Here is a 144,179-nt window from a genome sequence, read left to right as displayed (position 1 = left end):
TGTTATAGGATAGAATAGTATTGAGAGGAACAGGACTCGGTCTTGTGACCTCACTAAATAATTGAGTTGCCTCAGTTATCCTTCCATACTTGGCAGACATGGCAATTATACATTTTCCAACAAAGACAGCATATATCAGTGTTCTCATGACCTGCACGTGCAAATGTACGCAGCTCGGAATTGGCTCACATAATTATTGTATTAATGTATAATAAACTGCAATCATTAAAAAATATAATATCTAATTTAATTAATTAATATATTAATTTATTTTAATTATACATTAAATTACTTATTTGTGTTGTAATCATGTTTGTTTTACCTAATTTGGGGTTTAAATATTATGTTTTAATTAAGTATACTATTATAAGTTACTCATTTTCTTGTTTTTTATATTTTTCTTATTTTGGGACACTAACACTGGAAACTGTTTTCCAATGTATATGAACTCGTCCACACTAACACCAAGTTTGAAATTGAATTTCATGAAGAGGAATTAAATGAATTTGAAGCAGGAGATGAAGATGAACTTCAAATTTTAAGTTTGTTGACTAACCCCCCTTATAATTCTCATATCCACAGTAGCTTCGGAATCATTATTTAGTGCTGGTGGTAGAGTAATAGACTCGTATCGTTCTTCCTTGGTACCAAATACATTTCAAACTTTGATTTGTAGCACTGGTTGGGTTCGGACTCTTCACGGTATAAAGAAAAATCAAAAGGTGAATTTATTTGATTAATTATTTATTATGAAATTTTTTAGTTTTATTTATTAAAATTTTGTTTTATGATTACAGCTTGAGAAGAAAAGTGCAGAGATAATGCTACCAGCTACATGATTTTTCATGTTTTTCTCATCATGGTAATTTTAATATTTTTAACGACATTAAATAACTACTAGTGGAAGAGTATTTTTTTATCTGACAATAACTAATTTTATTTTTTTGTTTTTGTCATAGGTGGAGATTTTGCTCAAACAAGGACGTATATTATTTTCTGGCATAAAGAGAAATAACTGTAGTTTGTAAATTTATAATGGATTTATAGTTTTTATTTGGGTGATTGTAAATTGATAGTGATATTTCATTTAATTTTGTTGTGTTTGATTATTGTATGGAATTTATTTATAATATTATGTAGTGTATGGATTGTTTAGACTATTTTATGGAATGTATAAACAATTTATTGGAGTGTTTATGGAATGTATAAACAATTTTATAGAGTATTATGTATGTTGATTATGCCCAATTTTAAATAGAGGTAATGTCGAATTTTATACAAGTATTATATATATAGATTACGCTTAATTTAAAGTAGAGGTTATGCCCAATTTTATGTAAAATATATGCATAATTTTATATATATTTTATTTGGTATATATTTTTTGAAAAGTTTTAAATGTATGTTGAGGCTCGAGTTCGGCTCGAAGCTCGACTCGAACTCGGTGGGCTCGAGCTCGATAAAAACTTTAGGCTCGAGATGAGGCTCGGCTCGAAGCTCGGCTCAAAATATTTAAATCAAACTCGGCTCGAACATAGGCAGGTTCGGGCTCAGCTCAGCTCGATGCCACCCCTACCGCTAGCCACCGGGAAGAACTCTCTTGTAGGGTCGTTAAGACAGGTGGCCATGATCACATAGATAGCAAGAGAATGCTTACTACAACCTTGTAACTTCCCTTTTGGCTTGTTTTCATAGGTCATTTAGTCGGGGGTAGTGCAGTCTATTGTCTTTCAAATATGATTTCTTTTCTTTGTGCCTTTAAATTTCTTGTTTGTTAAATCGCCCAGGTGGACAATAGCAACTGAGACTTCTTTCTCTGCTATCATTTGGTTGAATAATAGTTAGGCAATTAACCTTCATTATCTCCTTGGATGGGTACCAAGAATTTTTGCATGCATAATCTGGTTGATCATGGTTTAGGCAGACAATTTTCTTTGCATGGCATTGTTTTCTTATTTTCTCTTTCTACCTTCATGGGGTTTGCTTTTCAATCGCCAAGGTGAACGTACTTCAGCATAGTCTTTTCTTTTTTTTTTTCTATTTGGTCACTCAAAGAATGTCAAGACAAACGATTTTGCCTTTTTTACTTGCTTTGCTTGCTGCATTGAGCTCTCTTGCCTTGTCAAACAGTTTTGCCATGTTGTTATTAGAATGTGCTTTCTATCATGGCCTGTTCTTTTCCCTTTTTTTTATAGACTTGAATGGTTCTTGGCTAGTCAAGGATATGCCACTAGAAAATTCGTTCGTGGGCTTTTGATCTGCAAGACAAATTTAATGTACTTCATGAGTAACTTAAGTGTTTGTTATCATCAAAATTATCTCAATGGGGCATTTGAAACCATTTTTTTCCTTTTTTTATATTGACAAATATTCATGAGAATATAAATAAAGACACTCAAATGACCAAGAAATCGTGACCGGCGATTGAAAAACTCCCCTGAATTTTATATCTAAACTTTTATCTTGATTCCCCTGATTTCAATGTTATGTTTCTTTACCCTTTAAGCTCTTCTATCTAACAATTCTACTCAGATTTTTGTGACTCTCATTTTGTAGACATTCTAATACGCTTCCTAATTTTCTCACATTTTCTCCCTCTTTGAAAATTTTTATATGTTCTTTTAATATTTTTATATACCTCCTATTATTTCTCTCCCTTTTGGCATTATCAAAACTTATAATGGGAGTTATATTTGTAATCCTCTAGATATGTTGCACCTTTGCATGACACAAACTGTTATTCACCTAGCCAATACTACCCAAAAAACGGGCCTGTTAGAAGCGGAAGACATAGGTACTTAACCCACGACCATAACAGTATACCCCGCCCTCCCGAGCCAATGACCACGACAGCCTTAACACAGCAACGGGGACCGGGTCAGAAGCCCATACTCCCTTACGGTGCCCCACCAGGGGCGTGCGGTGCACCTGCGCACGCGGGGACTCGAAGTCGGGACGTAGCACCTACTCTGATACCAAATGTTAAGCATCTAGCCAATACTAGCCAAAAGACCAGCCTGTTAGGAGCGGAAGACATAGGTACTTAACCCAAGACCATAACACAGACTCTTTGCAATATAAAACTACTCCCAATTTTTGTCAAACTCCTCCCAATATAAAACTACTCCCAATTTTTGTCTACATGTTCATGCATGCCATCATTCATTACATTACAATCAGGGTACAACCATCTTTTGAGGGATCTTGAGACCATACATTGTATCAATCTTCTCATATTCAAGGCATCACATAACAATTAAAATAATTCATTAAACTTGGGGATTTAGCACCTTTTGTGGGTTAAGCTAATATTAGCTCCCCTCTCATCTTGTTTACTAGGAGGCTTCCTACATGCTAATTTTCATCCTTGTGGATGCTCCCTTAACATCCCATTTCTAGGGTATTTTTGAGCTATATATTCTCCTTCTTAATTCCTTAAATTTCTTTCCGAGCTACCAGAGCTAATTTCTAATTTATAATTTTCAACTTCATTCTCAGCTTTCTTTCACCTTCTCATTCATCATTTTCATTTTGGTCATTACTGGCCTTCTTTTCAAACTTTCAATCTCATATGGCTTCTCCATTTTCACTTGTATCGTTATCGTGTTGCCTTCTTCTGCCCATTTTCTCAAACTTTTTATGTCATATTTTTGGGACTACATCAATTTTATTTTTCGTTGCATCTTCCTATCTATCTCATCTCTTAACACATCAAATCATATGTTTTGATTTCCAAATTTGAGTTCTATCTCATTTCTCTATTCACTCTTCTTCACGCCAAAAAAATAATTTTTTATTCATGGAAATTTTCTTAATTTTGACAGATAAACAACATAATATTCAAACATTCAAAATCCTACGTCATACAATCATAAAAAGATACCAAATGATTTGAAAAATATATTCAAATATTAAGCTCAAAATGACTCTCATTAAGATTGAGAGAAGCCTACAAGTTTACCTATATTAATAATCATGAAGAACCGGCTCATAGATATTTTTTTATGTAATTATTCCTTTGTCTCTTTCTCATTTTTTTAGAAGGGATTACTTCCAACTATCTCATCAACTTTTTTTATCATCTCCACCATCTTCATAATATAAATCTCCTTCTTCCTCTACAACATTTATATCCTCATTTTTTTAGGTGTGCACATGGTCCAACTTCATATGCCTTCTCCTCTCATTAGGTATCTTTTTCTTCAAATCAAGACGTCTTTTTTTCTGACTTTTCCCCATTTCTTCAACCTTTTAGTTTTTTTAATATACCACCTCAACTCCCTCATTGGGTTTGTCTATTCTGCCCAACACTATCTTCTCTCATAATAGGATGATGTCCATGGGATAGGATAAAATCTCTCCACATTCTTAATTTCTTGGCTCCACCATTCATGAATTTTTAGGGTCTTTTCTACCTAGAATACTTCTCTTGGGATCTTCTTCCTTTCATCCTCTTATTGGCTTTTAGCTTTCTTTTTTCTTTTTATTTACAACTAGTGTTCTTGTAAAGTGACTCACTATTCAAACCATCCTATTGCATATTTCAGCCGACAACTCCGACTACACCAACACAAATTACTAGCATATGAACGTGAACTTATTGGTCTAGCAAAGGCAGTACACAATTGGCGACCGTATTTATGGGGTCGATATTTTATCATCCGCATGGACCACTACAACTTGAAATATTTGTTGGATCAGCGCATTTCCACTTCCCCTCAGCAGCAGTGGATAATTAAATTACTGGGGTTTGATTTCACGGTGGAATATAAGGCGGGTAGATTGAATACAACAGCTGATGTTTTCTCACGCAGATCTGAAGCTTCAGCGCAATTGAGTGTTATCAGTCACCCCTCACCTACACTATTGAACTCCTTCAAGGCTGAACACAGCACCATACCGGAATTGCATGAATTATTTCAGAACATTACAGCCATAAAAATGCCTTCATGTTGGGCCATTCATGACAAGATCATTCTCTATAAGCGACACATTCATTTGCCTCAATCGTCTCCTCTGATTGCCACCGTGTTGTCGGCTTATCATAACAGACATTAATTCGGATCAGAAGGGATTTTTATTGGGAAGGTATGAAATCCTCTATTACTTCATATGTAGCTGCTTGTACAGTGTGTCGGCATAACAAGGCACAACATTTAAGCCCCTCAAGGGTGCTGCAACCACTCCAGCTTCCCATGCAGGTATGGTCAGACATATCGATTGATTTTATTGAAGGTCTTCCGAAGCCTTCCGGGAAATTTACTCTTCTTGTGGTCGTGGACAGATTCTCAAAATATGGCCACTTCATTCCTTTGGAACACCCTTACACAATTGCATCAGTAGCAAAAATATTTTTTACACACATTGTTCGTCTCCATGGCATTTTCGGAGTCAATTGTAAGTGATAGGGATATCGTCTTCACTAGTCAATTATGGTGTGATCTTTTCCACCTATGCGGCACCAAATTAAATTATTCTTCAGCATATCATCCTCAATCAGATGGCCAGAAAGAAGTGCTGAACCGCACCATTGAATTGTATTTACGGTGTTTGGTGGGACACCATCCAAAACATTGGGTAGAATGTATTCCTTGGGTGGAGTATTCCTACAACACCTCTTTCCACTCTGCCTTACAGGAGACACTGTTCTGGATTGTCTATGGCACCGATCCCCCCTGTCTCCTTTCTTATGTTCAAGGGGCCACCCGAGTGGATGCAGTTAATAAAGCTCTCATCGATCCGGATCAATTGCTGGTAGTTACTCGCCTACACCTATGGCAAGCCTTGCATGGATGAAAGAGTATTATAATCAAGGCCACCGGGACATTCAGTACAACCAATGTGATTTTTTTTTGGCTATGGCTCCAGCATTAACGACAATCTTCTATGGCAAGCAATCGGCATAAACTCTCGCCCAAATATTTTGGGCTATTCCTCATTACTGAGCGAGTGGGTGAAGTCGCATATAAACTCTAGCTTACTCTAGATGCCAAGATCCTTGGTGTGTTCCATGTCTCTTTCCTCAAGCAATTCCAAGGTAGCGTCCCTCCTCACACTTCGTTGTTACCACCCATGGAAAACGGGCTGCTTTCTCTCATGCCAACCAAAATTTTAAACGCTCGTCAGAATCAACAGTGCAAAGAAGTGTTAGGTCAATGGTCACACTCTGACGCCACCAATGCAACTTGGGAGGACATCGACGTATTTAAGCAGGTCTACCCCACATTCAAGATTGCGGACAACCTTGTTTTCAAGGAGGGGAGTGATGTTGTGGACTCGATAGTAGGACGAGTCATCCAGAGGCGACACGGATGAGTTGGTGACTCAGTGGAGCAGTGAAGGACATTAAGCATTACATGCTTCCTTTATTTCATGAATTATAAGTAGGAAGGCCACTAAGGGCTTTATTGTAATAACCAAGATATCGAGCCTTGGCTTTAAGATGCTATCGAAAGGAATGAGAAGGCAAGCAGAAATTATCAAGGATCAACGTTCTCCTTTGTGGAACTTAGGGTTGGAGTTCCCCTTGAGGAACCCAAGTGCAAGACTCCCTTTGACAAGCCTGGTTATTCTCCACTGCAGTCGACTTCTCAATTCCCCTTCTCCCCATTCCGTTTTATCCATTCATTCGTCAACATAGGTTGACTAAGCAGAGCTAGGCGACCCGGTTCTGATTTGGAATTGCATGATTTTTCAACTAAAAATTTCCAGGAAACATAAAGTACTAACGGTCCCTAAAACGTGTTTCTACATTAAATATCTTTCTAAAGTTTTATGGAAAAGGTACTAATGGGTGTATCCACCTTTTGCAATGCAAGTATTGTTTGAGTTAATGCGAGTATTGTTTAACATAACTAAAACAACTTTCAACTGAAACTTTTTTGTGAGACCTTCTAAAATAATTTTGGCTCTATAAGACTTCTTATTGTGAGTTTTGTGTGAGACTCTTCTATACTTTTTCTTCAACACTCCCCTTGAAGTTGCAGTTTATAACTTCAGCTTGTAACGAAAATAATTCTTGGTCTTCAATTTTCTTTTGCTGAAAAAAAATTCTTTACAGATGCAATTCTTCATAGATGCAAAAATTTCATCTTTTGTGCTCCCCCTTTCTTTAATATTTTGATCACATAAAATTACCACTCCTAATTCATTTGTCAAAAGGGCATACTAGTTACAAGTTGACTTCTTTAGTAGTGGACTTTCTCAAAACCCTATTTAGTCACTTGCACTATTGTTTGATATTATAAATATCTTGATTAAAAGAATTATAACTTTACATAGGTAAAAAGTGAAAGGCAAAAAATTTGACTTATTGTTTAATCAATGCATTAAAAGTATCAATTGCATATATATATATAAAATCATAAACCCTATATCAATGATGGGGAGGCCTTCTGTATGGGAAGGTTTCCTCTGCCATCATTAGTAAGGGCCTCCACTTACCTATGGATGTTGCTAAAGGAGGAGCTTCCCCTTCCAGAGTGACTTGACTTGGAAAGCTCTCCCATCGCTATGTCAACATTACTCAGACTATGGACCTCAACAATAGGTCTCTCTAGTTATGTCTTATTTTTTAAAAATCGTAAAATTTTCAATTAATATTTTTTACACATTAATAAGAAAAACTACCAAAAAGCACTTAGTGATTAACCCATGAAATTTTGATATTGGTATTATAACTTTATGAAAAATCATTATAACCTCCTCAAAACTTAATTTCCTCCTAGGTTTGTTTTTAAGCACATTACATTGTGAACCTCTGTTGGAATAGGTCAAGTTAGCAACATGGGTAGGGTAGGTTAGATGAGTTTTCCCACGCACACCATCTATAAAATCATAATTATAGGAGTCTAGATTCAGGAAATGAGTACAAATAAGAGTTAGTGAGTCTAAGTAGGAGTCTAAGTTGAGAAGTCTTTGTAGGAGTAGAGTAGCAATTGGCTGGCCATAGTATGGAAGAAGGACATCTACTATGGAATCATAGGAGTCTAAAAATTGTTGGCTCTCCCGGCCATTTGCAGGCATTCAATTCAGACCAACCAAGACGAGTGACCATCGATAATCAATTGATAAGGAGGCTAACCTCCTACTTAGGGGTTGTAATTCATACCTTGGTGCTCCACTACCATTTTACTAGCAACCATCTTCTACCCCTACCATAATGCTTCTTAGGTTATTTTTCCCATAGTTTCCTTTTGGAACAATAAAAAACTCTTTTTTCTAATATTTTTAACATTTCCTAAAAGGTAAGAGGAATAAAAGAAATTGAACGAATAACTTTTTCCTCCTAAAAAGAACATAAACACGAGAAGATTTTGGTCAGTTGGCATTTTTCTATACTTTCCTCTTCACACAAACATCTTAATTTGGCTGTATTATTTCTCTCTTCGCAAGAAAAAGTTATCTTTAAAGTGGAAAGCATTCAACTCTAGCTATATGTTGATTTTCTCTGCTCCATAAGTAATTTAGGATCATTTCCTCTACATACCCACCACAGTTATCAAATCTCAACCATGACCAAACTGCTAAGGGAAAAAACTCAACTTTTTCATTGTCAAATTCAGATGTTTTATTGTTCATGGTTCCTCTTCTGGTGTGGTTCTTCATAAATTTCACCTTTACATAAACTCAAATTATCTTCTTCCATGTAAACCATCTGCTAATCTCAGTCCTTCACTTGTCCTAAAAGAGATTGATGTCCTTTAGTGTGATATTGAATTGCCAAAATACTATGCAAAGATAGTACGAAGAAAAGAAAGGCAGGGAAGGAAACTAAAAACAGAAGGTCCTTCATCATTCAAAAGGAGTAAACTGCTTTTTTAGAGACTAGAATTCAACTCGGGCATATAAAACCAGGTCTAGGAAAAAGGATCATAAAGCCAGGTCTAGCTAATTAAAAACCCTTATTCGTGTATGACTTGCGAGGTTTGCCATCTTTAGTTTCTCCCTTCATTGTTCTATTATGTTCTATTTTGTTTTGTTTTTTTCTTGTTTTTAAATGATGTCTTCCACCTCTCCCCATTGATTAGATACCTGAATGCACAACTTCAACAGTCATTCATCAGGTCAGGATTAAATAATGAAATGGCTGTGTTTGCACATCTACAATTGCTTCTATGCAGATAAGTGAGATGAGAATTGCGGAAAAATAGATTGGAAAATCAAGGAAATCAAGTTAGGAGTTCTGGAGAAGTGCAAGTGCTGTTTTTCGGAGGCATTATGCGATTAAGGTTCATTGATACTATACATTTTACCTTGATAAAGGTATATTCTAAAACTCGGGTTCATTAAGAAATTTGATTAAAAAAGAAAAAAGTATCACATGTATAAGGTATTGAATTGCCAAAAAACAGAGGTACTCCATTTTTATTTCACTAAAAAAATCTTCTTAAAAGAACAATGAAGTGACTCTATTAGACCCCATGATGGAAACTCTATGTGGTAACCGAAGGATAGCTATTAACCATCTCTCTTATTGTACTAATCTTTGCTACTTTCTCACCTACGCAAACACTGAAATCCATTTTCTACATCTTTGATACAGAAAGAAAAGTAAAAAAAAACACCTCTTTTCTATAGTTTTTCCTTTGTTCCTTGTTCAAAGGTCACAAATATACCTGTTAGAATGGATTCCACCAGAGATTTAAAATGGTAACCCTTTTTGAGGGATTTACAATAGTCCTACCCACACTTGTATACTCCTATGAATTTCTACTTGACATATAGTTTAGAAGTTGGAAATCAATCTCTGGATTATTTCAATCTTCGAAGGGAATCTTTGCCTTTAAACTGAATAGCATTCAGCTCATAATAGAATGATGTCCATGGGATAGGATAAAATCTCTCAACATTCTTAATTTCTTGGCTCCACCATTCATGAATTTCTAGGGTCTTTTCTACCCAGAATACTTCTCTTGGGATCTTCTTCATTTCATCCTCTTATTTTCTTTAAGCTTTCTTTTTTCTTTTTATTTACAACTAGTGTTCTGGTAAAGTGACTCACTATTCAAATAGTCATTTCCTAGATTTGCCTATTCCATCAAAATGGAATTTCTAGGGACCAAAGGAATATAACAACTTAATCTAGGAAAGATTCATGTGGAGACCTATTCCTAGACCAATTTTCCTATTTCAGCTCTCAATTTATGTTAGTTCATCTCTTTCTCCAATAGATCTGACAGAGTGACTAATTTTTAGAACTCTTTGTTGCTCTTTGTTCAATCTTTTCTTTTTTCTATCCGATCAGTCAAAGGATGTCCAGTTGGATGGTTGTGCGTCTTGTTACTTGCTTTACTTGTTGTGTTGATCAATCTTGCTTAGTCAAACAATGTTGCTAGGCTGTTCGAACAATATGTTTTTTGACATATGCTATTGGCTTCCTTTTTTTGTGGGTTGTTCGACCAGTCGAACGGATATGTTATGAGAAGTTTCCTTATTGGGCTTTCTAGCTAGAGGGCATACTTAGGGTATTTCATTATAACTTAATTAACTTAAAATATTCAATAAAATTTAATACTTATAATTGATATTTAATGTTTATTATTAATCTATAATATTTAATATTTATGCTTTAATATAGGACTAACTTGATATAACTTTGCTATAAATTGAATTATATAATCTAGGATTTAGTATTAATTAAACTTAATCTAGCATTACAATATAATATTTAGTATTTATTTTCACTAAACTTTGTGGAAATTAAAAATTGAATAAACCATTTAATATTGTCATGGGTGGTGATTAAAAGCTAATGACATAATTACATCTTGATAGGGCCGATACAACATTTGATATTGTCAAAAAGTAACATAATTACCTCATGCTGATATACAAAAAGTATAAATCATTATAATGGCCATAATGAGTGTCATGTCAAATTTCCATGGTCTTGTCATCATCTACATGTCATGTTATGGCCATAAGATGGCTCATATTACTTGGTTTGTGTTGTGGACTCGATAGCAAGATAAGTCATCCAAGAGGCGACGCGGATGAATTGGTGACTTAGTGGAACAGTGAAGGACATTAGGCATTACATGTTTCTTTTATTTCTTTATTTCCTGAATTAGGAAGGCCACTAAGGGCATTATTGTAATAACCAAGATATCGTGCCTTGGCTTAAAGAGGCCAACGAAAGGAATGAGACGACAAGCAGAAATTATCAAGGATCAGTGTTCTTCTTTGTGGAACCTAGGGTCGGCGTTCCCAAGGACTCCCTTTGATGAGCCTGGTTATCCTCCACTCCATTTGATTTCTCAATTACTCTTCTCCCCATTCTGTTTTATCCATCCATTCGTCAACATAGGTCGACCATGCAGAGCTAGGCGACCTGGTTCTGATTCGGAATTGTAAGAAGAACTCTCCTTTCATCGAATCACTCGGTCCATGGTCAAAGACCACAACATCTTGGTATCAGAGCAGGTTAGGATGCGAGAGTCCTTCAATAACACTGAATTGTTTGCCAGCATCAGGGAAATGATACACGTCGAACTCGTAGCAGGGTAGGAAGAATGTGAGGGGTGTCTGGCTACGTTGGTGGACAACAGACATTCTAAATTCTCTAACCAGGTAAATGCGCAAGTTTGAAGATTATCTAATAGGTTAGATGAATGCTTGGGGGTAAGAAATCCAACCCCTCGAGAAGGAAGGAGAAGCCATGCGACCACACTAGGGGACCAATTTGTTGGACGAACAGAGCATCCAGCAAGTGGCGTGAGTGTTAGTCCTGGTAGTGGGACCATCCCAAGATATATAAAATTGGACTTCCCAATTTTTAAGGGATCTGAGGACCCTTTGATTTGGCTCTATAGCTGTGAAAAAAAAATTTCACTTCAAAAGTCGGCTGAAATAGACAAGGTGAGGTTGGCCACCTTCCACATGCTCGGTTAAGTGCAGCTATGGGGCCACCAGTTAGAATTGGAGAATCCGCACCTAGAATGGGAGGAGTTTAAAGAGTTGTGTACAATTTGGTTTGGACCTCCTGCTCAAAGCAACCCATTGGGGGATCAAGGGCTACTACGCCAAACGGGTAGTGTGGAGTGCTATTAAAAGTTATTACAAGAAAAGTTGTCCAGGGCCAGCAAGATTGTTAGGGTGGCTCAACTGGTCAGTCTGTTTACAACAGGCTTGACCGAGTCCCTTCGCTTATAAGTGGTACTACTTGGCCCTCCTAATTTAGCAAAGGCAATGAATTTGGCAAGAACATTAGAAGCCAAACAAAAACTTTAATTCTGAAAGCCTAATTGGCAGGGAGGGAAACCAACTCCGAGCGCCACCTCTACCAGTAACCAATGGCGCACTAAAGCACTTGCAGTTGTGCCTATAAACCCCCAAGCCCAGTTCGTCTCGACTAGCATTCATTAGAAAATTGAACAAGGCAGATATGGAAGACAGAAGGTCCAATGTCTTATGCTATAATTGAATTGAAAAGTACATATTTGGACATCAATGTCAAAAGTTGTTTTGGTTAGAAGTGGATGATGAGGAGGAGGAAGCTCCAGAGAGCAAAGAACTAGTGGAGGAAAAACTTGCAATTTCTCTCCATGCCATCACTGGCCTCCAATCCACCAAAACCAAGCAACTTTGTCCTCTAGTCAACCAACAACCTCTTTAAAGTCTGGTTGACTCAGGGAGTACCCATAATTTTATAAGCTTCAATGCGGCCCAGTAGTTACAACTTCAGGTGCAACCTCGCCCTATGGCTTCAGTATCAGTGGCTAATGGATAAAAACTTCCAAGTTATGGGTCAGCAAGGCTGTTATGTTTTCCATTGAGGGTCATCAATTTGATGCAGAATTTTTTATCATTCCTATAGCAAGATTAGATATGGTTCTCGGAATTTAATGGCTACAAACGTTGGGACCAATTTTGTGGATTTCACTGCTTTGACCATGAGCTTTGAGTTGGCAGGCCACCAGTTAACTTTACAGGGGCACAAGCCACAATTACATGTACTCCAGCAACAACATCATCAGCCTACTACCATAGAAAATTTATTGGATGACTATACCGATATTCTTCAAGAACCTATAGGCCTTCCGCCTTTGAGACAATTTGACCACAGAATTTGTTAGAAAGCTGACTCCGAGGTGGTGGTTGTGCGGCCCTATCGCTACCCCCACTTGCAACAAGATGAAATCGAAAAGCAATGCAAAATGATGCATGAACAAGGTCTCATCCGAAGGAGTACGTCCCCTTTCTCTTCTCAAGTCTTATTGGTCAAGAAACAGGACAATAGTTGGAGATTTTGCGTGGATTATCGAGAATTAAATGCCAAGACTATCAAGGACAAGTTTCCTATCCCGGTAGTCTATGAGTTATTAGATGAACTACATGGGGCTCAGTTTTTCACCAAGTTGGACTTGCGTTTGGGGTATCATCAAGTCCGTATGTATCATCTGGATATTCAGAAAACAACATTTCGTACTCATCACGAACACTTTGAATTTATTGTCATGCCATTTGGTCTCTCCAATGCTCCTTCCACGTTTCAGGCGTTAATGAACGAGGTATTTAATGACTATCTCCGAAAGTTTGTTCTCGTATTCTTTAATGACATATTAATTTTCAGCAAGTCATGGCCTCTACATTTAGAACAGTTACACATGGTTTTCCAACTTATTCGTGCCCATCGCCTATACTTAAAAGGGACCAAGTGTACATTCGAGAGCTAATAGGTAACTTATTTGGGGCACATTATTACAGCATCAGGGGTTACAGTGGACCCAGGAAAAATCGTAGCTATTAAGCAGTGGCCTACACCGTGCAACATTTCAGCTTTAAGGGGTTTTTTGGACTTAGCCGGATATTATAGAAAGTTCATTCCAAATTATGCGGCACGCACAACACCTTCATCCAATCCTCTACGTGGCAATGTCTTCCATTGGAGTGAAGAGACGAGCACAACATTCCAAACTCTTAAGACAGCCCTAGCCACTGCGCCTATCTTACAGTTACCTGATTTTGAGGAGTCTTCGTTGTAGAATGTGATGCCTCCGGAGGAGGTATAGGGGTGGTGCTGCAACAAGAAAACCATCCTATTGCCTATTTCATATGACAACTCCCACTACTCCAGCACAAATTACTAGCATATTAACGTGAACTTATTGGTCTAGCAAAGGCAGAACGCAACGGGCGACCGTATTTATGGGGTCGATATTTTATCATCCGCACGGACCACTACAACTTGAAATATTTGCTGAATCGGCGCATTTCCACTTCCCATCAGCAGCAGTGGATAAGTAAATTACTGGGGTTTGATTTCTCAGAGGAATATAAGGCGGGTAGATTGAATACAACAGTTGATGCTCTCTCACGCATATCTGAAGCTTCAGCGCAATTGAGTGCCATCAGTCACCCCTCACCTACACTATTGGACTCCATCAAGGCCGAACACAACACCATACCATAATTGCATGAATTATTTCAGAACATTACAGCCGGAAAAAATGCCCTCATATTGGACCATTCATGACAACATCATTCTCTATAAGTGACACATTTATTTGCCTCAATTGTCTCCTCTGATTGCCACCGTGTTGTCAGCTTATCATAACAGCTATCATGAAGGAATTCAGAAAATATTAATTCAGATCAGAAGGGATTTTTATTGGGAAGGTATGAAATCCTCTATTACTTCATATGTAGTTGCTTGTACAGTGTGTCTGTGTAACAAGGCAGAGCATTTAAGCTTTGTAGGGGTGCTGCAACAGCTCCAGCTTCCCACGCAGGTATGGTCAGACATATCTATTGATTTTATTGAAGGTCTTCCAAAGTCTTCCGGGAAATCCACTCTTCTTGTGGTCGTGGTATGGCCACTTCATTCCTTTGGAACACCCTTACACAGCAGCATCAGTAGAAAGATATGTTATACTCACAATGTTCGTCTCCACGGCATTTCAGAGTCAATTGTAAGTGATAGGGATGTCGTCTTCTCTAGTCAATTATGGCGTGATCTTTTCCACTAAGGGCATTATTGTAATAACCAAGATATCGAGCCTGGCTTTAAGATTCTATCGAAAGGAAAGAGAAGGCAAGCAGAAATTATCAAGGATCAACGTTCTCCTTTGTGGAACTAAGGGTCGGAGTTCCGCTTGAGGAACCCAAGGTGCAAAACTCCCTTTGACGAGCCTGGTTATCCTCCACTCCATTCGATTTCTCAATTCCCCTTCTCCCCCATTCCATTTTATCCATTTATTCATCAACATAGCTCGACTTAGCAGAGCTAGGCGACCTGGTTCTGATTTGGAATTGCAAGAACTCTCCTTTCATCGAATCACTCGGTCCATGGTCAAAGACCACAACAGTTTGTTTCCCATGAAACTTTACATAAGATGTTCCCTATATACATTTTCAAGAAATCTCTCAGATAAAATTATATTAATGCCTTATTAGGAAAATTAGATGAATTGTTTTAGAAATTTCCAAGGAAAATTACATGGACATGTTAGTGTCTTTTTTTAGGGAAATAGATTAAAATTAATAATCAATCTCATACATTAACATACTTATCTGATAATTTTTTGTATAAAATAAAAAATATAATAAAAAATTACTAAGAAAAATTATCTTGTGTTGAAAGCATCATAGCATTAATTGTTAAATAGTTATCCAAAAAATTTCATATGGTTTTCCGGCTCATCTTGGCCAGAAAATCTTACTTAGAAAATTATATGATATTTCTAGTAAATATTTCCAGGAAACGTAAAGCACTAATGGTCCCTAAAACGTGTTTCTACTTTAAATATCTTTCTAACGTTTTATGAAAAAGGTACTAACGGGTGTATCCTCCTTTTGCAATGCGAGTATTGTTTAACATAACTAAAACAACTTTCAACTAAAACATTTTTGTGAGACCTTCTAAAATAATTTTGGCTCTATAAGACTTTTTATTGTGAGTTTTGTGTGAGACTCTTCTATACTTGTTCTTCAACACTCCCCTTGAAGTTAGAGTTTATAACTTCAGCTTGCAACGAAAATAATTCTTGGTCTTCAATTTTCTTTTGTTGAAAAAAAATTCTTCACAGATGCAATTCTTCATAGATGAAAAAACTTCATCTTTTGTGCTCCCCCTTTCTTTAATATTTTTTTCACATAAAATTATCACTCCTAATTCATTTATCAAAAGGGCATACTAGTTACAAGTTGACTTCTTTAGTAGTGGACTTACTCAAAACCCTAATTAGTCACTTGCACTATAGTTTGATATTATAAATATCTTGATTAAAAGAATTATAACTTTATATAGGTAAAAAATGAAAGGCAAAGAATTTGATTTATTGTCTAATCAAAGCCTTAAAAGTATCAATTGCATATATATATATATATATATATATTAAATCATAAACCCTATGTCAATGATGGGGGGCCCTTCTGTATCTATGGATGTTGCTGGAGGAGCTTCCCTTTCCAGAGTGACTTGACTTGGAAAGCTCTCCCATCACTATGTCAATGTTACTCAGACTATGGACCTCAACAATAGGTCTCTCTAGTTACGTCTTTTTTTTTTTAAATCTGAAAATTTTCAATTAATATTTATTTATACATTAATAAAAATAACTACCAAAAAGCACTTAGTGATTAACCCATGAAATTTTGATATTGGTATTATAACTTTATGAAGAATCATTATAACCTCCTCAAAACTTAATTTCCACCTAGGTTATTTTTTAAGCACATTACATTGTGAACCTCTGTTGGAATAGGTCAAGTTAGCCACACTGATAGGGTAGGTTAGATGAGTTTGCCCTTGCACACAATCTATAAAATCAGAATCATAGGAGTCTAGGCTCAGGAAATGAGTACAAATAAGAGTTAGTGAGTCCAAGTAGGAGTCTAAGTTGGGAAGTCTATGTAGGAGTAGAGTAGCAATTGGCTGTCCATAGTAAGGAAGAAGGACATCTACTATGGAGTCAAAGGAGTCTATAAATTGTTGGCTCTCCCAACCATTTTCATGCATTCAATTCAGACCAAACAAGGGGAGTGACCATCGATAATCAATTGATAAGGAGGCTAACCTCTTACTTAGGGGTTGTAATTCATACCTTGGTGCTCCACTACCATTTTATTAGCTACCATCTTCTACCCCTACCATAATGCTTCTTAGTTTATTTTTCCCATAGTTTCCTATTGGAGCAATAGAAAACTCATTTTTCTAATATTTTTAACATTTCCTAAAAGGTAAGAGGAATAAAAAGGAATTGAGCGAATAAATTTTTCCTCCTAAAAAGAACACTAGAAGATTTTGGTTAGTTGGCATTTTTCTATACTTTCCTCTTCACACAAACATCTTAATTTTGCTGTATTATTTCTCTCTTCGCAAGAAAAAAGTTATCTTTAAAGAGGAAAGCATTCAACTCTTGCTATATGTTGATTTTCTCAGCTCCATAAGTAATTTAAGATCATTTCCTCTACATACCCACCATAGTTCTCAAATCTCAACCACGACCAAACTGCTGAGGGAAAAAACTCAACTTTTTCATTGTCAAATTCAGATGTTGTATTGCTCATGGGTTCCTGGTGTTGTTCTTCATAAATTGCACCTTTACATAAACTCAAATGATCTTCTTCCATGTAAACCATCTGCTAATTTCAGTCCTTCACTTGTCCTAAAAGAGATTGATGTCCTTCAATGAGATATTGAATTGCCAAAATACTATGTAAAGATAGTAGGTAGAAAAGAGAGGCAAGGAAGGAAACTGAAAACAGAAGGTCCTTCATCATTCAAAAAGGAGAAAACTGCTATTTTAGAGAATAGAATTCAACTCGGGCATATAAAACCAGGTCTAGGAAAAAGGATCATCAAGCCAAGTCTAGCTAATTAAAAACCCTTATTCGTGTATGACTTGCCAGGTTTGCCATCTTTACTTTCTCCCTTCATTGTTCTGTTTTGTTCTGTTTTGTTTTGTTTTTTCTTGTCTTTAAATGATGTCTTCTACCTCTCATCATTGATTAGACACCTGAATGCACAACTTCAGCAGTCAGGATTGAAGAGTGAAATGGCTGTGTTTGCACATCTACAATTGCTTCTATGCAGATAAGTGAGATGGGAATTGGGGAAAAACAGATTGGAACATCAAGGAAATCAAGTTAAGAGTTCAGGAGAAGTGCAAGTGATGTTTTTCGGAGGCATTTGTTATGCGATTAAGGTTCATTGATACTGTAGATTTTACCTTGATAAAAGTATATTCTGAAACTCAGGTTCAGTGAGAAATTTGATTAAAAAAAAAAAGTCTCACATGTATAAAGGTATTGAATTGCCAAAAAACAGAGGTACTCCATTTTTATTTCACTAAAAAAATCTTCTTAAAAGAACAATAAAGTGACTCTGTTAGACCCCATGAAGGAAACTCTGTGTGGTAACCGAAGGATAGCTATTAACCATCTCTCTTATAGTACTGATCTCTGCTACTTTCTCACCTGCGCAAACACTGAAATCTATTTTCTACATCTTTGGTACAGAAAGAAAAGTTCTCACTTGCGCAAACACTGAAATCTATCTTCTACATCTTTGGTACAGAAAGAAAAGAAAAACCTCTTTTCTTTAGTTTTTCCTTTGTTCCTTGTTCAAAGGTCACAAATATACCTGTTAGAATGGATTCCACCAGTGATTTGAAATGGTAACCCTTTTTTGAGGGATTTACAAGTCCTACCCACACTAGTATACTCCTATGAGTTTCTACTTGACACTTAGTTTGGAAGTTGGAAATCAATCTCTGGATCATTTCCTCTACTTTGAAGGGAAACTTCGCCTTTAAACTGAACAGTATTCAGCTCTGCCATCTATAGAATACTCTGCTTTTCTCTGCTCCATAAGTAATCCAGGATCATTTCCTCTACTTTGACTCAACAGAGAATCTAACTCACACCCATCATACCTCTCAAATCCCAAGTACCCATGTCCATCTCAACTTCTTCATTCTTGTCTGTATTGCTTATGGATTCTTTACCTTCTGTTCTTCTTCTTAAGTTTCAATTTTACAGGAACTCAAATGATCTTCTCCCATGTAAACCCTCTACTAATCTCGGTTCTTCACTTGTCCTAATACAGATTGATGTATTCAGAGCAGAGACAATAAACCAATCTGCTTCTCTAATGGGAAGAGTTAAAGAAAAAAAACTTGCAATCTATCAGATGATGTTTTCGTCAAGTGCTGTCTTCCAGAGATATCTGTTGCCCATTGAAAGCAGAGAGAACACACATCAAGGTTCCCTGATCCTGGAAAATAGGTAGGGAAGGAAACTAAAATAGGGTCTTTTATCATTCGGTGAACTCCGTCGAAGCATGACGACGAGTAGGTGACAATCTCTTGAAAATCAAGTTATTCTTCCCCATATCACCACCCCAGAGCCAAACAATAGTTATTACATCATAACAACTATGAACCATAACTCCGAAATTGAAACATGGAAACATTAATAATTCACAAAGATTGATGAAACACCGAAATCCATTTTCTACATTTTTGTGTACAGAAAGAAAAGAAAAGAAAACAACCCATCTCAGAATAATAGAAACGAAAGTTGAGAAGGAGACAAGACATTTGTTGTCTTTGATTTGTAATTCGAAGTTACGAATAAAGAATGTTGCATAAGAAATTGAAAGTTAATAAAAAGATAATGGCTGAGGAACGAAACGTTGGTTTTCTCTAATTTCTGAACACCAGGCTACAGTCCCGCGAGAGTGAAACCATCTCCGTAAAAAAGCTCTACATCGGCAGTCAAATGCAACGCCTTATCTCCCCGTCTCACTGATTCTTGAGCTAACTTTTCCCCCTTGGATGCAATGCTGCTGATCAACCATTGCAGAGTCCTAGAATCGACCTCCATCGAAGACGCTAAAGTGGAAAGCAGCATTCTTTTAGCAACCCTCCGAGCCAGTCTCGAGTCGAGGAAATAGTCGAAGGAGGTCCACACCTTCTTGGTCATGTACGCCACCTCTTCTTGCTCGTCGCCGATGACCTCCATCCCTTCTACCTGGGGAGCGCTGCCATGAGGAAAGACAGCTTTCACTTGGAAATCGACAAGGGCATCAAACTCTTCCGATTCGTCCACCTTTGATCTCCCGAACACGTCTTTAGATGTCACCGTCAAGTAAAGGCCGCGAACAGCACAGGGACGATCAGTCCGCTCCATGCTTCTTGGGAAAGAAAGGAATGGTAGTGGATGAGCAACAGGAAGAATGCCGACATTTATATAGAGAGAAGAAGTGCTCAAGATCTTTATCCTTTTACGCGCCAAAGTTCTTCTTCCCGCGTCTTTGTTACCAGATATTTTCAAATGCATTTCAAGGATTTATTTTTGAATTTTTCTTCATAATAATTACAAATTTAATATTTCCATTATTACTCTCTACATAAACTTTTAGTTTATTTACTAATATTTCCATTATTAAATATGACACAAAATAAGAAGAATATTAATGGATAATAATAAATAATAAATAATTTAATATTTTAAGCTAATAACTATAATTTGATTGGTCAATTGAATATAATAAATTTTGAAAAAGAAGTGGAATCCATGCATGGGTTAGAGCCCACCCGCATGAAGAATGAAAAAGGAGCCAAATTTCAATTATAATAGTTTTAGACTTAAAAGTCGTGTTGATCCCACCAAAGAAGTCAAACTTATTATGCAACAAGATTTGAACCCTCAGGCTATTTTTCATACCTATTTTTCAACACTCCCCCTCAAGTTGAAGTTTTTATTCAACTTGCAATGAAAAATATTCTTGGTCTTCAAGAAAAAAATCTTCAAAATGTGCTCCCCCTCACTTAGATATTCTAGTCATATAAAATTTTATTACCGCAAGACATGGAACTCCACATTGTAAAGTGTACTTCTTCTTCTCAAATGATAGGAACACCCATACTTTAAATTGGAAGGAGTCTCAACCAATGCATCACTCAACTTCCAAATTAATTTTTTATTCAAAACAAAAATAAGAAGAAGATGTACATCAAATTAATACTGTATAAAAGTGACCAGGTTTGATTCAGCTTGTACAATCATTCATGCTAGATTTTTTCACCTACCCCATCCTTCATATTTCTCCTTATGTTCTCCCCCTCAAGCTAGGAATTAATGACAATGATCCTAGGTTGAAACAAAAAAATAATTATAGTAATTATCTCTTCCATCAAGAAATCTCAAGGATAAGTATTCAATCGGATACAAACTCTCAAAAAATAAAAAATATGGGTGAAAAAATCAAAACCAACCTCAATGGATTTCGAACACAGGGTAATGCTTGTCACTCAAAGAATGTCGATAAAAGAACCTAAAGGTACAAGTAAAAAAGTCCCAATGAACTTTTGAATACCCATATATATACATATAAAGGGTGTTTTTGTAAAAAAAGTTAGGCTAACAAGTCAGCTCCCAAGCTGTAAAGTCAAACTTGGAAAATCACGAGTTTGGCTTGCTATATCTAATGTGCCCTATTTCAAGTTTGAAGTCGAGCCAAGCTCAAGTAAAAATTGAATTGTGCCGAGTTTTTTTTCCAAGTCGAGCTCGAACAATTTGCAAGCCGGTATGGCTTGGTGCCACCCCTAGACTTATGCGGCACAATCAAGCTTTTGAATATTTACATGAATAGGTTGTAATAACACACATTGACAATAGCACCGCTAAGGCCGCTAACCACCGGGAAAACCTCTCTTGTAGGTCGGTTAGACAAGTGGCCATGATCACATAGATAGCAAGAGAATGCTTACGACAACCTTGTAACTTCCCTTTTGGCTTGTTTGCATAGGTCATTTAGTTGGGGTAGTGCAGTCTATTGTCTTTCAAATATGCTTTCTTTTCTTTGTGCCTTTGTATTTTTTGCTTGTTCGATCGTCCAGGTGGACAATAGCAACTGAGACTTCTCTCTCTCCTATCATTTGGTTGAACATTAGGTAGGCAATTAGCCTTCATTATCTCCTTGGATGGGTACCAAGAATTTTTGTATGCATAATCTGGTTGATCATGGTTTAGGCAAACAATTTTCTATGCATTGCATTGTTTTCTTGTTTTCTTTTTCTACCTTCATGGGGTTTGCTTTTCAATCACCTAGGCTAACGTACTTCAGCATAGTCTTTTCTTTTTTTTATTTGGCCACTCAAAGGATGTCAAGACAAATGGTTTTGCCTTTTTTTACTTGCTTTGCTGGCTGCATTGAGTTCTCTTGCCTTGTCAAACAGTTTTACTAGGCTATTATTAGAATGTGCTTTCTAGCATGACCTGTTCGCTTCCTTCTTCTTTTTTATGGACTTGAATAGTTCTTGGCTAGTCAAGGATATGCTACTAGAAAATTCGTTTGTGGGCTTTTGATCTACAAGACAAATATAATGTACTTCATGAGTAACTTAAGTGTTTGCTATCATCAAAATTATCTCAATGGGGCCTTTGAAACCATTTTTTTCCTTTTTTTTATATTGACAAATACTCATAAGAATATAAATAAAGACACTCAAATAACTAAGTAATTGTGACTGGCTATTGAAAAACTTTCATGAATTTTATATCTAACTTTTTATCTTGATTCCCCTGAGTTCAATGTTATGTTTGTTTACCCTTTAAGCTATTCTATCTGACAATTCTACTCAGATTTTTGTGACTCTCATTTTGTAGGCATTTTAATACGCTTTCTAATTTTCTCACATTTTCGCTCTCTTTGAAAAATTTTATATGTTCAGTTAATATTTTTATATACCTCCTATTATTTCTCTCCCTTTTGGCATTATCAAAACTTATAATGGGAGTTATATTTGTACTCCTCTAGATATGCTCCACCTTAACATGACACAGACTCTTTGCAATATAAAACTACTACCATTTTTTGTTAAACTCCTCTACATGTTCATGCATGCCATGATTCATAACATTACAATCAAGGTACAACCATCTTTTGAGGGATCTTGAGACCATACATTGTATCAATTTTCTCATATTCAAGGCATCACATAACAATTAAAATAATTCAGTAAACTTGAGGGATTAGCACCTTTTGTGGGTTAAGCTAATATTAGCTCCCCTCTCATCTCTGTCTACTAGGTTGCTTCCTACATGCTAATTTTCATCCTTTTGTGGATGCTCCCTTATCATCCCATGTCTAGGGTATTTTTGAGCTACATATTCTCCTTCTTAATTCCTTAATTTTCTTTCCTAGGTTCCAAAGCTAATTACTAATTCATAATTTTCAACTTCATTCTAAGCTTTCTTACACCTTCTCATTCATCATTTTCATTTTGGGCATTATTGGCCTTCTTTTCAAACTTTCAATCTCAGATGGCTTCTCCATTTTCGCCTGTATCGTTATTGTGTTGCCTATCTCTTTACTTCTTCTGCCCATTTTCTCAAACTTTTTATGTCATATTTTTGGGACAACATCAATTTTCTTTTTCGTTGCATCTTCCTATCTATCTCATCTCGTAACACTTCAAATGATATGTTGTGAATTTCCAAATTTGAGTTCTATCTCATTTCTCTATTCACTTTTCTTCATGCCAAAAAATAATTTTTTTCATTAATGGAAATTTTCTTAATTTTGACAGATAAACAACAAAATATTCAAACATCCAAAGGCATACAATCATAAAAAGATACCAAATGATTTGAAAAATATAGTCAAATATTAATCTCAAAATGACTCTCATTAAGACTGAGAGAAGCCTACAAGTTTACTTATATTGATAATCATGAAGAACCGGCTCATAGATATTTTTCTATGTAATTATTCCTTTGTTGCATGGCTTTGAGATGGAATTCTTTCATTAGCTCCTTTCTAATCCTTCCTCTTTGTAGTTATCTTTTTCTTCAAATCTTGACCTCTTTTTTTCTCGCTTTTCCCCATTTCTTCAACCGTTTAGATTTTTAATAGACCACCTCAACTCCCTCATTGGGTTTGTCTATTCTACCCAACACTATCTTCTCTCTTGATAGGATGATGTCCATGGGATAGGATAAAATCTCTCATCATTCTTAATTTCTTGTCTCCACCATTCATGAATTTCTAGGGTCTTTTCTACCTAGAATACTTCTCTTGGGATCTTCTTCCTTTCATCCTCTTATTTGCTTCTAGCTTTCTTTTTTCTTTTTATTTACAACTAGTGTTCTTGTAAAGTGACTCACTATTCAAATGGTCATTTCCTAGATTTGCCTATTCCATCAAAAAGGAATTTCTAGGGACCAAAGGAATATAACAATTTAATCTAGAAAAGATTCATGTGGAGACCTATTCCTAGACCAATTTTCGTATTTCGGCTGTCAATTTATGTTAGTGCATCTCTTTCTCCAATCGATCTTACAGAATGACTAATTTTTAGAACTCTTTGTTGCTCTTTGTTCAATATTTTCTTTCTTCTATCCGATCATTCAGAGGGTGTCCAGTTGGATGGTTGTGCGTCTTGTTACTTGCTTTACTTGTTGTGTTGAGCTATCTTGCTTAGTCAAACAGTGTTGCCAGGCTGTTCGGACGATATGTTTTTTGACATAAGCTATTTGCTTCCTTTTTTTGTGGGTTGTTCGACCAGTCGAACCGATATGCTATGAGAAGTTTCCTTATTGGGCTTTCTAGCTAGAAGGCATACTTAGTGTATTTCATTATAACTTAATTTTACTTAAAATATTCAATAAAATTAATAGTTATAATTGATATTTAATGTTTATTATTAATCTATAATATTAAATATTTATTCTTTAATATAGTACTAACTTGATATAACTTTGCTATAAATTGAATTATATAATCTAGAATTTAGTATTAATTAAACTTAATTTAGCCTTACAATATAATAATTAGTATTTATTTTCACTAAACTTTTGGGAAATTAAAAGCTAATGACATAATTACATCTTGATAATGCCGATACAACATTTGATATTGTCAAAAAGTAACATAATTACATCATGGTGATAAACAAAAAGTGTACATAATTGTTATGGCCATCATGAGTGTCATGTCAAATTTCCATGGTCTTGTCATCATCTACATGTCATGGCCATAAGATGGCTCATTTTACTTGGTTTGTTCCCCACTAAACTTCACATATGATGTTCCCTATATACATTTTCAAGAAACCTCTCACATAAAATTATATTAATGTCTTATTAGGATAATTAAATGATTTTTTTTAGAAATTTCCAAGGAAAATTACATGGACATGTTAGTGTCTTTTTTCTAGGGAAATAAATAAAAATTAATAATCAATCTCATACATTAACATACTTATCTGATAATTTCTTGTATAAAATAAAAATTTTGATAAAAAATTACCAAGAAAAATTATCGTATGTTGAAAGCATCATAGCATTAATTGTTAAATACTTATTAAAAAAATTCATATGGTTTTTCGGCTCTTCTTTGCCGAAAAATCTTACTTAGAAAATTATATGATTTTTCTAGTAAGAATTTTCAGGAAACATAAAGCACTAACAGTCCCTAAAAACGTGTTTCTACTATAAATATATTTCTAACGTTTTATGGAAAAGGTACTAACGGGTGTATCCTCCTTTTGCAATACGAGTATTGTTTGAGTTAATGCGAGTATTGTTTAACATAACTAAAACAACTTTCAACTGAAACTTTTTTGTGAAACCTTCTAAAATAATTTTGGCTTTATAAAACTTCTTACTGCGAGTTTTGTGTGAGACTCTTCTATACTTGTTCCTCAACACTCCCCATGAAGTTGGAGTTTATAACTTCAGCTTGCAACGAAAATAATTCTTAGTCTTCAATTTTCTCTTGCTGACAAAATATTCTTCACAGATGCAATTCTTCATAGATACAAAAACTTCATCTTTTGTGCTCCCCCTTTCTTGAATATTTCTAACGTTTTATGGAAAAGGTACTAACAGGGTGTATCCGCCTTTTGCAATGCAAAACCCAGTTAAGGTCGGTTCAGAAAAAGGGATAAGGAAAAATTGAAAACTTGATCGTATCAAAATTCATACATAAAAATCATGCACCAAATACCGCTACCATTTCTTAATTAATATTTAATTATTCATAATTTATACATCAAACAATATTTAATGGTAATCTTACCATTATAATAACTACAATTATTGTTATAATAGACTAAGTGGAGTATAAAATTAATTTAATATGAGTAGATATAATTTAAAGTTTTATTACTATTTAATACTTAGACACTCAGATAATGGTAGCACTTTTGTGATTCTTTTGGGTGTAATGGACAACTTTTTTCTTCAGGTTCAGACCATTTCATATTGTGAGTCTATCCAGTTACGTCCACACCATTGATGATAAATCAAAGTCAAGTCAAGGTTCTCTAGACTTGTTGTCGACAGGTCGTGCCAGACTGCCAATTGGGCAAGACCGACTTTTGGTGTTCTCTCTTAACTCCCCAATTCCAGGCCCCTTCTCATCATCAATTCTGCTTCAGCCTGCGCGGCGAGCCTCTTCTTCCACCTGCAAGCGATGGGGTGCGCATTCACTCCCGTGCTCGCTCTCTGCCTCTTCCTAGCCGCGTCGGCCACCGCCTTTGCCACCAATTTCACCTGCAACACCTCCGACACTTGCCAATCCTTCGCCGGCTACTCCCCCATCAACTCCACAACCCTTTCTGCCATCAAAACCCTCTTCGCCGTTAAATCCTTCCACTCCCTCCTCGCCGCCAACTCCCTAAGTCTCTCCACCTCCAGCGACTACCCCATCCCCAACGGCACCGTCGTCCGCGTCCCTTTCCGCTGCAGATGCTCCGACGGCAGAGCCCTCTCCTCCAATCGTCTCCCCGTCTACACCGTGCAGAAAGGCGACGGCCTCGACGCCATCGCCCGCTACAAATTCTCCGGTCTGGTGACCTCTCAGGAAATCGCTGACGCTAATAACATCCCAGACCCCGACGTGATCAGTGTAGGGCAGGATTTGTGGATTCCGCTGCCCTGCAGCTGCGATGACGTTGATGGGTACCCGACCGTCCACTACGTGCACAAGGTGGTGAGTGGGAGCTCCGTGGAGAGTATCGCGGCGGACTTCGGAACGACGCCGGAGACGCTGATGCGCATCAACGGTATTCAGGACCCCAAGACTCTCCAGGCCGAGGCCATTCTCGATGTGCCTCTCAGGGGTAAAAACTAAAGCCAAAACCAAAATTCAACTTCAACCAACCGTTAATTCGTCTTATGAAATATGAAATATGAAAAATTCCTGCTGTCTTTTTTCCCCCATTAGCACATTGAACTTGGCCCTTTTCTGATTCACTTCTATTTTTCCAAATAAAATATTACGGTGCCTGTCACAAATGTTCTTTGTCGCCATTAGAATTGTTACAAAGAAGACCTGGACAAATGGAAGATTCTTATGCAATATAATAGATGTGGTAAAGCATATAATACAGTAAAGAATCCATTAAATTAAAGTTTTTTAAACAGTTTGCTAATGCTCCTTTCACTGAAAATTCAATTCTATTAAGCGATTTGTGCCTGCCTGATGGTCGAAATCGGTACCGCTTCATTGATTTCTTTTGCAGCTTGCAACTCTACCATAGAGAAAACGGCGGAGGACGGGTCGCTGCGCGTCCCCAATGGCAGCTACACCCTCACGGCCGGGAACTGCGTCCAGTGCAGTTGCAGCTCCACCACCTGGGCGTAAGTCAACTCGCTCCACTCACCAAATTTCACCATTCCCATTTGGTGAGTTCTGACGCATTAACTAATTTCCGGTTGGCTTCTTCCTCTAGTCTCCAATGCGGTCCCGCCCAGGGTGTTACGAATCCTACCAGATGCCCACCGGTGCAGTGCAAGGGAGGAAGCAATCTGTTCCTTGGCAACACCACAGGTGGGAACGGTTGCGAGGCGACGACGTGTAGCTATGCCGGATACGCGAGCAATGGGACGATTCTTACGGCACTGATCAGGCCGCCTACGTGCTCCAGTAAGTTAAAACTGACTATAAATCAATAAATTTGACTTTGATTTTGCAAATCGTTGATCAGGATCTGTTTCTATGGTGATGAACACAACAGGCGGTGCACCGGCCTCGTCGCCTCCGGGTAATTCAGCTCCGGCGCTGGAGGGGAGGAGCTGGAGATGGGTTAGCTTGGGCTTTCTGTGTATTGTTGTTTTCTGGTAGAGACGAGAGAATAGAGATGTTCTCTTAAATTGTTTCTTGTGGAGAAGAGGACTTAGCCCTTTTCGCTTTAAATTATGTACGTTTACGACATTGTAGTGCGCTATTCTGATCAATAAAGCTGGTTACGTTTTGATTTTTGACTTCTGCAACAAGTACTTCTCTGCATTATTTTTCGGTGGATGAATTGAGGAAATCTCTGGAAGGCAGAGTAAGTGAGAGAGGTCAGTAACTAATGCAGAGATCTGTGGATTGGTTTTCTGTAGTTTGAGAACCGTGAATTGGATGGATTGAAATGTGTGCATTTACATGGAACGGGAGTTCAGAACATGATCAGCGTCTTTTTTCTACTCAAAATTTGTTTTGTTCTTTCAACCAATGCCTCATCCTCCATAGCAATGCAGGGTTTGATTAATATATAAGCAACGGGTTTATGCTTGGTTACGACTCTGAGTTCTTCAAAACCCTTAAACTGGAGAAGGTTTCTCGTAACATCAAATCTGACGAGTTGACTCATTATGACTTGTTTTCATCTTCTCCGTTTGTACAGTATTGGTTGCACAGGGCTGCAAGCGAAGTATTACGTTCGTCCACCCCTCTCATCTCTCACCGTCCGACTTTTTCTCCATTGCGATCGTTTGATTGTGTAAAAAATCATCTCAGGGCTCGGGGTAGAGCCAATTTTGGTTAATAGCCTTTGAAGCCAAAAAAGCTCACAAAGACTCTTAGTCATCCCACCAAAACTCGACTTCAATACTTGATAATGCTATCACCTTTTGCTTCTTACTTCTCTATGTAATTAAGTTCCCTCCAACAAATATAAAATAGTTCACTGTTCTAGCCCTTGTTATCGAAGAAATAATTCTATTAGTATTGGCAATGCTAGTTCATTGGGGAAGAAAGATCTAAGCAAAATCATTCGCATCAAACGTCATATGGTCCGTTACTCTATAATCAAGTATCCATGCAACCTCTCTAGTATATCCGATGAGAGCATTTCCTGGGTCTGTGTCGACTGAAGAGGTTTAGAGAGATGGCCATTTAAATACCCAAGTTTATCTTTGCCTGATATATACATCTCAACAACCTAGGATAGGTCAAGTCCAGACTTGACTGAGTCTGGTCCAAGTCGAGTCCGGTCCGAATTGAGTCTGGGTCCGCCCAGTAGGAGTCTGGTCCGAGCCCGGTCAGGTGGACTCGGTTCTGAATCCGGTTCGAAATTAAAATCTCGCTATGGCGGATTTTAATTTTCGAAACAGGGTCATCGTCCCCGCTTCTCCTCTCCTACTGTAACGATCGTCTCATCGTTCGTCGGAGAGAGGTTTCTCGCCCTTCGAGACCACGTCCGACCGTCGAAGGAAGCGAGCCAGCAGCGCCTAAAGTGATTCGTTGGTGTGCGGCGGTGGCCCTGGGGTCGATACGCAGCGGAGATCCGAGACCCGACGTAGCGGAAGAGGCGGCCACTGTTTACGACAACTCTGCGACGGAGATACACGACCCGACGTGGTGAAAATTTCCGGAAAGGGAATAGGAATCTCCCTACTTCATCGCCGAATGGGAATTTTTCTCTCGATGTCGTCGCCAAACTGGTTATTCCAAGCTCCGATACCATATAAAAAATCATCTGTTTATTGAATAAAAAAATATACTAATATAACTCACGGAATTTCCTCGAGAAATCTCTGGGAGGATAAATTAGAGAAATCCTCTGATTTATCGGGATACGCTTCCTCTCTGGCTCTGTTTTCTTTTTCGGCAACATAGAGATAGTCGCATATACCATATTCCGCAGACCTGGCAAATTTCATCGATTTGACCACAAACCTTGCTGACCCACGCGACAAAACCAGATCTGCTGAAAATCGAATAATATGCACGTTTGGAAAAGCATACGCTTTGTTGTGTTAATGGAACTCCACGATCCAGTCGCAAATATCTTTTTAGGGAGAAGACAGATTTTTTTGTGAAATATTTATTGAACTCTTACTTCAAATTTATTAAGCTTTATGTATTCGTACGAATTCTCACACTTTGTTCAGAAGTGAGAGAGCTGATGTACAGCTGATAGGTCTAAGGAAGCTCTCCTCACACCACACAAGAAAAGAAAGAGCAAAGAAGAAGAAGAAGAAGAAGAAGAAGAAACAAGCAAGCAGGGGAGTCTGCACAGAGATTATGCTGTTACATCGTATCAGTCAGAAACTTTAGCAAAATCTAGAGTCCTCTTCCCCTGGTGACCAGCTCCAAAGTAGTTAGTCATGTATTCTCCGAATAAGAGATCCCTGTAAACTCTCTTCCCGTCCTTCTCCGGCAGCCCCTTCAAGGGCCCGATCATGGTGTAAGGCCTAGGGCTAACGAAGATGGGGACAGAAACTCGCGCCCTGCTGCTGCTGGCCAGCACGCGGTGCTCGGCACTTTTGTAACTCCCGTTACTTAGTATCTGCAACACCCTCATCAACCATAATCACTGCCTGCTATCTTATCAAATGCAGCTAAAAATATGGCTCAAGAAATCTGAGGGATGAAGAAAATATACCTCTAAAGTATCTCCGACGTTGATGACAAGAGCTCCTTCAACAGGAGGAATTTCAATCCAACCTTCACCGTCGACATTAACGTAGAGCCCTCCAATGTCATCTTGTAGCAGTATCGTCAGGGCAGCCAAATCCGAATGTCTTCCCACTCCGACTGTGAGTTCTGGACTGGGACAAACTGGGTAGTAGTTCATGTTCACAGCATTCGCCTCCGTGAATTGACTTATAGTGGAATCATCCACTTCGACTCCCCGCCCTCTCAGAAGAGTGGTGAGTATCATTCTTATCATCTTCCTGGCAGATCTCAAGTAGTCAAGGGCTGCATCCCTGCATAAATCCAGAAGAAGAAAAGGATTATAAAGTTATAGTGTGCACGGAGCTAGTCTCAATCTTGACGAAAGTCATTAATGGCCTGTTAATTATAAAATTAATCAGTCCAGGGTCCAGCTTCGAAGAAAAAAGGACATGAAAGTTAGTTAATCACCTGCACTCAGAAGGCCAGTATTTGATGGCCTCTTCATCCCCCACATACACCATGCTCAAGTAATCCTTCCACTCCAGCGATTCCTCATTCTCCGGCGAGAAGCTCGTTCCATAGAACACGTTCGAACAGGGCGTGGATCCCTTCAAATACACAGCTTTCTTCTCCGGCTTGAGGTTAAAGAAACAGTGAGCGGCCTGCTTCGCGCGTTCAAGCACTTCCAACGGAACGCCATGGTTCACCACCTGAAAGAAACCCAGCTTCCTTGCCGCCCAACAAATTTGTTCCGCAACTGCGTCCTTCTTCTCCCCTTCCAGGCCGGAGAGATCGATGGGGGCACCCAAGTAAGGGGAGCTGTCTATAGTCTCCTCCTTATTGATCCTCTCATGGGGAGGATGGACGTAGCGTGGGGGCAGCGAGTCGAGACCAGTGTCGGCCAGCCCCTTCACTCCGAACCCTTTATTGACCACATAATCGAATAGATGAGAGGCATGGGAGGGCTCAGGGTTCAGGTGGGCAGTAAGAGAAGCCATTAGAATGATCAAAACTTGAGGTTGAGAGAGAAGGGCGGTGGATATGTAGCTGTGTGGTTGCAGATACAAACTTCCATTTTATAGAAGAAGGATGGGCACTCCATGTGGAATAATTTTTATTTTCTTTTTAATAAAAAATTGCTATTGTTGACTTTTTTAATTCTTATTTAATAAATTGTTGGTCACTTCAGACTCGAACTGGATACCTCGATCTAGAAAGTCTTTAGGTGACTTGTTCAAATGTGGCCCAAAGCTTGGCTTGGTCTGTAGTTGGTGAATCCAACCTTATCAATTCATTCCTGATTACTTTTTTTAATAATTTTTTTTTGTTTTTGGTAGTAAATAATTTAAAATTAATTAAAGTTAGTACAATATATTAAAATTTTCTAATTTAAAAACTGAATTATTTAATAGATTCTTAAATATCCTTAATATTTAAATAAATAAATGGCCACATTGTTTAAAATCTAGCTAGTAATTTTTTTGGAATAATTCAAAATTATTTTAAAATTTTAAAAATAAATTATAAAAGGATAATCTTTTTATTTGATGTCTTGAATCTAAAATGACAAGGATATTTCTATATCTCATATGAATTGTATCAATCGTTAAGTCGATATGGGTATTTTTGTTATTTTATATGAAATACATAAAAAATTAAGGTCAAAGGTATTTTCATCATTCTAAAAAGTAAAAAAAACAATTATTATTTTATATAACACTTAAAAAATAGGTAAAAAAAATATTTTTAATCATTTTATGAGAAAAATTTATATATAGATGTCATGAATGAATTAGTTTATGTGTGACAAGCAAAAGAAATAAGAGTTGAAAAAAAAAAAGCCATTGTCAAAGAGGAGGATATCACCATGATGTCTTAGTCAAGATTAAAATCCATATAAAAATTTTGATCTAAAGTCATACAACAACAACCAATAAATAATTGTCACATAAGAAAAGATATGTTATCCGATCATACAACATAATAATAATAGAATGAAATATTAAATTCACATTTTTCACTTTCGATAACCTACGTGATCCCATCGCAGATATTTTGTTATGACCAATCATCGATCATCTTATACCCATTTAATATATCAACAGATCACATGAGTTGTCGGACATGAAAAATATAAAGTATTATTGTAAATAACTCTAATGTTGCATTAATGTTTTTTTTCCATTGAGAAATATTGGAGGGTGGTGAGCTATTGGACATAGAAAATATAAAGTATTATTGTAAATAACTCTAATGTTGCAGGGCTCCTCTCCCGTGGCGAAGACGTGGGCAAAAGATTTTTACAAGAGCTTTGACAAACAAAAGTAGGAAACTTTGACAAAACTCTCGCGAGTCGATGTCTAAGACATCAGATGATCAAAACGCAAACATTGACGAATCCTGTTCCTGCATTTTTTTATTTTTTTTATCAAATCAAATAGAAAGATCTCTTTTGTTTTTTTACTCCAAAATCTTCGAGTCAGCCGTACATTTTCTCTGCGAGAAAGATCAACGACGGCGAAAGCAATTAATCTTCTTCGCTGTCGGCTGAATTATGTTTCATTCCTCGTGGAAGGGATTGAGCTCTGAATTATGACCCCATTTGCGAACTTAATCTTAGAGGAAGTTTCGTTCACATGCTGGGAAACAGAAATCTCTAACATTTGGAAAAGTTTCTCGTTATCGAATTGTATTGTTTGACCCTCGGAAGCTCCGTCGATCCCACGAAGTTGTCTTTTGCTTACTTTCTCTCTTTGAGGTGAGGAATCAAGAGAGAAGAATAGAGGAAGCGCTCGCCTGAATCGCAAACATATTTGAATCAGTCATACCCATCTGTACAGACTTTAATGCTGCCATAGTTTTCAGCTCGTCAATGAAACTGTCCTGTCTGTTGATGGCTATCTTTCACTTTCGGATCTTTACCATGCCGAAACTCGATATTCTAGGCTTCTAAAGAAATACCGGACTTCCCACAGGAGACTTTGGAAGAGAGATTGATCCATCTCAAAACTTGGTCTGAATCGACTGAGTTAAATTGGAACTCACGAGTTGGCTGACGGGACTTGAGGCAAGTCGGAGGTGCCTCCCCTTTCCCCAACCTGACTCACCTCGTCTGAATCTGAGTCAACATGTTAAAAAGGCGGGTTGACTCTACAGAAAGCCATCGTACTGCTCATGTTCGACGATCCGGCCGTCACAAAAGAAAAGACGTCTGTCACGTTAATCCTGGACCCTAGTTTGGGTAGAGAGTACTGTCATTCTCATATGTGACTCTATGAATGGTGATGCATCAATTGCGCTTTTTTGTCCTTCCCCAAGGCACCTAGCGAGTATAATGTAACACTTGTGGTTGCTTCTTTGATAATAAGTATCGTCAACCTTTTATTTTTTTTAACTTTGTTCCAATTTTAATGTTGTAGTTGGTACCTATAGAGAAAAAATATTTCACTGCTTTTATATTCGCCAATATAAGTATCTATAGGTTACAAAGAGATAAAATTTTACATGATAAGTGTTATCATTGAGATTACATATCTATCATACAAGATAAATATTATTCGTTATCCGCTATCATGTTATCTCTATCATGCTCTCGCAAGATGGATCTCCGAGAGGATGAAGCGTATGCGTGAATGTGGTTTGGTGAGAGCATCAACTAACTGATCAGCATAGGAGACATGGGTAACCCGAAGAACGCCACTCTCAACTTATTCACGAATGAAGTGATAATCCAAATCAACATGTTTCATGCAAGAGAGTGAAATACTGGATTGGAGTATAGATTTATAGCACCGATATTGTTATAATAAAGCATTGGTCGTTGTGAAAGAAAAACACCAAGTTCAGTGAGAAGAGAGCTTATCCAACAAATCTATCTGTTGTGGTTACAATAGACCGATATTCCTCCTCAGTCAAGGAGTGAGCCACAATCGTTGCTTCTTAGAACTCCAAGAAATAGGATTACGACCTAGATAAACAAGATAGACATCTATGGAAGTGAAATCATCTTTATTTCCTGCCCAATTAGCATTAGATAACACATAGAAAAATAAATAAGATTGTCGATGAAGGATAATACCATGATCCAAAGTCACACAAAGATAACACAACAATTGCTTGACAACATCCTAGTGGTCAGTAGTATGGCAATGCAAAAACTGAGATAACTTATTTACTGTAAGGCAATATCAGGACGCGTAAGAGACAAATATTGGAGACTACCAACAACAGTCTGGTATTCAGATGGATTATAGAGTATCATGCTAGAATGAAGTGTGAACATATATGTCGTGGCAAGAGGCATAGGTACATGTTTTGCATTTGTCATGCATGTGCGAGAAAGCAGATCGGAAATATACCAACATTGAGACAAAAGTAAGCCTTGAGAATGATGAACAACTTCTATTTTGAGAAAGTAAGTAAATGAGCCAAGATCCTTTAATGAAAATCGTTGAGCAAGAAGGTGGATGAATGTTGAAATAGCTTGATAATTGTCTCCTGTAATAATGATGTCATTCACATAGACCAAATTATACAACACAACAGTGCCTGTTGAGAGATAAATAGAGAGGAGTCTACATGGAATTTGGTAAAGTAAAGGTAATAATAAACTAGTGCAACTCATGATACCAAGCACATGGAGCTAGCTTGCGATTGTAAATAGCCTTACGAAGTTTGTAGACATGGTGGGGATGATCTCGATCAATGAAGCCCGATGGTTGTACCATAAAAATATCCTTAAAAAGGGTACCCTGGAGAAGTGCATTATTGACATCAAGTTGCCGAAGTGACTAACCACGACTTACAAGAAGGCTAAAAATTATGCGAATAGTGGTAGGCTTCACAACTGGACTAAAGGTGTCATAATAATCAATCCCAGGGCGCTGATGAAACCCCTTGACAACTAAGCGAGCCTTGTACCTGTCAATAGAGCCATCAGAGAGATATTTAGTACAAAAAATCCGTTTGCACCCAACTAGATTCAGTGAGGTATCTGTGGTGTTGAATTTATAGAAAAGAGAAATACTTCATTGATGTATTATAATCAGAGTACATGAACCTCTATTTATAATAGAGGAAAGTAGTAGAGTCCAACTACAATTAAACTATATTTTTTCCAATTACACCCAAACTCTAACACATAAAGATAAGTCCAAACATAATTAAATAACCCAATATAAATAGAAGATTAACACGGCTAAAACACCTTTAAACTGAAACTCTTCGGTGAGACCTCATTTCATAATAATTGTGGTTTTGTAAGACTTCTTCTTGTGTAAGACTCATAATGCCACCTCACGTGATCATGGTGGGTCCCACTAGCTTGTGTGATCATGGTGGATCCATATCTTATAGGCTTGGGCCCATATTCCAATACTCTTGGATATGTGGGCCTTTCTTGGTCTTATGGGCTTGGACCCATCTTCCAACATTCTCGAATATGTGGGCCTTCCTTGGTCGTGTGGCCTTGGGCCCATCTTCCAACACTCCCCCTCAAGCTGGGGGTGAGAGAACATCATGAACTCCCAGCTTGCTGCAAATGATGTATAGGATCTTCTTGTATAAAATGGCATTCCTTCATATCTTCCAACACTCCCCCTCACGTTGGTGCTCTCTTCCATGAGGCCTAGCTGGCATAAGATAAGTGAGAGTAAAATCACTCCAAACCATATGACACTCCTATCATTCTCCCATAGTAGCAGTCCTATCTTTATCAGATAGTGGCACTCCTATCTTTCACAAGTAGTGGGTCTATACGTATTGCTCATAAGTGTAGTAAAAATTCCTCCATCACCGTGTCCTTCCACAAGACAACGACTCTCAAGTGGTAAGAGTAATAAATGCCAATTACGGGGGGGGGGGGGTTAACGTATATGTAGTAATAAGTTCCTCCATCACAGTGTCCCAACCTGGGCACCGACTCTCATAGATAGAAATGGGTGATAAATGTTTGTCATTCACAAGACGGCGATAAAAGACGTGATATGTGATAAATGCCTATCATTCACAAGACATCAATAAAAGATGTGATAAGTGGGTAATACCTGTCATTCACAAGAAGACGATAAAAGACCCAAGGGTATATATATATATATATAAGTCTCAATGGACTTAAAACTCCCAATCGAAGCAACACGCAAAAGCTTGGCCCAAAGATGTATGTGAGAGTCAAATAAAGGATGAAAAGAGTAAGGTTGTCGAATAACTAATAGGTAATGGGTAAATAGGAAGATAGGATGTTGAGGCCACCACTTCTTCAATAATAATGTCTCATCCAAAGAGACACAATAGTTGCAACTGATATAGGCCTGGGCCTATATAACATGAACTGAAATAATAAAATTCTTTGTAAAAATGACCCATGAAACAATCCAATGCAATATGTTGACCAAGGAATATGTTGCAAATACCTCAAAATAATAATCTAGCAGGAGAAATAGAATTGAGTCGAGTTGAGTCAGGTATCACCAATAATTACCACAATTATTACTGCGAGTCAGGATTCTTGATCTTCAATTTTGTTTGCTGCAAAAAATTTCTTCTTAGATGCAAAAGCTTCATCTTTTGAGCTCCCCCTTTCTTGAATATTTTGGTCACATAAAACTTACCACAACATATGAAATAAAATACCTCTTTCTTGTACTTCTTGTACTTCTCCCCCTCAAGCTAGGAGGTAATGGCACTGTTCCCAGCTTGAACCAAATAACATAGATGTAGTAACCAAAAAATGGGGTAAGTGAGATATTTTCCTGATATAGTTGATCAATAACAGCAACTCATAAAGTGATGCAAAACAATCGGCTTAAATTCGAATTTTTCAGTGCAATAGGATACCGGTATGACCTTTGATACTTCCAATGCAAATATTTCCTTAAATATAGATCAGATTGACATGAAATTTTCTCCTTATGAAACTATACTTAAATAACTTTCATATAAGTATAAATTCCCTTCATAAAATATACTTATATTGATACATATAATCTGATAGATTTCGGTCTCTGTCGAACTAAGTACTTTTTTCCTTTTTCCAGCATGACATTACTCTTCCAAGATCAATATCTCCATATAAAAAACTCATATCGAGAATTGGTTGAATAGGTACAAAAATATGCTTATATATCTTTATTTTGATACATAATTCTTTATATAAAGTCTCGTTCTTGGTAGCATAAAATAGTTTGGAAGTTGAAGGTTTTTGCTGTTGCATGAATTTCTTATGCAATCTAAGCTTTGCTGCTTCAAATATCGATTTCTCTTTGTAGATAACTCCGATTGGAAAAAAATAATTTTTCTTTGGAAATGAGACTCAAATATCTTTCCGTCAATTTATAATATACAATATGGAAAGCTCAGTATAGAGGTCAAAACATAAATTAAATAACTAGTATACGGACTGAAAAAAGAGAAATACGAACCTAAAGTGCTAAAGATAATAAATAAGAAAAAATCACATTAGCTCTGTGGGTTGACCGAGTCAATTCATAGAACCTGCTCTAATACCATGTTGAATTTATGGAAAAGAGAAATACTTTATTGACTTATTATAATCAAAGTACATGAACCTCTATTTATAATAGAGGAAAGTAGTAGTGTCCAACTACAATTAAACTACCTTTGTCCCAATTACACCCAAACTCTAACACTTAAAGATAAATCCTAGCCTAATTAAATAACCCAATATAAATAGAAGACTAACATGACTAAACCACCTTTAAATTGAAACTCTTTTGTGAGACCTCCTTCCATAATAATTGTGGCTCTATAAGACTTCTTCTTGTGTAAGACTCATAATGCCAGCTCGAGTGATCATGGTGGGTCCTACCAGCTCGAGTGATCATGGTGGGTCCATATCTTATGGGTTTGGGCTCATCTTCCAATACTCTTGGATATATGGGCCTCCCTTGTTCTTATTGGCTTGGGCCCATCTTCCAACACTCTTGAATAAGTGGGTCTTCCTCGGTCGTGTGAGCTTGAGCCCATCTTCCAACACGAGGGAATAACTTCCCATATCTCATTCCAGAAAGAGAATCATACTCATCAAACATAGTCTAACGCCAATTGGGATCAGTGAGAGCTTGAGTCGCAATTGTTGGTTCACAATCGGTAGATGTAGGAAGCTGGCCTGAGAGGTTTAATTTTTTAATAGACTTATGAATGTTTTTTTTGGATCTGGATACAATAACACGTGGAGGGGAGGAAGCAGGTAGGGAGGATGGGTTTGGCTCGATTGATGAGGGAGGAGGTTGAGTGGGCTTAGGTGCAAGGTCTTGAATTGTGCTTGTAGGGGGCTCATGGATCAAAGCAGTGGTTGATGTGCCAATAACCGGAAGTAAGGACACAGAAGAACACCAGTGGGAGAGTGTGTCCGACGAAGGACAGTTGAGGTGATACTAAAGTGGGAGTGAAGGGGTTCAAGACATAAATAGGCACTTTGAGTGGTAGGGTACCCAAGAAAGACACAAGGAGAGAGAACGTGGAGTGAGTTTGTGAGAAGAGTTACCAAATTGATTAGTCCATATAAGGAAATTTTCTAATCAAATACCCAACAAATTCCTGGCTGGAATATTTTCCATATTATGCATAAACAAAACAAGAAACTTTCCAAAGATAGACTTTTCTGGATTAGCAACACCTTCCTAAATTAGACATTACAAAGATAAGTGATCTATGGTATCAAAGAGGCTTAAAAAAAATATAAATCTCTATCCAATATGCTAGAATTTGTCCAGAATTCTGGAATTCATATAAAACTTCTTTGCATACATCAAACAACAATGCAATATGTAAAATTGCAACAATCTATCAACCAGTATTACGACAATTCAACTTAAGTATGTAATGAAAAAAGAGGTATCCAATAGTGAGAGATTAAACTACTCCTGAGGTAATATCATCAATCAACCACTAGTTGATTTAAAAAATTAAGGTTGTATGAGGCATAAAAAAAGGTTATAAAACACCTCAAACTGATAACTTTCTTCCACCAAAAAAAAAAAAACTTTCATGGACTAGGAAAACTTTAACTTTTCCAAACAAATCTCATGAAAGAATCATAAATTTTGGATGAAGAAAATCTGGCATATATAGATGAAACATCACAAACCTGAAAAAAAATACTTAGCTTTCTTAAGTAATACCAACACAAACCGAAGAAGAAGACTTCAGCTCTTCAAACCAAAACTTGCACCTTGGAGTCCTGAAATAAACTGCTTTGATACCTTATTATTTTCAAGACTCCATCATATCTGAACTATAAGGTCACAAGTGGTGAAGGAGAGTAGGAAGAAGGACAGAAGATAGAAGAAGAAGAAGAGAGAAGAAGGAAGGAAGAGAAGGGGATAGCTAGAGGAGAAAAGAAAGGTAGCATGTAGAGGAGAAGATGGGGAGAGATTATGGTTGTGTTGAACGACCTAATCCTCCCCCTTAAGTTTTATTTATAGTGACCGAGAATAAATCAATTACAAGTATACCATTCATCCTATTATATGTGAATAAGAGACAAAAATAATGATTATTATATTAATACCATTGAAACTTGACTATATCTTCCAACACTCATAAAGAGTTTGACACATGTAGACAGCCAAAGTGTTGGCCCAAGTCGTGTCTCAAGAGGAGGCGAATGAAGAAAAAAATGTAATTGTTAATGTGCAAATAAAAGAAAGTAAATAAAAAAAATGTAAGTATATGCACAAAACCACATGAAGACCAATATTTTTTTGTTTTTCACATTCTCCTAGTGCTAATCACCACCTAATAACTCTTACTCTAGAAAAAATTCACCCTATTGTCTTGCAAAAAAATTACAAAAGAGATTTCATCTCTCTTCAAGTCAAGTGTAATACCCAATCACACTACCCTAATCTGTTCCAAAAATATTTTCTTACAACTAGATTTTGACTCTAGTGGGCTCTTCCCTTCTCTAGCTGTTAAAAAAATTTAAAAGAAATAAAAAATACAAGAGAAAGTAGAACCTTACACCTTCCTTCGGGGAGATAGCCACTCCTTGAGAGATTTCAAGTTGCGAGTTAGTAAACTTGAATAAGGAGATGAATTTCAGTAGCATTACTCAATTTATCTTTTGACGTCATTAGTGGTGCACTAGCACCCAATTCATGTCGATGAATCAGATGATTCCGAAAGATAACACCCACAGCATAATTTTCGGATTTTGGATTCTATAGTATTTTGCGAATCATCCGAATAAAGCGAGTGGGATGCTTCGTCGTGGGAAACCGATTTTTTTTCTTTCTCTCCCTCTCGGCTTCCCTCTCTTCTCCCTCTCAATTTGTCCCAGCGTCTCCATTGCAGCACACTGTTGAACCTTCCGGCCTCCCGACGTCGAACATTGCCTCCGTCGCAGCCATTGTAGTGCCCCCTTTCCCTGTCAGAGCACCTTTGTCGCAGCACCTACAGCGTAGCGTCTTCTCTATCGCTGGGCCGCCTCTATTGCAGCCCACGCAGCCGCCCCCTCCCCCCCCCCATCACAGTGCCGTGAGGAAGAAGATGTCGATCAAAATTTTCCTAAGTTAGGAAAAATTAAACCACTCGTTCTGCCTGAGTCTCAGACCAGACCTACCCAAGTTCAGCCAAGTTAATCCGGGTCAACTCGATTTTAAAAAAATCTATATTATTGTGGAAATATATTAATAATACTATATAAAAAAATCCATCTTGTGTTATTAATAAAATAATATTTTTATTTATTCATTATATTTATTTTGGTTTAATTAACCCATTTTTATAATTAATAAAACCAATGGTTTTAAATTTAACAAAAAATATGATTAATTAATGATACATAAAAATATATAGTGTGTTAAAGGTAGCATTTGATCAATTCTCTTTTTTTAATCATTCTTATTTATGTTAAAGTATATATCATATGTTATTAATAAATTATTAACTTAATTTATTATATTCGTTTTTGTTATTTTTAATTTTATTTTTTATAATTAATCATGTGCACAGTTAATTGTCACGTGTAATTATTGTATTAATGTACAATAAATTGCAATCATTAAATAATATAAAATCTAATTTAATTAATTAGTATATTAATATATTTTAATTATTCATTAAATTACTTATTTGTGTAGTAATCACGTTTGTTTTACCGAATTTGGAGTTTATGTAATATGTTTAATTTAAGTAGATTATTACAAGTTACTCATTCTCTTGTTTTTTATATTTTTCTTGTTTTGGGGCATTAACACTGGAAACTGTTTTCCAGTGCACATGAACTCGTCCACACTAACACCAAATTTGACGTCAAAATTCATGTAGATGATTGAAATGAATTTGAAGTTGAATTTGAAGATGAAGTTTAAATTTGAAGTTTGTTAACTAACATCTCCTTCGGCTCATCCAAAGAAGTATGTGGAGCTTGATGGAACTAGGATTAACTCTTTTTTCCCTCTTTCAAAGGGTAAAGTTGAATGATTTGATGAAAAAAATTTTTGAGAGCTTTGATATTCCAACAAAGGCTCAATGAATGTTTAGGGATGATTTTGGGTCCCTACTTAGAAGTTCCTTGGTGAAACTAGCTCTTTTAAACTATCATACAAAGAGCTACACAAGGAAGACGACTAATCAACCCCCCCCCCCCCCCCCCCCCCTCAAATGGCTATATGTTGTAGTTCTTATGGTCTTATGATCAATCAAACCATTGATTAAACCATTTTTCAAAATTTTCAATAGCAAAGTGATCGATCATGCTTTATAACTTGCCTGCCTGGATGTTGGCTGATAGATCATTCCTGCAAAGTTTGACCGATCATGCTTTATAACTTCTGCTTTGCAATATTGTGTGTGATTGCCCAAGGGGGTTGACCAATCATGTATTTTAGGTCTACCTTTTAACATACTGGATGGTCGATCATATCTTTGAAGGTTTATTGCACTTTAAATAATTGATCATGCAACTAAATGGATGATTGATCATGCTTAGGCTCTAAGCATGATATAGGCCAATTCTAAGTGAATGAAAGGTTCTAAATTATTTGAGTAAGGTTGAAAATCTTGGTTCTAGAAAATATTGCATGTCCTATGCTCCAAACACATACTCTTACCTAAGAACTAAAATTTTGCTTCCTTTTACAAAGTTAGAGTTCTTGAGATTTTTCTAATAGACTTAAACCCAACGTCTTTAATTTTTCATTCTACCTCAAGGTGCTTCTTGAATGTGACTCCCTATTTAGCTCAAGGTCCTAGCATTGGGTTTGTAGGTTCAATATCATAGACCTTGTAGTTGGGTCATTTGAATGAAATGCATCTTAAATGTTTATAAACTATAAATTATTAGCTTACTTAGCTTAAGCTTTGTTATGATCAAAATGTGGTAATGTGTCAAACCTAGGTCGACACAAGGTGTTGACTCCCACATTGTTTTTAATGATAACAAGACTTAATTGACCAAATAACTTGTAAATCTAGTATTTCATATATTTCACCTTCAAGAGCATCTAAAGGTCTAAAGCGTCAAAACCAAAATGAAGACCTTGAGCACAATTGAAGATCATCTCTTGAAGAAGCACCCACAAGGAAGTAGACTCGAGTTCAAGCATCAAGATATACATTTAAACTCAATCATTATTTTTAAGAGAGTATTCTAACTCTTATTTCTTAAGTACTTATGAGATCGGAGCTTTAGGATATAATTTGCATATAGACATGTTTAGAAATCAACATTTACATCACTCAGAAACATATTAAAGCACTTAGAGAGAAATTCTCATGCTTTATAAATATATACTTTTTTTATTTGGCATTGGAATGATTGATCAATCATTGACTGTGATCGATCATCCGTTGTGCAAGCCGGAAGTATAAAGTATGATCAATAAACCATAGTCGATATCGATAATCCAGGACATGGCCATTTCATTCTATAATGCATGATCGATCGTCCTTCATTGATTGATCAATCATAGATGCCCAAGAAAGAAGAATTAACATGGAATGATCGATCATCCCTTCAGATTGATCAATCAGTTAGAACATTGCCAGTAAGGGACTTCAAACATGATCGATCATACTTGTAGTGTATAGCCAAAGGGAATCTCTATTGATCAATCAACCATTGGCGATGATCGATCAACTTAACTTTTCTGAAGCAACGATAACATATTGATTCATGAATCCATCAATCAATAAGTTATTGTCTGACAAAAAAAGTAGCCATTATGATCGATTGATTGATCAGTCACTTACCAGTGATCGACCAATCAACAATTTGATTTTAGCAACAGGAAAATAACGACTAGCATGAGTTGGAGAAGCTATAAATACCCCCACCAAACTGTGAATAAAGAAATAGATGAAAATTTATTGGTATATCTTCAAGACATAAATCTTTATCTTGCAAATTCCCATCAAACATGTTTTAGGGAGAAAGAGAGAGAGCCTTATCTTTGAAAAACCTTCTATCTCTTTCAATCATCCTTGCATGCATCATAGTACAAGCTCCTCGATCTTTCCATAATGTGCTACAAAGAAGGAGGCAGCTTGAAGTAAGGATGTGTAATTTTCCCTTTCTTTTATGAAATTGTGAAAGGTTCATCTAGAGCCTGTTAATCTAAACAAAAAAGTCTAGCTAGAGCTACAATCTACCAACAATTTGTTGGAGAGATTGACTTGGGTAAAAATCGTGTATTGAGCTACACGTGACCAAAGAGAACCTATTTTTTTTCTAGCAATTAGAGCCTGATAGTATAAAATTTCCCAAGCACGGGTACTTGGGCAATGACTACCAATAGAGGAACATCAAGAACAAAAAATCTTTTTGTCCATGTGGTGTGTGTATCTCTCTACCTATAATAAAATGCTTTTATGTATGATATTTTCATTAGACTCACAAATCGGTTTTAATTCGAATACCCTCCCGGAGAAGTCACATTAGGCCAACACAAGGATGTTAGATCTCACAAGGGTAAATGAGGGAGAGGGGGAGGGGAGGAATGAATAGTTTTCCTTGCTCTATTGGCTTATTTTCAAATTTCTTCCTAATAAGACAATTAAATTAAAATTAATTCAATAAGAAACACAAATCAACATATCACAACCACATAATAGATTTCTAGTGTGTTGAAAACACAAATGTAGGTTTCTACATCTACTTCCAAATTGTTTGCACCTTAGAGTTCAATCCACTTTGTATAAGTCAAATGGTGTTTACTATAAAAAGACCTCAAAGCACAAATTACAATAATCACCCACAATGAGCTAACTTGCAACTGTTGAAGAGTAGATATGGAAGATTCTTACATGACTCTCACAGCAAAAAGTCTCATAGAACCAAAATTAATATAGTGGAGTCGTACAAGAGTCTCATAGGTGGATATCTCAAAGAAGAGTCTCAGTTAAATGTCTTTTAGTTATGTTAGTCTTCTATTTTTGTTCAATTGTTCAATTATTCTAGGACTTATTTTATAGTGTTTAACTTTGAGTGTAACTGGGATAAGGGCAGTTTAATTGTAATTGGATTCTACTTATTTCCTTTATTATAAATATAGGCTCATTGTACTCAAATTACAACAAGTTAGTGAAATATTATAAATTGCAGATTAACAAATTGCTAGTATATTTCACACTACCAACGCATTGTAAAATGTTTCTCCAGGAAATTTTCTTGCTCTTTGCAAACATCTGCACCAGCCAATTTTATAATTTGCTAGCAGAAATTGAAATTAAACTAGAGAATTTCAAAATTTTCTTTTGGAGTTATAACATGCAAAAATGAATTCTAAATTCGCTGCACAATTATTACATGCAGCAGCAAGTTTATGAATTCATCGAAGTAGATCTATTGTCAGATTTGATAATGGTTTTTTATGTTTTATTTACTTTTTGAAGGAAAAGTTTGATGTTAATTTTTAGAGTAACACAGAGGCATGTATTATCGAGTATTCGATGTGGGGTGTTGTGTTTTGACAACATTGGGCCCCTTCAAGACTGACAGTGGTTGTGTCATAGTGTCTTTAAAAGGGGAGAGGGTTTTGGTAATTGGAATTGTAGGGTCAAGTTTAAAGGTTTCAATTAGATAAAGTATTACTAACGTTGTTTAATTTCAAATTGTAGAGACATTCGCATATAAATATAAAACATACAAAAAAAAATAGTTCGACATACTTTGGACTAGAAGTCATTCATGAGCATTTGAATGGAAATAGTATTTATTGAAGTTGAAGTATTTTTTTATTATTATTAGTGCAACACAATTTTGTATTTTAAAAATTTTAGGGTAAAAATTGTTCTAAGATTGAGCAATTTCATATTACTCATCAGTCGTAGTACATGTGGATTGAAGAATCCAAAGAACAATACATGAGTGTAATTATAACTTTAAGATTCATTTATTTATATGCTTTGTTTTAGAGGAGAGTAACATTATGATTTTGTTATGTTGCTCTTAAGAGGAAACAATACAACAGATTATGTGAGAGGCAAAAGAGGTTGGTGAGCTTGTTGACTAGTGTATCGTAGTGTAGTTTATGTGGTCCTAGGTTTGGGTTTAGCTTAGCTGCATATACCTAAGATGGCTCGAGCAACTTCTTCTTCTCAAATATAACATATCAAAGACGGAATTGCATCAAACTCAAGAACAATTGAGGGTTTCTAACTGCATGATTCGGGAGCGACAAAAGTTTGTATAAGAGAAGTATGAGCATAGGATGAAGACTTTGTAGTCTTAGTTCTAGGATGAGATGCATCAAATTTTGCATCAAACTCAAGAACAATTGAGGGTTTCTAATTGCATGATTCGGGAGCGACAAAAGTTTGTATAAGAGAAGTATGAGCATAGGATGAAGACTTTGTAGTCTTAGTTCTAGGATGAGATGCATCAAATTTTGCATCAAACTCAAGAACAATTGAGGGTTTCTAACTGCATGATTCAGGAGCGACAAAAGTTTGTATAAGAGAAGTATGAGCATAGGATGAAGACTTTGTAGTCTTAGTACTAGGATGAGATGCGTCAAATTTTGCATAAATTGTAAGCTGACATAAGAACATTTGTTCTTCGAATCCTTTCTTAGAGTGAAGTGTAGTTTATAAAAAAATTAATTTATCATGTTTTATTTCTAAACAAGGTAAAATATAAAAGAAATTTTATTATTCTAATAATTACTTCTACTACCAAAAATAAGAAATTCTCTATAAGTAGTTTTTTAAATAATTTTATGTTTCAAATATTTTCAGTCAATATAAAATTGACAATTAGATTTTTCAGTGGTTCAGTATAATAAACTTCATTTTGATCCTCATTCAGACTTCAATCTTGATTATTGATCCAAATTTTGACCGGAAGTCTGATTTTAAACATTGATCTACCCTTTAACTAAATCTTTACTTTCACCTTTGAGAAGTTTGATTTTTACCATTAATCAATCGGTGATTAGGTCTCTTCAATCTTGACAGTTGATTAATAGTGATGATCTCGACCATTCATCGGCGTCCTAATTTTGATGATTAAATTTTTATGTCTACTATTTATCTTTTATAATTTTAAAATTTTGTTGGTAGAGAGTTAACTTCTGCTAGGGAATTTTAAATTTTACTTGCAACCAACTAAATCAAGTTTTGTTGTTAAAGTTTTTGAAATTTCTACCAATAAAATTGGCTTCTATTGTTAGAGTTTTTAAATTGTGAATTCTAAAATTAGCTAATGGAACCTGCAATAACGGAAATAAGCTAACGAATTCTTCTAAACCTTCTAGCAAAAATTCATTAAAGAGATTCATTCCACTCGTAAATTTGGAACCATAGCCAAAGAAAATTCACATATGGAAATCTATTTTTGTGTATTGTTCAATAAATCCAAACTCGAGCAGTTTCAATGTAGAATTAGTTTTGTAAAGAGGATGAATCGAACTTCTACATTGATAATGCAAGCAAATTATGACGAATATTTTTAAATTTTGTTCTTGTCGATCGTCTACAAATGGGTCGAGGATTGTTTAATTTTGGGAAATTTAGGTTTTTACCTAATTTTTAAAACTTAATTAGATAAATGATGTCCGTTTGAACTTATTTAGAAAAATACCTAACTTTGACAGGTCAACTACATATGTGTACAGTCAAAGGTGACACGTAAGCTTTGATCGATTACGTGTCACCATGTCATGATGCCACATCAATACTCGATGAGTCAAACAACATGTCAAATGACACATCATCTTATAGACACATCATTGCCCATGTAGGATGTCACATCATTAAACGACAAAAAAACCCACTGTTTAAAATATAACATGACAAACCACGTCATCATCCATGTAATACCTTTTATCATCGATTTAAAATATTTATAAATTAAAAAATTTTGAAAAACTTATTTTATATTTTAAAAATCAAATTTATCTATACACTGTTTATTACCTTATATTTAAAAATATATTAATTAATTAAAAAATTAACTCTTAGCTATTTAATGATGTGGCAGCTTACATGCGTGATGACGTATCAGAATGGTGACGCAGTAGCCGATGTGTCAATCAACTCATTGAGTGCTGATGTGCCATGATGATGTAGCGACACATAATCAATCAAAACTTATGTGTCTTTGATTGTACACATGTCTAGTTGATCAATCAAAGTTGGGTATTTTTCTAAATAAGTTCAATCAGACGTTATTTATTTAATTAAATTTTAAAATTTGGGTAAAAACCCAAAAGTCTCTTTAATTTTTTCCACTTTTTTAAATTGGGAAGTATTCCTAAAATATAGATAACTCGCCATTGCTAACGTGTTATGAAAGAAGACGAGATGAAATCTGTTTCTCCTTTGAGACTAACAGATAAATATGAATTTGTCGTGGTTCATTGATCAGGTGTAAATTATTTATAAAATTACACAAAGACTGTAGGTGATTAGAACTCTGCAATTTGACTTTTTCTCTAATTCATTCACTAGTTATCTTTATCTCTATCATTATTTTTATACCTATCACTATGTTTATCTTTATCTTTATCATTATTTTTATATTTATCACTATATTTATCTTTATCTCTATTGTTATCTTTATATCTATCATTATGTTTATCTTTATCTCTATCATGCCCCGTAAGATGAACTCTGAGACGAAAGTCTAATATTGATTTTAAAAAAATGAAGCATGTACTTGGAAGTGGTTTGGAGAGAGCAACGACACTGGTAGTGGCTGAAAGAATAGCGGCACTGGAGGCGGCTGGGGCGAACAGAATTACATTGTCTGGTGGAAAGGCAAAGGGTGGTGCGGATAGAATCGCATTGTTTGAATGGGAACAAGAGGCTCATTGATAGACCTTTTCTTTTCGGTTCATGCGGGACGGGGCGTCGAGGGGGGAAATTATTATCTCGGTGCTGCCGAGACGCGGGGGGGGGGGGGGGGGGGGGGGGGGGGGGGGGGGGGGCGGGCGCCGGCTGGCTGGGGGCGGTCGACCGTGTGGCCGGAGGGGCAAACGGGATGATAGCGCAGCCGAGACTGAACTGCGACAAGAGGAGACCGAAGGAGGTGCGGGGGTGGGGGGGTTCTGTGCTGCGGCGCCGGAGAGAGTGGTTGCCGACAGAGCGGACGGCGGCGGCGTCAGGCGGGTAGCGGGGCGACAAGGACGTCAAGCGACGGGAGAGTGATTTCTCGACAGCATTGGGAGAGACGAGTTTTTCTTTTGTTGCGGGAGATTCGGTTGTGGTGATGGCGACGAGAACAGGGAAGGAAGAAGGGTTCTGGCGGGACGGTAGGCGGCGAAGGTGGCTATTCCAGCGACGGGAGGAACGGCTGACGACAAGCAAAAAGTCAGCCTGGCGTTCGGATTCGGTGGGAGAGGTAGCGGCGGTGGCAGGGGCAGCGGCGACGGTGGTCGTCAGTGACGGTTTGGGGAAGTTTGAAAATAGAGAAAGGTGGTCGTCGGCCGAGCGAACGGCGGCGGCAGGCGGCGACAATTAAAATGGACGGCGACGAGGACGTCGGGCGAAGCGGGTGGCAGCAGGGGCAGCAGCGACGGCGAGGGTAGTCGACAGCAAGTGTTTTTTTTTAAATATCTCCGGCGATTTTGCACGGAGAGGGGAAGAGAAGCGGCGGCAGTGGACTGCAGCTACGGAGGTTGCTCAGCGACGGCTGACTTGAATCTTCTCTAATTTAATCAATGATTATTTTTATTTATATTATTATTTGTATATTTATCTGTTTATGTTTATGGGAATTTCACCAAAATAACCATTTAAAATAACTTATTTTGAAAAACAACGACGTCATCAAATTATTTTAAAAAATACCTAACTTTGACCAGTCCACTACATATGTGTACAGTCAAAAGCGACACATAAGTTTTGACCATTACATGTCGCCACACCATCAGTGCAGTGAAGTAAGATGAATATGTCGTTTGCCATGTCATTATTTTGCTACATCTTCTGCCATTTCAGTTGCCACATCATTAAATGATAAAAAAATAGAATAATTTTAAAAATAAAAATAAAAAATAAAATATACTTTTTATTACCTTATATCTTAAATAATAAATTATTAAAAAATTAACTCTCACTTATTTAACACCATTTAATATCAATAAAAATATTTATTAATTAAATTTTTTTATCTATTACACTTTTTATTACTTTATATTTTAAAAAATAAAAAAATAAAAAAAGTATACTAATTAGATTTAAAATATTTAGAAAATAAAATATTTACAAATTGAAAAAATATACAAAAAAATTATTTTAGAGTTTAAAAATACAATTTAATTGTATAATTTTATCACATTATTTACAAAATAATAAATTATTAAAAATATATATTAGTTAATTAAAAATCTTACAACACCTTTTATTAACAATTAAAAATATTTATTAACTGAAAAAATACGAAAATTTTACTTGAGTTTAAAAAATAAATGTATCGGTACACTTTTTATTACCTTATATTTAAAATAATAAGTAATAAAAAATCTTACTCTTACCATTTTAACACCCTTTTATTATTGATTTAAAAATTATTTTAAACTAAAATTTTGAAAATTTTAGTTTTGAGTTTGAAAATCAAATTTATCAATACGTTTTTTTCAAATTTATTATTACCTTATATTTAAAATAATTAAAAATAAAATAAATATATAACTAATTAAAAAATCATACTCTTACTAATTTAACATATTTAATTATCGATTTAAAATATTTTTTAATTTTTTAATTGAGAGGGGGGCATCGAGGGCGAGCGGTGGGGAGCGGCGGCAACAGGCACTGCGAGAGGAGAGGAGAGGAGAGGAGGCCGAGGCCAAGCGGCGATGAGAGGGGGCAAGAGAAGAGGAGAGGAGGTTGAGGCCAAGCGATGACAGCGAAAAGAGAGAGGGCAAGGCCAGAGGAGGCTGAGGCCGAGTGGTGGCGAGAGGGTGAGAGGAGGGGGGAAATAAAAAGTGTATTTGATTTTTTTATTTTAAAAAAAAAAATTAAGTTTTTATTTAATGACATGGCAACTTACGTGATATATGACGTGGTGGAATAATGATATGGCAGCCGTGTTCATATAACTTCACATGTGGTGACATGTAACCGTACGTATCACCTACCATATTAAATAGGAAAGCTCAGATTGTTGAACACAGTCAAACTCGCGCAAGATGCTTCTTGTCTCCTAGATGGTATAAAACGATTGGTTCTTTCAGCCTTGGAAGACGACCCCTATATAATCGGTTCATCTCCACAAAAGAGTTGGTTTAAGAAATGAAATCAGACAAGAGAAGCAGGTAGAACGTCATCGTCTGCAGGATTTCCCAAGAAAGTTTGCTATTTTTCAAAATAATTTGATGACGTCTGGACTATATTAAATACGAAAGCTGAGATTGTTGAACACAGTCAAACTCGCGAAAGATGCCTCTTATCTCCTAGATAGTATAAAACGATTGGCTCTTTCAGCCTTGGAAGACGACCCCTATATAATCGGTTCATCTCCACCAAAGAGTTGGTTTAAGAAATGAAATCAGACAAGAGAATGTCATCGTCTGCAGGCTTTCCCAAGAGAACGGTCGGGGCTCTCCTGCTGCTAATCGTTGCGCCGGTTGCACTGGCTGTTATATTCTTCCAGGCGGACGGGTTCGATCCAGTTCCGATCCCCGACGGTTTCCAGCGCGAGACGGTGGCGGTGCCAGCACGGAACGACCGGCTGCTTTTGGGATCGGAGAAGCTGGGGGAGGGCCTGTTGCCGGGGCCGGAGGATTTGGCGTACGATGCGGAGGCCGGGGTGGTGTACACGGGGTGCAAGGACGGATGGGTGAAGAGGGTCTCCATAGGCGAATCACCGGCCAAGGTGGAGAACTGGGTTTACGTGGGCGGCCGGCCTCTCGGCGTTGCGATAGGACCGGACGGGCAGCTGGTGGTGGCGGAGTCTTACAAGGTATATCTGATTGGTGGCTCCACTCGGAAGGTTTCCTTAATTGATTGATTTTCGAGTTTTCCACTTTTAAAACTGGTTTTACTGCTCAGAAAAAGCAAAAATTGGACCCAAAATCCATAAGAAGCTAAAAAGCATCAATGTTCCCTAGTTAGAATTAAGATCCAAAATGAAAGCTTATGCATATTTGGGAAGAATGTCCATAATTTAGAACTTGGAGCTATTTCAAAAACAAAATTCCAGAGGAACTATTTTGGATTTGAATTGAATGACTCTAGTGGCCTCTGCCTCCTAACCCTGTAGGGTAGTCATCCCTCTAAAGTCGATTTATTTTGCTCAATTGAGTCCGATCATGGCTGAGAACTTTGTATTAGGAAATTATAAGACCAACCCTTGCATTAAAACCCATCAAAACTCTACTTGGGAAATTATTGTCACAAATAGACAAACCCCCTGCCTGCAAAATTCATTTTCAAAAAAAAAAAAAAAAATTATTGGAACAATCACTGATTTGACTGGGATTATCAGCTTAGAACTTGAGCAAATCCGAAACTAAAGTCTTATCTTCTTCCCCCAAGGGACTGTTGAGGGTAACACAAGAAAGAAAAGTGGAGTTGTTAACAAATGAAGCCAACGGACTTCCTTTCCGCCTCACCGACGGGGTCCACATCGCTAAAAATGGCGTCATATACTTCACTGATGCATCCTACAAGTACAGCCTGGAGGAAGACGTTCTGGATGTCTTCGGCGGCCGGCCCCATGGCCGTTTGTTGAGCTTCGATCCTTCCACCAACCAGACACGCGTGCTGGTTCGTGATCTCTACTTTGCAAATGGCGTCCAAGTGTCTCCTACTCAGGACTTTGTCATCTTCTGCGAGTCCTCCCTGTAAGTGCCCTTTCCATTAAAAAAAACTAGTAGAATAGTTAGCTCATGCTGAGATGCGATTCAGGAAACCTGTTGTTCTAATTATACGAGGGATGATTTCAGGAGGAGATGCAGGAAGTATCACATCCAAGGGGAGAAGAATGGAACAGTAGAGGATTTTGTAGACAACTTACCAGGGCTGCCAGATAATATTCATTACGATGGGGAGGGTCATTACTGGATTGCTCTGGCTGCGGTAAATATGACCCAAGAGTGAAAAGCATTAAATAGCTTCTCTGCCTCTCTGACGAATATTCTACTTGTGTCCACAGGGAAGGACATTGTCTGTGTATATAGCGATGAAGTACCCAGTTGTGAGGAAACTATTCATCTCTTTGTCAAGATATGTGAGCCTCCCGGTGTTCACTGACGGCGGCGTTATCGGCATCGACATGGACGGCAAGCCTTTTGCCCTCTACAAGGACCATTCCTTGTCTTTTGTCAGCAGTGGACTCAAAATAGGGAACTACCTCTACTATGGTTTCCTCAAAAAATCTTACATTAGCCGTCTGGATTTGACCAAGCATGCAGCTAAATAGTTGTAGAGAGAATGTGAGTTAGTGGTTTACTGTGTTTTATGAGTGTTACAAAGAAGAAAAACAAGTTGCAGGAAAGAGTGCCAATCCTGTTTGTGATTCTCATAAATGGAGGAACTCCTATAGCCGAAGGTTCCTTGGTAGACCAGACCATTGGTTGTAATTCACTATCTAAAATTTACCTTGGTTGAAAGGCTTCTAGGTTTTTATTTGATGGCGTTTAATTCATATTAACTGATTTTAGTGTTACTTTTAGTAACACCTGATCAGTTCATTTTCAGCTAAGCTCAATTTTAAAGGTCTATTATTTCACCGATATTTATTTTTCCGACGAGGATACAAGGTGTCCCTAGCTCATGACGTTTCATTTCAGCTGTTGGATCTTAAACTTTCTTTCTAAAATTTCATTATGATGTCACCAATCGAGTTCATTGACGGTCAAACCCAAATATCATTGATAGAGATTCCACAAGAGACTTATGCTCCACTGTAGATCAATGGATGAAGTTCTTGTTTCCAATTATCAGTTCACCGGCTCCTCTGTTCATAAGCTTCCTTCTCCATGTAAGAGACTGTTATTTGTTGAATTGAATCATAATTTTATATTGATTTAGAGTCATTTTTATATAAAAATTGACAACAATAATACCCTCAACATAAGGGTGATCCAGAGGAGTCCTATTCTTATGGAAAACTCAACTAATTAGCTATTCTAAGTGTATAGGAATTTATACAATGTCAAAGTATCTCATCTGTTCTTTATGCCTGTTCAAGATAGGTCACGGTCAGAGAGGCCAATCTTTTCTCTTAGCAACTGAAACGTTGAACATAATAATTGATTGGTAAGGAGATCGATAAGTTGGTCAACGGAAGCAACATGAGTTACACGAAGTAAACCAAATTGAACCTGATCATGGATAAAGTGGTAATCAACTGCTATATGTTTTATTCTGGAGTGAAATACGGGATTAGCGCTTAACTGAGTAGCACCAATATTATCACAATAAACAACAAGAGAAGACTGCACAGTCTCACCGAGTTCAGCAACTAGAGAACACACCCACCAAAGTTCTGCAATAGTTGTAGCAACTGATCGATACTCAGCCTTAGTACAAGAACGCACAATAGTATGTTGCTTCTTTGAACTCCAGGAAATGAGATTACGTCCAAGATAGATAAGGTAGACACTAGTGGAAGAGTAATCATCTTTATTGCCAGCCCAATCGGCATTCGAGAAACCATGAAGAGATATAGGAGACTCACGATGTAGAAGAAGCCCTTTGTCCAATTTGCCACATGAATACCGTAAAATTCGTTTAACAAGTACCCAATGTTCGCTAGACGGTTGATGCATAAATTGGGTTATCTTATTGACAGAAAAAAAAATATCAGCCTAAGTGAAAGAGAGATATTGTACGTTGCCAACTACTACACAAAATTAAGAAAGATCATAAAGATGAGAGCCTAAGGTCATGGTGAGTGATGAAGAGTTCATTGGCAATGGGTGAAAATAGGTTAACATCTTTCATATGAGTTCTTTTGAGCAGATCTTAGATGTATCTTCATTAAGAGAGTAATATGCCATTGAGATTCAGTCTAACCTCAACTCCAAGGAAGTAAGAAAGAGAGCCAAGATCTTTCAGAGAGAAAAGTTGAGCAAGGCAATCAACAAATTGCGAAATAAGGTTATCACTATTACCAGTAATAATAATATCATCGACATACACCATTAGAAACAGAACATGCTTGGTAGTGATGCGAATAAATGGGAAAGTATCAGAGTGAGAATTCTTGAAACCTGAACCTGTAAGAAATTGATGCAGTTCATGATAACAAGCCAGTGGAGCCTATTTGAGTCCATAGATAACTTTATGAAGTTTACACACATAAGTTGGATGATCGAAATCACCAAAGCTATGAAGTTACGACTTATAAACATATTTTGATAGTCGGCCTTGAAGGAAGTCATTGTTGATATCAAGTTGACAAAGGGACCAACCATTGCTAAGTGCAATACTAAGTACAAGTCTCATTGTGGTGGGCTTAACGATCAGACTAAAAGTCATTTATGAAATCCTTTGGCCACAAGAAGAGCTTCAAATCTATCAATAGACCTATCATAATGTATTTTGGATAAAAAAAACTATTTACAACCAATAAAATTAGTGATACCATCAGGAGGAACTAGCTCCCACATCCCATTACGAGCAAGAACATCATATTCTTCAAACATAGTTCAATGCCAGTTATGATCTTTGAGGGCTTGAGTCATGAATGTTGGTTCAAGGTCAGGTTGGGATGTTAGGTACGTGTGAAGGTTGAAATTTTGAATTGGTTTACAAGTATTGTTTTTGGCCTGAGTGGTCATGCGATGTTGGGTGGGTTGTTGGATGGTAGATTGTGTTTCGATAGATGAATAGGTAGGATATGGTGATAGTTGGATGGGATGTGGTTGCTTGCTCCATTTTTGTTTGTTGTGTTGGTATCTCAAAGGTTTGTGAATTATCGTCAGAAAGAGGCATTCTTGAAGGCACCCATGAGGAGAGTGTTAGAAATCGGTTGTGGTAAAGAAGTTAATGAAATAGTAAGCACAGGGGGAATCCAAGTATTGGTGGTGCAGGTGGGATAAGGTAGGTGTATGGGAAAACTGACTCTACAAACTTGACATGACAAGAAACAAATATTTTTTAAGTAGATGGTTCAAAGAACAAGTAGGCACTTTGAGACAATGAGTATCCAAGAAATACTTATGGTTTAGACCTTTGATCAAGTTTGTAAGATATATATGGATGAAACCAAGGATAACATAAACAACCAAAAAAATTTAGTTTAGAATAATTTGGCGTTTTATGGAAAATTAATTCATAGACAGATGATAGATTGAGGGTAATGGTTGGTGTTCGGAATTAGATGCCCAAATTCCAAACTAACGAAAACAATAATAATAATCGCATAAGAAAGGAAAAGAAAGCACAAAAAATACAACATGATTTATACAGGTTCGCCTCAAGGTGAGACTATATCATGTCTTTTGCCACTGCAAAAATTCACTATGAAAATGAAATAGTTTACAAGAGAAATCTCACACTTATAAGTGTTTTCTCTAACCTCTCCTTGGGCTACAACTCAAGATTCTCCTCGACGATGATAAAACCCTAATATTGGTGCCCCCCAAATATAAAGGAAAAATTAGGACATCCGCAATACAAGAGTGAAATCCCAAACTACCCAACAATCAATATATCATGGACCTTTCGGGGGTTCCACCCCCACACCCCTGAGAGGGGGGCTCCCGCCCCCTTTCCAACCCCCACGAAAACCTTGCCGCGAAAGTCAACTCACGTACCGACTCAGCGTAAAGCGTTAATTAGGCTCCCCAACTTAACAATTGGTATCTTTTTTATTAAATAGATAGCATTGGCAAAAGCATGAGACCAAAATGTAATAGACAGCATTGGCAAAAGCAAAAGGGTTTTGGTTGGACGGTAAGCGGCGAAGGTGGCTATTCCAGCGACGGGAGGAACGGCTGACGACAGGCAAAGAGTTAGCTTGGCATTCGGATTCGGTGGGAGAGGTAGCAACGGTGGTAGGGGCAGCGGCGACGGTGGTCGTCAGTGACGATTTGGGGAAGTTCGAAAATAGAGAAGGGTGGTCGTCGACCGAGCGCATGGCAGCGGCAGACGGCGACAATTAAGATGGACGGCGATGAGGACGTCGGGCGAAGCGGAGGCAGCAGGGGCAGCAGCGATGGCGAGGGTGGTCGACAACAAGTTTTTTTTTTTTAAATATCTCAGGCGATTTTGCACGGAGAAGGAAGAGAAGCGGCGGCAGTGGGCTGCAGCCACGGAGGTTGCTCAGCGACGGCTGACTTGAATCTTCTCTAATTTGATCAATAAATATTTTTATTTATATTATTACTTTCATATTTATCGGTTTATCTTTATCTCTCTATGTCAGCACCATATTAAATACAAAAGCCGAGATTGTTGAACACAGTCAAACTCGCGCAAGATGCCTCTTATCTCCTAGATGGTATAAAACGATTGGCTCTTTCAGCCTTGGAAGACGACCCCTATATAATCGGTTCATCTCCGCAAAAGAGTTGGTTTAAGAAATGAAATCAGACAAGAGAAGCAGGTAGAACGTCATCGTCTGCAGGATTTCATTGTTGAACACAGTCAAACTCGCGAAGGATGCCTCTTATCTCCTAGATAGTATAAAACGATTGGCTCTTTCAGCCTTGGAAGACGACCCCTATATAATCGGTTCATCTCCACCAAAGAGTTGGTTTAAGAAATGAAATCAGACAAGAGAATGGCAGGTAGAACAGCATCGTCTGCAGGCTTTCCCAAGAGAACGGTCGGGGCTCTCCTGCTGCTAATCGTTGCGCCGGTTGCACTGGCTGTTATACTCTTCCAGGCGGACGGGTTCGATCCAGTTCCGATCCCCGACGGTTTCCAGCGCGAGACGGTTGCGGTGCCAGCACGGAACGACCGCCTGCTTTTGGGATCGGAGAAACTGGGGGAGGGCCTGTTGCCGGGGCCGGAGGATTTGGCGTACGATGCGGAGGCCGGGGTGGTGTACACGGGGTGCAAGGACGGATGGGTGAAGAGGGTCTCCATAGGCGAATCACCGGCCAAGGTGGAGAACTGGGTTTACGTGGGCGGCCGGCCTCTCGGCGTTGCGATAGGACCGGACGGGCAGCTGGTGGTGGCGGAGCCTTACAAGGTATATCTGATTGGTGGCTCCACTCGGAAGGTTTCCTTAATTGATTGTTTTTCGAGTTTTCCACCTTTAAAACTGGTTTTACTGCTCAGAAAAAGCAAAAATAGGACCCAAAATCCATAAGAAGCTAAAAAGCACCAATGTTCCCTAGTTAGAATTAAGATCCAAAATGAAAGCTTATGCATAATTCCAGAGGAACTATTTTGGATTTGAATTGAGTGAATCCAGTGGCCTCTGCCTCCTAACCCTGTAGAGTTGTCATCCCTCTAAAGTCGATTTATTTTGCTTATTTCCTGTGATCATCCAATACGAAAAATCATTTGAGTCCGATCATCGCTGAGAACTTTGTATTAGGAAATTATAAGACTAACCCTTGCATTAAAACCCTCTGCCCATCAAAACTCTACTTGGGAAATTATTTTCACAAATAGACAAACCCCCTGCCTGCAAAATTCATTTTTAACATAAAAATAAGACTTATTGGAACAATCACTGATTTGACTGGGATTATCAGCTTAGAACTTGAGCAAATCCGAAACTAAGGCTTATCTTCTTCCCCCAAGGGACTGTTGAGGGTAACACGAGAAAGAAAAGTGGAGTTGTTAACAAATGAAGCCAACGGACTTCCTTTCCGCCTCACCGACGAGGTCGACATCGCTAAAAATGGCGTCATATACTTCACTGATGCATCCTACAAGTACAGCCTGGAGGAAGACGTTCTGGATGTCTTCGGCGGCCGGCCCCATGGCCGTTTGTTGAGCTTCGATCCTTCCACCAACCAGACTCGCGTGCTGGTTCGTGATCTCTACTTTGCAAATGGCGTCCAAGTGTCTCCTACTCAGGACTTTGTCATCTTCTGCGATCCCTGTAAGTGCCCATTCCATTAAAAAAAACTAGTAGAATAGTTAGCTCATGCTGAGATGCGATTCAGGAAACCTGTTGTTCTAATTATACGAGGGATGATTTCAGGAGGAGATGCAGGAAGTATCACATCCAAGGGGAGAAGAATGGAGCAGTAGAGGATTTTGTAGACAACTTACCAGGGTTGCCAGATAATATTCATTACGATGGGGAGGGCCATTACTGGATTGCACTGGTTGCGGTAAATATGACCCAAGAGTGAAAAGCATTAAATAGCTTCTCTGCCTCTCTGACGAATATTCTACTTGTGCCCACAGGGAAGGACGTTGTCCGTGTATATAGCGATGAAGTACCCAGTTGTGAGGAAACTATTCATCTCTTTGTCAAGATATGTGAGCCTCCCGGAGTTCACTGACTGCGGCGTTATCGGCATCGACATGGACGGCAAGCCTTTTGCCCTCTACAAGGACCATTCCTTGTCTTTGGTCACCAGTGGACTCAAAATAGGGAACTACCTCTACTATGGTTCCGTCACAAAATCTTACATTAGCCGTCTGGATTTGACCAAGCATGCAGCTAAATAGTTGTAGAGGGAATGTGAGTTAGTGGTTTACTGTGTTTTATGAGTGTTACAAAGAAGAAAAACAAGTTGCAGGAAAGAGTGCCAATCCTGTTTGCTCTTTTACTTTCTTGAATAGTATCTCAGAATGATTCTCATAAATGGAGGAACTCCTATAGCCTAAGGTTCCTTGGTAGACCATAGCAATTGAAACGTTGAACATAACAATTGATTGGTAAGGAGATCAACACGTTGGTCAATAGAAGCAACATGAGCTACACAAAGTAGACCAAATTGAACCTGATCATGGATGAAGTGGTAATCAACTGTTACATGTTTTATTCTGGAGTGAAATACGGGATTAGTATTTAACTGAGTAGCACCAATATTATCACAATAAACAACAAGAGAAGACTGCACAGTCTCATCGAGTTCAGCAAGTAGAGAACACACCCACCAAAGTTTTACAATAGTTGTAGCAACTGATCGATACTCAACCTTAGTACAAGAACGCACAATAGTATGTTGCTTCTTTGAACTCCAGGAAATGAGATTACGTCCAAGATAGATAAGGTAGACACTAGTGGAAGTGTAATCATCTTTATTGTCAGCCCAATCGGCATTCGAGAAACCATGAAGAGATATAGGAGATTCACGATGCAGAAGAAGCCCTTTGTCCAATTTGCCACATGAATACCGTAAAATTGGTTTAACAAGTACCCAATGTTCGCTAGATGGTTGATGCCTAAATTGGGTTATCTTATTTACAGAAAAAAAAAAATATCAGCCTAAGTGAAAGAGAGATATTGTAGGTTGCCAACTACTGCACAAAATTAAGAAAGATCATAAAGATGAGAGCCTAAGGTCATGGTGAGTGATGAAGAGTTCATTAGCAATAGGGTGAAAATAGGTTTAACATCTTTCATATGAGTTCGTTTGAGTAGGTCTTAGATGTATCTTCATTAAGAGAGTAATATGCCATTGCAATTCAGTCTAACCTCAACTCCAAGGAAGTAAGAAAGAAAGCCAAGATCTTTCAGAGAGAAAAGTTGAGCAAGACAATCAACAAATTGTGAAATAAGGTTATCACTATTACCAGTAATAATAATATCATCGACATACACCAGTAGAAACAGAACATGTTTGGTAGTGTTGAGAATAAATGGGAAAATATCAGAGTGAGAATTCTTGAAGCCTGAATCTGTAAGAAATTGACGCAGTTCATGATAACAAGCCAGTGGAGCCTATTTGAGTCCATAGATAACTTTATGAAGTTTACACACATAAGTTGGATGATTGAAATCGACAAAGCTAGGAAGTTACTACTTATAAACATATTTTGATAGTCGGCCTTGAAGGAAGTCATTGTTGATATCAAGTTGACAAAGGGACCAACCATTGCTAAGTGCAATACTAAGTACAAGTCTCATTGTGGTGGGCTTAACGATCAGACTAAAAGTCATTTATGAAATCCTTTGGCCACAAGAAGAGCTTCAAATCTATCAATAGACCTATCATAGTGTATTTTGAATAAAAAAACTATTTACAGCCAACAAGATTAGTGATACCATCAGGAGGAACTAGCCCCCACGTCCCATTACGAGCAAGAGCATCATATTCTTCAAACATAGTTCGATGCCAGTTATGATCTTTGAGGGCTTGAGTCATGAAAGTAGGTTCAAGGTCAGGTTGGGATGTTAGGTTGGTGTGACTGTTGAAATTTTGAATTGGTTTACAGGTATTGTTTTTGGCCTGAGTGGTCATGCGATGTTGGGTGGGTTGTTGGATGGTAGCTTGTGTTTCGATAGATGAATAGGTAGGATATGGTGATAGTTGGATGGGACGTGGTTGTTGCTCCATTTTTGTTTGTTGTGTTGGAATCTCAAAGGTTTGTGAATTATCATCAGAAAGAGGCATTCTTGAAGGCACCCTTGAGGAGGGTGTTAGAAATCGGTTGTGGTAAAGAAGTTAATGAAATAGTAAGCACAGGGGGAAAAGGTAGGTGATTATTAAGGGAGGTGTATGGGAAAACTGACTCTACAAACTTGACATGACAAGAAACAAATATTTTTGAAGTAGATGGTTTAAAACACAAGTAGGCACTTTGAGACAATGAGTATCCAAGAAATACTTATGGTTTGGACCTTTGATCAAGTTTGTAAGATGTATATGGATGAAGCCAAGGATAACATAAACAACCAAAAAAATATAGTTTAGAATAATTTGGCGTTTTATGAAAAATTAATTCATAAACAGATGATAGATTGAGGGTAGTGGTTGGTGTTCGGAATTAGATGCCCTATTTCCAAACTAACGAAAACAATAATAATAATCGCATAAGATAGGAAAAGAAAGCACAAAAAATACAACAAGATTTATATAGGTTCGCCTCAAGGTGAGACTATATCATGTCTTTAGTCGCTGCAAAAATTCACTATGAAGATGAAATAGTTTACAAGAGAAATCTCACACTTACAAGTGTTTTCTCTGAACCTCTCCTTGGACTACAACTCAAGATTCTCCTTGACGATGATAAAACCCTAATAGTGGTGCCCCCCAAATATAAAGGAAAAATTAGGATATCAGCAATACAAGAGTGAAATCCCCAACTACCCAACAATCAATATATCATGGACCTTTCGGGGGCTCCACCCCCACACTCCTGAAAAGGGGGCTCCCCGCCCCCTTTCTAACCCCCACGAAAACCTTACCGCAAAGGTCAACCCACGTACCGACTCAGCTTAAGGAGTTAATTGGGCTCCCCAACTTAACAATTGGTATTTTTTTTATTAAATAGACAGCATTGGCAAAAGCAAGAGACCAAAATGTAATAGACAGCATTGACAAAAGGATTGGCAAAAGCATGAGACCAAAAGGGTTCTGGCGGGACGGTAAGCGGCGAAGGTGGCTATTCCAGCGACGGGAGGAACGGCTGACGACAGGCAAAGAGTCAGCCTGGCGTTCAGATTCGGTGGGAGAGGTAGCGGCGGTGGCAGGGGCAGCGTCGATGGTGGTCCTCTTTGTCTGTTTGGGGAAGTTTGAAAATAGAGAAGGGTGATCGTCGGCCGAGCGAACGGCTGCGGCAGACGGCGAGAGGTAAGATGGACGGCGACGAGGACGACGGGCCAAACGGTGGCAGCAGGGGCAGCAGCGACAGCGAGGGTGGTCGATAGCAAGTTTTCTTTTTTAAATATCTCCGGCGATTTTGCACGGAGAAGGGGAAGAGAAGCGGCGGCAGTGGTCCGGAGATAAGGAGGTTGCTCAGGGACGGCTGACTTGAATCTTCTCTAATTTAATCAATAATTATTTTTATTTATATTATTATTTTTATATTTATCTGTTTATCTTTATCTCTCTCTCTCTCTCAGGACCATATTAAATACGTAAGCTGAGATTGTTGAACACAGTCAAACTCGCGCAGGATGCCTCTTATCTCCAAGATAGTATAAAACGATTGGCTCTTTCAGCCTTGGAAGACGACCCCTATATAATCGTTCATCTCCACCAAAGAGTTCGTTTAAGAAATGAAATCAGACAAGAGAATGTCATCGTCTGCAGGCTTTCCCAAGAGAACGGTCGGGGCTCTCCTGCTGCTAATCGTTGCGCCGGTTGCACTGGCTGTTATACTCTTCCAGGCGGACGGGTTCGATCCAGTTCCGATCCCCGACGGTTTCCAGGGCGAGACGGTGGCGGTGGCAGCACGGAACGACCGGCTGCTTTTGGGATCGGAGAAACTGGGGGAGGGCCTGCTGCCGGGGCCGGAGGATTTGGCGTACGATGCGGAGGCCGGGGTGGTGTACACGGGGTGCAAGGACGGATGGGTGAAGAGGGTCTCCATAGGCGAATCACCGGCCAAGGTAGAGAACTGGGTTTACGTGGGCGGCCGGCCTCTCGGCGTTGCGATAGGACCGGACAGGCAGCTGGTGGTGGCGGAGCCTTACAAGGTATATCTGATTGGTGGCTCCACTCGGAAGGTTTCCTTAATTGATTGTTTTTCGAGTTTTCCACTTTTAAAACTGGTTTTACTGCTCAGAAAAAGCAAAAATTGGACCCAAAATCCATAAGAAGCTAAAAAGCACCAATGTTCCCTAGTTAGAATTAATATCCAAAATGAAAGCTTATGCATATTTGGGAAGAATGTCCATAATTTAGAACTTGGAGCCATTTCAAAAACAAAATTCCAGAGGAACTATTTTGGATTTGAATTGAGTGACTCTAGTGGCCTCTGCCTCCTAACCCTGTTGAGTAGTCATCCCTCTAAAGTCGATTTATTTTGCTTAGAACTTGAGCAAATCCGAAACTAAGGCTTATCTTCTTCCCCCAAGGGACTGTTGAGGGTAACACAAGAAAGAAAAGTGGAGTTGTTAACAAATGAAGCCAACGGACTTCCTTTCCGCCTCACCGACGAGGTCGACATCGCTAAAAATGGCGTCATATACTTCACTGATGCATCCTACAAGTACAGCCTGGAGGAAGACGTTCTGGATATCTTCGGCGGCCGGCCCCATGGCCGTTTGTTGAGCTTCGATCCTTCCACCAACCAGACTCGCGTGCTGGTTCGTGATCTCTATTTTGCAAATGGAGTCCAAGTGTCTCCTACTCAGGACTTTGTCATCTTCTGCGAGACCTCCCTGTAAGTGCCCTTTCCATTAAAAAAAACTAGTAGAATAGTTAGCTCATGCTGAGATGCGATTCAGGAAACCTGTTGTTCTAATTATACGAGGGATGATTTCAGGAGGAGATGCAGGAAGTATCACATCCAAGGGGAGAAGAATGGAACAGTAGAGGATTTTGTTGACAACTTACCAGGGTTGCCAGATAATATTCATTACGATGGGGAGGGCCATTACTGGATTGCACTGGCTGCGGTAAATATGACCCAAGAGTGAAAAGCATTAAATAGCTTCTCTGCCTCTCTGACGAATATTTTCTACTTGTGTCCACAGGGAAGGACATTGACCGTGTATATAACGATGAAGTACCCAGTTGTGAGGAAACTATTCATCTCTTTGTCAAGATATGTGAGCCTCCCGGAGTTCACTGACGGCGGCGTTATCGGCATCGACATGGACGGCAAGCCTTTTGCCCTCTACAAGGACCATTCCTTGTCTGTGGTCACCAGTGGACTCAAAATAGGGAACTACCTCTACTATGGTTCCCTCACAAAATCTTACATTAGCCGTCTGGATTTGACCAAGCATGCAGCTAAATAGTTGTAGAGAGAATGTGAGTTAGTGGTTTACTGTGTTTTCTGTGTGTTACAAAGAAGAAAAACAAGTTGCAGGAAAGAGTGCCAGTCCTGTTTGTGATTCTCATAAATGGAGGAACTCCTATAGCCGAAGGTTCCTTGGTAGACCAGACCATTGGTTGTAATTCACTATCTAAAATTTACCTTGGTGGAAAGGCTTCTAGGTTTTTATTTGATGGCGTTTAATTCATATTAAGTGATTTTAGTGTTAGTTTTTGCAACACCTGATCAGTTCATTTTCAGCTGAGCTCAATTTTTAAGGGTCTATTATTTCACCGATATTTATTTTTCCGATGAGGCTATAAGGTGTCCCTAACTCATGACGTTTCATTTCAGCTGTTGGATCTTAAACTTTCTTTCTAAAATTTCATTACGATGTCACCGAACGAGTTCATTGACGGTCAAACCCAAATATCATTAATCAAGATTCCACAAGAGACTTATGCTCCACCGTAGATCAGTCAATGATGTTCTTGTTTCCAATTATCAGTTCACCGGCTCCTCCGTTCATAAGCTTCATTTTATATTGATTTAGAGTTATTTTTATATACAAATTTACAACAATAATCACCTAAACAGAAGGGTGATTCAGAGGAGTCCTATTCTTATGGAAGACTCAACTAATTAACTATTCTAAGTGTATAGGAATTTATACAAAGTCAAAGTATCTCATCTATCTCATCTGTTCGTTATGCCTGTTCAAGATAGGTCACGATCAGAGAGGCCAATCTTGTCTCTTAGCAATTGAAACGTTGAACATAGCAATTGATTGGTAAGGAGATCAACAAATTGGTCAACAGAAGCAACATGAGCTACACGAAGTAGACCAAATTGAACCTGATCATGGATGAAGTGGTAATCAACTGCTACATGTTTTATTCTGGTGTAAAATACGGGATTAGCGCTTAATTGAGTAGCACCAATATTATCACAATAAACAACAAGAGAAGACTGCACAGACTCACCGAGTTCAGCAAGTAGAGAACACACCCACCAAAGTAGCAACTGATCGACACTCAACCTTAGTAGAAGAACGCACAATAGTATGTTGCTTCTTTGAACTCCAGGAAATGAGATTACGTCCAAGATAGATAAGGTAGACACTAGTGGAAGAGTAATCATCTTTATTGCTAGCCTAATCGGCATTCGAGAAGCCATGAAGAGATATAGGAGACTCACGATGTAGAAGAAGCCCTTTGTCCAATTTACCACATGAATACCGTAAAGTTCGTTTAACAAGTACCAAATGTTCGCTAGACGGTTGATGCATAAATTGGGTTATCTTATTGACAGAAAAAAAAATATCAGCCTAAGTGAAAGAGAGATATTGCAGGTTGCCAACTACTGCACAAAATTAAGAAAAATCAGAAAGATGAGAGCCTAAGGTCATGGTGAGTGATGAAGAGTTCATTGGCAATGGGGTGAAAATAGGTTTAACATATTTCATATGAGTTCTTTTGAGCAGGTCTTAGATGTATCTTTATTAAGAGAGTAATATGCCATTGCGATTCGGTCCAACCTCAACTCCAAGGAAGTAAGAAAGAGAGCCATGATCTTTCAGAGAGGTTGAGCAAGGCAATCAACAAATTGCGAAATAAGGTTATCACTATTACCAGTAATAATAATATCATCGACATACACCAGTAGAAACAGAATATGCTTGGTAGTGTTGAGAATAAATGGGAAAGTATCAGAGTGAGAATTCTTGTAAGTTGAATCTGTAAGAAATTGATGTAGTTCATGATAACAAGCCAGTGGAGCCTATTTGAGTCCATAGATAACTTTATGAAGTTTACACACATAAGTTGGATGATCGAAATCAACAAAGCTTGGAAGTTACGACTTATAAACATATTTTGATTGTCGGCCTTGAAGGAAGTCATTGTTGATATCAAGTTGACAAAGGGACCAACCATTGCTAAGTGCAATACTAAGTACAAGTCTCATTGTGGTGAGCTTAATGATCAGACTAAAAGCCATTTATGAAATCCTTTGGCCACAAGAAGAGCTTCAAATCTGTTAATAGACCTATCATAGTGTATTTTGAATAAAAAAAACCATTTACAACCAACAAGATTAGTGATACCATCAGGAGGAACTAGCTCCCACGTCCCATTACGAGCAAGAGCATCATATTTTTCAAACATAGTTCGATGCCAGTTATGATCTTTGAAGGCTTGAGTCATGAAAGTAGGTTCAAGGTCAGGTTGGGATGTTAGGTTGGTGTGAAGGTTGAAATTTTGAATTGGTTTACAGGTATTGTTTTTGGCCTGAGTGGTCATGCGATGTTGGGTGGCTTGTTGGATGGTAGATTGTGTTTCGATAGATGAATAGGTAGGATATGGTGGTAGTTGGATGGGACGTGGTTGTTGCTCCATTTTTGTTTGATGTGATGGTATCTCAAAGGTTTGTGAATTATCATTAGAAAGAGGCATTCTTGAAGGCACCCTTGAGGAGGAGTGTTAGAAATCAGTTGTGGTAATGAAGTTAATTAAATAGTAAGCACAGGGGGAATCCAAGTATCTATGGTGGTACAAGGGGGATAAGGTAGGTGATTATTAAGGGAGGTGTATGGGAAAACTAACTGTACAAACTTGACATGACAATAAATAAATATTTTTGAAGTGGATGGTTCAAAGCACAAGTAGGCACTTTGAGATAATGAGTATCCAAAAAATACTTATGGTTTAGACCTTTGATCAAGTTTGTAAGATGTATATGGATGAAGCCAAGGATAACATAAACAACCAAAAAAATTTAGTTTAGAATAATTTGGCATTTTATGGAAAATTAATTCAAAGATAGATGATCGATTGAGGGTAGTGGTTGGTGTTCGGAATTAGATGCCCTAATTCCAAACTAACGAAAATAATAATATTCGCAAAAGAAAGGAAATGAAAGCACAAAAAATACAACAAGATTTATACAGGTTCGACTCAAGGTGAGACTATATCATGTCTTCTGTCGCTACAATAATCCACTATGAAGATGAAACAGTTTACAAGAGAAATCTCACACTTACAAGTGTTTTCTCTAACCTCTCCTTGAGCTACAACTCAAGATTCTCCTCGACGATGATAAAACCCTAATAGCGATGCCCCCCAAATACAAAGGAAAAATTATGGCATCCGCAATACAAGAGTGAAATCCCCAAACTACCCAACAATCAATATATCATGGACCTTTCGGGGGCTCCACCCCCACACCCCCGCAAGGGGGGCTCCCCGCCCCCTTTCCAACCCCCACGACGACCTTACCGTGAAGGTCAATCCACGTACCGACTCAGCGTAAGACATTAATTAGGTTCCCCAACTTAACAATTGGCATCTTGTTTATTAAATAGATAGCATTGGCAAAGGCATGAGACCAAAATGTAATTGGAAGAGAGGCATGAGAAAGTAAGGTCAGACCAGTTTCAACAATATGACGATGTCGTCTTTCTGAGTAGCCATTGGGTTTAGGTGTATGGGGTGGAGTAGTTAGGTGAGAGATGCTATTTAGAGAAATGTAATCTTCGAGGCCCATATACGCTCCCCTATTATCTGAATAGAGTGTGATAATTTTTCTTTTGAAATAATTTTCCACAATGGCTTTGTAATGGTAAAAAATTTCTTGAACTTCAAATTTTCGTTTGAGGGGATAAAACCACATCTACTTGGTAAAGTGATCAACAAAAATGACATAGTATTTGAAACCATATTGTGACAAAACAGGTGAAGTTCATACATTTGAAAAAAAATATTCAAAAGGTTGCGTAGAGATAAGAGATGAAGTAGAGAAAGACATCTCATGACTTTTATTGCAAAGACATGCATTACATAAAAACTCTTTTGGCATAGGAGAAGAAAATTTTAAATGATAACCAGAAAAAATGTGTTTCAAAATGGGAAGAGAGGGATGATCTAATCGATGATGCCAATTAGATGATGTGGTTTTGACATGAGATAAGACAAGAATTTGGAGAAGACAGATTTACTAGTCGGTCACTCATACATTCCATCTCTAGTGTTACTCATCAAGCAAGTTGTCCCCATGCGAAGATCTTTTACAGGAAAAAAAGATGGTAAAAATTCAATGGAAGCATTATTAGTAGTGCAAAATTGAGAGATAGAAATTATGTTTTTTTTGCATGGTTGGCACGCAAAGGACATTGGAAGATAAATAGAACCGGTGTGGGTGATGGAGAGACCAATGTCATCACCAATCCTAACATCATCAAAGGCGCATGAAAAGATAAGTTGCTCAAGTCTATTGTGACATGGTCATAAGCTCCACTATGAAGTACCAAGCTAGATTGTTGGAGGTGACATTAGCAGCATAATAAGCTAGTGGTTGTCATGGTGTTGCCGAAATATGAGGAGGTGGAAATCCTTTGTTGGTTGGTTGAATAGGTACGAGCTTAAATGATGGATATTGCTTAGCCGAGTGCCCTTGGATGCCAAAAATTTGACAAAATCCCATATATGGATGAGGTCGAGGACGACTGTTGTAAGTTGGAGTACCTAAGTTGGTAGCCATTGGTAGTTTGCCAGGGTTGTTAAGCGACCGACGCAAACCCACATAACCAGTAGGATATTGAAAGGGTGGTCGCCAGTTGTTATTGGACTTTGGTAGGCGCCAAGTGGTATTTGTTCGATTTGTTGGATTTGGTGAGTGGAAGATGTGCATCAGTCTTTATGTTTGCTTGAATGGATGCTTCAAACGACAGAAGTTTCTCATGAAACTCATCAAAGGTGATGGATGTGTTTCGAGCTTGAATAACATGAACAAACGCTTCGTAGTCATCTCTCAGTCCATCCAAGACCTTCTCGGTAAGATCTTCCTCATCCATTGGTTCTCCTAGTATGGCAAACTTATTTGCATGGGATTTAATATATTGAATAAAATTAATGATGTTCATAGTACATTTGGATGAATTTTTTAGAAGATTATTGACTTGTTTGATGCGTCAACAAGATGGTTTGGCGTATGTATTGGCAAGAATAGTTCATGTTTCTCAAGAGGTGGTAGCTCAAGCAATGAATGAGATAATTGTAAGAAATAGAGAGTCAATGAGGGTATTGAGGATCATTTTATCTTGTCGAATCCAAATATTGTAAACTGCATACGAGAGAGGATTGCATCGAGGGTCTTTGATCGACAGGGTTAGGAGACGTCAATGTACCGAGGATATGATACCGAATGTACCGAGGATATGATACCGACGAAGAGAGTTTAAAACTGAAGCAAGAGAGAGAGAGCCGATACAGACGTGTTGGAAAAGAGTACACTTTATCTTGAATCTAAGAAAAGATTGGGAAGTGATCCCAAAACGTAGATAATCTCGCCATCGCTAACGTGTTGTGAAAGAAGACGGGATGAAATCTGTCTCCTCTCAGACTAACAGACAAATATGAGTCTGTCGTGGTAACTGCACACCTCTCAGACTAACAGACAAATATGAGTCTGTCGGGGTAACTGTACACCTCTCAATTCGCCAGCTCCATGAAAAATCTTCCAGGAGCATATTGAATACGAAAGCTGAGATTGTTGCTTTTCCGGAACAGAGTCAAACTCGTGCCATCTGCCTCTTATCTCCTAGATAGTAGAAAACGAATTGCTATTTCAGCCTTGGAAGACGACCCCTATATAATCGGTTCATCTCCACCAAAGAGTTGGTTTAAGAAGAAAAAAATCTGACAAGAGAATGGCAGGCAGAACCTCATCGTCTGCAGGCCTTCCCTTGAGAGCGGTCGGGGCTCTCCTGATGCTAATCGTTGGGCCGGTTGCACTAGCGATTATACTCTTCAGTGCGGAGGGGTTCGACCCAGTTCCGATCCCCGACGGTTTCCAGAGCGAGACAGTGGCTGTGCCGGCACGTAACGACCGGCTGCTTTTGGGATCGGAGAGAGTGGGGGAGGGCCTGTTGCCGGGGCCGGAGGACTTGGCATACGATGCGGAGGCCGGGGTGGTGTACACGGGGTGCACGGACGGCTGGGTGAAGAGGGTCTCCATAGGCGAATCACCGGCGAAGGTGGAAAATTGGGTTTACGTGGGCGGGAGGCCGCTCGGTGTTACCATAGGAGGGGAGGGGCAGCTGGTGGTAGCGGAGCCTTACAAGGTATATCTGATTGTTAGCTCCACTCGGAAAGCTTTCTTTATTGATTGTTTTTTGAGTTTTCCGCATTTAAAAATCAGTGTAGAGAAACTAGTATTAACGTTCCCTAATTATAATTAAGATCCAAAACGAAAGCTTATGCATATTTAGGGAAAATGTCCACAAAATTCCAGAGGAAATATTTTGGATTTGAATGATTACAATTAAATAAAATTTGAGAGACTCTAGTGGCCTCTGTCTAGTAACCCTGTATAAATTGTAAAGGTGTGGTTTGGTTCAACATCTAACATAGTATTGGTTCAACATCTAACATGGTATCAAAGCATATCGATCTTCTACATTTACCATCTTCTAAAAAAAATAATTGTTATCCACTACCTCTCCACCCATAACCCACCCTCCCAAGTTGAACCACCCGGACGATTCACTCTCGATTCCATCCTACTTAGCTCTTTGACAATATTGAGAAGTAAACAAAAACACTCCTTCATAGCACCACTCCCCGACCTCCACATCACTCCCAAAAATGATTTTGTCGTTCTTCCTTCCATCATCCTACAGACTTCCCGTCGACAACGCATCCCTCACGCCTACTAGCCTTTGTCATCGCTTCCACCGTCGGCAACCACCCTTCGTCAACAAACCAACACGGGAGACCCAAGTTTATAGTTTCAGTTGTTACAAGATAAGATTCGCCTTGCCTCTCTAACAAGTGGCATCTTGAGGGGTCAGTGATCAAGATAAGATCCCATACATTTACTCAATTATAAATGTGTGGTTTAGTTCATCTTCTAATGTAGTTTTGGGAAATTATTTTCACAAATACAAAAAAAACCCTGTCTACAAAACTCATTTTTCACAAGAAAATAAGACTTTTTTTCCTGAGGGTAATACACGGAACAATCGCGGATTTGACTGGGATTACTTTGGTATCACATTAAAGAAATTAAACGTATTTCACAATTATCAGCTTTAGTACTAGAGCAAATCTGAAACTAAGGTTTATCTTCTTCCCCCAAGGGACTGTTGAGGGTAACACAAGAAAGAAATGTGGAGTTGTTAACAAATGAAGCCAACGGACTTCCTTTCCGCCTCACCGACGAGGTCGACATTGCTAAAAATGGCGTCATATACTTCACTGATGCGTCCTACAAGTACAGCCTGGATGAATACATTCTGGATACCTTCGGCGGCCGGCCCCATGGCCGTTTGATGAGCTTCGATCCTTCCACCAACCAAACTCGCGTGCTGGTTCGTGATCTCTACTTTGCAAATGGGGTCCAAGTGTCTCCTACTCAGGACTTTGTACTCTTCTGCGAGACCTCCCTGTAAGTGCCCTTTTCCAATAAAAAAACTAGTAGAACAATTAGCTCATGCTGAGATGCGATTCAGGAGACCTGATGTTCTCATTATACGAACGGTTATTTCAGGAGGAGATGCAGGAAGTATCACATCCAAGGGGAGAAGAATGGAACAGTAGAGGATTTTGTAGACAACTTACCAGGGTTGCCTGATAATATTCATTATGATGGGGAGGGCCACTACTGGATTGCACTGTTCTCGGTAAATATGACCCAAGAGTGAAGAGCATTAATGTTTATGTATCTCTTTATATAGCTTCTCTGCCTCTCTGACAAATATTTTCTACTTGTGTCCACAGGGAAGAACATTGTCCGTGTATATAGCGATGAAGTACCCAATTGTGAGGAAACTATTGATCACTTTGTCAAGATATGTGACCCTCCCGGAGTTCACGGACAGCGGCATTATCGGCATCGACATGGACGGCAAGCCTTTTGCCCTCTACAAGGACCATTCCTTGTCTTCGGTCACCAGTGGACTCAAAATAGGGAACTACCTCTACTATGGTTCCCTCACAAAATCTTACATTAGCCGCCTGGATTTGACCAAGCATGCAGCTAAATAGTTGTAGAGAGAATGTGAGTTAGTGGTTTACTGTGTTTTCTGTGTGTTACAAAGAAGAAAAACAAGTTGCAGGAAAGAGTGCCAGTCCTGTTTGCTCTTTTACTTTCTTGAATCATATCTCAGAATGATTGTCACAAATGGAGGAACTCCTATAGCCGTTCCTTGGTAGACCAGACCATTGGTGGTAATTCACTTTTTAAAATATACCTTGGTGGAAAGGCTTCTAGTTTTTATTTGATGGCGTTTAATTCATATTAAGTGATTTTAGTGTTAGTTTTAGCAACACCTGATCAGTTCATTTTCAGCAGAGCTCAATTTTTAAGGGTCTATTATTTCAATCCATATAAGGGTCTTAATGTGAAATCTAGGCTGTTTAAAGATGCAGAATCTGTTGTGACAGAGATGGAAAATTGTGGAATTTCACCTGACAAACATACTTACAGTCTTTTCATTGATGCATATGCTATTGCAGGAGTTGGGAGAGTGCTAGGATTATACTAAAAGAAATGGAAGCAAGTCATATACAGGCCAATTCTTATGTTTTCAGTAGGTTTTGTGCATATGAGTCCATTTATTGGCAGGGATTATCAGAGCAAACTGTAAATGCTTTCTAGACCATGATAGCTGACAGTATAAAACCTAGTACTTCGGTTCTCAACTTGCTGATAAATGCATTTGGTGAGGACGGACGGGACCTTTCGCATTGTGTGCTAAAAAAGATTGAGGATCCTTGTAAAAACAATTCTTATTTATTTCTTGCCTCTGTAGAATGTGAAACCTGATGTTGTTACATATACCACCCTTATGAAGGCTCTAATTCGTGCAGAGAAGTATGAGAAGGTAATTTTTCTCTCGAGTTTGGTTATTGGATATAAAAGAGTGTGTATTGTCCAGCTGAAAATTCCTAGCATAGATGATAAAATTGCCTGTTTATTTAGTTCTATTTGTTTTAATACAGAAAAATCTCCTCCAACCTGGGCAGATTTTCTCTAATAAGAGAATGAGGATGCTCATTCAACCATGTCTTAAAGCCATACTTTGTTGAACTGGAACTACTTGAAATGTTACATTAAATGAACTGTCTTTTGAACAAGATATTATCTGTGTCTTTTAACTCTTAGGCTTCTGTCTGTATCCAGATGAACTTTTTATGTTTCCGTGCTTGTAGTAAGTAGTGATTGTGGAGTTGTATCATGTTCCTGCCATCTGCAAAGAAATGATTTTTGTCTGGTTGCAGTCCAGACAGAAAAGCTAGAGCAATGCTGCATTCTTCATTACATGAAGCAGATTTTTTCTTATACCACAGTAAAATGAAGAAATGTTTTCCAAGATAAAGACTTGATTCAGCAATTTTACATGTTTAAGGTTAGTATTGTTACTATCTACCATACCTCTTTTAATTTTCTTTTTTTTCAAGAAAGAACATAGCTTTTGCACCAGAGGCTCAAGATGATTGTTTCAAGAAAGGGTAAAGCAAATTGAGCCACTGGTTCCAGTTATGACAGCTTTTGGAAAACATAGAACCCAAAAAGGAAATATTATTCCATGTTGTGGACATGCTTTAAAACCAGTAAATAAACTTAAGATGTGTTGCATCTAAGACATTTTAAATCACGAGGGAGTAAGCTTTGTGCATTCTACATTTTCTTGCCATGAAGTTGATGAAAGATTCATTGTTAGAATGGTAAATCTAGCTCTTTCGGGCCGTTTTGTGTGCCACTAGTATTAGAAAGTCATGTCAAACAAACTCTGCCTTGTGAAACTGGACATTCTGTCATAACCTTGTTCTAGCAAGTAATATGAAACCCAAGGTTGACACTCTTGTTCAATAAAACATGTTTTCTACTAACAGGCCTGCATGGTACTTTGTACAGGTTATGTTTAACAATGCCCTCTTGTTCTTAAGTCACAAATTTTGGAACTCCAATGTGTATAGGAGCTCACTTGCTTCAACATATAGATTGATAAATATGGTGTCAGTGACTTTATATGCTTTGGAGGATTTTTCTAATCAGGGGGGAGATTTATCTTGTAGAATATGATCCCAAAAAACCCACTTCTCTTTATAAAGACATGAGGGTGCTAATGACTACACATGTATTTCTTCATCTCTTTCTTGAAATGTCTCAAGAAAAAAAAACAATCTTGTCATTTTCATTGTATGAATGTATATATATATTCTATATGGAGAAGGAAATCAATGGCACAAAATTGTATGAAGCCACATCAGGTACATTGTTGTTGATGGCTTTCATTTCTAGATCACTGAACTTACAGATTCTCAAGCAGTGTTCTTGTCTAGATGCAGTACTCATGGAACCCTTTTTTTCATTTCTCATTGAAAAGTGACAACCATGCAAGATGCTAGTAATTGGCCTCATGGAACAACTGAGCCCTCTAGCCAAGCTTGTTCTTTGAATAAATGAATAAAGAATAAAGAAAGAAAGAACATTATTAGAACATTTGTCCCCGATTATTTTTTTCTTTTTAGAATTCAAATAATTGCATGAATGGACACTTTAAAATGGATTTATCCGAAACTGAGTTAGAAATTTGTTGTTTTACACTAGGATTATGGGTTTTTAATTTGTAAACCTAAAACAAAACTGGGTTGCCAATTAAAACTTCATGTCTTGTTGAAGAGAATATATGAAAAAATTTTACATGACTCTCACTATAAGAAGTCTCACAGAGCTAGAATTAATATGGTGGAATCTTACAAGAGTCTCATAAAAGGTGGTTTCATAGAAGAGTCTCAGTTTAAAGGTGTTTTAGTTATATTACTCTTCAATTTATGTTCAGTTATTTAATTATGTTAGGATTTATCTTTAAGTGTTAGACTTTGGGTGTAATTGGGACAAAAGTAGTTTAATTGTAATTGGACTCTACTGTTTTCCTCTATCATAAATAGATATTCATGTACTGAAATTATATCAAGTCAATGAAATTTTTCTCTTGTTCAGAAATTCAACATCTTATGTATTTTTTAAAGAGCCAAATTTATATTTTTAAAACCCGAATAAACACTGATCAGCTTCAGGAAAAAAAACATACAAATATTGGACCTCTCAATAGCATTCCGCCTGTTTAGACTATGCCCTGGTTTAACTACTGAGTATCACATACCTGTTATGTAGATGAAGACTTCATTATTCACTATGTACCTCGTTTGAGCTTCTGACACATCTTTACAAACTCTTACTATGGCCTTGAAGTGGATACCTTCAGTAAAAACAATCGTGAGAAAGCCTAGAGCACGTCGACATGATGGAATTGTCCATGGCTTATCGTTTGCAAATTTAATGTTTTGAAACGGAATTGTTCTTCCTGTGAGATGAGTCAAAACTGTTTGGTACTGAATCATTGGCCTTCTGTCAGATTACAAACAGAATGTACATGATTGTTGTCTCTGCCTGAAAGAATTGAATATTTTCTCTGGCTCCTGTTTTCCCTTTGTAGCAGCAGACAAAAAGCTAAAAACATGGATGGGACAATATTTCGCATCCATGGCTTTACTTGACTGTCATATATTTGCTCTTTGAAATCCTTGAACAGAACATGAATAACAACAACGACGAGGACAACAAAAAGAGCCTGAAATAAGTCCTCAGATCTTGCATTCCAAAGTCAAGCATTTCATTACTGCTGCCTTTCCTTCTTCCCTTAAATTTGCTGTCTGTATAATTGTTCATAGATACCAACCTGCTCTGGTTGAAATGAACTTGAGAATGTATTTTTTCTAGCCAGTTCGGACCAATCTCAAAGATCATGAAGAATGCTCCACTCCAGTCGTTTAGTACTCTCTGGAAGATAAATGACCATAAATAATATCAATTTCCATTAAAAAAAAATAAGATAAGCTTTGCCAACCTACCATAAGGTTACTTACATTATAAGTGTCAACATCAATGGGATTGAACATTTGAAAGCAATCTTTGGATGATGCCTTCAAGTCTCCATAAATCTGTCAACATACATAAGATAATCTCGATGTACCCAGAAAATGAAAAAGAAGAAGTGGGTTAATGAAAAGAGAAATTATTAGCAGTTCTCATAGTCACTGACCTCAAATGTGAAAGCCAATGGAATATTCACAACATCATACATGTAGTCCGTTGAAGTCCCATGCGCCAAATAACTGAAACAGAGGTTATCCACGATTCAGACTCTTAGACTCAAATTTTCTTTTGTATTAATTTTATCTATTCATTAGTTTGTGTTTCTCAATCCCATGGATTAAAATCATTCTGTGACGGAACAAACCCTACAGAACCACCCCCGGAACCAACTAGACATCTGTCATGACAGTGATGATGGTTGAGTTCTCCCAGCATCGATCTCATTACATCTGTTGCCAATCCATTTGGTGTTGTATTTCGGTGGTCATACGGCATGAATAAAGCCTGGCAAAGAAAGGGTTGAATGGACCTTGAGGTTTGCTTGTATACATTCTTTTCCTCACCTCCAACCTCAAGAACAGCATGAAACTAATTGTTTTAACAACAAAATTTACCTCCATTCCCGAATGTACATTCACCCATACATGTGGGCTGAAAGATTTCGAGAGTTTGCGCATTATTTGAGTCTCAGGCTCACTAAATGGAGCAGTTCCAGGATTTTCCTCGTATGGGTCAAAATCCTACAAAAGAGATTAGTAAGAAAATAGGAACAGAAGAAACAGAAATGCAGCAAATTTCATACCTCTCTTACTTTTTACCAGAGCCCAAAGTTATAAAAACACAAACCAGAGAGGAAGAGAGATATACCACAAATAAGTAAAACAAAATAAAAATGATAAGAAAAAAGTGTGCCCAAAGTTTTACTCCCAATTTTTCTTTTCAGAATGTAATATGCCATCTAAGTAAAAACGGTTAAATCTTGTAGAAGAAAGACTACAACTGAAGCTCCAAGAAGAACATATAATATAATTCATATGACAAAAATAGCTGACCAGACCTTCTCCTTTTTCCCCCAGTCAACGCTCCAGTTTCGATTGAGATCAACTCCCCTTCCTGCCAAATAATGCAAACTTCAGTACTATAACATATACACCTAAAATTATAAGATAACATTCTGATCAATCAGGATAAATACTGTACGACCATTCCTCCTCTCACAAAGATCTCCTGCTTCAACCAATTTGCGACCATTCAAGTTTTCCATTGGCACCACCTATCAAATTGAAACTAATGTTAGTCTGGAGACACATTAGTTAACACACCAGATACATAGATAAGCTGATGTTTTACATGTGCAATGAGACGCTTAGAAATGGATTGAGGCAAGAGACATCTTTAATTACTAAAAGTTCAAGATTTCTTAAGTCTCAGTATGGACTTCCCAAATTCATATTTTCAAAGCTACCGAATTCTTTGGAGTGATCTCAATTGCTAGAACAAACAAGAATAGTATGCACTCTAGAAAGGTTATCTGAACATAGAAGTTGAATCAAATGAACCGTAACCAAACAAAAAGAGAAGGGGGGAGATATTAAAAAAAAAATCAAACAAAAAAAAAGGCCTTTCACACACAAATATGTTTTAAATTTTAATGTCAGATGGTTTTTCAATTGTTGATGCATTAGTAGCATCCAACAAAGATTACAGTCCCTCTTCAGTTTCTATTTTCAAGAAGTGAGACAATTTTTACTGTGTATAATCATTTAAAGGATGCTGATAGAAGCTCTTGACAACCCCAGAGCTGAACATAGAAGTTGAAGTAAAAGAACTGTAACCAATCAACAAGAGAAAAGGAAAAAAAACTTAAAAAATAAATAAATAAATAAATAAAATTCACTCCCAAATATGTTTAAAATTTAATGACAGATGATTTTTCAATTGTTGATGCACTAGTAGTATTCAATGAGATTACAGCACTCTTCAGCATCTATTTTCAAGAGGGAGACAATCATTACTATATGTACTAGTTTAAAAGGTGCAAACCAAAGCTCTTGACTACCAGAAAGTTCTAGTGACTTTAGCCACAGGACCAAAGAAAAAGGTTGTACTTTTCTCTGACTAAACAATTATTTCAGTGAGGTAAACTTGATGCAAGAATTGCATGCATTAGATGAGTAAGCATTAAAGCAACTCATATACGTTCGCCAGTTGCTAGCTAGCAGCTGGTTCTGAGCCCAGATAAAGGAAGGTTATATCGTGCATGTTAACAGACACCACAAAATATTAAACTAGGGTTCATGAGCCATCCAACATAGTAGGAACACAGTTCATGGGTTTACTATATTCACTAAAAAGCCAAGTTATAAGATATACACTTCAAGGTCATTGGATGATTGGTTTTATTAGCTTAACTCATGAAAAAAAAAAGTTTTAAAGTCAAATTAATAATGCTTTCACAATGAACAAGGTGATAAATAACTGAGATTATATCCATTTCTACCAAAACATTTAAATTATAGGACATCTTGTTCCAGTAAGACTTAAGGAAGAAGTGGCCTGTTGAAGCAGTTTGCTTTGAGATGTAATCTCTCCTTCACCATTCTTATTCAAATGAGTACCAGTTTCAATAAAAGATTAAAACGGGAAGGAGGGTAAGGGATTGAGCAGGCATGCAAGCATACAAAGCGGACCACATGAAAGGACATTGCTCAAACAATGGCCATCGACCACACTATGGGTTCACAAAATTTAAGTTCTATAACTATCTACTTTAAAAAAAAAAAAAGTACTGAAAAAACAATACCCACTTACTTTTATCACAAAATTGTCTAACATAGCATTTAATGAATTTGGACTGATATTGTGGAGACGTTGCTCTCCACTTATAATGGTCAAAAGCCGAAATGCAACTTCAGAAGTAATAAGTTCCCTTCCATGCTGTCCAAAAGTCTGGAAGACAAGGAATTTTCTGTCAAGAAAACCAGCAAGGATCCAGCAATTCTATCAGTTATTAACTATGCAATTATGTTTCTGTAAATTAAAATAAACCACAATTCCTTCTACTTCACTGAGCAGGATTCTTGACATAATTATCCTATGAGCAGCTAACCTTGAAGAAATAAAAGTCATTGTGCCAGTCAATTAATTAATTTTCTTATTATTTTCATTTTTTTTCCACAACCTTTATTATGAAAACTAGAAGATGCAGATTAGCTGACTTACAAGAAGGATTCGAAACTTTGAACTCTCTTCGATCTCTTTCTGCACGTGACTGTACGTGACTACCAAAATTTCCGCCGAGTAGCCTTTGTTTTGAGCTCTGATCTTCTCCGTCTGTATTGTTTCATCGGCGTTCTCGTGAGAACGAAGCTAGAATATCTAAGAATTCTGTAATGATAAAACAAGTGAGAAAACTCACGCTCAACCGATCTGGGTGGCGACCCACCAAAGCTATGACTTGTTCCAGCAGAGAATCGCTGCAAATTCCCCAAATCCACAAATAAGAAACAATAAATACTTAGAAATAATTACTGCCAGTATGTGATTGATTCCAGTTTTTTAGTCATCAGAAAATAAAATTTCGAATTTAAATGCAAACGTCACAGTTTGACAAATGCACCCGAACTCAAACATAGAATCCATGAAATCGCTTAATCATTGATTCGCCGAAAACGAACGGGGTGCCTCTATCGCAATTGAATAGTTGGAAATTAAGATCCAGCCAACATAAGAACAGGGAACAAAATATTTACCTTGAGCGGTATAGATCGTGATTGATCGGTGTGAGCAAAGATCCAGAGACATTTCTCCCATTGACGACTGAAGAGAGCTGCACAAGGAAAAAGAAGAAAGAGAGAGAAAGAAGAGAACCCATTTCCAGAGCTCTCTTTTCCTTCTTCCTACTTTCTTAGCTGTTTTCGGCTAAAAATCAAATCCAATTTCCTTCTTATGTCTCATCGGAGATGCCCATTCTTTCAACGTCCAAACTAACGAGATCGTGTCGATGCTTCAAGCTCCAACCATCACCAACAGCGCCTCAAGATGCAACATACCAGAACATACACAGAAGCCTCGTGTATATAAGTTGGTCGACCGCCAGCTCTCCATAGACCATGTGGCCTTCGCCTGGTCGGACAGAAGTGAATCACCGACCGGAACGGCTGGTTCTAGCCATTGTCTTATCCGGTTCATATGGAACAAAAAATCGTTTTTTAATTAAAAAAAAAAAGCAAACCCGGTCAATTGATTTAATTTTTACATAAGAAAGAACGATTTTTTATTGGAAAAAATGCTAAATACACCTAGACATCATAGGTAAAAACTTTTGAATGTTAGATCTTAATTGAATTTCTAATTATCCTCATGAAATTCATTGAATAAATGTAAACAGAAGCCCAAAAATCATATTCGGTGTAGAAATCATTGTGTTCTATTTGTTGCTTCTGTTTGGCACTTTCGTTCTCTGATCACTCTAATACAATGGTGTATTTTTGAAGGGGTGATTGAGTAACCAAGATAGGTGACCAAAACAGTAGATCACTTTAGCCAAAGCTCCATCAAGCTTTGTTATCGAGGGAGTTGTAACTGAGGTTATCAAGGGGTAGTTACAACTGCTAAAAGAAGATGAGACCAAACTGTTTCTCATAGAGAAATGGATAACATTCTCCTATTTGGTCCATACTTTTAATATAATCTTAAACCCATCGATAATCTGCATTTAAGTAATAAACACATGAATCATGACAATAGGTCGTATTACCTTCCATGTATTACAATGTATTTATTTCTTATAATTTATGAATAAACCCTATGTTCATTCTTAGTCCAACATAAATGAATTTTCTCAAAATTAAGGTGTACATAAATATGAGAAAAATATCACAATAATTAAGAATTTCACTAAAATAACATTGTTTATACAATGAAAAATTACATAATGGAACCAAGTTTCATATTCACGACATGATCCTTGAATTTAAACGGTGGCATGCCCTTAGTCAAACGATCAACTATCATTAATTCAATGCTTACGTGCTCAATGACCACTTTCTTTTCTTTAACACATTTCTTATGGCCAAATACTTTATGTCGATGTGTTTACTTCGATTTCCTCTATTGGTGTTCATGGTCATAAAAACAGTAGTTGAATTGTCGCAATACATTATCAATGGCCTAGAGATAAAATCCATAATTCTAAGGCTAGAAATGAAAGTCTTAAGCCATGCGCCATGTGAAGTAGCCTCAAAACAAGAAACTAACTCGGCTTTCTTAGTGAACGTGGCAGTCAATGTCTGTTTAGCACTCCTCCATGATATAACTCCATTAGCCATCAAGAAAATGTATCCTGATGTTGATTTGCATGAATCAATATAACTAACAGAGTCAAAATTTGAGTTGCCAATTACTTCTAGATTATCCGTCCGTTTATACATCAGCATGTCGTCTTTGGTTCCTAGATGGTACCTCATTACTTTATTTGCAGTTCTCCAGTGGTCTAACCCTAGATTACTCTGATACCGTCCCAACATTCCTACATAAAATGCAATGTCAATTCTTATGCAGACTTGAACATACATTAGGCTTTCGACTGCAAAAGCATATGGAATGTCCTTCATTTGTTCCCTTTCATGGTCGTTCTTTGGGCATTGCTTCAAATTGAACCTATCACCCTTCACAATGGGGGCTACACTTGGTGAACAATCCTTCATCCAAAATCTCTCTAAAACTTTATTCATACGGGTTTCCTAAGATTGACCTAAGATACCTTGAAATTTGTCTCTATGAATCTTAATGCCAATGACATAAGATGTCTCACCCATATCCTTCTTATCAAAAATTTTAGAGAGAAATTGTTTTACCTCATGCAGGAAACCTTTATCATTGGTTGCTAGCAAAATGTCATCCACATATAAAAAAAGAAAGCAGATTTTACTTCCACTAACCTTCTTGTATATAAATTGATCCATAATATTTTCTACAAAACCGAATGAAGAAATTATATTATGGAATTTTAAATACCATTGGCGGGATGTTTATTTTAATCCATATATGGATTTCTTGAACTTGCAAACCAATTGTTCACCATCATTAGAGGGGAATCCTTTAGGTTGTTTTATGTAAACTTTCTCCTCTAGATCTCCATTGAGAAATGTCGTTTTCACATCCATTTGTTACAATTGTAAGTCAAAATGGGCTACTAATGCCAAAATTATGCACGAGGAATCTTTCTTAGATACAGGAGAAAAAGTCCCGATGTAATTGATTCCTTCTTTCTTAGTGAATCCCTCAACAACAAATTTTGCCTTGTATCTCTCAATGTTGCCTAATGATTCTTTCTTTGTCTTAAATACCCATTTACATCCAATGATTTTAACTCTATTAGGCAACTCAACAAGATCCCAAAATTCGTTACTCTTCATAGAATTCATCTCTTCCTTCATGGCATTGTACCATAATTTTGAGTCTTTGCAACTCATGGCTTGTGAAAAGAACTTGTGATCATTTTCGGCTCCAATGTTGTAGTCAAATTCTTGCAAATACACATCATAGTCATCAGGAATTGAGGATCTCTTTGTTCCAGTAGATCTTTTTAATATTGTACCATCATATTCTTGAGAAGTATGTGGTTCATCTAGTTGTTCAAAAGTTCTTGGTAACCCTTGAACTACTTGATCTACTAAAATGTCGTCAACAGCTTGTGGAACTTCAATGATTGGTTGTTCAACATCAGTTTATACTTGAGGGGTGCTGTAAACAGTAACCAATCTATCATTTGAAGTGGAAGGTTGAGATTCTGTATGCTCCTTCTCAAAAACTATGTTTCGAGTTTGATTGCTCCCACTGATCAAGTCATTTTCAAGAAACTTTGCATTTCTTGATTCCACAATCCTAGTGCTGTGAGATTGACAGTAAAATTTGTAACCTTTAGACCTTTCAGCATATCCAATGAAAGACCCACTTATGGTCCTTGGGTCCATATTTTTCTCTTGTGGATTATAAATTCTCACTTCAAACGGGCATCTCCAAACGTGCATATGTCGCAGCTCGGTTTCCAACCTTTAATTAATTCAAATGACATTTTTGGAACAACCTTGGTTGGAACTCGGTTTAATATATGATAGAGATAGAGATAAACATAGTGATAGAGATAAAAACAACTAGTGTTTGAATTACAGATGGACTCAGATTGTAGAGTCCTAATCACCTATAATCTCTCTGTGTAATTCTATAAATAGTTTACACCTGATTAATAATAATCACGACAATATTATTATTCATTCCAATATTCTATATGGTGTCAGAGCTTCTGATTTATTAATAAGAACCAATCTACCGTTGCTGGAAATCCTTATTGGAAGCAGCCTCCATAGCTGCAGCCCACTATCGCCGCCCATACCTGGTATCTTCTCTACCATTTCTCCGTGCAATCTTATCAAAGGTATTTTTGAAAAAAAAAAAACTTTCGTTATCGTCCTCTCTGCCGTCAACTCCCTCGCCAGAGCCACACGTCGTAGCCGCTATCAGAGTGGTTTCGTCCACTCTTGTAGGCAGTAGCTTTCCGCACCTAACAGATTGGTCTTTTGGGTGTATTGGCTAGCCGCTGTCATAGTATTAGAGCAAGGCACGCCACATCCAACGTTCAAATGGATAGGGTGGGTGGGTGTCATAGTGGTTCCGTCCACTCTTGTAGCCAGAAGTTTTCCGTACCTAAAAGATTGGTCTTTTGGGTATATTGGCTAGCTGTTGTCAGTCGCAAGCCATTCCCGCACGCCACCGAATGCCGCTACAGCGACCCAGTGATATTTTCTTCTCGATTTTTTTCTTGTCGCCGTCGTTCGCCCCGACGGCCACAGTGCCAACCGTCCAGAGTTCCCCGCTCTTCTTCTTTCTTCTCTCGTCGCCGATTTACCGCCGAAATTGATCGACCCCGCAACTGCCTGCCGCTCGGCCCAATGGCCACAGCGCCGACCGCCCCCAGCCTACCACCCAGAGTTCCCCCCACCCCCCCTTTCGAACCTCATCTCTCGATGCTATCTCCAAAAATCACTCTCCAGTCGCCCGACGTCCTCATCGCCCCCTACTGCCTGACGCCGTCGCCATCCGCTCTACTAGCAACCACCCAACCGACGCAACACAGAACCCCCCACTCTTCCTTCTCTCCTCTCTCGTCGCCGATTTACCGCTGAAATTAGTCGACCCCACTGCCACCTGCCACCGTTCACCTCTCCTGTGCACCCCCCCCCCCCTCTGCCCGTCTCGATAGCACGAGACGACCTAAGTTGAGGGGGGAAAATTAACACTCAATCAAGAACTTCTTCATCCTATCTGAACGATGTGATTTCATCCGCCCCAATCACTGCCTTTCTACTAGACAATTCAATTTCATCCACACCAATCGCCTCCAACGAGATCTACTTTCATGAACTGAAACACGAGTTCAAGTAGATGAACCAAGATTTTGGTGAGAATCCTGATTCATCCACTTTAGGGCGAGTTCAAGTAACTCACCGACTCGCGAAATCTCTCCCAAAGGCCACTCGTGAAACCTCTCAGCACCCTCTTAAGTAATAAAGCTGAAGTTCATCTGTCCACAATGAAGTGGAATGAATTGCCCCTGTATTACTTAGTTCATTAAATAACATCGTTAGTGTAAAATGAATTGAAGTTAAATTACATCACTTCATTCTGTTAGGCAAAAATCGGGGAATTTGGTTTCCCACCTATTTTGCGAATCAACCAACTCGTTCCCCTCCCCCCCCCCCCCCCCCCCCCCCCCCCCCCCGCGATCCTTTGGCCAAACTCTCCCTCCCTCCCTCTCGTCGGCCTTCCTCCCTCTCCTCTCCCTCTCATCCTCCGTCACAGAGTACGGTAGGCTCTCTCTCGGCCAAAATGCTCCATAATGAACCGAATTAATAATAAGTGAGAGCGAGAGGGAGATAGGAGAGCGACAACGCTAAGAGGAGAGCGAGATCTACTTTCATGAACTGAGACATGAGTTCAAGTAGATGAACCAAGATTTCGATGAGAATCCTGATTCATCCACTTTAGGGCGAGTTCAAGTAACTCACCGGCTTGCGAAAATCTCTCCCGAAGGCTACTCGTGAAAGCTCTCGGCACCCTCTTAAGTAATAAAGTTGAAGTTCATCTCCTGCGTCAAGTTGACTAAACCCAAGGGGGGGGGGGGGGGGGGGGGGGGTTAGTCCACAATGAAGTGGAATGAATTGCCCCCGTATTACTTAGTTCATTAAATAACATCGTTAGTGTAATATGAATTGAATTAAAGTTAAATTACATCACTTCATTCTGTCAGGCAAAAATTGGGGAATTTGGTTTTCCACCTATTTTACGAATCAACCAATGGAATCACGGGTGGCTCCTCTACCCCCCCCCCCCCATCGTCGTTGCCCACTGGCCTGTCGCTGAGGAAGACGATAATTTATTTATCGTAATAAGAATAATAATTTAAATATTTTATTTATAAAATAATTTTTTTATTTATTAAGTATATTCATTTTGTAATTATTGTATTAAATTAGTGATTTAATAGTCATAATTAAAATATTGTTAAAGTAAACATTTGGTAAATTATTTTGGTTTAATTATCACATTGCTATAATGAATTAAACCAATGGTTTCAAATTTTGTGACAATATATAATTAATTAATAATACATAAAAATATATATTATGTTATTGATAAAATAATATATTTATTTATTTATTATATTTTTATTACTGTATTAAATTATTTATTTTTAATGTTAAAATATATCTTATGATATTAAAAAATCATTTATTTATTTATTATATTCGATTTAGTTATTTTTGTTGTTTATTTTTAATAATTTATTCTAGTCACACGTAATTATTATATTAATTTATAATAAACTGTAATCATTAAGTAATATAATATAACCTTTCATTAATTAGTTTATTAATATATTTTAATATTATACATTAAATCACTTATAAGTGTAGTAACCATGTTTATTTTGGTTAATTATCTGTTTAGGTATATCTTCTATTTAAGCATATTATTAAAGGTTACTCATTCTCTTGTTTATATCATACTTTTTATTTGGGGGCACTAAAACTGGAATTTATTTTCTAGTGCACTTGAACTCGTCTACACTAACACTCAAGGATGAGTTGAAGTTGAATCAATTCATTTAAGTTCAATTCAGAAAATTTTCACTTAAATTCAAGTTAATTGTGAACACACTTTGACTCCGGATGTGTTAGTGCACGCACAGGGTCCACTTGGGGGGGGGGGGGGCGGGGGGTGGTTAGTCAACAAACTGGAAATTTGATCTTCATCTCATGCATCTACATGATCTTCATCTTCGAAATGGGTGTTAGTATGGACAAGTTCATGTTCGGAATCTTCGAAATAGAGTGTTAGTGTAGACAACTTCATCTTCATCTTCATCTTCGAAATTTAAAATCATTGATTTTATTAATTATAAAAATGAGTTAATTAAACCAAGTGTTTGAGTTAACAATATTTTAATTACCACTATTAAATCACTAATACAATAGAGTAAATAAAAAATAATATGATTAATGAATTAAAAAGTATTATATTAATAACATAAGATAGATTTTTCACATGGTATTAATTAATAATATATTTTCACAAAATTAAAAGTAATTAATTAATCAAATGCATACTTTAATTATATTTTATTTACCAGAGACTTAAATATGAAGTTTAATATAGTAATAAAATTGATATAGTGCTGGGTTGCTGGGTTGCGTCAAGAGCTGAACCGGCGCCACATTAATTTTTTCCTAATTTAGGAAAATCAAATTTTCCAACATTGTCTTCTTCCCAAGGTGCCGAAAAACCAGAGATCACGATGAACAGAGAAAATCAATCCAGGCAGCTAATTAAGCTCCAACCGAATTTACAGAGTAGATCTATACGACTTGTCCTCAAGCTCGCAAGTAGGGTTTGTATGCCGACGTCTCCACCTGTGCCCAAGTAGCATCCGCGATAGCTATGTCCAAAACTGGAGTTTATTTTTATTTATTTTTTATTTTTTATTTTTAGTTGGCCCAGTCCGAGTTGGCTTCGGTTGACTCGGTTCAATAAGCCCGGTCCGATGCGCGACTCAGCGTACTGCGTTGATTAAATTTTCCTAACTTAGGAAAACTGTAATCAGAAGCCTTCTTCCTCCTTCTGCGAATTTTTTTTGACGGGTCGTTTGACGCTGTCCTGCCGGGACGGAGGTTGAGCAGAAATGTCGCTGACAGAGTCTCTTGCTTCTTCGGTGGCGAATTGCAGCCCATTGGAGCTTCGCCTCGTGGAGAGTTTCCGAGACAGATGGCTCTAGGAAATCTGTTAATCTCTGTTTCTCATCCCCCCTGAATAGAGAACCTTTACGGAAAATTCGCCGACGGAGTCTCCTGCTTCTCCGGTGGCGAATCGCAGTCTGTTGGAGCTTCGCCGCTTGGAGAGTTTTTGTGACAAAGTGTGGGAGAGAGAAAGAGAAAAACGAAAATGAGAACGCGTGAGAGAGGGGGGTGCGAGGAGAGAGAGGAGAAAAAGAAGCGTCGCACGTCCTTAATTTCAAAGAAAATCAAATATGGCCTTCTTTTAGATAAAGTATTTTAAACCGTGGAGATGAAGGACGGCTTTATCCCCTGCATCTTGATGAAGTATCATCAGCGCGCTACTAACGGCTTCAAGTATTGAAGTGCGTCGTGCTTCTCGGACATCAAGTTCACTAAAACCCCCCCCCCCCCCCCCCCCCCACCTTGACTCGCCGGCGCGCGAAAATTTCCCCTGAAGGCCGCTCGCGAAACCTCTCGGCACCCTCTCTTCTCCCTCTGGCTCTCGCTCTTGGCTTCCCATCTTCCTCTCGCTCTCGCTCTCAGCCCGCAGCAGCTCTGCCTCTCCCCCTCCAACCTTCCTCCTCTCTACGTCGTCTCGGCGGAAACTCATCTCGCCTCTAGCCTCTACCTCTCTTTTTCCCCCTTCTCTCGCTTCTCACTCTCTTTTACCCTAAAAAACCTCCCGATTTCCTTCGATTTCCCCCATTTCGGCGTCGATTTCTCCGATTCTACTTAGATTTCCCTCAAATTTCCCCATTCGGCTTCGATTCCCCCATTGGGCTTCGGTTTTCCCCAAATTTCAGAAGGTAACCCTAAACCACAATTTTTTTTAGTTTAATTTACTGTTGTATTTATTTTATTTAATTTCTGTGTACGGTATTTGTATTGATTGTTTAATTTCTGTATAATTTCGGGATTTAGGGTTAGGGTTTATGGTATTTAGGGTTTAATTTCGTGTTTAGGGTATACTCTCTAGCTTTAGGGGGAGTGTTGAAAAACAAGCACAAGGGTATTTTGGTTATTTTACCTTGTCGTTATTTATATTTCTTGATGTAATCTTATTTTATATGTCAAACTATATATATGGACCAAATTTCATATAAAAAGGAATAAGAGATATAAAATTAAGGTTTTTCAAAGTAGGGACAATATTATAAATTTTACTCAACCCACTCGACCCTAAAGCTATAAATAGACGTTGGGGGACGTCCAGGTCCCCCAATCTCAGTTTCCTTCTCAATTTTTTCTTCTCCACTTTCTCTCTCTCTCATTCTCTCTCTTCAACCTTCTTTCTTCTAACGTTTTTTCAAGATCATATAGTAGACTTCATTGGACCAGAAAGGGCAATCAGAATAACAAAATCTAGAGCCAATAGTGTTAACAAAGAGAGCAGAGAAAGGAGAGAAGAGAACATAGAAAGAGGGAACGGCTCTTTAGGGTTTGAGAAAATACACTGGCTGGCAGGCAGGGAGAATAGCTGAAGAAAGAGAAAAATAGAGTATTCGTTGGAAAGTAATATGACTACGGTTGGCCCGTGGCAGAAGGTAGGATTTTCCTAGGAAAGAAGATTTTGGGCAAGGGGATAAAAAAGAAATCGAAAAAAGAAAGGGAATTTTCACGTCAGAACTATTTTTCATGAAGAATTTTTTAATATATACTATAGAAAGTGTAAGAGAATGTACTTCTTAAGTTAGTGTAACCTTATCGAAAGTGTAGTAGAAATTCACTAATAAAATAGATTTAGTATGAGACAACAAAGAAAAAAGGTACTTATGTAATTATCAGTTATTCAAGTTATAGAATAGTTTTTTAATTGCGTAATATAGATTTGAATTTTATCTATATTATTAAAAACCATATAATAATTCAAATTAATCATTAATTTATACAATAACTTTTGAGTTAGATTACATAATGTTTGGTGTATTTATAATTTAAATTACTAATAATTTTATTTAAGTTTTTTAATATGATAAGATAAGTTTAACTTTTATTTAAATTACTGAAATAAAGTTAAATTAAAATATAATGATAAAAAATAATTATAATTTTATAAAATGTATTTTGAGTTAGATTACATGAATTTGAATTTTGATATAATTATTAGTTAAACTTCCAATTATTTTACTTACTTAATATAACTAAACAATGATCAATAATATTATTCTTCCAAATAAAATACTTAAAATTATAAAATAATACAAGTTTAATTTTATAAATGATCATAAAATAAATATAAAATAATTATACCTACTTAAATAAATATGTATATACTAAATAAATTAGTAGAATAACTTAAGTAACTGATTTATATTTTATACTATTATTTGGTAACTATTTAAAATTAATTCATGTTTGAAATAATAAATTAGCCGATCAATAAATAGTTTCAATTTTTTTTTATTAAACACTATTAAAAAGTGTGAAGGCCTCCGGCTAATGTCCATTGGAGACTTTTCTCTCTCAATCAAAGGAGAACCAGAGGGGTGGGGAAGGTCGTTCTCTTCTTGCCATCCCCTTTCTGTCCCTATCACAAGATGGTGACAATGAGACATGGATGGCCCCTACCGCCCCTTTTCCGTTCTCCATCGTCCTCTACAAGTTCCAGAGGACATTGAGAAGAAAAAGGAGGTTGGGGAGGTTGTCCTCCCATCATAAGAACGAGAGGATGACGGCAGGAGGGGGACAACCTCCCCTGCCCTTTTCTGTTCTCCATTGTGCTCTGTAATTTGCAAAAGATGCTAGGAAGAAGGGAATAAGAGACACTATCTCCCTCCCATCGTCACCTCTGGGAAGGTGACAGCAGGCGGAGAATGACCTCCTCCCACCCGCTCCCCCTTCTTGTCAACTTCTTATGTATTAAAAAAAACATAAAGAATAAAAAGAAGAAGGAAGAAAAAAGAAGAAAATGAAGAAAACACAGGGAACCAAAATGATAGAAAGTGAAATTCCACTGTGAGAGGTGCAATTTCACATTTCATACTTTAATTAAGAAATGAGATAATTCACGTTGTATGGGTGAAGTGAAATCCACTCAGATATTCCATGCACATTAATGCATTTTTGCCGGTGAAATCCACCACTCCAACATTTTAAGTGCACTAACAGAGAGGATATTTTTTAAACCAGAAGTGGTCAGAAATCTAGTTTTTTGCACTTATTAAAATTACGGTGAAACGCAAATGGATTCCACTATCGTAAGGGTAAAGTAAAACTAGTATTTAAAAAGGGTAGTTTATCAAGAACCAAGGCAAGATTGGATGTTAAATCAAGGTTTTGAAAGGAATTAATATGGATATGTGAGAGGACCTGCATGTGGGTGCTGAAAAAACCTTGCTCAGGCAACTAGAGTAAATCCAGTCAACTAGACAAGATAAAAAATGAGAGACAACCAGGAAAGGAAGGTTAGTGACCTGATGTTACATAGTTCAAGGAGATGAGCTGTAAATTTGCTCAAAAGCATGTGGGGAGGGGATATCAGAAAAGAGATTTGAGGGTATAGATCAACCTATGATAGAGCATAATGATAGGTGTGTGTGGACTGTGGTAGATATCCCCTTCAGGATGTTTTTCAGTAGCTAGTATAATGGGACTTGTGAAAGAAATCGATGAAGATGGAGAAATCCCTCATGGCCCTCATGATGTTTGCTAGAGGAAACTTTGGAGATGGTCTTGTCTTCTTGTGGCTCACGGCAATATGAAAAAAAAAGCTTACATCAACTCAACATCGCCCTAACTTTGGCACATATCAAACATTTGACCAGCTGACCAATTGATGACTCACTACAACTACTTCTATAATCAAAACTGTAAATACAAAGAACACAAATTAACAAACATTACTGAGAAACACGAACTGTATAACACAGCAGTACCTGTGATGATCATCAGTACTCAAGAGCTCACAGATCCTTATATGTAGCTGACTTCTCCAGATAGGTAAATTTTCTTGGTTTGTATGGTATGTTTGGTATGTTTTTAACCCTGAAAGACCAAATCTGTTCTGGACATTGCAAAACTTCACTTGCAAAAAGAGAATTTCAGCTTTTCCAAGTTTGATACTTAAAATTAGTTTTCTGAGTTCCCACCATCTATTTTTACTCCAAAATTTTCTACATCAAGCTTGCTGTTCAAATCACCATTTTAACTGAAAGAGTTAAGCACCAGTAATAGTCTAACAGGCAATAAGGAGGAAATTTTAAGGGATTAAGACCTCTCAGCAGTCATTTGAGAAGGGTTTTCAGAATTTTTTTAAAAAATAGGGATAGAAAGTCGACTCGAATGTCCTAAAGCTGTTGGGAAGCCGAGAAAATAATAAAAACAAGCATCATATCCAACTCATGTTTTCATCCAAAAGCAGCTGAAAGAATGAAGAGATGAGAAGAAGGGAGCTGAAGCATTAGAAACATAGACCTTAACAAAAATACTGTAATTTATTCCCAGCACAATTTTTTTTTATAAAAAACTTACCTTGTAATGTCTTCAGCTTTGTAGTAAGAGAGTAATGCAGCGGAAACTAGGGGTGGCATCGAACGGAGCCGGTTCGCGAGCGGCTCGGTTCGATTCGATTTATCTGGATCTCGAACCAAGTTCGAGATCCGGATAAGGCTCGTTTAAGTTAACGAGCCGAGCCGAGCTCGACCGAGCCATTGTTCGGTTCAAAAGCTCGTGAGCCGGCTCGTTAACTTAACGAGCGGCCCGGGATTCAGGGAGTCGGGAGGTGGGACTTCGGGGAATTGGGAACTCTGAGCAGGAACGACTAGCATGCTGGAGGTCGATTGATTTCGACTTTGTTTCTTCCGCTTTTGTTCTCTCAGCGGGAATCAAGGAACAGAGATTGGCGTTCGTCACTCGTTAGGCGGCGATTTAGTGAAAATGGGGGGATTTCTTCTTCTTATTCCTCATGCGGATTATATATTCTCCTGTCTCGGAGCCTCTTCCCATCGTTTGATTGGAGGTCTTGGATAGGATACTTGCTGGATTCTCATCCCATTCTGGGGTTTTTGGTTTTGGGTATCGGATATTGGAGAAACTTGAACTTTTTTATTGGAGAAAATTTTGAAGTTCTAGAATAAAATTTTCTGCTTCTTCTAAGATTTGCGTTTTGTTGGAGAAACTTGAACTTTTTTATTAATCTGTTAGGATCGATGGCGCTGGGAGTGATTTTCGTGTATTGAGTATGGTGTAGGATATTAGGTTTCTTGGGAATATAAGGTCAAGAGTGGTTCTTTATCTCTTTCCGCGTTTATCTGTCTATCATCTTCTTCTTTTCTGATTCATTATTGAGTGTTGAGAGTGACTTAGACAACTGTATTTCGTTTTCTGGATTATGTTGGACATTAGAGGGTTCTTGAAGCTAATGATTTCTTCCCTGCTTATTGATGCTGGTTTGTTTGTGTTATTATGTCGAAATTGTAGTTGCCAATAATTTTTTTCTGTTTTTTTGCTGCAGCAATTATATCCTCTTGTTCATTTATTTCTCCTGAAAGTATTTGTTTTTATGATCTCATTCATTCCTCTCTTTATAATAATGTTATCATCCAGCCTTGTAGATGTTTTTTGATTTTTCTAAACAGAAACTTCTTGCCAATAGTTGCAATTATGTTGTTAAAAAATTGAGTGCTCTGTGTTCTCTCACATAATCTCCTCTTGAACTCTTTAGGACATAAGGCCATTGCCTTGTCATTTAAAATTTTTATCATGCGACAAGCTGTGTTGGGTGTTGTAACAAGTGCCATCTTTCTTCATGGGAGAATTTGCCTCAGAGTTTCTCTTTTCTTTCTTTTGTGATTCTTTCAATGCATTTAGCCCTCTCTTAAAGCTGATGCTTTATCTACTTCTCTACTCTCATAGTGGTGGAAGGAGTTTTCTGGTTTTAACAGTTTTGCATCATGCATAATAGATCTCTTGAGATGGCAATATAGTTTCCTTTTATTTATTCTGTGCCTAAGGATTGGTATCTTGGTTTTGCAGCTTTTTTCTTTGAGTTTATCATTTTTTGAGGGGCAGTGGGTAGAGGTAGAGAAGGTAAGAAATTGACCGTTGTTGTGAGTCATGAAGACCCTGGAAGTGGTGGGCAAGACTCCCTTCCAGCCTATAAGAGAAGAGGGCGGCCACAAAAACCTTTGAAGGATGAGGTCATGCCCAATTTTAAGTAGAGGTCATGCCCAATTTTAAGTAGACATGTATTTTTTGAAAAGTTTGAAATGTATGTTGGAGCTTGAACTCGGTTAAAATTATTGGGCTCGAGCTCGATAACAATTTTAGGCTCGAGACTCGAGCTCGGTTAAAATTATTGGGCTCATGCTCGTGCTCGATAACAATTTTAGGCTCGAGTTCGAAATATTTAAATCAAGTTCGGCTCGAACATAGCTAGGTTTGGGCTCGGTTCAGCTTGATGCCACCCCTAGCAGAAACAAGTGCCTCTCTATTTTCACAACCAATCTGAAAAAAGAAGAAGAGGGAAACAACTTTGAATGCCAGAAGCCTCTCCTTCCACAAATCAAATCACAGGTCAAATCTTGAAAGACCTAGCTTTGGCTATGAAGGCTGAGGACAGCGTGCAAGCAAAACAGATTAGAGTTGATGTCCAAAGAAGGCCGAAGTACAGAATTTAATTGGATTTATGCTCCGCAGACGAGAACCGTCGTGAGCCAAGTTTGTTCGAACTGGAGAAGAAGAAGTTATAAATGCATTGTAATTTATTTAACACAAACAAGTACTTCGGTATAATTTATTTGGAACATTCAACTATTTTCTAATTAGGTGTTTGAGAAATGTGATGCATTATTGTCAATTTAAAATGAATTTTATGGTCTTTTGAAGAAGACCTTGTTTGCTGTAGTCAGTACAATAAACACACACACACACACATAAATACAAAGAAGAAACTTTTGGGTATTACTGAGTTCCATTTGTCCTTGCACTGTGGTTCTTTTACTTCCAATAAAAGAAAAAACGCAAAGGATCCACAAGACCATATTAATATGTTGGTTTGACTTCCAGTTATTTTATCCTCCAAGAAAGTAAAGATTTAGTTTTATTGAGGAAAATTGATACCGAGTAATGTACCTGAGTTTAATTAGTGTTGTCTCAATTGTGGCATATGACATGATATGTTTTCTACAAATATGATGCTTTATGTAATGTTATAGTTGCACTATACCTGGACAATTTCATATTGGGATATGAATTTATATGTCAGATAGGGCAGATAGGAGATAGCAGATTGTCTGTAGAACATGATATGATATAATGGAAAGAAGTCATTCTATCGTGTTTTTCTTTTTATCAACTTTTGGCTCTTTGAAGACAACATTGTGGCTCTTCAAGGTGTTTTGTCTGCTCAACTTTGTGGTAAAAAATATGTGATGCTAACTTACACTGAAGCATAATTTCATACAGTTGGTGTGTGGACAAGGTGGTAACACAAGGCACTGAGCCCTGAGGTTGTCTTGATCTACCTTTTGAGTTAGACTGTAGCTCTTCTTGATACTTCTATTGTGGTATGACTCTCCAAAAGTAGCCTCAACCACTAAAATTGTTCCTATTTTAGATATGATTGCTGTCCTCAAAAATTCCCTCGTACATGTTGAAGTCGGTTATGGTCAAATGTGACGATTATATGAAGAAAGTAAGATCATTACATCAAATAGTTTGGTACGTTGAAGAAGATCCATAAGTTCAAAGTTAATTAATATGACCATTTCCTTTATGAAAGCCTTTATTCTTATTCCTTTCTTTGCGACATCATTTTTAGTTTTTTTTAATGCACTATAATCTTCCCATGAAGAGGTTCAGCTTGTTAGATCTCACATTGTTGAACTCCCTACTTGAGGCTCTGCCATCTGCTTACTATCGCAGGGATAGTTAAATAATTGTGCTGAGCTTGTTACAGAGGCCAACTAGTTTTTTCTTCTTCATGGGAACGGAAGACTCTAAAGACTTACTGAAAGACATGGAATGGAAAGCCTTAGGCAATAAGAGTGAGGCTAATTCAACTGCTGGCCCTGTCACAAAAAAGCGGCTTCCAAAGAAAATAAGGGAAGTCCCTAACTATTATTTCCTCCCTAGGAGATCCTTGCCTTCAGCCATTGCAGTTTATGGAGCAATTATTGCTGCAGGAGTAGGTGCAGGCATGTTGGTGGAAGTATGGATAAACAAAAAAATCCGAGGTTAGTGTTCACATTGATTTTAGTGTTTGAGACTATAATTCAGTGGTTTGGTTACAACTAGCGCAATTATCAGATAAATTGATTTGTTTATCATGGTTTTTGCAGAGGATGGTGGTATTATTTGGGAAATGGACAAGTCTTAAATGATAGTGGATATCTGGTATGCCACCTTCCCAAAGTTGTCATACTGAGTTTTGTTTTGTAGCTTGTATCGATTTTTTTCTTCTTTTTGTGAAAATTTCTGGCACCAGATCCAGTGGCAGCTGCAGGAGTGCCGACTTTGTAATGCTCAGTTCAAAATAATTGAACCGTTTCTCTTGCATGAATCAAATAAGTAGATTGAAATTAATATGCAAAAACCTTTACCAATATTTCAATGGAATTCTGGCTGACAATTCAATACATGTGAAGATATATCGATTGCATTGGTCCTGCCTTGCAAACTCGAAATGACTACAGCATGTGACCTTTAAACTCTTGACAGCTACGAATCAATCTACCCACTGGACAGCACAAGTAGATGCAAAAGAAGAATTGCTCACTTCAGGTTAGCATAATCGAAGGGACTGCAGGGAGAGAACAACTCGTTGAGGAGACCTTTCTTCCTCGTAGGGCTGCAACACATGTCCTTGCAGAGTTGATCATTGTACCATATATGGATTCCTGCAATGCTAGACCCACTGTAGTAGCTCCCATAGTACTTTTTCATGAACTTCTCCCACCTCAAAACATCTTCATCCATATTTCTGAAGCTGGGAAACTGGAACTCACCATCAAGAAAATGTGCAAGCCATCGGCATCTCATCTCATAAGTACACAAATTGGGGAGAGACTCTCAGAGTACATATAATGGCAAGTGAAGGAATACGGGGATGAATGCATTCCCTGAAAATGAAAACAGGAAAACAAGGAATTTGAACCAAATCAATTAGAGCTAAAATCAAACTTAGGAAGGCAAAAATATCCAAATAACACTTTTTCAAGATTTCACAGCAGAGTGCCCATTTACAGGCCATGTTTGAGTCTAATCCTACTGAAGGACAAATATTTTATCTTTTAGTCCTATTAGCTATGGAGTCTGCAGATTATTTTGTTAAGTCTCTATATAAATGACTGCAGAGCAATTTATGGGATACTTCATTTTTGTAGAGTTACCAATAACATGTTCTCTTCTTTTTATGGATTTAAGATGAGGGGCATCATCATCAAGCTGGTGCATTTCTGTGTCATCCAGTGTTGTTAGAACTGGAGGATTGGCCAGTTCAACCTGATTGAACTGTAGCCATACCCTTTTCCGGTCTCACACAAGGAAAAGAGTTTTTGACTTAAAACATGAATACTTGGCTGGTTGGGCTGGTCTGGACTTGAATCAGGCCGGTTAGTTCGATCTGGTTCAATCATTTTCTTATGGAAAAATGGTGAATTTTTTTTACTAGAGAGAGTATGACCAAGTACCTACAGAAAAGGTATTATCAACCAACAGAAAAGTGATTAATGTCCAACTTCAACAAAATAATATACATATAGAATAATAAGGTGACCTAATTGGACGTGGTCCAACCAATGGTTGAATCCAGTGTAATCCGATTGGACCAAAACCAGTCATCCTATTGGTTTGATGGTCAGATTGGTTTTAATAACATTGGTATCAGCTATTGTATCAAGATATTAAAAATTTGATATGATATGCTTCATATATACCAATGTTTGGGCTGTATTTTGACTCGTTTCATCACCAAAGTTACGTATAAATCCCCACTATTAAATTCTTTAGTGTCAAAAGACCTATATATCGCTGTTAAATGAATGTTTTTTTATTGATTGTGCCACTGTTTTCATATACAATGGATTTTATCTTAAGAAACCTCATAAAACGAGGAGACACATGAAATCGTCTAGTAATTTTCCAATGAAATATGGTAGAAAGCTTGAAATGCTCCTTTGTGCTCATAGGACAGCTTTTGAAACATAAACTTGGCTAAAGTGTTTTCTATTTTCTCATGATAATTTGTTTCTTGTGGAGGCACAAACACAGGCCCTCCTTTTTGCTTATTGAGGTTTAACAGTTCAAAATCACTGCTTGAAAAGAAACAAAGGGTGTAGTCTGATAAGGGCAAAAAGTGAAATGGGAAATGAACAAAATTACTTTTTGGATAAGATTATTTTGAGAAGGGTGAATGGCAGTTACCTATAAAGTGGGACAGTACTGTTTGATGAGCCTGCCACTGCTTCTTTGAAGACAGGTGACAGAAATATGTCCTGCAGCTTTTGGTCACCCTTAAATCCTGTTGCAAAGACTACCAGATCTGTTTCTAGAGGAGTGGGTTCTCTGTCAATAATGACAACATTCTTGCAAAAGCCCAGTGACTGTGATTTCTTCAAGATAATGCTTCCCTCCTCAACTTTATTGTAGTAGTTTCCTGGCAAAGCTGAGAGTGTGCAAGAAGTGAGTTGAAGAGAGAGACTGTTTAGGAACCAACCCATACTTTTTGAGTGGGAGTTTCCACCTTAGATAGCTCTTGACGAATTGAAGATTGCCCACCTCTGTAAATATCGGTAAAAAAATTAATGTAGATTTGAAGATATACAGATGAATGGTTTTGTTTCATGGATACCAGGATAAGAGTCAAGACAGGACTGTGGAAACAATAATGAGTTTTATTAGTCTGATGGTGTCTACCTATGTTTAATGAATGTTTAGAAAGGTGTTTGAGGGACTGCATGAGTGAAGGGAGTTTCCCTGGTACCCCCTAAATAATCCTTGTTATAACATGGAAAATTTCCTGGTTAGCAACTGCCAAGTCCATTAGATGTGGACATGGCGCAGCAGCTACATAAGACTTTCAGCAATAGTTGATAAACTAGATTGTAGAGGTTATCTTCCTGGAATAGTAAGTGAGTTTAGTCTGGTGTCTAGTTTCTTTCTGTTTGTTTGAAGGTTGTAGCTTATAAATGCAACACCTGAAGAACTTTCTAGCAAAAATGAGGGTTCGATAGCAGTGTTTTGCACTCTTAATATACTTCTTCATTAGTAGTGTTTTCAGTGTTTAGCTAGACCAAGTTCAATTCTGTAAACAGAGCATATTAGATCTTAGCTTACTTTTCTGGAGGGAAAGGCTATTTCATTCGTGAAATACAAAAACAAAGTTTAGTATATGTTTGGCTATTTCGGATTGCATATTGATGTTTATGTATAAGCCATTCGTTTTATATGATTCAATACAGGAGAGGATAGACTTGCAGATGCAACCCTCATAGAGCTGTTGGATTACTGTGAACCTAAAACCAAGCAGTGGAGTCCAGTTTAGATATTTGATATTTAAGAGTTTGAGGAGAAGAGAGAATTACCAGAGGTGTTATGAATGTAGCTAAAATTCTTAGCAGCAGGCCTTCACCAGGCTTGTGAATCATGAGCTCTGAAAACCGATTTCCATACATGTAAGATAATGGATTCCCAATGGACACTAATGCGGCACGTTCCAACGTGCAGTTATATATATCAGTCAGTGTACATGGGTATGCAGGTCCTGAAATAGATCACCCACTTCAAAAGTTATGGAGTGCTTAGAGAGTAGATCAGTACTCCTAGTATACACTCACACTCACCATTTATTGTTTCACACTCTGCAATGTCCAACGCTGATCTCTGGAATCCAACAACTGTTACCCGCTTCCCTTTTACCATCTTGACCGCAGTGTGGGTATCCAGGGCCGAGTTTTAGGATCTTGACCAGGCAAAAAGAGGGGTGTTAATTTCTAGGGACAAGTAGATGCTCCAAAAAAAAAAAAAAAAATTTCTAGGGACTAGACATAAACACAAGAGATCTTAAGGGAATGAGAGAAGAGAGCAATTCTAGCTCTTGGGAGAGAGGAAAGAAGAAACCAAGGGAGAGAAGAAAGAGGAAAAGAAAGAGATGTATGGATGAATTTGAGCTAAGAGGAAGAGGCTTAAATACTTTACCCCATACCTTGATGTTATTATATTTATGATTGTGTGAATGTGTTTACAATGATTACAATACCCTTAGGGTTACATGTATCAAAAGAAAAAATACATAAAGAGGACACACCAATTTACATAATTACAATGCCCTTAAGGTGATATGCATAAAAAAAAAAATATAAGATGATATATACCAGCTTGCATAATTATAACTCTATGCCATCTCTATAGAAGTTCTCTTTATTTACTAGTCATACCACTCCTACACACATGGTGTCTCTTAACAAGGGGGATGTTTGGAATGCCACTTAATCTGCCAATGCAGAGAACCAAAAAGTCCACTTGGTAAATCTGTTTTTAGCATTCATTAATCCATGAGAAGCTTTAAAACAGTTTCAAGAGAGCTGTATAGTACCATCCCATACTGCTTCTGTAGCTATCTTCTTATTGCTAATATCAGCTCATTTCTATCACATTAGTTTGGATTCCGCTCGAGGTTCAATTTTCCAGCCTTTACTTTGGTAAAGGAAATTGTGGTTTTGGTGTCAATAATGATCTCAAACGTATTATTCAACGAAGCCACAAAATAAGAAGAATCACTTGGTGATTGAAATATTTTATCTTACTTTTATCAAATTTTAATGATAACATAGAGATCATAACATTATTGTTAATATTATGAAGTAAATGATATTTTTGTAAATGTTGTGGTTTTTACTTTTTATATAGAAGAAAATGTCAGTTACAAATCGATTTTGGTTAGAGTAGAGTCACCTTCAAAGAGAATTGATATATGTACCTTGAAACATACCTTGAATTTTTATATTGGAAGCCGATTTTACTATGATTTTTTTACCAAAAGTTGAGTTTAAGACTTATTTTAAAATGACTAACCAAGTTAGAAAACCGTTTACTATGATTTTTTTACCAAAAGTTGAGTTTAAGACTTATTTTAAAATGACTAACCAAGTTAGAAAACCGTTATCCCTGATCCAACACCTACATTTGAACTAATAAACTCAAAATCTTTTTAATCAGTTATTGATGTGATACAATAAACTCAAAATCTTTCTATTCAGTCACTGATGTAAGAGTATTCGTTTCAAATGCCATCCCAAACACATCTATAGATTAATTAGTCTGATCAAGGATAAACACATTTCAGAAACAAGCCATTTCAGAATTGTTTTGGAACTTTAGCTCCTAAGAGAACCATTTTTATTTTATTTTACCGTTTATTTACAAATGCACACCCTATTGCCCCCGGTGAAACTTCGAACCTAAGGGCAAAGCCTATGCTTTGGAAGGGCTCCCCATGGTTTTTGCCTTCTCCCTGAGAACAAACTTCTGTGTTTTTCCTGTTGAAGTCTTTGGTAAATCCTCAAAGTAAACGGCTTTGGGTACCATGTAATTGGCTAAGTGAGCACGGCAGAACTTTATAATGTCTTCCGCACTTGCCTCACAACCATCTTTCAGCTTCACAAACGCACAAACCGTCTCCCCCCAGTGGTCATCTGGACGTCCAACCACTGCAGCCTCCAGTACCGCTGGGTGACCACAGATAACTGATTCGACCTCCATTGAGCTCACATTCTCACCGCCAGAAATTATAATATCCTTTGAACGATCTTTGAGCTTGATATACCCATCCAAATCCTTGACTCCAAGGTCCCCAGATCGAAACCAGCCTCCAGCAAAAGCTTCCGTTGTTGCTTTTAGATCATTCAAGTAACCACTCATCACAGTGTTGCCTCTGAACATCACCTCACCCATAGTTTTCCCATCAGGTGGGACACTCTTCATTGTCACTGGGTCTTTTATGTCTACCTCAGCCAATCCAAGATGGTGGAGCCCCTGACGAGACTTGAGCTTTACTCGTTCCTCAGAAGGTAATAAGTCCCACTCAGGCTTCCAGGTACATACTGTACCTGGACCGTAGGTTTCAGTAAGCCCATATATGTGAGTAATACCAAATCCAAGCTCCTCCATCTCGAGGATTATATTAGGAGATGGTGGGGAGCCTCCTGTCATTACCTGCACTTTTCTTGGAAGTGGCTTCCGATCATTTGCTGCTGCATTCAAAATCATGTTCAATACAGTGGGGACACCACACATGTGGGTCACCTTGTGAGAGGAAATAGCTTCAAATATGTTCTTTGGAATGACATTCCGGAGACAAATGCTGGTCCCACCTTGAGCAGCCACTCCCCACGCGAAGCACCAACCATTGCAATGAAACATTGGTGCAGTCCACAGATACACTGGCATTGAATTCATCTCATACATAAGAACTGTTGCAAGGGAATTGAGATAGGCCCCTCTGTGACTGTAAACTACTCCTTTGGGAGTTGATGTGGTTCCCGAAGTATAGTTTAGTGAGATTGGTTCAAGTTCGTCCTTTGGCCACCTAATCTGAAACTCAGGCTGGCCACTCCTCAGAAAGCTCTCGTACTCTAAAACATCATTTGGTATTGAGTTAGTAACACTTGGCAATGCGTCGTGACAATCAGATACAAGGACCAACAATGGGAGGTTAGCTTTTTGCTGAGTAAGTAGATGAATGGCCTCACGAGCAATCTCAAGAAATTGGTAATCAACAAAAATCACCTTGGCATCCGAATTCCTTAGTAGGGCTGATACCATCTTAGCACTGTGACGGATGTTGAGTGTACACAGGACTCCGCCAGCCATTGGGACCCCAAAGTGGAGTTCATACATTGCTGGAATATTAAAGGCAAGTACAGCAATCTGATTTAAAAAAAGTAAAATATTAAGTAAGAGACCAAAAAGAAAAAAGCAAAAAAAAAAAAAAAAAGAAGTCAACACAAATTCAATAAAGGCTGCATAAAGTTGATGCCAGATAGAAAAGCCTATGATGGATTCAACATAGGATAGAGCAACATAATATAACAGGATATTCAGAATATGTGTCCAGGCCTCAGGAAGTTCTCCATGGACACAATCCCTAAAGGCCTATGATAGAATGAATTGTAAAGTATACTACAGAGCATTTGCACTGGCTTCAACACAATATAAAAACGCAAGAAGTTTATGCATATCAAGATGAAAATTTTTCAGATGCCATCCATGGCTATCTGTAACAGATTGTAAATTATTATGTTGGTAAAGCATCACTCGTTTCATGGAGTCTCTTTTTTGTTACTATATTTTTATGCTTTTCTTTAATTTCTTCCTCATAGAGTTTAAATGCTTCCACTTCTTTATCTGGGTGCAAATGAGTGCATTATCACACAAGCAGCTCCTGTCTTCCAAATGAAGAGATTAGAATATTGTTCCTCGAACAGAAAGAGAGTAATATATTTGTAGAAGAGTGAACTCTAGGGTTTTGGAAAGTGAAAGAAAGAGAGAAAAGAGGAGAAACTTCAGAGTGCTGGAAAGATTCTGGGTGGGGTCTAGCTCGACCCCCAGTCTTTTTTTAGAGTTGTGAAATAAAAATTACAGAAATACCCCTCCTCACTTAAAAACACTTAACCTTATCTCTCTACATACTTGTTCAAATTACATGAAAATTGAACTAGAGATAAAACTAAACACATAGAGAAAGGTAGTATAGCTGCTGGACTTTATAGTGAGTAACAAATGACAATATTGTCCTTTTTCAATCACTCCCCTCAAGTTAGAGCATATATATCTATAAGTCCTAACTTATTGCAGAATACCCTGAATGCACGTCTGCCAAGTGCTTTAGTAAATAAATCTCCAATTTGATTACCAGATCGCACATAAGGAGTTACAACCTCATTTTTCATCACCGCATCTTGAATAAAGTGACTATTTACTTAAATATGTTTAGTCTTTTCATGAAATACTGGGTTTCCTGCAATAAACATAACAACTTGATTGTCACAGTACATGATCATAGATCCCTCCTATTGCAGGTTCAATTCTCTGACCACATATCTTACCCACATCAATTCAGTGACTGTATGAGCCATGGCCATATACTCAACTTCAGCATTGGAATAAGCTACAACATTTTGTGTCTTGCTCTTCCAGCATATCGGATGTGGCAGATTTTTGTCCAAGCTTGGATATGGCATAATTAGCATATGAGAAGATCTATCTTCATGTGATTGTGAGACTTAAAAAATAGTCCTTTTTTGTGCCCCTTTCAAATGTCTCAAGATCCACTAGGTAGTCCAGGCGAACCTTGTGAGGCCACTCTATGAACTGATTAACAACACTTACAACAAACTATATATCAAGACGAGTGACAGTAGCATATTTGAGTTTTCCAACTAACCAACGATACATTGTCTTATCGCAGAGTTCATCACTCTATCCATCATGAATGTCATGTCCAACCTCCGTAGGAGTCTCAACGGGCTTAGCACCTAATAATCCATATTCATGACATATTTCCTTTGAGTCAATGCTAAACCTGCCTTGCTTCTAGCTACTTCAATACCTAGCAAGAATTGTAGTGACCCCAAGTCTTTAATCTGGAATTGGTTTGTTAAATGTGTTTTTACCTCCTCAAGGCTTGTTACACCACTGCCAGATAGTATAATATCGTCTACATATATTAGTAGTACCATAATACCAGACTCATAACAAAGAATGAGTGGTCATAGTGGCTCTTGACAAATCCAATGGAAGTAACCACTTGACTAAATTTCTCAAACCATGCCCAGGAACTTTGTTTAAGACCATATATAGTTTTTTTTAGTAGGCATACTTTGTTAGTCTCCCCTTGAGCAACATACTCAAAAAGGTTGCTCCATAAAGACTTTCACAGTCAAGTTGCCATACAAAAAAAGTATTTTTAATATCAACTTGACACAATTGGCCACCCCTGGTTAATTGCGACAAATATCAAGATCTGAACCAAAGATAGACAAGCAAATGGATAAATGGTCTCAAACACATCTCTCCCATATGTTTGTGTGTAGCCCTTCACTATCAACCAAGCCTTGTACTGTTCAATAGATCTGTCCAACTTATACTTCACAGTATATACCCAACAACAGCCAATAACTATAGCACCAACGGGTAGATCACACAACTACCAAGTGCCCTTATCCAGTAGTGCCTCCATCTCAACATCCATAGTTGTCTTTCGCTAAGAAGAGGAAAGTATAAGATGTACATACGAAGGAATAGAATAGGAGAACGAGGACATAACAAACTGTTTGTACTGGTTAGAAAGAGAATCAAACGACACAAAGTGAGACAAAGGATAATAAGTACCTTTTCTGATACTTTCCCAAGGTGATGGTAGGCGTAGATCACTTACCTCAGGATCAGTAGACAAAGAGGGTTCTTGGTCCTTTGTTAGAATGGAACAAATTTATCTTGAGTTACTTTCCATATGTGATATACGTGTAGCGGCTTCTCTGTAGTAGCATCAGGAATCAGACTAGGAATCTCTTCCACATGAGTGAGGCAACAACCTCATAAATAAAAATGGGTGGTGACACATCTATGGATGACACATAAAATAAAAGGAGTTCCTCAAACAATGTCACGTCTGTAGAGATAAATGCTTTCTTAGTATAAAAACATTCTCCCGAGAATATAAATTTGACAGCCTAAGGGGACAATTTGTCCCTGGAGGTACCAAATACATGTATAAATTAGACGCACCCAAAAACACGAGGAGACAATGGAAATAAGTTGACTGATGGTATTAGCATTTGTATAAGAATTTTACCATCGATAATTGAGGAAGGCATTCAGTTGATGAGGAAACAATTAGTGAGATAGCATCACTCCAATATGAATTTAGTACATTCATATGGAAAAGCATGGTATGAGCCACTTCTAACAGATAACGATTTTTACGTTCAGCAACACCATTTTGTTGTGGTGTAAAAGCACACGAGAACTGATGTATAATACCACGACCTTTACAGAATAAGTCAAATTTTGATTCATAAACTCAAGGCCATTATCAATGTAAAGCATACTAATAGAAGTGTCAAACTAATTCTTTATTTCATTATAAAAAACTTTGAACACATCAAATACTTCAGATTTCTCTCATAGTAGATACAACCAAGTACATTGACTGAAATCATCAATAAACGAAAGAAAGTATTTATAACCAAAAATACCAGGTACTGGAAAAGGCACCCAAACATCAGAATTTATAATATCAAATGAGCGACTACTACAGGATTGACTTGGAGAAAAGAATGTTCGGTTATGCTTCCCCCAACTGACACAAGTCACGCTGAAAGCATAGACTTGAAGGAAATGGAAAAAAGAACCGAATCAACTTTGTAGGAGAAGGATGACATAACCGTAAATGCCATTATAGAGGAAAGCCTGCATAATACAATTCCTATGAAATATCTAAGGAATGGCTCTCCACATAGTATAATCCGCCTCTCTCACGCACTCAACCAATCATCCTCCTTGTCATAAGATCATGAAAAACAATGTGAAAGATAAAATGTTAAGGATCAATTCATTGATTTGGTAAGTCAACTTACTGACAATAAATTGAGAGGGAATTTAGGAACAAATAGGATAGACTAAAGTGACCAAAAGGTAGATGGAACCAATGTACCCATTCCTTGTATTGGAGAAATAGAATCATTAGCCAACATTGTTTAGTAGTAGTTGACTCTTTTAAATCAGAAAACAAAGTGGACATACCTAACACGTGGGTAGTAACTTCTCAATTAAGAACCCATGTGGAGGATGGACGCACAAAAAGAGCAGATGTACCTGAATTAGCCAATGTAGTTGTAGGAGTGAAAGATTGAGTCATAAATGCTGAAGAGGAGGCATCATTTAGTTGTGCCATACTCTGAATCAACTGCTGTGTTTCATCAAATGTGCCAGGTACAACATGCACAATAGGCTCAGGAGACACATCATTGTTCTCATGAACAAGGGAATTGGTCCAAGTGGGTTTTCCAAACTTTTCCCTACACTTGTCATAAAAATGATTCATACGTCCACAATGAGCATATTTTTTGTTCGACTTGTATCACCTCTGCCCTTTCTCTTCCTTGATTGGCACTTCCTCTGCCTCTAGTGCTTCCAGCTCTGCCCCTAGATGCTTGTAAGGAACCTTGAGAATTCAATTCTGATTCAAAAATGCTGATTATACCTTTATTTCCCTATGCTACAATAGCATTCTCTATATGCAATACTTTGGTATAAGTTGTGGATAATGATTGAACATTTTCTAAAGCTAATAATTGTGTTGTAATAGAGTCAAATACTAGTCCCAAACCATCTAGAAATTTTGCAGTGGCACCTGTCCATTCTTTTTTTTGTTTCCCTTTCATCCGTAGTAACAGGATGGAAAACTCTTATCTCTTGCAATATACCAACCAACTCACTATTATATGCACTGTCAAACTTTGACCTCTCTTGAGGCTAAACATCCTAGCATATAGTTCAAAAATTCGTGACAAGTTGCTTCTTTTAGCATAAACAGACTCCAAGGATTTCCAAATCTCGTTAGCTGTGTCACAATTCATAACTTGATTCCTCAAATCGGAATCCATGATATTAATTAGCCAGGTCACAACCTAACTATCCTCGGCTTCCCAATCATCATTCAATGGGACAGGAGGGTCATCCCTAATGAATTTTGACTTCTTAGCCTGCCGTGTATGCTGCAAATATGAACCCTAAACAGAAAAAAAAGTGCACTGGTGTTGTGGGTCCCACTTTTTTACTAATTAGGAGTACCAATCAGCCCCAATACATAATTCACTTGCTATTGTAGGTGGTACTCAAAAATTCCACAGATTTCTCAATTTTTCAAGGCTTATGTCATCCAACCTAGTGATGATGCAGGCAGTTTAAGCCCATTAATGGGCTGCACGGCAAAAAAAAAAGGAAGAAATTCCAATAAAGAACTCTCCTTAAGGGCTTAAGTCCAGTTCTATGCACTTAGATTTGCATAAGCTATGAAAAATTCTAAGATACTAGGGTTGATGTAGGCAGAGGACCAGTTGCACAGGGCAAAAAGAGTGATTTGCACTCAATAAAACTTCATGGGGCAATAAATAGTTTTATAACTACTCAACAGGCAGTAGAGCCATCAACCCTCGGGTTATGGTAGGAGAAGAAAGCAAAAGTTCAGAATTTTACCAACCAATAAAGGTAGATTTTAGAAAATCCCCTTTCTTTGAAATCGTACACTTCAACGGAAGGAACTGGTGAAGGATGAAGGGCTCCAACCAAGATCTACTGCTTTGATACCATGTAAAAGAGTGAACTTTAGGGTTTTGTAGAGAGAGAGAGAGAGAGAGAAAGAAAAGAGGAGAAAATTCAGAATGCTGAAAAGACTCTGGTTGGTTGATCCCCAGGCTTCTTATAGAGTTCTGATATAAAAATTACAGAAATACCCCTTCTCACATAAAAACACTTAAACCTTATATTTCCCTAGATATTTAAATTATATGAAAATTGAATTTGAGATAAAATTAAACACATAGAACAAGATAGTGTAGCTTCTGGACTTTATAGTGAGTGCAAAATGATGATGTTGCCCTTCAATAGATTTTCTAACAATATCAGATTCTGCCCCCCAAGTGTTCTGCTAAGGCTCAGCTACAGTTTTTGCTTTGTCTATGATCAAATCCTACCACATCTATGCATACCGGATTGGTTTTATTTTGGAGTGGAATAAAACTCCATATGTATCACACTAGTGAAGGTTTGTTTTTGGATGAATCAGGTCTGAAAGTTTCCACAATAAAGATTTTGTCTCTTTAGCTTGTGAAGCAGGACCTCACATTTTCTACTACCATGCATGCTATTCTTCTAAATATAGGCTTCTGATTTGCCTCTGCATAAATACAGTTAATTTCATCTAAATCCACCATAGATATGTATAACTGGAAAAAGCAACATTAAGTTCCACATTAGTTTTTTCAATAAGTAAATTAAAAACTTTTCAGATTTCAACAGTACGTGTTAAAAAAAATCAAATACACAAAAAAAAAAAAAAAAAAACTCAGAAAAAGTAAATGCACATAACAAGCAGGATTCAACTTTCTTTCTAAAGAGGAAAAAGAGAAAGACGAATGAAAGTAAAATCGAGTCACGTCCCATTGAGAAGGGAAAGCACGCAATTTCATAACAAATATGCAGCGAAGAGGTCTCAGAGAAAATAAGAATTGTAACTGAATCTTACAACATCACCACGAGAAATCCCAATCTTTGTCAGTGATGAAGCAAGACGAAGACATCTTTCATGGGTTTCTCCCCAAGTGTACCTTAAAGAGCCATAGATTACAGAAACTCTATCTCTGTAAACTCTTGCTGCGCGCTCCAAGAAACTTATGGGAGACAAAGGAGTATAATTTGCTGAGCATTTAACAAGGCCCTCCCATTTGGAGCTCCGGGAGAAGGTAAATGAACTAAAAAGACCTGGTATAGAAAGCAAGGAAGATAATCGATGAAAGATTAGACTCGGCGGTGGACCAAACATTCACAATTTTCTGTAAATAACAACCTTCTTCAGACAATATTAGCAAGAAACAGCCAGAAGTAGGTAGGTTTAAGTCAACAGACAACTAATAGGGCAGTAAAGAAGCAACATGCACATAGATTAGTGATCCCGTTACCAACTTTTTGCCAGCCCAACAAGTTTCTGCGAGCTCTGTGGCGTCCATATATCAATCCTGGAAGCTCCTTTCCGAAACTCGGTCAGAACTGAGAACCGAGATAGCGGTCCCTCCTGTTTCAAACTGTCTCTCGGTTGCTTTAGTGCTGATGAGAATGAACCGTTTAGCTTCTCTAATACTTTGAGGCAGCCTCGTGTGTACCAGTATGAGAACGGTGAAGCTTTCGCTACCATTTTGAAAGAGCAGGTAACAAAATCCAGGTCTTGAACTATTTATATAAGCTTTCTGAAAAGGCGAAGTGCATATTTCTGAGGGGTTTTAGATACCCAATTCTTTCCCTTGCGCCGAATCAGACCTTAAGGCCGATACAAATAGTTTCTTCGTCTAATAGGGAACAAAAACGGGATCCACCAGACATAAAAACCGAACGAAATACCTTCGGAGAGAGGAAGCGGGTGGATGTGTTGATTTCAAATTGATGTTGGACAAACCCAGTATCAAGTGATCAGGTTGAGTGAAACGCCATTGGAATATAAGGATCTAAAGAAGGGCCTTGACTCTTTTCTGCGTTCCCGGAAGCGTCTTTTAGGAATATTTAAAACGAACTGACAAGCAGGGTGTAGGACCCGGAGAAGGCGTTTGCACGGCACCGGCCGGGATCGATCTGGGATTGAGAAAGACAGGTGACATCTTCGAAGAATCAAGTGTAAGTCGCAACAAAAATGAACAAAACGACTAATTTTAATGAATTTAAATTAATTCCGGCACACAAAATAATTAAATCAGTGTCTTCAAAAGATATTCCCTAAAGATTTTTTTTGACTACTCAAATGACATTGAGGGGTCAACTTCAACTCATCCTTGGGTGTTCCTTGGGTGTTAGTGTAGACAGTATTCAATTACACGGGAAAACAGATTCGGTGTTAATGCCCCCAAAAAAAAAATATAATATAAATAAGAGAATGAATAACTTTTTGTAATAACTTAAATAAATAATTAACCAAAATAAATATAGTTATTATACTTATAAGTGATTTAATGTGTAGTATTAAAATATATTAAAATACTAAATAATGAAATGCTATATTATATTAATTAATGATTACAATTTATAATAAAATTAATATAATAATTACTTATGACTAGAATAAATTATATAAAAAAATAAAAGTAAAAAATAATAGAAGCGGATATAATAAATAAATTAATTAATTAATTTAACTGAATAAATATAAATAATTATTTTATTAATAACATCAGATGTCTTCATCCACAAGATCATCGTTATCATTGCAATCTTCATCCTCATTTACACCTACTAATCGGACCTCATCACCTCCTCCACTAAGCTCATCTTCCGATTTAAACATATCATTGTAATCCTCTCTACGTATATAATTATGTAATATGTAACAAGCTATTATAATTTTTATCTGAATCTTATAAGAAAACGGAGGAACGTCTTTCAACATTTGAAATCGAGCTTTTATAGCACCAAAAGTTCGTTCAATAGTACTCCTCAAAGATGAGTGCCTTCTATTGAATAATTTTATCATTTCTAGGAAGGTTGTCTCCAAAAATAATTCATTTTTCTTCCAAAAAGTCATAAAAACAAACATACATTTATCTTCAATCAATACCTATTTTCAATCACACCTTTACACAACCATATCCAATCACACATCCACAACATTCATCCACACAATAAGAACCCAACAATAATGAAAACCCAAATCTTAACCATAATGACATTCATAATCTATCAATGATAAGTCTTACAATGTAATAATTAAAAAAACATCATTAAAATTCAAAACACTCATCCCAAAGTAGATAGTGTACTTAAAATTCATTACTACATTTCCCTAGAACAATATTTAAGCCACTTGGGCCGCTCTTCCACTGTCACCTTCATAAACATGTCCCTCTTAGTTTTCGTATCCAACCATTGAGGAGCGAAAAACTTCAACTCTTCCAACAGGTCCGGGATTTCCGTGAGGGCTTCAAACCAACTATCTTCGACTTTACCATATTTAAGTTTGATAGCATCCCTAAATACCGCGGAAATTTCCTTCATTGTATCAAGGAACATGAAAGTGTCATCAGTGGACATTTCAGATCTCTTTCTACGACGAGTTGAAGTTGATGGGTTACCACTTCGAGACTGATCAGGTGCCGACTCATTCCCGCTAAAGAATGGTGATGGAGCATCCCTACCTAAATTGATATCCTCGAGCACGTTCAAGGGTGAATTTTCTTCCTCACGCTGGACATCATTGCACATGTCTACGCTAGTTTGACTTACCATCCCCATGACTATTGAGTTTCCCACTACCAAAGTCAATTTGTCGTAAAGGAGGCAGCCTTGTTGTCTATACTTTTCAGCATCTCTATGTTCCTACAAGAATAAAATATTCTTTAAACGACTTGGAATAAAGTTCTAGTAATGCTAAAAACATACAAAATATTTTAAAGTACATCATGATTTACTGACCTTGATGTAGTCTTGCCATACAAAATAACATGCAGTAACTCGCTGTGTGGTTGCATCCCAGGCGAACCCACTAGTGTTGAGACAACTCGTTACTGTTTGGTAACTTTTCTTCCATAATCTTGAGCTGCTCAACAGTTTTTTTATTAATTGTGTCTACATTGAACATATTGACACAGTCCATATACACCTAATACTTCCAAACCCCATTAGGCATCTTGTTCCCCATATTGACCTGCTCAACCAAGAGATCGAGCATTTTGCTGTCATCCTCGAAGGTCCAAATGTCATACAATTGAGGACTTTATTGTCTTTTTCCAACCATTTATAATCTAAATCCAAGATGGTCCTCATGAAATTTTTTTTATCAAACAACCTTTACTCGTCATAGTAAATAAGGACACATGGAAACACAAATAAGAACTTAAAAAAAACAAAAAACCATGTGGTGGATATTTAATCTAAATCTCCTCACCACATAGCAAGATCATTCCACAACACTTCAAAATTATTCAATAACATTCTATAACATTTACAAATTAATCAAACTAATTCCATTGTAGATGACTAGAATAATGCAAAAACACACTCTTCAATTCCAAAATCACCGAACACCCCTAGTAGAGCCCCATATGACTTCACAATCACTACAAATTGTACCTCGTTAGTGATGGAGGTCGGGTTTCGTTGGCTAATGGACGTCCATTTAGGTGGCTCAACCTAGTTTGAACTGGATACAACCCATCCATTAGCCTCATAAACCCTAAACCCACCCTCCATTAGCTCCTCACACTAAAACCTAAACCCTAAACCCTAAACCCTAACTCCATTAGCTACTAAACCCTAAACACTTAACCCTAACCTTAATTCCAGAACCTAAACCATAAACTTTTTACACTAAACCCCCTAAAAGCCCCAAACATTAAAACCTATAACCCCAAACTCTAACCCTAAATACCCGAAACCATACTCTAAATACCCTAAATCCTAAATCCTAACCCTAAACCCGAAATTATACCCTTCCTAAACCCTAACTCTAAATACCCTAAACCCTAAACCATAAAGACGAAATTGAACTCTAAATACCATAAACCCTAACCCTATATCCCAAAATTATGCAGAAACTAAACAATAAATACAAATACCGTACACATAAATTAAGATTAAATCAAATACAACAGTAAATTAATAATAAAAAATAGGGTTTAGGGTTACCTTCTAAAATTTTGGGAAAACCAAAATTCAATGTGAAAATTGAAGCCAAATGGGGAAATCGAAGTAGAATCAAAGAAATTGACACTAAAATGGGGAAATCGAAACCGAAATGGGTTAAATTAAAGGAAATCGGGAGGATTTTTAGGGAAAAAGAGAAGAGCGAGAGGAAGAAGGGAGAGGGAGGCCGAGAGTGAGAAGAGAGGGAGGCTGAGAGGGAGAAAAGAGAGGGATATGAGAGGGAGGCTGAGAGGGTGAAAAGAGAGGGAGATGGAAGAGGGAGGCCAAGAGAGACAAGGAAAGGAGATGTGAAGACGATGAGAAGGGAGAAGAAGCAGAAGGGAGTGCGAAGACGAGAGGAAGAAGAGAGCAAAGATGAGAGGAAAAAGAGAGCGGGCAAAAAAAATCGTTTGGAGAGGAAGGCCGAGAGAGAGGGAGAACAAAGCGCAAATGAGGAAAAAATTGGGCTACGTGACACTTCAAGTGAATGATTTAGAAAATTGGGCTGAAACACGATTCCACAATTTTTGCCTGAGAAGATTACCTACGTGATTCAAATGATGCTAGCGCTCATTCACCACTAATGGTCTACTCGAATGAATAGAGTAATGCGCGTGAACTTCATTTCAAGTTCATTGTTGACTAACTCCCCTTAAATAGACCATATTTACAAAGAATGATTTCTTCTTTTCAGCTTTTAATAGCTCAGATTTCTGGGATTGATATGATAAAAATATTCATCGGCTTTGGCCCCATATATCAAACATATGACATGTGAACCCACCCAAACACATGTGCGAACATGTGTGACAAACCACATGTTTGAAGTGCACATGAGGTGACGCTCTTAACCAACTAAGCTATAGGCACGCTTGCGTATCTCTCATACATGCATGTACCTTTTATTTTAAAATTTTTGACATTCTCCACTATTTTTAAAACTGAAAATCAAGATATAATAAAATTGGACAAGGTTCAAGCAATCATTGCATTTTAGTTTTCTATGACAAGAGTTTTTTGGAATTGAACCTACATCTAGTTGGAACTTTGCCACCTACACCGGTCCTAAGTGAAAAAATCTTGAACTTAGACATTATTTTTGGGCTTTGAGAATACCGAACAAATAAGTGTTAGTCCTGCATGTGAGTTCCATCGAGGTAGCGTGTTACAGTTAAGCCCAAGTATCATGTATCGTGAGTGCATCTTAGAGAACAAGCCTTAATTCTCTGTTAGACTGCGGCCCCATAGTCACACTCACATCAGTGATGTTTCCAAGGGTATAACATCTCTATACCCTGCTATAATAGCCTCGATAACATTAAGGTAATGCACCAACCTCATATCCAATGCCTTTAAGCACCTACTTCATAGAGATGGGACGTAAATAAAATTCACTTTAATTTGGTATTCCTACCAGACACTCATTCAACTTTTTTTTTCCATTAAACTTTAGTCTTGGGATTTCTAGTCAGATAGGTTGGGGTGCCACTGACAGTGACTCAAGTAATAGCCTTTAATTCCATCCCTCTCGAAGCATACCATACTTGTCTTCTCGACAAGCCCTTGGTCAAGTGATCTACCAAGTTTGCCACTGATTTAATATAACTCAAGGTTATAAGTTCAGTGGATGTGAGTTTCCTCAAAATTTTATATCAAGACTCAATATGCTTAGATGACTTTGAATTATGATATTTACTTTTATTTTTCATAATAGTCACCTATTATAATTAAGATAGTTGGAATTGGCTTATCCATCATGGGAATGTTTGGTAATAGACCCCTAAGTTACTTAGCTTCTCCACTAGCTAACTCTAAGGCTACCTTCTCAACCTCCATAGTAGATCTGGTAATCAAGGTCTACTTGGAAGATTTCCAAGCAACAACACATAGTGTAAATACAAAACCACTAGTGGGTTTAGTGTTATCGGAATAAAAAAATCCAATTAGCATCATTCTGTTATGGTCCTGGGGTTAAGTACCTATGTCTTCTGCTCCTAACAGGCCGGTCTTTTGAGTAGTATTGGCTAGGTGCTTAACATTTGGTATCAGAGTTGGCTCCCACGTCGTGAGTTCGATTCTCGGGGCACGCAGAGGCTGGATTAAAATTACTGGCAGGGCGCAGACGCTGGATTAAAATTATTGGTAGGTTGCGGTTGGGCCAGTGTCGTTGCGCCGCCGTGGTCATCGGCTCGTCGCGAGTTCGAATCTCCGAGAGGAGTCCCAACGCAGGTGTCACGAGCCTCGGACGTGGTCGCCGTAAGGGATTATGGGATCTTGACCCGACACCCGTCGTTGAGTGTTAAGCCGCCATGGACGTCGGTTTGCGAAGGTGGGGTGTATTGTTATGGTCCTGGGGTTAAGTACCTATGTCTTCCGCTCCTAACAAGCCGGTCTTTTGGGTAGTATTGGCTAAGTGCTTAACACATTCTACCATTCTAGTATAACAAGAAAACTAGAATAGTGTATTCTGTAATTAACAGTAACTTTTAAATATGTAAGAAGTCTTTCAAGAGTATCCCAATGACTTTTATTAGGGTTGCTCGTATACCTACTCAATCATCCTACCACATAGGAAATATCTGGTCTAGTACAGTTTGATAAATACATGAAACTTACAATAATTTGAGAGTACCTTAACTGTGAAACATTATCCCCACCATTCTCCTTTAATTTTATGCTAGAATCATATGGTGTGCTAACTGGTTTACAGTTCTCATATATGAACCATTTTATGCTAGAATCATATGGCACACATACAATACTATTGTCAAAGGATGGTTGATTAATTCTATGGATTCTTTCCTCATCAGCAACTTCATTCGATTTTTGACAGCCAAGATGGTATGGGATTATATTGCTACTACATATTTTGATGGCAGTGACACCTCTTAGGTGTATGATCTCCGGAGATGTGTAACACATCTCCAATAGTTTGGGGACTCTATTGAAAGCTTCTATAATAATCTCCAGTGCCTCTGGCGTTAAATAGACTTTCGTCGACAAAATCCAATGGAGTGCCCAGTCAATATACAATGGCATAATACCATGGTTCAAGAAGAGTTGGTATATAAGTTCTTGGATGGTCTTGATGTTCACCTAGATTATATCAGGAGCGATGTTCTTCAGCTACAACCTTTTCCAACAATAGAACAAGCCTATGCCTACGTCCGCAAAGAGGCTATTCGTCAAGCAGTGATAACGAGTGGTAACTCTGATGATTCTCCAGGTGCAATTTTGGCATCTAAAAGCATCAAACATGGATCACACCCTCCTGCACACTCTGGGTTTATCTCTCTGCATGGTGGCAAATCTGGTTCAAACTCCAAATCACAAGCCACTCTAAATCATAATGGAACTAGATGATCTCACTGTGGAAATGTAAAGCATACCCATGAGACTTGCTTCAAACTACATGGGTATCCTGATTGGTAGCATGTACTCCTGGCTAGAAAGCCTCAGGATGTAGGTGAGAATAATGACCTCACGAGTAAGGTTGTAGTGGCTATAGTAGAGTCGGATCTTTCCGTAGTGGCTACAGTAGAGCTAGATCTTTCCCTTATTCCTGCCAATAGTTTAAACTCTACTCCAAGTAATGTCCTTCTTGGATCTAATAGAGAGGTTAACTGCAACACTTGGATACTTGACTCAAGAGCAACATACCATATGACGTTTGATGAGAATCATTTATGTTAAACTTCTCCTTCCCGGCGAACTAGCTTTACCAATGCTTATGGAGTTATTTCTTCAGTAATAGGGGTGGGAACGGTGATGTTGCCACCAACCTACCTTTATCTAATACTTTACTTGTGACTACTCGCTCTCACAAGTTATTATCCATAAGTCAAGTTACTAAATATCTGAATTGTCTTGTGTTTATATATCCTACATTCTGTCTTATTCAGGATATTCTCACCAAGGATATCATTGGGTGTGGTACTAAGAGAAAGAGACTCTATTACATGGAAGATTTCAGTATGGGCCAAGCATATCACATGCGCCACCCGAGTGATCTCAAAGTGGAACAGATTTGGCTGTGGCATTGTCAGTTTGGTCATCCTTCGTTTGGTTATTTGAAATATGTGTTTCTTGATTTATTTTTGGTCTTGTCAACTATGGAGTTTAAATGTGAAACTTGCATTCTAGCTAACAATCATTGAGTTCATTGTCCTTTAATTTTGAATAAAAGTGAGGTCCTTTTTGCTTTGATTCACTCTGATGTGTGAGGTCCTTCCCTAAATATACTTTGTCTAGTGTTCGTTGGTTTGTGATATTTGTTGATGATTGCACTAGAATGACTTGGGTTTGTTTGTTGAAACATAAGGATAAGGTTTTCCATAGGTTTTAATCTTTTCATAAAATGATTTAGACTAAGTTCTCCACTAGGGTTCAAATTCTTCGATCTGATAATGGTGGAGAATATTTGAATCACCAGTTCCGTGAGTATTTCTAGAATCATGAGCTGATTCATGAAACCTCATGCCCTCAAACCCCTCAACAAAATGGTATTGTAGAGCGAAAAAATCGCCATATACGTGAAATGGCTTGAGCTCTTTTACTTGGAACTCATGTGCCTAGCCACCATTAGATTGATGTTGTTGCTACGAAAGTCCATCTTATTAACCGTGCCCTCCAATGTGCTTAAATTCAAGACTCCACTACAGGTCCTATCAACCTATGTTTCATTACCTACGGTGTTGATGTTTCCACCTCGAATTTTTGGTTGCATTGCTTTTGTTAATTTCCAAAAAAACAGCACACGACACTTGATCCTTGTTCTATTCGATGTCATTTTTTGGGATATGTGGTCCATCAAAAAGGGTACAAATGCTACGATCCAACTACTCGACGCACATATGTGAATACGGATGTCACGTTTTAGGAATCCGATCCTTTCTACTCTCCCGCCGCATCCAATTGTTCTCTTCAGGGAGAAACACGAAAAGAAGAGCTGAATGGGTTGACATTTGAGTGGTTTAAGGACACTCATACAACAACATCTCCGGAAGCTAAAGTAGCAGAACCTAATCCAGAGCCGACATCTCCAAAAATTGAAGCAACAATATACCTCCTCTCCTCAGTATCCAACGACCCATCTCCTGAGAATATCAGTGAGGTAAGTACTCCTGCCATACCTCAAAATTCTAATGATGCGGATATTCTTGTCAGTGGCTACGAATTACTTGTCAAGCATAATCAGGGAAAACTACTGAACAGATATTCTCCTGAAGTGAAGGGGCACAAATCAAGATATCCAATTGCCAACTATGTATCTACAAAAGAATTGTCTGAACCCCTCCAGAACTTTGTAAGTGAACTCTTCTCACACCACGTTCCCAAAAATGTTGCTGAAGCTCTTAAAGACCCTAGGTGGGTTCAAGTTATGAAGGAAGAAATGGAGGCACTAATGGAAAATAAGACATGGATTCATGTTCTGTTACCGAAAGGTCAAAAAACCAGTTGGGTGTAAATGAGTATTCTCCATCAAGTAAAAATCTGATGGATCAGTTGAACGATACAAGGCAAGGCTAGTAGCACAAGGATACACACAAACATATGGCATAGATTATCAAGAGACATTCCCACCTGTGGTTAAATTAATTACAGTAAGGGTGTTGTTATCTCTTGCAGCTAGGGGTGGCTTTGAACCGAGCCGGTTCGATTCATCATTTATCGACCTCGAGCCGAAATTGGCTCATTTACCTTAACAAGCCGAGCTCGACCGAAGCTAGGTTCGATTCGTCGGCTCGCGAACTGGCTCGAAATGAGTCGGATCGGTATGAATCGGTAACAGGATCGCGATCGAGCGGGGGAGCAGGAGCGAGGGGGGGGGGAAATTTTTTCCTCCCCCCCGTCACCGCCGACCCCTCCCATCGGTTGTTGTCGCCGCCTCTACCGCCGTCATAGTTGTTCGCCGGCGTCTATTTCGCCGTCGCAGCTGCTCGTCGGCCGCCTCTGTGGCTGTCCGTTCGATTTCTTCCTCTCCTCGTTGTCACCTTTGTTTCCGTCGCCTCCGCTTCCGTCACCGCCGCTTCCGTCGCCCCCGACTCCGTCGTGGCCGTCATCCCCGACGATAGGTTCTCCCCGGCGCCGTAACCCCCTTCCCTCCGCATCGTCTCGACGAAAAACCAAAACAGGGGAGAAACAATCTCCCCCTTCCTCGCGAGAAGATGATCTCGCACGTGTGAGATCATAAATTAAAAAAATTAAAAAAAAAAATTTTCCTCTGGAAAAACTTAAAAATAAATTTTATTGAAATATTTTTCTATAACTATTAGTGTCACATTTTTTTTAAATATTTTTCTAATTGAAAATTTTTATTAAAAATCATATAATGTTTTAAGTAAGATTTTTCGTACCAAGATGGGGTAAAAAACTGTATAGAAATTTTTTGAATAAGTATTTAACAGTTGATGTTGTAATACTTTTAGCATGAAGCAATTTTCATTGCAATTTTGTGTTTGATATTTTATTTAATTAAAAATTTATCAATAAGTATAATAATATATTAGATTGATTATTAATTTTTATTTATTTCCCTAGAAGAGACAATAAAAGATCCATTTAACTTTTCTAAGAAAATTTTAAAATATTTCATGTAATTTTCTAATAAGTCACTAATAGTAATAAGATTTTATTTAAAGGTTTTTTTGGGAATATGTATCATAAGAAAAATATTTTTAGTTTTTCCTAGAATATAAATTTTTATCTAGGGGCACTAAGGAGGCCATAATAAATTATGGCCAGATTCAAAAATTACAAAACAAGCTAGACAACAATTAGAGTAAAAAATATTAATATTGGTGCATTTTAATCCATTATTGAAATTCAATTCTGAGCCTCCCCTATCATTATATTTTTTAAAAATGTATGCATAATTTTATATATAATTTATTCAAAGCCACCCCTACGTGCGAGATCATAAACAAGGAAAAAAAAACTCTTTGTCCCTTCCTCATGGCTCTTAAATAAATTAAAAAGATATTTTAGTAGAAATATGTTTCTAGAGACTATTAGTGGTATTTTCAATAAATGTTGAAAAGACATTTTTAATAGAAATATAGGGACCATTAGTGCCTCATATTTTTTCAAAATATTTTTTTAATTATAAATTCTTTTTAAAAAATCATATAATTTTCCAAGTAAGATTTTCTTGCCAAGATGGGTTAGAAAACCATATAGAAAAATTTTGAATAAGTATTTGACAGTTGATAATATAATACTTTGAGCATGAGGCAATTTTCATAGCAATTTTGTGTTTGACATTTTATGTGATTAAAAATTTATTGATAAGTATAATAATATATTAGATTAATTATTAATTTTTATTTATTTCCTTAGAAAAGGCAATAAGAGGTCCATTTAACTTTCCTAAGAAAAATTTAAAATATTTCTTGTAATTTTCTAGTAAGTCTGTAATAGTAATAGGATTTTATTTAAAGGATTTATAGTTTTTATTTGGGTGATTGTAAATTGATAGTGATATTTTATTTCATTTTGTTGTGTTTGATTATTGTATGGAGTTTATTTATAATGTTATGCAGTGTAAAGAGTGTTTAGATTATTTTATGGAGTGTATAAAAAATTTCATGAAGTGTTTATGGAATGTATAGACAATTTTATGGAGTGTTTATGGAGTGTTTATGCGGGTATTATGTATATTGATTATGCCCAATTTTAAGTAGAGGTCATGCCAAATTTTATACAAGTATTATATATATAGATTATGCTCAATTTTAAGTAGAGGTTATGCCCAATCTTATACACATATTATATATATAAGTTATGCCCAATTTTATGTAGAGGTCATGCCCAATTTTATGTAAAATGCATGCATAATTTTATATACATTTTATTTAATATATATTTTTTGAAAAATTTTAAATGTATGTTGAGGCTCGAGCTCGATAACAATTTTAGGCTCGAGAAGAGGCTCGGCTCGAAGCTCGGCTCGAAATATTTAAATCAAGCTCGACTCGAACATAAGCAGGTTCGGGCTCGGCTCGGCTCGGCTCGATGCCACCCCTACTTGCAGCTAACCTTGATTGGCCATTACACCAGCTTGATGTTAAAAATGCTTTTCTCCACGGAAATCTTAAAGAATAAATTTATATAGATGTTCCTCCAAGATATATGGCAAATTAGAAAGCAAGAGTGGTGTGCAAGCTACAACGAACGTTGTATGGCTTGAAGGTTTCTCCTAGAGCAAGGTTTAGACTATTGAGTTTGGCAATGAGAAAATATGGTTTTCGACAAAGTCACTCAGATCATACACTATTCTTAAAGCATCAAAGGGGTAAGGTAACAACTTTGATAGTGTATGTAGATGATATGATTATTACAATAAATGACCCAGAAGAAATAGAAAGACTTCAACAACAACTGACAACAGAATTTGAGATGAAAAATCTGGGAGGACTCAAATATTTTATGAGAATTGAAGTTGCTAGATCTAAGCAAGGGATATTCCTTTCACAATGAAAATATATCCTGGATTTATTATCTGAAGCTGGACTACTAAGCCTACAGATACCCCAATAATTCAAAATCATAAGCTTGGAGAATACCCAAACCAAGTGCCAACGGATAAAGGAAGACAGAGGTTAGTTGGGAAACTTATGTATCTCTCCCATACATGACCTGGCATCACCTATGCAGTAAGTGTAGTAAGCCAATTCATGCATTGTCCAAGTGTAGATCATATGAATGTTGTGAATCAAATTCTTCGGTACCTAAAGTCCTCCCCTGGAAAATGACTTATGTTCTCAAGAAATAACCACCTGGGGTTGAAGGTTATATAGATGTTTATTGGGTAGGGAATATTTCATATAGAAGATCCACCTCAGGCTATTTTACATTTGTTGGAGGGAACCTAGTTACATGGAGAAGTAAGAAGTAAAAGATGGTAGCATTATCAAGTGTTGAAGCTGAGTTTCATGGGATGGCTAAGGGTCTTTGTGAGCTTCTCTGGCTCCGAAGACTATTAACTGAAATAAGCTTTGCCCCAAGCCATGAAATGAATTTATTTTGTGATAACAAAGCGGTTATTGCTATTTCGTATAATCCAATTCAGCATGATCGGACTAAACATGTGGAAGTAAAGTGATACTTCATTAAGCAAAACCTTGAGGCCAAGATTATTCAATTTCCATTAGTTAAATTTGAAGACCAGTTGGCAGACATACTTACAAAAGTGATATGCAGTAAGAACTTCTACAACTCACTTGGCAAGTTGTGCATCAGAGATCTATATGCCCCAACTTGAGAGGGAATGTTAGCAAGAGTTGTAAATCTTCTCTAGATAAATCAGAGGATTCTGATTTATCGTTCGAGAGAAATCGGAGGAAGATTTCCTCTAATTTATTCTCCGAGAGATTACAGGAGAGAATCTTGTAATCTATTGATTCTATTTTGTTGTATAAATATGTAATCGAAGAGTGTATCAATGCATTAAAATACAAAGAGTTTTTCCCTTACATTGTTACAACTTTGTCTTGTTAAAGTTCATTTTAACTTTAGCAAGACAATCCTATACTTTAAAGTATTTAAGACTAGGTTTGTTTTTTAAGTGTTCTTGTATGGAATATGATTAAGTATTTTACATGTCGAAAGTAAAGCTTCTCCCCACTTATTGTTGGGAAGACCAGAACAGGACAACATAGAATTAATCATGTCTAAAAATGTTTCGGTTTTCCTTTCAGCTGCTCCATTGGATTGAGGAGAATAAGGAGTTGCAATCTCATGTATGATACCATGTTCCTCATAGAATTTTCCAAATCCTATAGAACTATATTATCCATTTTTTCCTCCTCCATCTTTTTTATTGTTTTTTGGGTTTGATTTTCTACTTCTGATTTATAAATTTTAAAATTTTCTAACGCTTCATCTTTAGTCTTAGTTAGATACACGAAGCAATATTTTGACATATCATTTATAAAGGTAATAAAATATCATTTTTTTCCTTCGATCAAAATACTGCTCATCTCACAGATACCATTGTGTATAAGCTCTAGAAGGTTTGAGCTAGGGGTGGGCACGGGTCGGGTTGGGGTCAAGTTTCCAAAAAACCAAACTATAATCCTGAAACTTGAATCCAAAAAAACAGAAAGGGGTTAGGAAACCAACCTTGTCCCTGCCCTGTTTCCCAATTCCACAACCCCGCCCCGTACCTGTCCCATGCCCGTCAGGTCCCCATACCCGTCGGGTCCCCATCTCCATACCTAGCCCATTAAAATAATTAACTATACAAATCATAAAATTTTCAAAAAATAAAAAAATAAAAATTACCACCATTGAGTGAAAAACTAATACAACATATTCATCCTACACCTAGAATGAGAAAAAATTGACATGTATACCTAAAATGAAAAAAGTATAACAAATAACCAATATGTTACGAAATACAAACTCATTATTCAAATACTTCCCTTACATAATTCATAAAAAAATTATAAACTTGTAAGAATTATAAAAAAATTACAAATACAAAAGTAACAACTAGAATTTTATCAATAGACAATATACACCTATAACCTGTTCAAATTAAATTTATATACCTAAAAATAAACCTAACATTTCAAAAGAATCATTAAACATCCATCACATTGTATCATTCTACTTGGATTAAAATATCAAGTACAACACACCAAGTCAATATCAAACTAAAGTCTCAATACTCCTTGAAATACCATAACAAGTCAACAATATCAAACTATTGAATTGTTTACATATTACACTACAAAATATCTTCACCTCACAACTCATAAACAACTCATAATAATAGTGGAACTCATAATAAAATATCATAACTTGGTCAATTTCTGAATAGCTCCTCTCAGAAAAGAAACAAGTTTTTCCAAAAAAAAAGTCAACCAATTACCAACATTTAAAATTAATTAATTAAAATTAAAAATATCTTATCAAAAAAACCAAATCAATTTTCATCATCATCACCTTATAACTCAGCCAATATAAAAGTAGGAATACAAAAAATTTCAAAAAATAAATACATATAATTGGTATTTTAAAGAAACAAATAACTATTAGGTAAAGCAATAAATACAGAATTTAGTTTCCTACTGAATTCGGCTCCAACCCAATCTTGCACAAACATCAAAGGCTTTATAGTAGATTACTAAGATAAGCACTAATCACTATACCTCCTATGTTGAAAGTTGATTCGGATGAAACTGTAAAAATAGGAACAACTAATATATCTCTTGCAATCAATGACAATGTTGGATATTTCTAACCATCAGTCTTCCACCACATCAAAGTATTAAAATCTGAACTCCTAGGATTTAAGGGCTCATCCAAGTAGAAATCTAATTCAAATCTTAATATTTGTTCACTCATGTTTTCCTTAATATATGATTTAAATTCTGATAGACTGCAATCTCTAACAAGATTCAAGCTTGTGGAAGATGCATTCATCTCTACATTAGGTGTTCCTTTTTTTCTTCTGATATTCCATTAAGATCATATATAGACATTCATGAACTTTACAGACTTCTTCCCTTTCATCCATGTACAACTTTTGGTAGTAAAACCCAATTATGTCCAATTTATACCACAGATCTAGCACAACTCCAATGGCCAAAATTAAAGAGTAATTCTTCCAATACTTGTCAAATTTAGTAAGCATTGTTTTTGCCATCAAAGAAGCAGTTTGATCCATGGACTCACTCCACCTACTTCAAGATAACTTAATATTACACATTTTTGCAAAGAAAATGATCAATTTGGGGTATTTAACGCATGAGAATAACTCAGTGACCTCACAAAAAACCACCCATATAAAACATATTTCATTTGACATTCTCTACTCTTCTTTAGTTGGAAATTCCTTGTTTAATATTTACATTGTCTCAAACATACAAATACATCTTTGTATTCCTAAACCACTTGAAGCATCTTTTATAGGTGGAGTTCCATCAGGTTTTACAATCCAAAATCAACTTCTTTTTGCAAGAAACTCTCAATTGTCAAGACATTTCTTCAAAATTTTCAAGTCTTTGAGGGTTTGCAATCCAATACAAAATCCAACCTATCAAAAACTCTATTGTTTTTTTTAGTTGTCCAAGACCTTCTTGAACAACTATGTTTAAAATGTGGGCAGCATATCGAACATACAAAAATTCTCCATCAAGCAAAACTGGGTGAAAAAGTTATTCCCTAAGTAATGCTATTTAAGCATCATTAGTGGAACTGTTGTCTACAATAATACAAGACAACTTTTTTTCTTTATTCCATTCCAAAAAAGAATCCAACAGAGCTTCACACAACAAATCTTTCGCATGTGGATAAAGAATATAAACAAACCTAATGAAAAAGTAAAAAGGATCTTATCAATGCTAGTATAAACATAATATAAGATATACAATTTGCTAATAACATAATAAAAAATATAGATATAAGTCTAAGTCATACCTCAATATGCGCTTTTGTAACTTCCAAGAGTCATCAATGTAGTGTGCAGTAATGGTCAAGTACCCTTTCTTTTGCACTGAAGTCCATATGTTAATTGTGATGGCCACTCTACTAGATAGCTTATTTGACTTATTTAGAAGTTTTGCCTTCTCACTATTGTACATCTTCAAGAGGTCCCTTTTCAAAGTGGTACAAGAAATGGGTTGATACAAAGGGTTTGCCTCCTCTATCATATTCTTAAAGTGTGGAATTTCAACAGTAAATAATGGTTGTTCCTCTAATACAACCCATTTAGTGATACTAGCCCTAAGTCTTTCTTGATCAAACATACAAGTTGACAGATTTGTAGTTCCACTACTTTTTTTGTGTAAAGGAAAATAACTTTTGCCTAATGCCTAGATTTTTTTCTGGTAGGAGTGTGCAAGGGGGGGGTTGATTCTTTTTGGGTGCTTTCAATTCAACTTTAGAATTGTTACATCTAGCCAAGTCAATCCCATCTTTTTAAAGTTTTTGAAAATCATTCCCCACTACCGAAATAGGCCTTTTTTCCCTCTCCCTCGTGTTAGTGAAGGTTCTAGAGTTTGATTAGTACTATCAATGGGTTGAGTAGAATTACCAATGGCTTCAATAGCAATGCCCTAATCACTTTCTCTTTCTGTGTCAATATTTCCTTAACTTACAAATGACTTATTTTTAGTTGTAGCATGGTCTGTTTCAGCCATAGAGCTATAATTGAAACCACAATCACCTAAAAAATAAGAAAAAAATCATGGAAACAAAAAACTTAATTTCACAAAACATAACAAAACATATAAATAAAATTTATCAAGATTATGGCCCACCTACACATATAAAACAAAAAAAAATATAGTGTTGTAATAAATGCAACAAAAAGTAAAAATTTGATTCTAACAAATTTTGTTTAGAGAAATGAAGAAAGTTTCCAAAAAGTAACAAATTTGGTTTGGACAAATGAAGTCTACAACAAGTGCATGAGATGCATGGAGGCACCGAAAATCAAGAAATATTTTTTATTAGGTAAGAGAAAAAAAAGACTTCAACAAGATGCTAAATATCATAGAATTCAAACAAAAATTATTGCTTAATTTTGATATTAAGCATTCAATCCATATGATATTAAGCAAGGTAACCATATGCTTAATTTTGACTTTTAGGCATCAACTTAAGACAAAAACTTAATATCATAAAATCCAAACAAAAAGCATACATAATTACATAAAAACACATAACCAAAAAAATTAGGTTAAGACAAAGGCTCAATGTCATAAAATCAAACATAAATCAAACATAAAAATACATAAACAAACAAAACAAGAAAAAAATGAGAAACATTTACAAGTAAAGATTAAAAATAAATAAATTGATTACTGTAATTATGTGTTCAATAACTTCATTAGTAAAGATAATAAAATTGGCATAAACGGAAATTGCATAAATGTAATTGCAATTTGATAGTAACTACTGCAATTTAAGTGGAATTACAAAGAAAATGAAATTACATCAACAACCAACATTTAAAAATACCTCTCACTGGGTGAATTGAATAAATGTAATTGCAATTTAATTGTAACAACAACAATTAAAGATTAATTAGAAATAAAACGAAATTACTTAAACAACCAACATTTAAAAATACCTCTCAGTGGGTGGATTAATCGGTGTAGACTAATAGATGAGTCGGTACTTTGATTTATCAGTTGATGTGAGTCCAAAGCGGTGATAGTAGCAGGAAGAATGGACGAGGATGAGGAAAAAAAATGTTTGGTTAGGTTTCTAAAAACATTATAATGAAAGTTATATCAAAGATAAAAATCTGATTTGAGAAGTAATGAGGAGGCTTATCATTTTTGTGACAATCGGTGGCATGGCGGTGGTTACTCTCCAGCCAGCACAAGACAAAAAGGCAGAATGCAGTTGGTACATGATAGGAAAGATCGAGTAAGGACTTTATGGGTATAAAACCTCGTGGATCAGGTTTGGTGAAACTCGAACCCGACCAGAAATCTGGCAGGGTTATTTTCGAACCCCATCCACCACCCGCAGGGTGGAAAATGGAAATCGTCACTAGTTAGAACTTCTACTAGTTGACTTAAAGGGTTTTCTAGGTTGTTTCGATTGGACACATACCTGATATTTATTTTTTAACTCTATGTTATTTTTAGTTATTAAATATAAATTCATCATTCTTATAGAGTATTCATATTTATATGTCCAAGTCTACTATGCCATAAGTCAAAAGAGTCAACTAGCATGACATAAGATGAAGCTTAATTCTCATTGATATTTTTGGTAAAAATTATATTTAATTTAAACAAACCATCATAAACATAACTCTTTCCTACAAAAGCCTCACCCTTCATAATTACAACCTTATTCGATTCAAACACTAATTTATATCCTAACTGACTCATAAGGAAACTGCTAACAAATTTTTTTCATACGTCTGGCATGTACTGCAAATTGTGAAGAGTGAGAGTGTTCTTGGATGTGAACTTCAACTTTATTTCTCCTTCACCTATCACTTAAGTAACGCTGGAATTGGCCATTGTCACGGTTCTCTCTTTGATCTCCTGGTAGGAAGAAAAAGAAAAAAATATTAATACAAATATGGACAGTTGCTCATGTGTCAATCCACCAATCGGTTGGATTAAATGTCAAATTTATTTCCGAAGTTGTTACTAACATGTCATTGGTTCCAGCCGAGCTAGTTTCAATTATCATATTCGCCTAAGGAGTTAGACTATCACCTTGCCCTTTATTTTTCTTGTGTTTACATTGTTTAGCAAAGTGATCCAGTTTTCCACAGACATAACATACCCTCTTATTTTGTTCCTTCTGAATTTTCTATTTAAGTTTAACAAGGAATTTCTTGGGTTCTTCTTTATGAAGTTAGTCTTCTTTAATTCTATTAAATTTGTTTTTCCACTAACTTCAAATTTGTTACCCAAGTTTTTCTCATGTTGTTTCTGTGTTTTTCTCTATCTGAATTCATACAAACATTTCATCTAACATGGGAAGTTCTTTTTATGTTTCATTTGGATCTTGAAGTCTAACCATGATGGATTTAGTTTTTCAATGAGGGTAAATGTCCGTATTCTATTGTCTATACGAATACCCTTGACAATAATCTTAGCAACAATATTTTGAATTTTATGTGTTTGATCGATCATTCCCATTGACCATGATTCTCATAATAAGAAGTCTCATAGCGTAACAATTGATATGGTGGAGTCTTACAAGAGTCTCACAAATGTCTGATAGAAGAGTCTCATTTAAAAGGTGTTTTTATTATGTTAATATTTTATTCTTGTTCAGTTGTTTAATTATTCTAAGATATGTGTAGTTTAATTGTAATATAATTCTAGTTGTTTCCTCAATTGTAAGTGTTGAAAGATAGGCCCAAACCCATAGGATACGCACCCACCGTGATCAAGTGAGGTAACATAAAAAATCTTATAGAACCAGAATTATTATAGAAACAAGTCTCACTGAAGAATTTCAATTTAAAGGTAATTTATTAATGTTACTCTTCCATTTATATTAAATTATTTAATTATACTAAAACTTATCTTTAAATATTAAAATTTAGGTGTAATTGGAATAAAGGTAGTTTAATTATAATTAGACTCTACTACACTCCTTTATTATAAATAGAGGTTCATATATTCTGATTATAAATAAACCAATGCAGTATTTCTCCTTTGATAAATTTAATAACTGCAGTATCCCAAACTAATGCAGTATTTCTCCTTTGATAAATTTAATAACTGCAGTATCCCAGCACACTCTCTGATCAAGACAATAAACTAACATAAACAGAGTAAAGCAACTCATGAAAGCCCGTGTCAGGTATCTGTAGCCATTTGGCTATGAGAGGAATATATAATAGGTACCACTTTCAAGTTATTATTGTATCGACAGCTCACCACGAAAATAAACCTTTAGTTTACCCTTATCTCAGAGCTTACTGTTGATCCTATCAGAATTGCTTCCCAATGCTTTAGCTTTCTCTCTCAGGACAAACTTCTGAATTTTCCCGGTTGAAGTCTTTGGCAAGTTTTCAAACAAAACAGTACGAGGAGCCATATAATGAGGCAACTGAGCCCGACAGAAATTAACAATGTCCTCTTTTGTAACAGTAAAATCATCTTTTAGTTTCACAAATGCACAAACTGTCTCCCCCCAATGCTCATCAGGACGTCCAACAACTGCCACCTCTAAAACTGCTGGATGATTATATAGAACTGATTCCACCTCCACTGAGCTTACATTCTCTCCACCAGAGATTATGATATCCTTAGAACGATCTTTAAGTTTTACATATCCATCAGGGTGCCTGACTCCAAGGTCCCCTGTTCGTAACCACCCACCTGCAAAAGCATCTGATGTTGCTTTTAAATCATTCCAGTAACCCATCATCACAGTGTTACCCCTGAACATCACCTCACCCATTGTTTCCCCATCATGTGGAACACTTTTCATGCTCACTGGATCCTTAATATCCACCTCAGCCAGTCCAACATGGTGGAGCCCTTGTCTGGACTTCATATTAGCTCTTTCCTTGGGAGGAAGGGCGTCCCACTCAGGCTTCCACGTGCAAACTGTCGCAGGGCCATAAGTTTCTGTGAGCCCATATGAATGGGTGACACTGAAACCAAGTTCCTCCATCTTGAACAGTATCTGTGGAGGCGGCGGGGCTGCTCCTGTCATCACTTCCACCTTTCCTGGAAGAGGCTTCCTGTCAGTAGCAGGCGAATTCACAATCATGTTCAACACAGTTGGAGCTCCACCCATATGTGTCACCTTGTTGGATGCTATGCATTCAAATATACCCTTTGCAGTGACATTTCTGAGGCAAACGTTAGTCCCACCTTGAGCAGCCACTCCCCAGACGAGGCACCAGCCATTACAGTGGAACATTGGAACAGTCCACAGGTACACTGGCATCGACATCATTTGATTAAGAAGAACCACAGCAAGGGAGTTGAGATAGGCTCCTCTATGACTATAAACCACTCCCTTGGGTCTAGAAGTCGTTCCAGAAGTATAATTTAGAGCGATTGGTTCAAATTCATCCTTTGGCCATCTTACACGAAAGTCAGGCTTGCCACTCATCAATAGATTTTCATACTCCAACACTTCAAACTCCATATCCGTTGAAGTGCTATTGGGTTCAGATATAAGGACCATGATAGGAGGAGTCAATGTTCCTCGGGCAAGACGGTTAATGGCATCACGAGCGATGTCCATAATCTGATAGTCAACAAAAATCATCTTGGCTTTCGAGTGCTGCAGAATCGATGATATCATAGCAGAATCATGGCGGATGTTGAGTGTACAGAGGACTGCACCAGCCATTGGAACTCCAAAATGGAGTTCATACATTGCAGGGATGTTTGGAGCCAGTGTAGCAATCTGTTGCAGTAGTTGACAATTAATCAGGCACAATTACCAAACTGAAAGAATATATACAACATAATTAACAGCCAAAACATCTAGAAGTTACAAGCATCCTCTCCGTTCTTCCAGAAAAGGAATTGGAAAAACTGCATGCCCTCTGAATAAACTATACACTAGCTTATGATGGATAAAACAAATAAAAGAACAAGATACAATGAATTTTACACTGGTACATCAAGTTTAGTAAAAAGAGAGGTTCTACAAGTAGTAAGGCTTAGAACCATGTAGATTGCCAAATTGACCAGTACAACTTTCACTTGGGACTTTTTTTAAGTTTTGTCTCAGATTATAAAGCATGTACAAGGGAAACAAAAGATTAGTTTAATTAAAAAAAGTAAATCATTCCTATTGTAAGAGGGTCTGCTATTAACAGTTGAACAAAACGTCAATGGATTTTATTAAGCACTGACTTCTTTTAGACTAGCTAGTACTCGAGAAGAATGCCTGGGGTGCAGCTTAGACAGTCTAGCATTGATTTTTCATCCTTGTAGATTTGGACTACCTGGTTTTAATCCAAAATGAGTCAAGACGACCCAAATCGAAAACCTGAACCCTCTACTAGAAGAAAAACTCACTCGGCTGCTAGGAGAAGATCCTTGAAATTCTAATTATGGAAGTCAGTTGTCCTTGGGACATATATCTCTTCTTCCATATCATTTCAAATGAAATATAGACTGCAGTATTGTCCATGATAACTCTTTTTTCAGCTTGAACAAAGAGAAGAATAAGAGATCTCTAATCAAGGAATTAAGGATGGGGGAAAATGTAAAAGAACATGTGAGTGAAGAAAACAAAGTCCTGTCAACGTATTTCTGGTATACCTGGTGGAGAATAAATATGAATGAAGTAGACTTTTGAGGAAGTTTTAGAATTTTTTTCCCTCTCATCACTCTTACCTTAGTAGTTTATTGTGAGGAGAAAAATCAACCAGTTTCCTTTTCCCACTTTTCTTCAGCGAAAAGATAGAAAGAAACAGAGATTTCTCGGATTTCATTTTCTGTCTTTATTTGCTCCAGTTTCGGGAAAACGTATATACACAAAATGGTGGCAGGGAAACAAACGAGAGCATCAGTTTGATTTTTCTATCATGGAAGACATCCTCTTCACCTTAAAAAAGAGAAAGGGAAGCAATAGGACTGCTGCTAGGAAATTTAAAAGAGAGAGAGAGAGAGAACGAAAAAAACGAAATTGGTGCTCCTAGTTTTCCTTTTGACTGTTTTTCTTTTTGCTCAGCGATTCTAATCTGTTCTTATTGAAAAAAGAGAATCAAAAATTCCAAAAAGGAACTTGGATCCATCCCGAAATTAGAAACAAGCAGTGCTCTAGGGGAAAAAGGAAAGGGAAGCAATAGGAGTGGAAGTCAAGCTGGAACTTACAACGTCGCCGCGATTAATTCCCATTTGTACCAGAGAGGAAGCAAGACGAAGACATCTTTCATGGGTCTCCTGCCATGTGTACTTCAAAGACCCATAACTTACAGAAACGCTATCTCTGTATACGCTCGCCGACCGCTCCAAGAAACTTATGGGAGACAAGGGAAGATAGTTCGCCGAGCATTTGATCAGACCCTCCATAATTGTAATGGTTGTACTAGACCAACAAAAGCTACTAAAACTTGAAGCTGAGAACTAGCTGAGAGATCCCCCGAGGAGTCGGAGCGATCCCGTATTTGGAGACGTGATAATTCAGAAGATAACAATTTGAGTAATAAATACTGTTCCGCTTTCTGAACCTCCGGCTTGCTTCAAAATATCTTCAATCACGTAAAACGATTGAAATATTAATGACTCCATTTGAGCCTAATCCTATGTTTGTTTATCTAGAGAAGAAAGCTATGTTTTCTAATTTTTCTCCTTTAAAATACGTTTGATCTTTTTCTCTGCTTTAAAATACCTCTCTAATATTTTCTCCTTTGAATCTTTCCTCTTTGCAAGCTTGCATATAGCCAACGGCAAGTGGCAACACTCTTCTGCCGAATCCTCGTCATCCCCATCACTTACAGCTCAAGGTAACATACCTATCAAGTGCTCAGAGGCCCCAGCATAAATTATCTAGCATAAAGAAGTGGCCCAAAACTAGGGGTGGCATCGAGCCGAGCCGAGCCCGAACCTGTTTATGTTTGAGCCGAGCTTGATTTAAATATTTCGAGTTGAGCTTCGAGCCGAACCTCGTCTCGAGCCTAAAATTGTTATCGAGCTCGAGCCCAAAAATTTTAACCGAATTCGAGCCGAGCTCGAGTTTCTATATATATTTAAAACTTTTCAAAAAATATATATAAAATAAATTGTATATAAAATTATGCATATATTTTACATAAAAATGGGTATGACCTCTACATAAAATTGGGCATAACCTATATATATAATACACGTATAAGATTGGACATGACCTCTACTTAAAATTAAGCATAATCTATATATATAATACTTATATAAAATTCAGCATGACCTCTACTTAAAATTGGGCATAATCTATATACATAATACCTACATAAACACTTAAAAAACACTCCATAAAATTGTCTATACATTCCATAAACACTCCATGAAATCGTTTATACACTCCATACACTCCATAAAATAGTCTAAACACTCCATACACTACATAACATTATGAATAAACTCTATACAATAATCAAACACAATAAAATTAAATGAAATATCACTATCAATTTACAATCACCCAAATAAAAACTATAAATCCTTTAAATAAAATCCTATTACTATTAGAGACTTACTAGAAAATTAAAAGAAATATTTTAAATTTTTCTTAGGAAAGTTAAATGGACCTCTTATTACCTTTTCTAAGGAAATAAATAAAATTAATAATTAATCTAATATATTATTATACTTATCGATAAATTTTTAATCAAATAAAATATCAAATACAAAATTGCTATGAAAATTTCCTCGTGCTAAAAGGATTTTATCATCAACTGTCAAACACTTATTCAAAATTTTTCTATACGGTTTTCTAGCCCATCTTGGCAAGAAAATCTTACTTAGAAAATTATATGATTTTTTTACAAGAATTTATAATTAGAAAAATATTTTCAAAAAACATGTGGCACTAATTGTCCCTATATTTCTACTAAAAATTTTTTTTCAACATTTATTGAAAAAAAACCACTAATAGTCTCTAGAACGTATTTCTACTAAAATATTTTTTCAATTTCTTCATGAGCCATGAGGAAGGGACAAAGAGTTTTTTTTTTCCTTGTTTATGATCTTGTACTTAGGGGTGGCTTCAAATAAATTATATATAAAATTATGCATACATTTTAAAAAAAATAATGATAGGGGAGGTTCAGGATTGAATTTCAATAATGGATTAAAATACACCAATATTAATCTTTTTTACTCCAATTGTTGTCTAGCTTGTAATCTGGCCATAAATTTACTATGGCCTCCTTAGTGCCCCTAGATGAAAATTTATATTCTAGGAAAAACTAGAAATATTTTTCCTATGATACATCTTCCCCAAAAAACCTTTAAATAAAATCCTATTACTATTAGTGACTTATTATAAAATTACAAGAAATATTTTAAAATTTTCTTAGGAAAGTTAAATGGACCTTTTATTGCCTCTTCTAGGGAAATAAATAAAAATTAATAATCAATCTAATATATTATTATACTTATAGATAAAATTTTAATCAAATAAATGTCAAAAACAAAATTGCAATGAAAATTGCTTCATGCTAAAAGTATTACAACATCAACTGTTAAATACTTATTCAAATATTTTCTATACAGTTTTCTACCCCATCTTGGTAGGAAAAATTTACTTAGAAAATTATATGATTTTTAATAAGAATTTTTAATTAGAAAAATGTTTAAAAAAATGAGACACTAATAGTTCATAGAAACTTATTTAATTAAAATGTATTTTTAATTTTTTCAAGAGCTACGAGGAAGGAGAGTTTAAGGATTTTTTTTTTTTACTTTACTATCTCGCACGTACAAGTTCGTCTTCGCGCAGGGGAGGGGGGAGATTATTTCTCCCCTAATTTCTCTCCTGAACTTACGGGTTCAGGTTTTCCGCCGAGGGTCGAGATGACATGGAGGGAAGGGGGTTACGACGCCAGGGAGGACCTATCATCGGGGATGATGGCTGTAACAGTGGCGACGAAAGCGGCGGTGACGGCGAGGAGAGGAAGAAATCGAACGGACGGCCACAGAGCCGGCCGACGAGCAGTTGTTGCCAGCGGTAGAGGCGGCGACAACAGCCGACGGGATGGGCTCAACGGTGACGAGGGGAGGAAAATTCCCTCCCCCCCCTCTTTCTCGCTCCCGCTTCCGCTCCCCTGCTCCTGACCCGATACCGATCCCGACTTACTGCGAGCCAGCTCGTGAGCCGACGAATCGAACTTGGCTTCTGTCGAGCTTGGCTCGTTAAGGTAAACGAGCCGATTTCAGAGTTCGAGCTCAGCTCGAGTTTGATTGATAACAAATCGAACCGAGTCGAACTCGAGCCGCTCGTGAGCCGGCTCGGTTCGAAGCCACCCCTACCCAAAACCATACTTGTTATAGTATCGAAACCATACTTGTTATAGTGGTAACAAAGGTAGGAGAAGCCTTACTTTTACTTGGGGAGTCCATCAATACCCATGTGTTTTATTTTCTGAAGTAATTCCTCTTCAGAAACAATCTTCTTGCCATTGAAGAATTGTATTCTTTGAACCAACTGAATCCTCAAGCCGACCAGAATGTTTCTCTTGGAAACAACTCAAACTTCTCGTTGCTTCAAACAATGCAAACTAGAAAAGGCACTGTAAAACTTCAGGCTTAAGCTCTTCATTACTGGTTGTAATTAACAACAGATAATATTAAAAGGATAGTCCCACATACATGTGAGTATAAAGATCTTGCATTTATTAGTTGGAAAAAAAGTTTCCTATGTGGCTAGTCAATTTGGGACAGGGCCTTCGACCCAATTTAACATGGTATTAGAGCAAGCCACTCAGTATGTGGGCCTCCACCTAAATTATCCACTTGTAGAGCCACAAAAGAGAGTGGGCCTACAAGTAAGGGGGAGTGTTAAAAAATAGTCCTACATGGATTAGTAGATACAAAGATCTTAAGTTTATTAGCTGGGAAAAAGGTTTCCTAAGTGGCTAGTCATTTTGGGATAGGGCCTTTGACCCAAATTTAACATAGTATCAGAGCAAGATTCTTATATGTGGGCATCTACCCAAAATTATCCACGTGAGGGCCTCTACCCAAATTATCCACGCGCATACACGTGAGGGGGAGTGTTAAAAGGATAGTCCCACATACATTAGTGAGTATAAAGATCTTGCATTTATTAGCTGAGAAAAAGGTTTCCTAAGTGGCTAGTCATTTTGGGATAGGGCCTTCGACCTAATTTAACAGATAACAATAGTCTATGATCCTAACTTCTGAATATTCTTCTTCATAGAACTGAAACAAGTTCTGAAAGCTGAGCTTGAGGCAAGAAGCAAAGCATGACAAGCTTCATAAATCAGCAATTAAATAAAAAAGAGGATGAACCGAGTTATGCATGCTTCATAACAGGTTAATGAAACCAAGTGCTGAAAGTTAAAACTCGAGATAGATTAATAAGATTAATTTCTTTGAATCTCGATTTCATCTCCCTTTTTGAAAACTTGATTTTATGTGGTTCCCAATTTTATCTATTTTCAGCAATATTTTACATCAATTTTATTTAATTTTAGTGTGTTTTCTATCCCAAGTTTAACTTCTCCAAAATTCCTAATGCTTGATTTTATTTGCTATATGAACATTTTATATTTTAGCCTATTTTTTTATCCCAATTGTCTCTAAAATTTTTGTAATTCTAGAATTAAAATAAGGTTAATTTTTGCTGATTTAAACTCAACTTATATTTGCTTAAACTATAAGAGGGTGAGGGGACACAATTGTGATGTAAGCATGGGATCGTAAACCTCTTGAACCCCGTTGCTATACTAAATGTACTAGTAGAAAACTCATGCAAAGAACATGAAGAAAAAATAATAAATATTTTTTAAACAAATAAACAAAATTAATTTTTTTAAGTAAATAACTCTTAAATCTTGAGAGAATGATAGAAAGAATAATTGAAAATGTAAAATAAAAAAAGTTAAAAAAGTGACATAACCCTTAAATTAAAAATATAATATATATATTCATAAGTCTCAAATATATCTATCAATTTTTTTTTATCACATTCATTCGAACTTTTTTTAATTGTTTTTTCATTGTAGTTTTCATCATATTTGTCATGGATATTTTTGTCTTCTTGTTGATTTTCTTTATTTTTAGTAGACATATATGATGTTTCCTTAAAAATATTATAAATCCATATATTAATATTATAATTATATAAAATGCTTACTTTTAGTATTGTATTTATTTACTATCGATATATGCAGATACTTCTTCTTTCTATCTTGAGTCAATCAAGTAAATTATCAAGTTTTGTTACACTCGTGTAGTAAAAATATGTGAATAACATATTAAAAATAATATACAATTTTTTTTAAATAAACATATTACAATACCATGAAATAAACTTGTAAGAAACATTGAGTGATAAGTACATATGATTGGTTGATGCTACTAGAGCTATTTTCTTTTTAAAAAATCCGGTAATTTAAAAAATAAAAATATTTAAACACATAACAATCAAACTATAAATAAAGTATAGTTGTAAAGTTGTAAAGTATAGTTTTATTTTAATATAATTGTACAATTATGACAAACAAATATAATTACATGGTCACATTTTATACTTCATTGAAAACTTCCTTATATACAACATTTTTAGTGTGTCCATGAGGTAGTGATGAGTTGTCCATGACCTATACTTTCAATCTACTTTATTATGAGTCTTCCGTTATGCTGAGTTGCTGAAGTTTAGTTGCTGAGTTACCGAGTTGTTGAACTGAGTTGTAATGAGTGTTGCTGAGTTGTCCTGAGTTGTGAGTTGTGATGGGTTGTACTGAGTTGTAATGAGTTAATGTTGAGTTAATGCTGAGTTGTATTCTCTCTCAATTTCAAACTCTCTTCACCTTACTGATTGATTTATTCAGATTACAAGACTAATAACACAATTCTAGTTTCTTATCTCCTGTTTTTGTCCTACTATTTTTCTCTCTTATCTAATCTTATCTCCTATTTTCTCTCCCCTTCTATTTCTCCGCTTATTCCTATACTAAATCTATAGGTAAGAAGCAATGAAAAAAAAATAATGATAGGGGAGGCTCATGATTGAATTTCAATAATGGATTAAAATGCACCAATATTAATCTTTTTTACTCCAATTGTTGTCTAGCTTGTAATCTGGCCATAAATTTACTATGGCCTCCTTAGTGCCCCTAGATGAAAATTTATATTCTAGGAAAAACTAGAAATATTTTTCCTATGATACATATTCCCAAAAAAACCTTTAAATAAAATCCTATTACTATTAGTGACTTATTAGAAAATTACAATAAATATTTTAAAATTTTTTGCGGAAAGTTAAATGGACCTTTTATTGCCTCTTCTAGGGAAATAAATAAAAATTAATAATCAATCTAATATATTATTATACTTATAGATAGAATTTTAATCAAATAAAATGTCAAAAACAAAATTGCAATGAAAATTGCTTCATGCTAAAAGTATTACAGCATTAACTGTTAAATACTTATTCAAAAATTTTTTATACAGTTTTCTACACCATCTTGGTAGGAAAATTTTACTTAGAAAATTATATGATTTTTAATAAGAATTTTTAATTAGAAAAATGTTTAAAAAAACATGAGACACTAATAGTTCATAGAAACTTATTTCTGTAAAATGTATTTTTAATTTTTTCAAGAGCTATGAGGAAAGAGAGTTTAAGGATTTTTTTTTTTTTTTACTTTATTATCTCGCACATACAAGATCGTCTTCGCGCGGGGGAGGGGGGATATTATTTCTCCCCTAATTTCTCCCCTGAACTTACTGGTTCAGGTTTTTCGCCGAGAGCCGAGACGACGCGGAGAGAAGGGGGTTACGACGCCAGGGAGGACCTGTTGTCGGGGATGACGGTTGTGACGGTGGCGACGACAGAAACAGAGGCGATGGCGAGGAGAGGAAGAAATCGAACGGACGGCCACAGAGGTGGTCGGCGAGCAACTGTCGACGGCGGTAGAGGCGGCAACAACAACCGACGGGATAGGCTCGGCGGTGACGAGGGGAGGAAAATTCCTCCCCTCCCCCTCCTCTCTCGCTCCCGCTCCCCTGCTCTCGACCTGATACCAATCCCGACTTACTTCGAGCCAGCTCGCGAGCCGACGAACCGAACCTGGCTTCTATCGAGCTTGGCTCGTTAAGGTAAACAAGCCGATTTTAGAGTTCGAGCTTGGCTCGAGCTTGATTGATAACGAATCGAACCGAGCAGAACTCGAGCCGCTCGCGAGCCGGCTCGGTTCGAAGCCACCCCTACCCAAAACCATACTTGTTATATTATCAAAACCATACTTGTTATAGTAGTAACAAAGGTAGGAGAAGCCTTACTTTTACTTGGGGAGTCCATCAATACCCATGTGTTTTATTTTCTGAAGTAATTCCTCTTCATAAACAATCTTCTTGCCATTGAAGAATTGTATTCTTTGAACCAACTAAATCCTCAAGCCGACCGAAATGTTTCTCTTGGAAACAACTCAAACTTTTCATTGCTTCAAACAATGCAAACTAGAAAAGGCACCGTAGAACTTCAGGCTTAAGCTCTTCATTACTGGTTGTAATTAACAACAGATAATATTAAAAGGATAGTCCCACATACATTAGTGAGTATAAAGATCTTGCATTTATTAGTTGGAAAAAAGGTTTCCTATGTGGCTAGTCATTTTGTTATAGGGTCTTCGACCCAATTTAACATGGTATTAGAACAAGTCACTCAGTATGTGGGCCTCCACCTAAATTATCCACTGTAGAGTCACAAAAGAGAGCGGGCCTACAAGTGAGGGGGAGTGTTAAAAAATAGTCCCACATGGATTAGTGGATACAAAGATCTTGAGTTTATTAGCTGGGAAAAAGGTTTCCTAAGTGGCTAGTCATTTTGGGATAGGGCCTTTGACTCAAATTTAACATGGTATCAGAGCAAGATTCTTATATGTGGGCATCCACCCAAAATTATCCACGTGAGGACCTCTACCCAAATTATCCACGTGCCTACACGTGAGGGGGAGTGTTAAAAGGATAGTCCCACATACATTGGTGAGTGTAAAGATCTTGCATTTATTAGCTGGGAAAAAGGTTTCCTAAGTGGCTAGTCATTTTGGGATAGGGCCTTCGACCTAATTTAACAGATAACAATAGTCTATGATCCTTACTTCTGAATATTCTTCTTCATAGAACTGAAACAAGTTCTGAAAGCTGAGCTTGAGGTAAGAGGCAAAGCGTGACAAGCTTCATAAATCAGCAATTAAATCAAAAAGAGGATGAACCAAGTTATGCATGCTTCTTAACAGGTTAATGAAACCAAGTGCTGAAAGTTAAAACTCGAGATAGATTAATAAGATTAATTTCTTTGAATCTCAATTTCATCTCCCGTTTTGAAAACTTGATTTTACATGGTTCCCAATTTTTATCTATTTTTAATAGTTTTTTCATCAATTTTATTTAATTTTAGTGTGTTTTCTATCCCAATTTTAACTTCTCCAAAATTCCTAACGCTTGATTTTATTTGCTATAAGAACATTTTATATTTTAGCCTATTTTTTATCTCAATTGTCTCTAAATTTTTTGTAATTCTAGAATTAAAATAAGATTAATTTTTGCTGATTTAAACCCAACTATTATTTGCTTAAACTATAAGGGGGTGAGGGGACACAATTGCCATGTAAGCATGGGATCGTAAACCTCTTGACCCCCGTTGCTATACTAAATGTACTAGTAGAAAACTCGTGCAAAGAACATGGAGAAAAAATAATAAATATTTAAAAAAAACAAAATTAAAATTTTTAAGTAAATAGCTCTTAAATCTTGAGAGAATGATAGAAAGAATAATTGAAAATAAAAAATAAAAAAAGTTAAAAAAGTGAATTATATAACCCTTAAATTAAAAATATAATATATATATTCATAAGTCTCAAATATATCTATCAATTTTTTGTTTTCACATTCATCTAAACTTTTTTGAGTTGTTTTTTCATTGTAGTTTTCATCATATTTGTCATTGACATTTTTGTCTTCTTGTTGATTATCTTTATTTTTAGTAGACGTATATGATGTTTCCCTAAAAATATTATAAATCCATATATTAATATTATAATTATATAAAATGCTTACTTTTAGTATTGTATTTATTTACTATCGATATATGCATATACTTCTTCTTTCTATCTTGAGTCAATCCAGTAAATTATCAAGTTTTGTTACAATGGTGTAGTAAAAATATGTGAATAACATATTACAAATAATATATAATTATTATTTATAAATAAACATATTACAATACTGTGAAATAAACTTGTATGAAACATTGAGTGATAAGTACTTATGATTGGTTGATGCTACTGGAGCTATTTTGTTTTAAAAAATCCGATAATTTAAAAAATAAAAATACATAAACACATAACCATCAAACTATAAATAAATGTTTTAAAGTTGTAAAGTATAGTTTTATTTTAACATAATTGTACAATTATGATGAACAAATATAATTACATGGTCACATTTTATACTTAACTGAAAACTTCCTTATATACAACATTTTTAGTGTGTCCGTGAGGTAGTGATGAGTTGTCCATGATCAATACTTTCAATCCACTTCGTAAAATAACACATGAAACTTTGATATATAACTAACCATAACTGAATATTGGATTAGTTTGACATATAATTGTTAATGCAAAGGCTAACCTCATCAAGAATCGTCTTCTTTGAAACATGAATGGGCACGCAATTTCACTTTGAGTCAACACAATCCTTGGTATATAAGCAATTTACCGATGTTACTCCTAGTAATAATTTTTGTCTCAATATACATTCGAACTAATTTTATGATAATAAAATGTGCTTGATTAAACAAACTAAAAAACTAATTCATATTTCTAAGGTGAACAATGATTGAACTGACTTTTAAATCCAATGAGTTGCTTGTTAATCCAAGATATTTTATTTAATTCAAGTATTCTATTGTGGGCATATAATCATCATGCTCGTCACCTTGGTGGGGAATTAACGTGTTTGCATCGAAATAAGTTACCTTTTCTCTTATTTTTTTTATTTTTTTTGTAAAGACCACATCATTTGTTTCATCAACATCTTCATTTTTATTTGAAATATTGGAATACATAGCATTGATCAAAATGTGCACTTCGCTACTACCATCTTTAATCAGTATATATGTTGGAATTTCCAAAATATCACAATTCTCTGGTATATAGATATCAATGGTTTTTATGATTCTATTTCCAACACTGAAAATTCAATAAACAAATTGTTTTATCACCATTGCACTATCTTGAGTTTCGGCACCAAACCCTCATGCTTTTTGTTAAACTATACAAATGACATTGATTCCACACTTATGACTTATGTATTATTTTTTAAACTATTTTCTCACATCTTGCTCTTCATATGACAAGTAATACTTGTCTAAAGTCACCTCCAAGTAGTAACTTTTAGCCTTCAAATACTTTATTTTGAGCTTGATGTATGATTGATTTTATCAAATCTCAAAATATGCAGTCAATTGCCTCAAATGCATACTTTTGAGTTATGAGTGTTTCATCCCAAATAACTAAAGCAAATTGTTTTATCAATTCTACTTCATTTGATTGACCCTCATTGCCATACTAAATGTGTAAATATAGAGATTTTAATAAATAAATATGACATTATTCCAATTTAGTCGATAGTCAATCCTATTTGAAACAGTTAGTAGTTTTATAGTATTAGTCAGAGATATAATTTTATTAAATTTGGAAGAAGTGGATACAAATTATTATCTTCTTAAGGGTTTGATAAAGTTATGGAATAGAAGACATGAATTTAAGATATTCTTAGGGTTGTTTTTCAATGTTACTACTTTTTGGGAGATATGTATGTAAATTAAATAACATGTACCTGTGCTCCATCTCCGTTCCACGGTACAACTTGTCAAAACTAATCATTTGGCTCCAACTCTCTTCATGGGAATTAAGATAAAAGAGATTATCCTCTTAGACCTCTCCAAATTCTGATACCAATTCTCTCAAGGTTCTTCTGAATACATTTCCTAGAGATTTTTAACGGGCATGGCTTTACACCCTCCCATTAAACATCTTTTGAAGGACGAAAGAAAACATCACTCGACATCAGAGAACAGATGGCCACTAGTTGTGTTAAGAGAGGGCATGGTAACAAAAGGATAAATAGAAGATAAATAGTGACAATGAAGAATAGATATAAGAGAGGGCATGGTAACAAAAGTGAAAGAGGCTAAGTGTAGAAGGTTGATTCAAAGAAGCCAAAAGAAAAAGAAGAAAAAGAAAACCTACCTAAGTAAGAAAGAGTCGCGAAGGTAACTCAAACAAGAACAAGTAGAGCACACAAAAGACACAAAGAAAAGGAAGATACAAAAAAGAAAAACACAAAAACAAAAGAAGAACAACATACCCAAAGTCAAAGGGGAGTGCTAGAGGATCACAATATTATAATTGATAAGAATATCGAGAAATTGAAGGGGTATGATTTCTCTCTCAATCCTCTTGTATTCTCTCTCAATCTCAAACTCTCTTCACCTTACCGATTGACTTATTCAGATTACAAGACTAATAACACAATTCTAGTTTCTTATCTCCTATT

At 37.0% G+C, this 144,179-nt stretch overlaps 9 protein-coding genes, 1 long non-coding RNA gene and 2 pseudogenes across 14 annotated transcripts; 6 read left to right on the top strand and 6 right to left on the bottom strand.

Moving 5' to 3' along the window:
* The first annotated feature begins 26,301 nt into the window (after nucleotides 1-26,301).
* On the top strand, nucleotides 26,302-28,214 carry LOC137944178 (chitin elicitor-binding protein). Its single transcript, XM_068789750.1, has 4 exons — nucleotides 26,302-27,077; nucleotides 27,480-27,597; nucleotides 27,690-27,883; nucleotides 27,975-28,214. Exons 1-4 carry the CDS (start codon nucleotides 26,429-26,431, stop codon nucleotides 28,079-28,081), a joined length of 1,068 nt encoding a protein of 355 aa, XP_068645851.1. The 5' UTR covers nucleotides 26,302-26,428; the 3' UTR covers nucleotides 28,082-28,214.
* A 2,052-nt stretch (nucleotides 28,215-30,266) lies between these two features.
* LOC137943763 (scopoletin 8-hydroxylase) lies at nucleotides 30,267-31,623 on the bottom strand. Its single transcript, XM_068789199.1, has 3 exons — nucleotides 31,094-31,623; nucleotides 30,612-30,936; nucleotides 30,267-30,515 (listed from the first exon to the last, which is right to left on the bottom strand). Exons 1-3 carry the CDS (start codon nucleotides 31,621-31,623, stop codon nucleotides 30,267-30,269), a joined length of 1,104 nt encoding a protein of 367 aa, XP_068645300.1.
* A 19,935-nt stretch (nucleotides 31,624-51,558) lies between these two features.
* LOC137944710 (protein STRICTOSIDINE SYNTHASE-LIKE 5-like) lies at nucleotides 51,559-53,666 on the top strand. The gene is made up of 4 exons (XM_068790432.1): nucleotides 51,559-51,995; nucleotides 52,571-52,878; nucleotides 52,981-53,113; nucleotides 53,190-53,666. Exons 1-4 carry the CDS (start codon nucleotides 51,576-51,578, stop codon nucleotides 53,454-53,456), a joined length of 1,128 nt encoding a protein of 375 aa, XP_068646533.1. The 5' UTR covers nucleotides 51,559-51,575; the 3' UTR covers nucleotides 53,457-53,666.
* A 4,083-nt stretch (nucleotides 53,667-57,749) lies between these two features.
* Nucleotides 57,750-59,623, top strand: LOC137943762 (protein STRICTOSIDINE SYNTHASE-LIKE 5-like). Its single transcript, XM_068789198.1, has 4 exons — nucleotides 57,750-58,181; nucleotides 58,742-59,049; nucleotides 59,148-59,280; nucleotides 59,357-59,623. Exons 1-4 carry the CDS (start codon nucleotides 57,750-57,752, stop codon nucleotides 59,621-59,623), a joined length of 1,140 nt encoding a protein of 379 aa, XP_068645299.1.
* A 3,513-nt stretch (nucleotides 59,624-63,136) lies between these two features.
* LOC137944747 (protein STRICTOSIDINE SYNTHASE-LIKE 5-like) lies at nucleotides 63,137-65,046 on the top strand. The gene is made up of 4 exons (XM_068790483.1): nucleotides 63,137-63,542; nucleotides 63,924-64,231; nucleotides 64,334-64,466; nucleotides 64,545-65,046. Exons 1-4 carry the CDS (start codon nucleotides 63,141-63,143, stop codon nucleotides 64,809-64,811), a joined length of 1,110 nt encoding a protein of 369 aa, XP_068646584.1. The 5' UTR covers nucleotides 63,137-63,140; the 3' UTR covers nucleotides 64,812-65,046.
* Nucleotides 65,047-70,405: 5,359 nt separating this feature from the next.
* Nucleotides 70,406-73,589, top strand: LOC137944596 (protein STRICTOSIDINE SYNTHASE-LIKE 5-like). 2 transcript variants are annotated; one of them, XM_068790284.1, is made up of 5 exons: nucleotides 70,406-70,946; nucleotides 71,964-72,271; nucleotides 72,374-72,506; nucleotides 72,604-72,883; nucleotides 73,342-73,589. In XM_068790284.1, the coding sequence occupies exons 1-4, from the start codon at nucleotides 70,533-70,535 to the stop codon at nucleotides 72,868-72,870; spliced, it is 1,122 nt and encodes a 373-aa protein (XP_068646385.1). In that variant the 5' UTR covers nucleotides 70,406-70,532; the 3' UTR covers nucleotides 72,871-72,883; nucleotides 73,342-73,589. The 2 variants fall into 2 exon arrangements, with proteins under 2 accessions (XP_068646385.1, XP_068646384.1); XM_068790283.1 differs by lacking the exon at nucleotides 73,342-73,589 and having other exon boundaries at nucleotides 72,604-73,073.
* A 2,617-nt stretch (nucleotides 73,590-76,206) lies between these two features.
* On the bottom strand, nucleotides 76,207-80,753 carry LOC137944485 (metallocarboxypeptidase A-like protein ARB_03789). The gene is made up of 11 exons (XM_068790169.1): nucleotides 80,521-80,753; nucleotides 80,187-80,244; nucleotides 79,991-80,101; nucleotides 79,580-79,717; nucleotides 77,972-78,041; nucleotides 77,826-77,881; nucleotides 77,383-77,508; nucleotides 77,133-77,272; nucleotides 76,935-77,007; nucleotides 76,759-76,833; nucleotides 76,207-76,672 (listed from the first exon to the last, which is right to left on the bottom strand). The coding sequence occupies exons 1-11, from the start codon at nucleotides 80,640-80,642 to the stop codon at nucleotides 76,382-76,384; spliced, it is 1,260 nt and encodes a 419-aa protein (XP_068646270.1). The 5' UTR covers nucleotides 80,643-80,753; the 3' UTR covers nucleotides 76,207-76,381.
* A 7,776-nt stretch (nucleotides 80,754-88,529) lies between these two features.
* LOC137944746 (uncharacterized) lies at nucleotides 88,530-96,685 on the top strand. Of its 2 annotated transcripts, none has more exons than XR_011110846.1 (3): nucleotides 88,530-88,910; nucleotides 96,002-96,278; nucleotides 96,384-96,685. It is a non-coding gene; the product is annotated as an uncharacterized lncRNA (long non-coding RNA). The 2 variants fall into 2 exon arrangements; XR_011110847.1 differs by having other exon boundaries at nucleotides 95,968-96,278.
* A 131-nt stretch (nucleotides 96,686-96,816) lies between these two features.
* Nucleotides 96,817-99,990, bottom strand: LOC137943761 (probable flavin-containing monooxygenase 1; annotated as a pseudogene).
* A 1,350-nt stretch (nucleotides 99,991-101,340) lies between these two features.
* Nucleotides 101,341-110,444, bottom strand: LOC137944744 (butanoate--CoA ligase AAE1-like). Of its 3 annotated transcripts, none has more exons than XM_068790479.1 (3): nucleotides 109,786-110,444; nucleotides 109,349-109,584; nucleotides 101,341-102,969 (listed from the first exon to the last, which is right to left on the bottom strand). In XM_068790479.1, exons 1-3 carry the CDS (start codon nucleotides 110,012-110,014, stop codon nucleotides 101,515-101,517), a joined length of 1,920 nt encoding a protein of 639 aa, XP_068646580.1. In that variant the 5' UTR covers nucleotides 110,015-110,444; the 3' UTR covers nucleotides 101,341-101,514. The 3 variants fall into 3 exon arrangements, with proteins under 3 accessions (XP_068646580.1, XP_068646582.1, XP_068646581.1); XM_068790481.1 differs by having other exon boundaries at nucleotides 109,782-109,831; XM_068790480.1 differs by lacking the exon at nucleotides 109,786-110,444 and having other exon boundaries at nucleotides 109,431-109,515.
* Nucleotides 110,445-124,602: 14,158 nt separating this feature from the next.
* LOC137943760 (zinc finger BED domain-containing protein RICESLEEPER 1-like) lies at nucleotides 124,603-126,143 on the bottom strand (annotated as a pseudogene).
* A 3,495-nt stretch (nucleotides 126,144-129,638) lies between these two features.
* On the bottom strand, nucleotides 129,639-133,054 carry LOC137944739 (butanoate--CoA ligase AAE1-like). The gene is made up of 2 exons (XM_068790468.1): nucleotides 132,768-133,054; nucleotides 129,639-131,346 (listed from the first exon to the last, which is right to left on the bottom strand). Exons 1-2 carry the CDS (start codon nucleotides 132,963-132,965, stop codon nucleotides 129,889-129,891), a joined length of 1,656 nt encoding a protein of 551 aa, XP_068646569.1. The 5' UTR covers nucleotides 132,966-133,054; the 3' UTR covers nucleotides 129,639-129,888.
* Between the last annotated feature and the right edge of the window lie 11,125 nt (nucleotides 133,055-144,179).

The sequence above is a fragment of the Aristolochia californica genome, unplaced genomic scaffold (assembly GCF_029961685.1).
Source record: "Aristolochia californica isolate CCGP_79_NKW_82.1479 unplaced genomic scaffold, dmAriCali1.0.hap1 SCAF_11, whole genome shotgun sequence".
NCBI lineage: Eukaryota > Viridiplantae > Streptophyta > Magnoliopsida > Piperales > Aristolochiaceae > Aristolochia > Aristolochia californica.
The sequence above is the reverse complement of the archived record's forward strand: the minus strand, read 5'-3'. Positions and strand labels throughout refer to the sequence as shown.

Bases quoted from the DNA above. Each gene is read 5' to 3' on its own strand.
- LOC137944178 (XM_068789750.1), top strand. From the start codon at position 26,429: ATGGGGTGCGCATTCACTCCCGTGCTCGCTCTCTGCCTCTTCCTAGCC. The intron at 27,078-27,479 runs GTAAAAACTAAA...TTTCTTTTGCAG, and splicing joins TCTCGATGTGCCTCTCAGGG to CTTGCAACTCTACCATAGAG. The intron at 27,884-27,974 runs GTAAGTTAAAAC...TGAACACAACAG, and splicing joins CAGGCCGCCTACGTGCTCCA to GCGGTGCACCGGCCTCGTCG.
- LOC137943763 (XM_068789199.1), bottom strand. From the start codon at position 31,623: ATGGCTTCTCTTACTGCCCACCTGAACCCTGAGCCCTCCCATGCCTCT. The intron at 30,937-31,093 runs GTGATTAACTAA...GGATTTATGCAG, and splicing joins TACTGGCCTTCTGAGTGCAG to GGATGCAGCCCTTGACTACT. The intron at 30,516-30,611 runs GTATATTTTCTT...AGGGTGTTGCAG, and splicing joins ACGTCGGAGATACTTTAGAG to ATACTAAGTAACGGGAGTTA.
- LOC137944710 (XM_068790432.1), top strand. From the start codon at position 51,576: ATGAAATCAGACAAGAGAATGTCATCGTCTGCAGGCTTTCCCAAGAGA. The intron at 52,879-52,980 runs GTAAGTGCCCTT...GGATGATTTCAG, and splicing joins ATCTTCTGCGAGTCCTCCCT to GAGGAGATGCAGGAAGTATC. The intron at 53,114-53,189 runs GTAAATATGACC...TTGTGTCCACAG, and splicing joins ACTGGATTGCTCTGGCTGCG to GGAAGGACATTGTCTGTGTA.
- LOC137943762 (XM_068789198.1), top strand. From the start codon at position 57,750: ATGAAATCAGACAAGAGAATGGCAGGTAGAACAGCATCGTCTGCAGGC. The intron at 59,050-59,147 runs GTGCCCATTCCA...GGATGATTTCAG, and splicing joins ATCTTCTGCGATCCCTGTAA to GAGGAGATGCAGGAAGTATC. The intron at 59,281-59,356 runs GTAAATATGACC...TTGTGCCCACAG, and splicing joins ACTGGATTGCACTGGTTGCG to GGAAGGACGTTGTCCGTGTA.
- LOC137944747 (XM_068790483.1), top strand. From the start codon at position 63,141: ATGTCATCGTCTGCAGGCTTTCCCAAGAGAACGGTCGGGGCTCTCCTG. The intron at 63,543-63,923 runs GTATATCTGATT...TCTTCCCCCAAG, and splicing joins TGGTGGCGGAGCCTTACAAG to GGACTGTTGAGGGTAACACA. The intron at 64,232-64,333 runs GTAAGTGCCCTT...GGATGATTTCAG, and splicing joins ATCTTCTGCGAGACCTCCCT to GAGGAGATGCAGGAAGTATC.
- LOC137944596 (XM_068790284.1), top strand. From the start codon at position 70,533: ATGGCAGGCAGAACCTCATCGTCTGCAGGCCTTCCCTTGAGAGCGGTC. The intron at 70,947-71,963 runs GTATATCTGATT...TCTTCCCCCAAG, and splicing joins TGGTAGCGGAGCCTTACAAG to GGACTGTTGAGGGTAACACA. The intron at 72,272-72,373 runs GTAAGTGCCCTT...CGGTTATTTCAG, and splicing joins CTCTTCTGCGAGACCTCCCT to GAGGAGATGCAGGAAGTATC.
- LOC137944485 (XM_068790169.1), bottom strand. From the start codon at position 80,642: ATGGGTTCTCTTCTTTCTCTCTCTTTCTTCTTTTTCCTTGTGCAGCTC. The intron at 77,273-77,382 runs GTAAATTTTGTT...TTTCTTTGCCAG, and splicing joins ATGTACATTCGGGAATGGAG to GCTTTATTCATGCCGTATGA. The intron at 77,008-77,132 runs GTTTGTTCCGTC...CCTCTGTTTCAG, and splicing joins TCCGGGGGTGGTTCTGTAGG to TTATTTGGCGCATGGGACTT.
- LOC137944744 (XM_068790479.1), bottom strand. From the start codon at position 110,014: ATGGTAGCGAAAGCTTCACCGTTCTCATACTGGTACACACGAGGCTGC. The intron at 109,585-109,785 runs GTTGGTAACGGG...TTTCTATACCAG, and splicing joins ACTTGTTGGGCTGGCAAAAA to GTCTTTTTAGTTCATTTACC. The intron at 102,970-109,348 runs GTAAGATTCAGT...TTTTTAAATCAG, and splicing joins GGATTTCTCGTGGTGATGTT to ATTGCTGTACTTGCCTTTAA.
- LOC137944739 (XM_068790468.1), bottom strand. From the start codon at position 132,965: ATGGAGGGTCTGATCAAATGCTCGGCGAACTATCTTCCCTTGTCTCCC. The intron at 131,347-132,767 runs GTAAGTTCCAGC...CTACTGCAACAG, and splicing joins GAATTAATCGCGGCGACGTT to ATTGCTACACTGGCTCCAAA.